This window comes from Coregonus lavaretus, assembly GCF_964263955.1.
Source record: "Coregonus lavaretus genome assembly, chromosome: 18".
In the NCBI taxonomy this organism is placed as follows: Eukaryota; Metazoa; Chordata; class Actinopteri; order Salmoniformes; family Salmonidae; genus Coregonus; species Coregonus lavaretus.
Window position 1 is genome coordinate 10204693 of NC_140005.1, and position 143620 is coordinate 10348312.

A 143620-nucleotide genomic window follows, 5' to 3' on the forward strand; every position below is an offset into this window, starting at 1 on the left:
GATAAGAGTTGTAAGCACTATGTAACTATAGGTAACCACAGTGGTGGAAAAAGTACCAAACTGTCATACTTGAGTAAAAGTAAAGATACCTTAATAGAAAATGACTCAAGTAAAAGTGAAAGTCACCAAGTAAAATACTACTTGAGTAAAAGTCTAAAAGTATTTGGTTTGAAATGTATAAATAATTTCAAATTCCTTATATTAAGCAAACCAGACGGCACCATTTTTTGTTTTTTAATTTACGGATAGCCAGGGGCACACTCCAACACTAAGATATCATTTACAAACGAAGCATGTGTGTTTAGTGAGTCCGCCAGATCAGAGGCAGTAGGGATGACCAGGGATGTTCTCTTGATAAGTGTGTGAATTGGATCATTTTCCTGTCCTGCTAAGCATTCAAAATGTAATGAGTACTTTTGGGTGCCAGGGAAAATATATGGAGTAAAAAGTACATCATTTTCTTTAGGAATGTAGTGAAGTAAAAGTTAAAGTTGTCAAAATATAAATAGTAAAGTAAAGTACAGATACCCCAAAAAACAACTTAAGTAGTACTTTAAAGTATTTTTACTTAAGTACTTTACACCACTTGGTAACCACTCTGTAGTTTCAATGTCACCTACCTACCTATGTAATTACTATGTAAGTATGTATGTTTTTCCCCCAGTTCATTGTAAAGTGGGACCAACCTTTTGACACCAGATTTCAAGTTATACTCTATAAGTGTTTATTTATCAGCTGGAAATCTTACCATCTGCCAAAGAGTGGAACAGTGAACAGGAACCTGAATATGAGAAATTCGTGAACGTTTTTTGAACAGCTAGACACTTCTCAGAAACAGACGTCCACAAGCTCCGTCGGCTCAGTCGTCCTAATTATTAAAACATTCCAACTCTCAGCCGAGAGTGAGCACTTCTCTTTTTATTAACAAGAAAATATAGAAGGGGCGAGAGTAGCACTTCTCTCTTTGCAAATATGTCAGACAAAAGTGGTCTTATTTGATGAGGTACCATAAGGATATTTCTTCCTGTGACCTATGGAACAAGAAGGAATGGCAGAGAGAAACAAAATGGGTAAACTATGAGAGTAGTTGGCAGTTGGATGTCCGACTGTTTTGGTACGTGCAGCTGGGCTATTGTTGAGGAGGTGTTTTTGTGAGCACAGCTTTACCTTTATTAAGTTTGCCTGCGGTTCACCTCCCCTGAGTAATAATGGTCAGCAATAATATAATTACGTTTGTTTGGAGTAAGCCAGGCTTTGGTGTTCACTTTAACAAAGGGAGGTAAATGGCAGTTTCCCCATTGGAGGTTGTTGAGTGCCCGAGTTAACACACATCACTCATAGCTGGGAGTCTGTCAGGATGGAGATGTGACTGAACATTAGGTTCATCGGTCCCTTCAAGTCCTGCATTCATAAGAGCTACCTACACAAAGTGTATAGAAACTCGGCTGAGTGCTCACAAAACACAGTATATCTCAGGTATGTTGTACTGTATATTGGTGAAGGGTTAAATTAGATGAATATGAGCAGAACAGAGTCCAACAGTCCCTGGTGATTGTACCATGGTAGTGGCCATAGAATGCAACATAAGCAACAGCTATGGTGGTATTCTCATCACGGGCATACAGTATATGGTCATGTCATCACGTCAGTGCTGAGCTGGGAACTGTAGTTTGGAGAGGATTGTTGACTCAACGTTACTGGAGATAAAAAACAATATCCTCAGAAAAGAGATGGGAAAACGCTTCAGTCTTTCCTGATGTTCGTCACTCATTTTCAGCTCAAGAGCTTCCACCTCTCTTTCCCCAGGTCACCTTGTCGCCTTTCCTCCATCTACAAGCTCCTCGCTACAAACATCTGTCACATGACTTTGATACTTGTTCTTATTGCTGAACTTACCAGAGCCATCGAATCATACCACAGTCACCTGAGCACTCAAAACCCTCTAAAAGTGAGAGTAGGTTTTCAAAGTAATCCTTCAAGATTGATGTCAATGTTGAGTCACCCCTCCAAACAAGGTGCCATCTACCATATCTCTTGTATGGCCCTGATTATGCTAATGATGATTGCTCCAACAGTCAGTTTCTGGTCCCCTGAAAGCTCCAAAATGGCCACCCTGCAGTTTCCTTGATAGCTGTGGTTAACTCTGCCACTGTGTGCTTAGCGGCCCAGGGTTAGCTCTGCTCATTAGGGCGGTGTCATTAGTTAATCTCTGTGGTGAAACCCAGAAGACTACAGTGACCCCAAGGCGTGAAGTAGAAGACCCCTCTCTGCCGCCATTTTAGCAAAGACGAGAATAAAAAATACAATTGAGAGCGCAAACATTTAGTCCCCCTAGATAACGCTGTTTGAGTTGGACCAGCTCTCCAGTTGCCAATTAAAATCTACAAGAAAAACATTGATGGTGATATATAGTTTGTTTACAAAACTTATGCTAAATGAATGCAGTGGTCCAGAAACCATTTTCACCACTGGCAATTTATTCAAATATATTCAAATATTATATTAGCACTCCACACCATGTTTAAAATTGATATTATTAATTATTCACTGCTCTCAGGGTCTGAGCTGTGTCTCAGTCATTACTCTAATTCCGCCCAGCATCTGTAAACACTAACGAGTTGCTAATCGAAACTCCACAATGCAGTCAAGCGCCAAATGTAGCATATGCCAGGATTTCTTATGGATATGGTCCAAATGTGATTGATCTCACGCTTCACGTGTCCCACTTCTAAACAACTCTCCCACTATATAAAGTATTGGAAAGGCTGCTTTCGCCTCCAGGCTTTTGAAGTAAGTAATTGAATCCAGCCAGTGGACTGGGTATTGATTGCAGTTGCAGCCGAATGTGAGGGAGAACCTCGAGTCAGTTTAGAGGTGAAAACAGATGCCGTGAAGTGGAGAAGTACATCGTCCCTCAGAGTCAGCATGTTACACCTTATGAATTGAAATGAGTGTGTTTATGGTGGCATAGCAAAACTGGCACAAGCACATACTATTATACTATATGTTCAGCCAAACATGCAAGATGTCCTCTTTTCCCCTAGTTGGCTGCAGTGGTCCGAGCAAAGTCCCCCCCCCCAAACAAAACTATTTATATTTGCCATGGGGGCAGAGAGAAAAATGTGCAGTTTTATCCCCTAATCTCATGCTATTTTACACATTTTGTCATGAGGTTTAGAGAAAATTGTGTTGTTTTAAAGTACATTTCCTGCTATTCTGCACATGTTGTCATGAGGCTGAGAAAAAATGTTTATGTTTTAAAGCTAATTTACTGTAATTCTAAACCTTTTTTTTATGGCTAATGATTTATACATATAATATCTGGGGGGCCCGACCTCCGAGGGGACCCCAACCCCCCCCCCAAAAAAGTTTTGTTGCCAAAGCTCGTGAGCCCCCCGCCTTGCGCGGAATATGCTGTGTTGAAGGTTTGTGTTGAGGTTGATGCTTCCTATGTGTCATGTGGCAAGAGCTGGCAGCTATGACTGCTATTGACTCAAACAATATTGCCTAAGCATTCTGGACAGACAGCACATTTATTTGTTGAGGGTGACAGAACACGCACAAACACACTCCTAGGAAGTTGGCGTGATACTAGAAAAGGAGGCTGACAAGGTTGAGATCAGAGGATATCACACTGCTATGGGGCTTCTGTGAAAAGGAAATAGAAACAAATAAGAATCAACACGTCAAGCCCACCTTGGTGTGGAAACAGTTATTGTGCCACGGCCTTTAACTGTGACAGCAAACATATTCCCCTGGCGCTGACCTGATTATATTATCCCCTCACTACAGGTGATCATCCTCACTACAGGTGGTCATCCTCACTACAGGTGGCCATCCTCACTACAGGTGGCCCTCCTCACTAAAGGTGGTCATCCTCACTACAGGTGGCCATCCTCACTACAGGTGGTCATCCTCACTACAGGTGGTCATCCTCACTACAGGTGGCCATCCTCACTACAGGTGGCCATCCTCACTACAGGTGGTCATCCTCACTACAGGTGGTCATCCTCACTACAGGTGGCCATCCTCACTACAGGTGGTCATCCTCACTACAGGTGGCCATCCTCACTACAGGTGGTCACCCTCACTACAGGTGGTCATCCTCACTACAGGTGGCCATCCTCACTACCGGTGGTCATCCTCACTACAGGTGGTCATCCTCACTACAGGTGGTCATCCTCACTACAGGTGGTCATCCTCACTACAGGTGGCCATCCTCACTACCGGTGGTCATCCTCACTACAGGTGGTCATCCTCACTACAGGTGGCCATCCTCACTACAGGTGGTCATCCTCACTACTGTTGTTGAGTGACAGGTGTTTGCTGAGTCTTGACAGAAGCATGGGAGAAAACCAACAGGCGTATTACTGTAATTGTAACCTGTTGCAACTGTCAATATTTTCAGGGGGAACAAGGGTAGCATTAAAATGTTATATTCATATTTATATATGAGGTCTTTACTGTCCATAATCATTGATAATCCTATCACCCCATCTTTACCCTGTGCACATTTTTGTTGAATAATCCATTTTTTTGCAGTGCAAATGTGTAAATAAAAGAAAATCGATGCGGCACAATGAACCTTGGGCCATTATAAACCAAGTCTTAGGACAAACAGTCAGTTCTGTTTCATTTTCACTGCAGCCACGTTTTCGTCATCAGAATTTCTCAAGACACCCAAAAAGTGTTGTAGCAAACCAACTGTTTATAGGCCATGCATGTTTTCCAATCACCAAGACCCCACACTTTCCACTTCTCCTTGCGCCACATAACTAGCTTGCAGATTCATTATTCCCAGACAGGCATTAGAATCTACTCCAGTTTCTTTCCTAAATACCAGCTTGACACTAGGCAGAACTGAGCAGTGCTTGGGCTGTCAAGATGCTGTGCACTGGCACTGTATGTGCCACCCCTGTCAATCAATGTGGAATTGAGAGTCGCTACATGGAATCCAACAAAAAAAGCATAAAATGATAAGTCATATTAGCTAGCTAGCAATCAGTCACTACTCTCATTAACATAATAACATTATCAGAGTCACACCCAGTAACTCAAAGAGTATATATAAAATAGAGAGTTAAGGGCGGCAGGTAGCTTAGTGGGTAAGAGCGTTGTGCCAGTAACCGAAAGGTCGCTGGTTCTAATCCCCGAGCCGACTAGGTGAAAAATCTGTCGATGTGCCCTTAAGCAAGGCACTTAACCCTAATTGCTCCTGTAAGTCGCTCTGGATAAGAGCGTCTGCTAAATGACGTAAATGTAAATGTAGAGTAAAATGTTAGCACTAGTAGCCATAACAATTTGCCAATGAACCTGTTTTCCCCAAGAGGGTGGCTGTTGCGTTAGGCCAGGGAGTGGATGTGGACCAGCAGAGAATATGAATTATGTGATTTAAGACTTACAGAGTGTTCAGCAGCGCCGAGCAGCCAACCACTCTGCTGACTGATGCATGACAAGAAAGAGAAAACATTCTGAGTGCCTAATGAACCCAATTACAACACATTTCAGCCTTAGCATATGCTGCTTTAATGAGCCTAATTGGGGCCTGGGTGAAGACAGTAGGGAGGTGGTTGTCTATGGATGTTTTAGGTTGCATCAGACGCACTTGCTGCTATTTACAGCCTCAAGATAAAGTTAGACATGTAGGCCTAGTAATTTACCATGGCAACGCTTTCCTCTTCCAATCCTAACAAGGTTGCCAATGAACCTAACAAGGTTGCCCTTGTGGGCACAAGACTGTGTTAGCCCACTGAGCTAAAGCCTAGGCATTCACCCAGGGAGCTAACACAAGTATTCAAGTCTCAGGCACGGTTACTCATCATGCAAGTGTGGTTTACAGAACCATGTCCCATTACACCTCACTACTTGTTAGCAAATTTGATGATATCCAATACTGCCCCAGTGAATCTCTCTCCCTTATCACTGACTGACCACCAAGGGGTTTGTTTATGCCAGAGTCTGAGATCTCTCATGCAGGAACTTCAAAAACACATTATTAAAAACCAAGTTCTAGGAAAGCTAAAATATCCCATTGAGAGATTAAATCAAAATCCACAGTGAGAGTACATGGTAAGCATGCAACTTAACCTACTGCAATCTATTTTATTTTTGGTTGCTTTGAATTAATGTGCCAAAACTCATCACCCACTTGAATTTTCAGTTTATTTCCTAAATCCTGGCCTTTTTTTCTAAGCTACCACATGAGCCTCCACATGCTCATTGAAGGAGCATCTCTGGACAGAATAAATGTCTGCAATTTATTGAGACAGCCAGTTAAGGGGTTGGAGAAGGATCAACACCATTGCTTTGGCAATGTAAACATGTTTCCCATGCCAATAAAGCCCCTTTGAATTTAATTGAGAGAGAGAGAGAGAGAGAGAGAGAGAGAGAGAGAGAGAGAGAGAGAGAGAGAGAGAGAGAGAGAGAGAGAGAGAGAGAGAGAGAGAGAGAGAGAGAGAGAGAGAGAGAGAGAGAGAGAGAGAGAGAGAGAGAGAGAGAGAGAGAGAGAGAGAGAGAGAGAGAGAGAGAGAGAGAGTGATGTTTATCTCCAGTATTATGATTGTTTGTCTGTATTCCTGGCTCCTGGCCATTGCCCACTCAAATTTGTGTCCTTCTGGACAATACTTGTAAAATAAACAATCCCACATCAGCACATCCTACGACTACGTCATTTAGTGACAATTTTTTTCGTCCATTATTGGTAGGCCTAAGCATGTGACTAAGGAGGACAATATTGAAGTCACTCACCTTAGTCATAATTCTATCATTCTAAATCATAATTCAATTTTGGAGTATGAAGATCAGATGAGCTACATAATCATTCAGACTTGGTCATGAACATGCATAATCCCACACACATGCACACATGAACAAAGGGATGTCATGCACGTTCTTGCATCAACAAGGCTGTGGAATGAACAGTGTGCGTGTCTTGCTGTCTGGGGTGCAGATACGGCAGAAAGAGAAGGCTGAGATTAATGTATTTCCTTACTTAGCCACTGAAGGTAATGATCCATGTGAATGACAGAGTAGAGGGGGTATCTTTAAAATGTTTTAGACTGGTAGGGATTGTCTCAGATTCCATGTGAGGTGAGAACGCAGCTCTGAAGCTGTCTGATAGCCATGAATCCACCTATGGAAAAACAAAGATGATGACTCAACAATCAACACCCAGATGGGCTGACTAAAGAGGCTTTCAGCCTAAGAGAGACAGAACTATGGATTCAGGACCTCTGTAGCTCAGTGGTCCTCTGTAGCTCAGTTGTCCTCTGTAGCTCAGTTGGTAGAGCATGGCGCTTGCAATGCCAGGACAGTGGGTGTGATTCCTGGGACCACCTGTATGTGAAATGTATGCACGCATGACTATATGTCGCTTTGGATAAAAGCGTCTGCTAAATGGCATATATTATTATTATATAGGACTGAGGAGTTGTCACCTTTGACCCTTTGCTCATTGCCGCATGCCACGCCTTGGAGATATTGGCTTGAGGTGTTCTCCACTCCAGGAGAAGCCAATTACTTTTCTCTTTCAGTGTTGGTCAACTTTATCAACTTGTGAATTGGTTTTGTTTCAGCATCCATATCTCTTAGACTGACGTTTGTCAGTGGTGGTGAGAAGACTTGGTGTTTACAGTCTGTGTTATCTCAATACTCTGCATTTATCATGGAAACTGTCTGATACAAGGTCCATACACTATAGTCCCCTGTAGCTCAGTTGGTAGAGCATGGCGCTTGCAACGCCAGGGTTGTGGGTTCGTTTCCCACGGGGGGCCAGTATGAAAATGTATGCACCCACTAAACTGTAAGTCGCTCTGGATAAGAGGGTCTGTTAAATGACTAAAATATAATACACCTCCTCACCTCCTTTTAACTACTTTAAAACCCATTAATATTAATTGGAAGATTACATTAAAGGTAATTATGGGAACATTTGTTGGTCTTTTACATCCAAAACCCTGAATTGTGGCAACATTGGCTTTGGGTGACCTTTAGCATGAAACATAGTAATTTGTTTTTAAACATTAATACAATTCAGATTAGCTGGACATCTGGCAAGAACATTTCAGATCACTGGGGGCTTGAAGGGTTAGATAGATTAGTTGTTTACCAGGCCAACTGAAGCATGCTTACTACCACAAATGCCATGCCGTTATTAATGGCATTGTTCAGTGCAAGCATTCTCTCATTCCTCTTATGATGCGTGGGAATAGTTAAAGGATGCCCTGCTCTTTAACCTATATTAATACAAAGACATGGGAGTGAAAATACTTAAGACAACACTTTGGAGGGAGATCCATGCATCTACTATAAAATAGTAAATTCAACAGGAATTGAAGCACAATTGAATAGTTCTGGAATTTGGCTTCTCTTTTTTGCTCAATTTGTTCATGTGGTATTGGAGGTGCCAAATGGGTTATGTCCAACATACAGTACCAGTCAAAGGTTTGGACACACCTACTCATTCAAGGGTTTTTCTTAATTTTTTTTACATTGTAGAATAATAGTGAAGACATCAAAACTATGAAATAACACATATGGAATCATGTAGTAACCAGAAACGTGTTAAAAATATATATATTTTATATTTGAGATTCTTCAAATAGCCACCCTTTGCCTTGATGACATCTTTGCACACTCTTGGCATTCTCTCAACCAGCTTCACCTGGAATGCTTTTCCAACAGTCTTGAAGGAGTTTCCACATATGCTGAGCATTTGTTGGCTGCTTTTCCTTCACTCTGCGGTCCGACTCATCCCAAACCATCTGGTTTATATGTAACTCTGGTTGAGGTCAGGGGATTGTGGAGGCCAGGTCATCTGATGCAGCACTCCATCACTCTCCTTCTTGGTCAAATAGCCCTTACACAGCCTGGAGGTGTGTTGGGTCATGGTCCTGTTGAAAAACAAATGATAGTCCCACTAAGCCCAAACCAGATGGGATGGCGTAGCGCTCCAGAATGCTGTGGTAGCCATGCTGGTTAAGTGTGCCTTGAATTCTAAATACATCACAGACAGTGTCACCAGAAAAGCACCCCCACACCATAACACCTCCTCCTCCATGCTTTACGTTGGGAAGTACACATGCAGAGATCATCCATTCAACCACCCCGCGTCTCACAAAGACATGGCGGTTTGAACCAAAAATCTCCAATTTGGACTCCAGACCAAAGGACACATTTTCACTGGTCTAATGTCCATTGCTCGTGTTTCTAGGCCCAAGCAGGTCTCTTCTTCTTATTGGTGTCCTTTAGTAGTCGTTTCTTTGCAGCAAATCGACCATGAAGGCCTGATTCACACAGTCTCCTCTGAACAGTTCATGTTGAGATGTGTCTGTTACTTGAACTCTGTGAAGCGGCTATTTGGGCTGCAATCTGAGGTGCAGTTAACTCTAATGAACTTATCCTCTGCAGCAGAGGTAACTCTGGGTCTTCCTTTCCTGTGGCGGTCCTCATGAGAGCCAGTTTCATCATTTCGCTTGATGGTTTTTGCCACTGCACTTGAAGAAACTTTCAAAGTTCTTGAGATTTTACAGATTGACTGACCTTCATGTCTTAAAGTAATGATGAACTGTTGTTTCTCTTTGCTTATTTGAGCTGTTCTTGCCATAATATGGACTTGGTCTTTTACCAAATAGGACTATCTTCTGTATACCACCCCTACCTTGTCACAACACAACTGATAGGCTCAAACGCATTAAGAAGGAAAGAACTTCAACAAATTAACTTTTAACAAGGCATACCTGTTAATTGAAATGCATTCCAGGTGACTACCTCATGAAGCTGGTTGAGAGAATGCCAAGAGTGTGCAAAGCTGTCATCAAGGCAAAGGGTGGCTACTTTGAAGAATCTAAAATATATTTTGATTTGTTTAACACTTTTTTGGTTACTACATGATTCCATATGTGTTATTTCATAGTTTTGATGTCTTCACTATTATTCTACAATGTAGAAAATAGTAAAAACAAAGAAAGAAAAACCCTTGAATGAGTAGGTGTGTCCAAACTTTTGACTGGTACTGTATATTATTTGTTCTTCCACTTTGACATCACAGAGCATTGTGTGTGGATCATTGACAAAAAATGACAAATAAATCCATTTAAATCCCACTTTGCAACATAACAAAATGTGTAAAAAGTGAAGGGGCGTCAATACTTTCTGAAGGAAGAATGTGGTAAATAAGGAGCTGTTTGAAATGGGCTCATATAAACACTGCCTTATATTCTTTACAGGTAATATAGCACATCTTCTGTCTGAAATGGGTCAAATAGTTTAAACTTTCTGTACTATTCAAAACGTTCGCATTCCGGACTTAATGTATTGTACAACAAGCACTGAAGTCTGACATTCAATTTCTCTCAAGTTGTTCATGCGGTATTGGAGGTACCAAAATGTGTTATGGCCAACATACTGTAACTCAAGCCACTTCCTATCGTGTCCCTGTGTACTCAAATAGTTTAAACTTTATTGTACAGCAACAAGCACTGAAATAATATTTGTATGTGACTCACTCACTTTTACAGTATCCCTCCATCATTGGGGGACTGAACCAACTCAAATTCCAGGAGGGGAGGGCTGTGATTGTTCAGACCATCATAGTCTGGCCTGGAGGAGACACTCACACACTCCATGGTCTTTTCAATCTTTCTCCAGTGGTAGCCTATGGTTAGAGAGAGATCAATAGCAACACAATCAGAAAACTCATCTTTGGAGTAGTCAAGGCAATTTCGCCATCTGTTTTCTCAGATTCCCCTCTTAAGTCAGGTAGATTACTCCTAGATGGTGTATCAGTACACCCAGTCACTACAAAGATACTGCAAAAAAATTGGCAAAGAAATTAACGTTTTGTCCTGAATACAAAGCTTTATGTTTGGAGCAAATCCAGCACAACACATCACTGAGTACCACTCTTAATATTTTCAAGCATGGTGGTGGCTGCATCATGTTATGGGTATGCTTGTCATCGGCAAGGACTAGGGAGTTATTTAGGATAAAAAATATATGGAATAGAGCTAAGCACAGGCAAAATCCTAGAGGAAAAACTGGTTCAATCTGCTTTCCAACACCCACTGGGAGCCAAATTCACCTTTCAGCAGGACAATGACCTAATACTCAAGGCCAAATATACACTGGAATTGCTTACCAAGATGACATTGAATGTTCCTAAGTGGCCTAGTTACAGTTTTAACTGAAATCGTCTTGAAAATCTATGGCAAAACTGTCTAGCAATGATCAACAACCAACTTGAAAGAGCTTGAAGAATTTTAAAAAGAATAAATGGGCAAATGTTGTAAAATCCAGGCATGCAAAGCTCTTGAGACTTACCCAAAAACACTCACAGCTGTAATCGCTGTCAAATGTCATTATAACGCATTGACTCAGGGGGTTGAATCAAGATATATTATTGTTTAATTTTTCATTAATCAAAATACATAAATACTGTATATTATTTTTTCTTCCACTTTGACATTACAGAGCATTGTGTGTGGATCATTGACAAAAAAGGACAAATAAATCCATTTCAATCCCACTTTGCAACATAACAAAATGTGTAAAAAGTGAAGGGGCGTCAATACTTTCTGAAGGAAGAATGTGGTAAATAAGGGGCTGTTTGAAATGGGCTCATATAAACATTGCCTTATATTCTTTAATGGTAATATAGCACATCTTCTGTCTGAAATGGGTCAAATAGTTTTAACTTTCTGTACTATTCAAAACGTTCGCATTCCGGACTTAATGTATTGTACAACAAGCACTGAAGTCTGACATTCAATTTCTCTCAAGTTGTTCATGCGGTATTGGAGGTACCAAAATGTGTTATGGCCAACATACTGTAACTCAAGCCACTTCCTATCGTGTCCATGTGTACTCAAATAGTTTAAACTTTATTGTACAGCAACAAGCACTGAAATAATATTTGTATGTGACTGACTCACTTTTACAGTATCCCTCCATCATTGGGGGACTGAACCAACTCAAATTCCAGGAGGGGAGGGCTGTGATTGTTCAGACCATTACATTTACATTTACGTCATTTAGCAGACGCTCTTATCCAGAGAGACTTACAAATTGGTGCATTCACCTTATAGCCAGTGGGATAACCACTTTACAATTATTATTATTATTTATTTTATTTTATTTTATTTATTTATTTTTGGGGGGGGGGCCTGGAGGAGACGCTCACACACTCCATGGTCTTTTCAATCTTTCTCCAGTGGTAGCCTATGGTTAGAGAGAGATCAATAGCAACACCATCAGAAAACGAATCTTTGGAGTAGTCAAGGCAATTTCGCCATCTGTTTTCGAAGATTCCCCTCTTAAGTCAGGTACAGTTCTACTGCTCAGATTGCTCCACTTCTCTCTGCTTTGAAGGCCTGAGCACCTGGCGTCGCACACGCAATCCTACACAGGCCTTAATTACAAAGACAAGTTCAGGATCCAGTTGGAGCCACTTGAAATGAAAACAGCCATAAAAACACACAATGCCCACACAATCACATTACCACAAACGCTACAGTATGTTCCTCTCTTCTCACAGAGGCAGCGACTCAGATTCTCTGCCGTCTTTTGTTGGCAGGATGTGCTCTAGGCTCTTGTCAATGTCACAAATCTAGCACAAACCAAAAGAGATACATGGTGGGCTTTACGCTCTCGTGTAAATTAAGAATGAGACTTGCGTGTGCTTGCTAAAACAGCAGGGGATTGAACCTCTAAGCAAGCAGAGGACACCAGAGACTAATGTTACATTTTTAAGCTGTTATTCGTTCAAGGTCTTTTATGTTGAAATGAGATTTGGAGGAATGAGACATAGCCACTGAAATCCGATGATCAACATCAAACATTTATTCTACTTCTTGATTCTTCAAATGTCATATTGCAAGCTCAAATGGTCTCAGTCAATAAAGCACCATCACAAACACATAGGGCAACTAATCTGTACCAATTTGACTTACATTTCAGTTATTTTAGCATACTCTGATACAGATACTTTTTGATATTGTAGAGGGCCAGGTAAAAGTGATAGCATGAAGAAAGTACAAACCAAGCACTTCAAAAGTGAGGTGGTCCTACTACTAGTAAGAAGCATCCTCTTCATTCTCAAAGGGAGGCAGTGACGTGTTTTGCTAGTCAAAGTTTATGGTCTCATTTTCGTCATCAGCTGAAAGTGGTTCTCTTCACTGCCCAGTCGTCAAGCACAGAGACAGCGTAAAAACATTAGGAGTGTATTAATGGTGTACTGGGATAGGAAAACAACTATTATGAATATGCACATAACACTAAGGGTTTGGCAGTGAGTTTAATTCTCACTGTTATAAAGAACCGCCTAAGAGAGCAATCATATGACCCACTTAAGAGCCTAGTTCTAAATCTAAATTTTAACCATGGAGTCACTCATACAATAAAAGGTATAGCCACTTCTATTGCTTTTATAAATGGTTAAATGTTTCCTAACTGTAAATTGAACAGTTAGTGAGGTGAAACTATTCATGTTTAAAACAGTTTAGAAAGAAGAAAAGCTGGACCCTCCTTCTCTACTACAAGCAAGTATTTCACTGCCCTCGAGTGGTAGCAAAAGGCCACTTATTTTGAGATCAAATCAGCTCCAGCTATAGAACTGCCCAAAATGAAGCTAATGAACAACATGTTACATCAGCCTAAATCAAAGTTTAAACCCCTAATTGGGTTGGATAGATTTGGTATTCACTACCCAACACAGCTGGAGAGCTGAAATGATTCAACGATAAACCCAGCTCAGTATCAGTCCATGTCTCCTGCCTGGTTTGAGTTGCAAAATTCATGGAACTTTCAATAAATTCCCTATTTTTCCCAAAATCCCAGTTGGAGGATTCCTGGAATCAGGAGGGAATAAGCAAGACATCTGGAATCCTCCAACCAGGATTTCTAGAAAACCAGGGAATTTATTTAAAGTTGCCGGAATTTTGCAACCCTATGCCTGGTCTTTGGTCTCTGCAGTCAGATCACAGTCTAGCAGTTTGTCAATAAAGTCGCACTGACATTGATGCCTGACAGATCAACCAATCTCAACTCATTAAAATGTTTCACATTACAATATTTTGAATGTGGACTGGGACATGAAGTAATAACCAAGTAGATGTAAACAGCAGGACGTACTAACCATGTAAATAACCATGTAGATACTTAGTGTTCGTAATATGTAATACAACTATAATTAAATCATAAAAGATGGTACATGAGCACCAAATCACAGGACATTATAAAAAGGATGCCAGGAATTCACTGAATGGTTCACTTGAAACCTTAAAATATTGGTATTTCTCAGAGTATGAGTTTAAATCACCATACATAATACACAGAACAAGAACAGAGTAGACAAAAGTCAGACAGAGTGGAGTTAAATCAATTATTTATTTTTATTGATGCAAATGACTTACTGCTTTCACTCCGACTTGAATAAAAAACAGGCTCCTCTCAAACTGGACTTTGTGAGTACTGCTAAATCAGCTCAACATTTTCACAAAGGAAATTCGCCGACCAATCAATTTGGCAGGAGTTTGGCAAGAACTGTGGGGAAAAAATATTTAAAACAATTACAAAAGTACTATCATCTATTTTCGTTCAATCGTGCTTGCGAATGGAAAACTAACATAATGAAGTAGACATTAATAAAGGAAATCTGAGAAAAATGCTACCGAAATTCTATCAAAACATCACCTGTGCTACACGTGCAACACAGACCCTGGATCAATGCTACTCTCCCTTCCGGGACGGCTACAAGACCCTACCCCACCCTCCCTTCCATTCTGCTCCTCCCCACCTATAGGCAGAAACTTAAACAGGAAGCACCCGTGGTAAGAACTGTTCAACGTTGGTCTGACTAATCGGAATCTATGCTTCAAGATTGTTTTGATCACACGGACTGGGAAAGGTTCCGGGTCGCCTCTGAGAATAGTATTGACGTATACACTGACTCAGTGATGGGGTTCATCAGGAAGTGCATAGAGGATGTAGTTCTCACTGTGACCATTAGAACTTATCCAAACCAAAAAACGTGGCTAGATGGCAGCATTCGCCCAAAACTGAAAGTGCGAACCATCGCATTTAAAAAGGTCCCGAACAGTCATTCTGATTCCCATGTAAAATAGCCTTTTGAGTGACTAAAATATCACCCATAATCGTTTGGCATGTGTCTTGTGATGCAGTTCACAGCAGCACTGATGGATGTGTTGACATGAAAACTGCGTCAGAGTTTTGAACGACTCTTTCCCCCTTTTGTTCCATGCTGGCTGAAGACCTATCTAGCCAGTAACTTGCTAACACCAGACACAGATGAAAGGGGAGACATATAAGTACAGTATCTTTGCCATGGATGAATAGTGTAAACTTTTAATTATATTTGCTGACACCCTACAGTCAAATTTTGGCACCAGCAGAGTAGCTATATAAACCACGGCCCTCCGTAAACACGCCTTCTCCGATGTTGGTTACAAGGCGGTACTTATTTAAATGAGGTAAGGGAATACCATGTCACTATTGGTGTATTAAAATGAGAGGTAGGGTGATGTCTCCCTATCCCCTTAATAATCCCGCCTCCTGAATCCAAGTGTTTGACATGGGGGAGGGGACCAGTAACTTTATGATCAAACTTTATCAATGTAGAAGCAACAGTAATTTTTCATACTTTGGTCATCATACTTTGTTTGATCTGGTTTCATCCAAATATCATTAAAAAACATGAAAAAAATGATTTTGACTGTTCATGACCTTTAACCATGGAAGGATGACTGGGAACATGGACGTGTGCAAACAGACCAACTATGACCTCCGTAAGGCAATCAAAGAGGCAAAACTACAGCACAGGGACAAAGTGGAGTCCCAATTCAACAGCTCAGACACGAGACATATGTGGCAGGGACTCCATACAATCACTGATTATAAAGGGAAAGCCAGCCACGTCGCGGACTCCGACGCCTCGCTCCTGGACAAGCTAAACACCTTCTTCGCCCACCTCGAGGAAAACAACATCGAGCCACCGACGCGGGACCCCGACGCTCACAAGGACTGTGTGCTTTCGTCCTCCGTGGCCAACGTGAGTAAGTCATTTAAGCGTGCTAACCCTCGCAAGCCGCGTCCTCAGAGCATGTGTAGACCAGCTGGCTGGAGTGTTTACGGACATATTCAATCGCTCCATATCCCAGTATGTTGTCCGCACTTGCTTCAAGAAGTCCACCATTGTTCCTGTACCCAAGAAAGTGAAGGTTACTGAACTAAATGACTATTGCCCCGTAGCACTCACTTCTGTCATCATGAAGTGCTTTGAGAGGCTAGTGAAGGACCATATCAGCTTCACCTTACCCGACACCCTAGACCCACTACAATTCGCATATCGCCCCAACAGATCCACGGACAACGCAAATGCCTTGGCACTGCAAACTGCCCTATCCTACCTAGACAAGAGGAATACCTATGTAAGAATGCGGTTCATTGACTATAGCTCAGCCTTCAACACCATAGTACCCTCCAAGCTCATCACTAAGCTCAGGGCCCTGGGTTTGAACCCCTCCCTGTGCAACTGGGTCCTGGACCCCAAGTGGTGAAGGTAGGCAACAACACCACCGCCACGCTGACCCTCAACAAGGGGGCCCCAAAGTGGTGCGTGCTCAGCCCCCTCCTGTACTTCCTGTTCATGACTGGGTGGCCACACACATCTCCAACTCAATCATCAAGTTTGCTGACGACACAACAGTGGTAGGCCTGATTACCAACAACGATGAGACAGCCTACAGGGAGGAGAGAGCGGAGTAAAAAAAAAACTCTCCCTCAGCGTCAATAAAACGAAGGAGCTGGAGGAGCCAGCAGAGAGAGCATGCCCCCATCCACATCAATGGGGCTGCAGTGGAAAGGGTCAAAAACGTTAAGATCCTTTGCGTGCACATCACTGACAACCTAAAATAGTCCCTTCACAGACAGCGTGGTGAAGAAGGCGCAACAGCGTCTCTTCAACCTCAGGAGGCTGAAGAAATTCGGCCTGGCCCCTAAGACCCTGACGATCTTCAACAGATGCACCATTGAGAGCATCCTGTTGGGCTGTATCACTGCCTGGTACAGTAATTGCACTGTCCGCAACCGCAGAGTTCTCCAGAGGGCGGTGCGGTCAGCCCAACGCATCACCGGGGGCACACTGCCTGCCCTCCAGGACACCTACAGCACCTGGTGTCACAGGAAGGCCAAGAAGATCATCAAGGACCTCAGCCATCCGACCTACGGCATGTTCACCCCACTACCATCTAGAAGGCGGAGACAGTACAGGTGCATCAAAGCAGGGACCAAGAGACTGTTAAAAACTGTCACCACTAGCATTGGTCACTGTTCTAGCCGGCTACCACCCTCGTACTCTACCCTGCACCTTAGAGACTGCTGCCCTATGTACATAGAGCCATTGAACACTGGTCACTTTAATAATGTTTACATACTGTTTTACCCACTTCTTATGTATATACTGTATTGTAGTAATGGCTCATCCTATATACTGTAAGTACTGCTGTACATTTAAATAGCTTTTATTAATGCAATTGGATTCATGCAAACCATGCAAGTCATAATTGAAATGTAATTAAAGTAATTAAAGCTGATAATGGCACAAACATAATAATCTGAATTTCATGCACAAATGCCATGCATGCATAGCCGTGGGAAGTAGGGGTACGGCAGCACCCCCTGGTGGTGAAATGGTAAAACTATGCAAGGGAGTTATTTTTTCCACAAGCCTTTTTCTCATGACAAATTAATTCAACTGTAAACACACAGGCTAGCTAGCATACTCGAGCCAGTAGCATACTAGAGCCAGTAGCACACTGGACAACACATTTTTTTAACCATTACATGCTCTGTGTTTGATTTGTGAGCTTAAACTTGATATGATGGGCAGGCTTCTGTTAAACATTAAACAAAGTAATAGACTAATGAATATGCTATTTGCCTTCATCAAAACAATATTTTTGTTGCATATTTTAGTCTGGATCCTGCCCAGGTTTAGGGGGTTGTATATAAACCCTAGATTGTTATTTCTATGTATTGGCCAGTGAGAGGCTTTGATGCCACCGGTCGGCCATATTGGCACTCCCCAGAAGGAGCAGTCCTCCATAGGAATGAATGGAATTCTACAGTATTTAAATGTTTAAAGGACAAAATTACCTGTATTGAAGCATTTTTCTGTTGTAGTGGGGACAATAACATTAGAACTTTCAACAAATTACACTAAGTAATGTTTTTATATATTTTTTAAATATGTTTAGCTCACAAAATATCATTTAAAAGTATGCATTAAGGTGTCTGTAATAGAATAAACGTGGCAAAAACAAATTTACCCAGTGGGCATACGACATGATAATGACATATTTTTTCTGGTTGAAATCTGATCGGGATGTTTTATAACCAGATTACAACCAGATTAAGACGTCTTGTTTTTTTTTTTTTGGTTGATGTCTTGTTTTTAGTTAAAATTTGATTGAACTACTGACCAGTTACCTAAATGCTACTCAATTAATATAAACATGTGCATAGTGTTTGTGGGCCATGCACCAGGGCTTCCGTTAGCCGGTAATAGCTTTTGGGCTGATAAAAAATCTAAAAGCCGATAAATACAATTGGTGCCGGCCAATTGTCCAGAAGAAGAAAAAATCCCATTGCAAAATAATGCTTTTTAGCCTATTCATTGATGGAAATACCAGTCGATTGAAACACATTTGACAGGTCATGCTTATCGGTCTATAGGTTACTTAGCATATTTTTTGCTAATTAAATTGGCGCGTGTACAGTATATTCGTTATGTATCTTATTTATCACGAGTAAAGCATACAGATACAGAGGCTTTGAGCGGAAAATCTGTCAAGACAGCGCGAGAGCTGCTGCTACAGCATCTCAAACAGCAAATGCATAGGCAACGGAAGGCAGGCTTCATCAGCGTGTCGCACACCACTTTGCAATGAGCTGGAGGCAGTATGCATTTCTAAAACATATACTTAATTGTTTGAAACCTGACAATGTTGTTTTCCGTAAAATTGCATTATGGAACGAACATTCACACGTAGCCTACTGCCATGTGCGCATTGCTGCGATTATAATGTGAAGAAATTATATTTTATCAACATTTTAAGCTAAACGTTCTGATCTGGTGCGTCAGAATCATTGCTTTAAAATTATTCTTAATTGTTTTGCCTAGGCCTATTGGTTGTATGAATTTGGGATATATCGTCCCACAACTGTCCCAGAGTCTGTTTGGAATGGGCTATTTCTTTCTCGACAAGCTGACCAATAGAATAGGTAACTTTTCTACTATGGGGATTGACATAGGCTAGTGATTTTGCTGGTCGTTACTCATCTTGTTGGCTGGGAAAAGTAACTGTGGACATTTATTCTAACATCTTCAAAATGCGCATCAGATTTCGGTAAGAAGGAGCGCACATTGTTGCATCCTTGACTTGCATGTTCTGTTGATATGAATTACCATAATCTAAATGTGATTTCTGTAATTCTGAGCACCGTGGGTGGACGCCCTAATCAGGTTACGAACCCAATGCATATGGGTCCGGTAAATTTCTCAAAATGTCCAGTAAATTAAAATGCTGCCGGTCAAATGTCCAGCGCCACATTTTCTTAAGGGAAACCCTGCCATGCACCCATTGGATATAAGACACTAGAACCATTACAATTATTAAAATTGGAGTAATGTTTTTTTTCAGCAGGGTTTGCATGATTCAGCTTAGCACAGTTGGCAAACAACATCTGGCAGAGTGCACCAAATTGGGTTAGGGTCTCGTGGCATACTGTACCCAGTCAACACGCTGGGCTCGGCCTATTCCGTTTGAGACTCAGGGGACTTGAAATGGACTCGGACTCAGACTCGGGGAGCTTCATGCGGGCCGAGCACTTCCCGATTCCGGTAGAATCATATTACTCTGGTCTCCGGCTAATGGTACTCGGGCTGAAGTCCACTTCAGCTTATCCAGCCCGATTAACTTTTTCAGTAGTAGGGCCATTTGAAGTTTTTATTTGGCAGGTAACTTAGTGAAGACCTTTGGTAATGGTTAATCATGATTCATCTCTCTTTACAGTTCCTGAAACATGTCAGTGACCTTATGCATGGCCTCTACTGCAGTGCTTGGCCACCCACTCAGTTACCAGTCACCTATTCTGCCACATCCCAAGGAAAGGAGAGAGCAGAACCACCCCTCCATAAATCCATAGCCATTGACTATGATACACACTTAGAAAAAAAGGTGCTATTGAGAACCTAAAAGGGTTCTTCGGTTGTCCCCATAGGAGAACTCTTTGAATAACTATTTTTGGTTCCAGGTAGAACCCTTTTGTGTTCCATGTAGAACCCTTTCCACTGAGGGTTCTACATGGAACCCAAAAGGGTTCTACCTGGCAACAAAAAGGGTTCTCCTATGAGGACAGCCGAAGAACCCTTTTGGAAGCCTTTTTTTCTAAGAGTGTAATCTGATCTTCAATGTGGACAGAGGAGCAAATGTCTTTGCTACCACTCACGTGCAATCCAGTGTAGTTTCTAAGTTAAATGTGAGCAGTTGAGACAATTGACATAGACAATGAGACATTTTTTGTAGATTCCGACTGTTAAATATACAGTATTATACTGTGCATTACTGTTCTGTGGTGTCCTGCATGTCCACATTATGCCAATCGTTAATTTAATTTCTTCTCTTTTTATGCTTACAGTAAGTGTCATGAAAAGCCAGAAAACTCAGGAGGTTGATGTGTTGCGGGCCCTCTGGAAAGTCCTAAAATATGCCCCTGACCGCTGTGGTGGTCAGGTCTAGTTTTCTTTTAAAATCTCAAATGTAAAAAGTTGTAATGCGCTGATTCTCTTCACTGCAGATCTGACCCATCACACCACTCTTCAAGAGGGCCACTACACTCCAGATCTGATCCATCACACCACTCTTCAAGAGGGCCACTACACTCCAGATCTGATCCATCACACCACTCTTCAAGAGGGCCACTACACTCCAGATCTGATCCATCACACCACTCTTCAAGAGGGCCACTACACTCCAGATCTGATCCATCACACCACTCTTCAAGAGGGCCACTACACTCCAGATCTGATCCATCACACCACTCTTCAAGAGCGCCACTACACTCCAGATCGCCTTCTGTGCTCAGAGATCCTTGATGAGGATCTACCCCATCACACCACTCTTATTAATCATGAATATAATAAAACAATGGGCCTTTATATACTCTGTGTCCCAGTCTTTCTATGCACATAATATCTGTGGGTGAATTATGAAACAATTACTGTATGCAGATGTGCAAAAAATTGTGATGTAGATTTGTTTCTGCCATTGCTTGATCTATTTTAAAATGTAAGAATATGTTACAGATTTTAACTTTAATTGGTGCCTATGGAAACAAATAGAAATGTAACGAGCAACATTTTCAACTTCCAACTTTATCCTCTGCAATACTTTTTACAGTAGGTAATAAGCTGTAGTCAGGTGGTCATTACCAGGTTATGATGAGGTCTTAACTATGACCAGTACATAATATAACACATAATATAGAGGTCACAATTATGGCCAACTGGTCATATGGTGGTCAGAAAAAATATGTCATATTCTGGTCAGTAAAAAGATGTACAAAAAAACAAAGTCATTTTCAACCAGTTTGAGACCAGAATAAGACGTCATAAAAAGACGTCATACTGACGTCTTTTCAACCAGGTTTTGCCCACTGGGTGGTTTTTTGAATGTGAAACATTTTAGGGCAGTAAAAAGGAAAATGCCTACAGCTACTATGATATAAATGGAGCTATGAATTTGACAGCAAAATAAATATTTTTTTTCTCTCAACTCCATAAGTGGCCAAGTGAAGTTATATTGATAAATCTTCAATTAGCTACTAGGCATTGACGTGGATTTTCTTACAAATCATAGAGCAACAAATTGCATTTCAGAGAATCATAGAGCAACAAATTTAATTCCAGAGAATCATAGAGCAACAAATTGAATTCCAGAGAATCATAGAGCAACAAATTGAATTCCAGAGAATCATAGAGCAACAAATTGAATTCCAGAGAATCATAGAGCAACAAATTGAATTCCAGAGAGAAAAAAGTAAAAACTCCAACATTGGGAGCTGATATGCAATTGGAGTAAGCTCAAAGAGCTTCAGGCTCAAACCTAACACATTTATAATGGGGTATGTAGTGTTTTAGACTAGAGACAGAACTCTTGTTTTCACTTCTAAAAGGCAATTGCCTCAGGCAGCAATTTTTGCCAATCCTTACGATACATTACACTTGATAAAAGCAGTGTTTAGAGTAAGTTTCTGTAAACTAAGGCTTTTGATAATGAACATAACAGAAATAACTATTTTTGGTATTCTGAATCATATACTGTATTCTTTCTCCAAGTAACTCAAACTTTCTCCCAACTCCAAAGTTAACTTCTCTACTGCGTGTTGAGGTATACAGTACTTTTCTCTCTACCTAAACTCACCCAGACACTGACGTTTGCTTTCCGCATCTTAATCCCCACATCGATTTGGTGAGACCTGAATCAGAGGGAGAGAAAGACAGTGAAAGAGAACAATGGTTTGGGAAGAAAACATCCTAAACTTACCCTGTAGTCCTTACAGCTGCCTCTGACTGCGAGCCCCACCTAGCAAGTCCACATCGTGACAAGACTGGGTCGGGGCCACCTCGGACACGCACCCTGATAGATAAGCCAGGTGACAAAAGCAAGGAGTTAAAATACGATAGAGAAGTACTTACATTACTCCTCTTGGAAGTCATCTGAAATTAATCAGATTCTTTTGTTGATTCCTTTTTGTTTTTGGGAACCACAGGGTTGAGAATTAAAACGGTTTTGGTCGTGAATTTGTAAAGTTGGGTGTAGCTAGTGCTTTGGCACCGTTTGGTTGTTGAATCGTTTGTAGCATGGTAATAATCGATTGTATTTGGCTTCTGGTTCAGTGATCATTTGGTTCTAATTGCAAAATCGCATTGCATTGCAAATTGAGCATAAAATAAATGTTCTGTATATGATGTTATCCAGTGTTTTTCAATTAATTTCAAGCAAATTAGCAACATTCAGATCCTTATTCAGGGATAAGGGTGCTTGTGTGAGCCAAAGTTTGATGAATTTACATAGGACTTCCATGTCATAGTCACACACAGCATCAACAAGACAACTCTCAAAATCTTACATTGCAGTTCCATGGCATTAAAGGTGTTTGTAACATACAAGAGATAAGAGGGCAAAATACATGTGAAACAATATATATGTATACAAATTGGACATAAAGATGCCTGGGGCCATACGTGTGCAGGAACCATCATGTATTACTTGTAGCATAAGATAGCACTTGTGCAGATGCACATTAGGGCACGGGACAAAACGATACAATGTGGAACGGTGGAGGGCTGATATGACAGAAATAACACTGAGTCAAAATTCAGAGCCCACTCCAGGATATGACTCAGGAAGGAACTGAGAGCAGCCTGAGATCTCCATTGAAAAGATAAATAAATAAGCATGTCTAATCGATTGCCTCACAGTTGAATCAAACACCAATAGCTACAGCAACAGGATTTACTCTGGGATTGGGTACGGTATACGGTCAGATACTTAGCTGCCTTTACATTTGACTTTTGAAATGTATTAGGGATGAACATGACTGCTAGCTGTGAGTCAGAGGACGTGAGTCTCTGGCCTGGAGGGATGCAAGCTGGATAATCAATTAGAATCAATGTATTATATAATATATTATACATTTGATTTTTGAACATTCAAGCAAATATAAATAATGAACAAAATGTTATTATATTATCATAGTTGGCTCTCTTATAAAAGTCGACCATCAACTGTATTAGGAGGAAAAAAAACTCATACCAAATGCCATTGTATTGAAAATACTAACACATCAAATATCACTATTCACTAACCTCCAACATTATGATACACTAGACAAGCAGTCCTATTCTAAACAAAATGTATTTTTCCAATAATACAGCAGAAGCAGGCTAACGGCTTTATTCCGTCCAACTAAATCAGCATGGAACTCGAAGCTCAATAGTGTGTCAGAAGACAGCTATCTGATCAGGGAAGTAATGTGAGGGTATAAACAGATGACTTGGGAGGTTGTTAGTTCAACTCCAAGGCATACCATTTCTGTGCCCTTAAACTGATTAGGTTTGGCAAATTTGAATAGATGTATATCTGAATAAGCCCTAGACAGGGTGCCAGAGCAGAGACAATGAACAGTGATCATAAAGTCCATATGTACTTCCAAGATCCATTATGGGGCAACAGCATCCAATCTGTCTGTACAAGCAGATTAGCCAATCGTGTGGTCCTTCCACGAGACGTTCAGCAGACATAAGATTCCAATTGCATTAGTTCTCCAGATTCCAAATGGTGAGCAGGAAAACATTTATCACTATCTTCAGATTTGGTTTGCCAAATTTAGACATGAGCATTTGGAATATGTGGCTTTAATGCAGGATTGTCCCGAGTGCAGGACGCAGTTGAATGTTTGTCTTTAATTCACCCTTTTCAGGTGAACTCAAACAAAAGAAATAGGCTAATGCAGCAGTTACATGTAATCACAGGATAGTCTTTTTCAGTTTCTTATTCAGGATGGCAGTAAACTTTTGACTTTCATCAACCAAGTGATATGCTAATGCAGCGTATGAACACAGACTGATCCTTTTTCATCTGCCCCCTTTTCGTTTTTGTTAAGGACAGCAGTGAACTTTTCACTTTCAACAACAGGTGACACCTGATCTGCATAACCTGTACCTACAATATGTATTTGGTCTCTGGCAAGGCAGCGCTAGTTTGGGGAAGCTTTGTGACTGAAGTCCTCATACGAGGAGAGAGCTATTCTCCATGTTCTGCTCAGTAAACACACCACTGCATTATCTGTACTCACGCATACACCTCTAAGTATTAAGCAGAATTTCCCATTCACCTTACCACAATTTATTTTACTAGAGGTGTTTACCAGAAAACTAATTTAGTCATTTTCAACATGAGTTAACATCAGATACTAGCTGATGTAATCAAACTGGTGCATTATTTTAATGAGCAAAACAAGTGAAGTGGGCTGAGGCCCCTCAGCAGAGGAGAGTAGCGCCAGTTTAGCGGTGAAGAGGTAAACCAGGCTCACCCTTCTTTGGGGAAGAACACAGCAGAGAATAGATGTGTTCCTCACTCACTCAAGCGCTGCCGTTCTCGCGTCTTCACCTGGGGTAATTCGGAATAAAAGGAGAAACTTAAACAAACAAAACACTAAATAAAACTGTTAAGTTGTAATAAATATGGGAGGGTAGCTAAATAAGAAATCAAAAGGATAAAAAAAAGAAAAAAAAGATGCTGTACTATTTCTATTGCTGGGTAATGGAGGGGAAAGAGCACATTAGGGTGAATTGCCAGGTGATGTCACTTTACACTATTTGGTGTAAAGATGCCCAAAACGGAATAGCAAAACATCAGTCAAATAACTATTTGATCTTAATAAAAGCAGTTATTGTGTGTCTTTCATTTAAAAATTCAGATCACTCACATTCAAGGCCAAACATGGAGGTCAAAATTTGTCTAATCATGACACGACTTGACACGGCTGAATTTGAAATTGCTGATAATTGAATGAAGTATGGTTGAGTTTTATTGAAATGTAACAAGAACATTTTTATCAATACAAACACATCAAAGAGCTAATTGTCTTGGCGATTAAGGTTTTGCCAGACCCATTATCTAAAAGGGCAAATTTGAGAGAAAAGAGTTTTAGAAAAACACAGTTTGTCTACTTCTACAAATGCTAAACATATAACTTTTACGTAACTATTCCGGTACATGAAAAAGTGCAATTTTCCTCTCCTTTTTTCCCCACCTCTGCAACAAAACTGAAAATAAAGCTCTCAGTTTAAAGCCTTTATGTACAAGCAAAGTCCTATGCCTACCTATCAGAAATCTGGGAGGGAAAATGTCCAATGGGGAGGGGGGTCTGGGAAGGGGTTGGTGGCCAGTCACTGAACGATTCTCATGATTTCAAATGCTTTCTCAAAGAATTTCTCTCTTCTTTTTTTTTATTTTTACGATCGTCCAATTTTTCCTGTAAATGCCAGCTTAAAAAATAAAAATAAAAAATATCAGAAATTTAAAAAATAATAAAATAATAGTAAAAAATGTCCCAAGTAGCCACAAGCAAAGCAAAAAAGGATTAGCACAAATTATTAAGCAAGCTTATGTAAGTACATTCATATTTTGCTCCATACTGTAGTGCAACAAATCCATATTTCCAAAAGGGTAATGTTATTTATGCATGTTGATTCATTTTTTATTTTTTTTCTATTTCTTTTGAATGTGAAGGGTGATATATACACACAGCCAATCAAAGGTTGCTGTCAAAGCCCAATCCGTTCATGTTTTGTCTACTTCCATTGGTGCCCATAAGAATCTTGGTAAAACTCCTGGTTGTCATTATTGTAACCATAGTTACCAGAGTAGTCGCCACCTTGTTGCAGGGGTTGCTGGGCAATGGGTTGGGAGCCCCAGTTCTGGTTGTTGGTCTGCCGGCGCTTGGAGTCCGGTTGGTTGTAACCGTCAGCCTTCCTCTTCCCGCCCACGTTGTCCCCGCGGTTCCCCCGGGCCCCTCTGCTGCCACGGCCCCTCTGCTGGGGCGGGCCTCCCCGGCCCCCACGGCTCCCCCTCGGTACGCCCATAGGAGCCCCCCTTTGGACGTAGCCACCTCTGCCACGAGGGGGTGGTGCTCCTCTGCCTCTAGGGGGAGGGGGGGCACCCCGACTCACCCTGCCCCCCCTTCCTCTCGGCGCGTAGACATCATCGTATCCCCCGTAGTAAGGGTCGTCGTAGCCACCTCGGTAGTCATGGTAGTCGTAACCACCACCGTAGTAATCATCGTAGTAGTCCTCGTAACCGTAGTAGTCTGGAGGGTAGGCATAGCCCCCTCTCCCGCCTCGGCCCCTGCCTCGCATGGGAGGTGGCATGCGAGGAGCAGGATAGTAGTAGTAATCATCATATCTGTGACAACAACAAAGCAAACACAGACATAGGAAATAAGATAAATGTCATATAGAACAGAAAACATTTTCATAATACAGTCATACAGTGCCTTCGGAAAGTACTCAGACCCCTTGACTTTTTCCACATTTTGTTAGGTTACATACAGCCTTATTCTAAAATAGGGATGGTGCCAGGTTTCCTCCAGACGTGACGCTTGGCATTCAGGCCAAATAATTCAATCTTGGTTTCATCAGACCAGAGAATCTTGTTTCTCATGGTCTGAGAGTCATTAGGTGCCTTTTGGCAAACTCCAAGCGGGCTGTCATGTGCCTTTTACTGAGGAGTGGCTTCCGTCTGGCCACTCTACCATAAAGGCCTGATTGGTGGAGTGCTGCAGAGATGGTTCTCCTTCTGGAAGGTTCTCCCATCTCCACAGAGGAACTCTAGAGCTCTGTCAGAGTGACCATTGGGTTCTTGGTCACCTCCCTGACCAAGGCCCTTCTCCCCCGGGGCGGCCAGCTCTAGGAAGAGTCTTGGTGTTTCCAAACTTCTTACATTTAAGAATGATGGAGGCCATTGTGTTCTTGGGGACCTTCAATGCTGCAGACATTTTTTGGTACCCTTCCCCAGGTCTGCGCCTCGACACAATCCTGTCTCGGAGCTCTACGGACAATTCCTTCGACCTCATGGCTTGGTTTTTGCTCTGACATGCACTGTCAACTGTGGGACCTTATATAGACAGGTGTGTGCCTTTCCAAATCATGTCCAATCAATTGAATTTACCACAGGTGGACTCCAATCAAGTTGTAGAAACATCTCAAGGATGATCAATAGAAACAGGATGCATCTGAGCTCAATCTGAATACTTATGTAAATAAGGTATTTCTGTTTTTTATTTGAAATACATTTCTAAAAATTACAAAAAAACTTTTTTTGCTTTGTCATTGTAGATTGCTGAGGATTTTTTTCTCTCTTTTTAATCCATTTTAGAATAAGATGTAACATTACAAAATGTGGAAAAAGTCAAGGGGTCTGAATACTTTCCGAAGGCAAGAAAACATTTTACAGTCATACCAGCCACAGTCATACCAGCCACTGGGCGTGGCTAGGTGCGGTCGACCTTTACTCACCCTGAGGTCCTGGTTGGCTGTCTCTGGGCCTGACGCTCTTTCCTCTTCCTGTCCGGAGGCTTCGCCAGAACAATCTCTATCTCCTCGCCTTCCAATTCTTTGCCGTTCATTTGTTGCATTGCCTAAACGGTGGTGGGTTTCCCCAAGTGAATTTCCCAGAAATTCTCTACAAGCACAAGGCAAACACATAGCATGCATACTCCAAGGAGGTTTAGAAGACGCCAGTACTCACCTTTACGGCAGCATCTCTGTCCTCAAAGTGCACAAAGGCATAGTCTTTCAGCTTCTTGACCCGCTCCAACTTCCCAAACTGGGAGAAGGTTTTCTCTAGAAGATCCTCTGTGACCGGTGTGGCCAGGTTCCTCACAAACAGCACCTTTACCTGGTGGAAGATCAACACAAGAGAGTTTAGAAGTTGTTCTCTGGAATAGGACGGCCAGTTCTCTCAGTGTAATGTTTTCTACATGAAAGATATCTGGGTATTTTCTCTACACCCTAGTATCTGTGATTTAACATCCCTTTGTTGTTGTCAGACACTAGCCTGAGGGAGGGGGGGGATCTTCAGGACCTTACCTTTGCCATAATCTCTGGGTCCGGTTCGTCTACTGGGTCTGCCCACTCAACAGTAACAGGGTTCCCCCACACCTTCACCTTGCCACTCATGAGGCGGCGACGGGCCTGGGCGGCAGTTTTGTGGTCCTCGTATTCCAAGAAGCAGAAGCCACGGTTCTTCTTTTTGTCGTCTGGCTGGTGGTAGAGTATCACCTCTACGAGGCCCTCTGGTGGAAGCACACAGAAGTGCATGGTCCAAAAAAGAAATCACAGGAAAAGCCTCCATTCCACTGATTGTATAATATGAGTGTCATATGATTGACTAGGACATGAGGTCACCGGTAAGAATAGATTAATTAAATTATTTGGGATGAATGTCAGAACACACAGGGCTGCACCAACTAATATACAGTATGAAGACAGTGAAAGAACAGCAGATATATCATTCTTAATTCTATTCCTTACTTAGATTTGTGTGTATTTAGTAAATGTTGTGACATTTTTAGATATTACTTGTTAGATATTCCTGCACCGTAGGAGCTAGAAGCACAAGCATTTCGCAAAACACCCGCAATAACATCTGCTAAACACGTGTATGTGACAAATACAATTTGATTTGAGGTCTTTATATCTAGGTGTGGTACCCAGGTATTCAATCATGAATAAAACATGTAGGAACAAATCACTGATCTTCTCAGAAAACGTAATAATCTCCAACTAACTATCTGTGAAAGTATGTAAGTATCTCCAATTTCCTTTTACTTGTCAGCCAACATTTCAAATATAAAACATTATTTAGATTGAGGGCACAAAGAAATATGATACAAAAATGGTACTGATCTTTCTCTAACCTGTGACTTTGCTGAAATCTTCCAATATGCTTTCTCTTGTCTTGTTCTTTGGAATTGACCCAACAAACAGCCGATTGTTTGCGACAGAGATGCAGACACCCAGGTATTTACCCGACCGGATTTCATAATTATCACACTAGAACAAAAATATCAACAAAAGGTGTTCTCAAAATTGAGCCCCACACAGATAAGTCATGCACAGTTACAGATAAGTCATGCACAGCCAAGAACAGCGCCGGAAGAAGATGGCTGCCGTTTTACAGCCCTCTAACCAATTGTACTATTATGTGTGTTTTTCCGCGTTATTTGTAATTTATTTTGTACATAATGTTTATGCCATCGTCTCTTATAACCAAAGAGAGCTTCTGGATATCAGGACAGCGATTACTCACCTCGCGTTGGACGAACACTTTTTTTTCAACGAGGCGTTCGCGAAGGATATTCTACAGACTCCAGACAAGGCCCAGATCCCCGTCATTCGCGTGAGGAAGAGACGGAGATACCGTGGACGTAGGTCGGGGTGCCTTGTAAAGATCCGACGGCGAACGAGTAAACTGCCTCTCCCATCAATCCTATTAGCCAACGTTCAAGCTTTGGATAATAAAATGGACGATTTAAGATTACGGTTATCCTACCAACGGGACATTAAAAACTGTAATATCTTATGTTTCACGGAGTCGTGGCTGAATGACAACAATGACAACATTCAGCTAGCAGGCTATACGCTACATCGGCAGGACAGAACGGCAGACTCGGGTAAGACGAGGGGTGGCGGTCTCTGTATTTTTGTAAACAACAGCTGGTGCACAAAATCAAATACTAAGGAAGTCTCAAGGTTTTGCTCGCCTGAGGTAGAGTATCTTATGATAAGCTGTAGACCACACTATTTACCAAGAGAGTTTTCATCTATACTTTTCATAGCTGTCTATTTACCACCACAAACCAATGCTGGCATTAAGATTGCACTGAATGAGTTGTACAAGGCCATTAATCAACAGGAAAACGCTCATCCAGATGCAGCGCTCCTAGTAGCAGGGGACTTTAATGCAGGGAAACTTAAATCCGTTCTACCTCATTTCTACCAGCATGTTAAATGTGCAACCAGAGGGGAAAAAACTCTAGACCACCTTTACTCCACACACAGAGACGCATACAAAGCTCTCCCTCGCCCTCCATTTGGCAAATCTGACCATAACTCTATCCTCCTGATTCCTGCTTATAAGCAAAAACTGAAGCAGGAAGCACCAGTGACTCGGCTAATAAAAAAGTGGTCAGATGACGCAGATGCTAAGCTACAGGACTGTTTTGCTAGCACAGACTGGAACATGTTCAGGGATTCTTCAGACAGCATTGAGGAGTACACCACATCAGTCACTGGCTTCATCAATAAGTGCATCGATGATGTCGTCCCCACAGTGACCGTACGTACATACCCCAACCAGAAGCCATGGATTACAGGAAACATCCGCACTGAGCTAAAGGGTAGAGCTGCCGCTTTCAAGGAACGGGACTCTAACCCGGACGCTTATAAGAAATCCCGCTATGACCTCCGACGAACCATCAAACAGGCAAAGAGTCAATACAGGTCTAAGATTGAATCATACTACACTGGCTCTGACGCTCGTCGGATGTGGCAGGGCTTGAAAACTATTACAGACTACAAAGGGAAGCACAGCCGCGAGCTGCCCAGTGACACAAGCCTACCAGACGAGCTAAACCACTTCTATGCTCGCTTCGAGGCAAACAACACTGAAGCATGCATGAGAGCACCAGCTGTTCCGGACGACTATGTGATCACGCTCTCCGTAGCCGATGTGAGTAAGACTTTTAAGCAGGTCAACATTCACAAGGCCGCAGGGCCAGACGGATTACCAGGACGTGTACTCCGAGCATGTGCTGACCAACTGGCAAGTGTCTTCACTGACATTTTCAACATGTCCCTGGCTGAGTCTGTAATACCAACATGTTTCAAGCAGACCACCATAGTCCCCGTGCCCAAGAACTCTAAGATAACCTGCCTAAATGACTACCGACCCGTGGCACTGACGTCTGTAGCCATGAAGTGCTTTGAAAGACTGGTCATGGCTCACATCAACAGCATAATCCCAGAAACCCTAGACCCACTCCAATTTGCATACCGCCCCAACAGATCCACAGATGATGCAATCTCTATCGCACTCCACACTGCCCTTTCCCACCTGGACAAGAGGAACACCTACGTGAGAATGCTATTCATTGACTACAGCTCAGCATTCAACACCATAGTGCCCTCAAAGCTCATCACTAAGCTAAGGATCCTGGGACTAAACACCTCCCTCTGCAACTGGATCCTGGACTTCCTGACGGGCCGCCCCCAGGTGGTAAGGGTAGGTAACAACACATCTGCCACACTGATCCTCAACACGGGGGCCCCTCAGGGGTGCGTGCTCAGTCCCCTCCTGTACTCTCTGTTCACCCATGACTGCATGGCCAGGCACGACTCCAACACCATCATTAAGTTTGCCGACGACACAACAGTGGTAGGCCTGATCACCGACAACGATGAGACAGCCTATAGGGAGGAGGTCAGAGATCTGGCCGTGTGGTGCCAGGACAACAACCTCTCCCTCAACGTGACCAAGACAAAGGAGATGATTGTGGACTACAGGAAAAAAAAGAGGACTGAGCACGCCCCCATTCTCATCGACGGGGCTGTAGTGGAACAGGTTGAGAGCTTCAAGTTCCTTGGTGTCCACATCACCAACGAACTATCATGGTCCAAACACACCAAGACAGTCGTGAAGAGGGCACGACAAAGCCTATTCCCCCTCAGGAGACTAAAAAGATTTGGCATGGGTCCTCAGATCCTCAAAAAATTCTACAGCTGCACCATCGAGAGCATCCTGACTGGTTGCATCACCGCCTGGTATGGCAACTGCTTGGCCTCTGACCGCAAGGCACTACAGAGGGTAGTGCGTACGGCCCAGTACATCACTGGGGCAAAGCTCCCTGCCATCCAGGACCTCTATACCAGGCGGTGTCAGAGGAAGGCCCTCAAAATTGTCAAAGACTCCAGTCACCCTAGTCATAGACTGTTCTCTCTGCTACCGCACGGCAAGCGGTACCGGAGTGCCAAGTCTAGGTCCAAAAGACTTCTCAACAGCTTCTACCCCCAAGCCATAAGACTCCTGAACAGCTAATCATGGCTACCCGGACTATTTGCACTGCCCCCCCACCCCATCCTTTTTACGCTGCTGCTACTCTGTTAAGTATTTATGCATAGTCACTTTAACTCTACCCACATGTACATATTACCTCAACTAGCCGGTGCCCCCGCACATTGACTATGCAACGGTACCCCCCTGTATATATAGCCTCCCTACTGTCACTTTATTCTATTGTATATATAGCCTCCCTACTGTCACTTTATTTTTTACTTCTGCTCTTTTTTTTCTCAACACTTTTTTGTTGTTGTTTTATTCTTACTTTTTTGTTTAAAATAAATGCACTGTTGGTTAAGGGCTGTAAGTAAGCATTTCACTGTAATGTCTGCACCTGTTGTATTCGGCGCATGTGACCAATAAAATTTGATTTGATTTGATTTGATTTGATTTGACTTCCCAGATAAGACACAGTGACCAACCTGTCTAAAAGGTTCGAAGCAAACACTGTAAATGACCAAGTCATGCTCTTTACTTGTGGTGATTAAAAGGGGAAATCTTACAAGCTTGACGGCCTCTAGGGCAGCATCTTTATTGCAGAAGGTGATGAAGGCATATCCTCTGTTCTGACCCGAAAGGAGGGGGTCCATCATCAGACGCAGGTCCCAAATGGGCCCAGCTTTCTCAAACAGAGGGACCAGCTCATCCTCATACAGGTCTCTGGGGATCTTGCCAACAAATACCTGCATTGATAAGATCAAAATGTCAAATTACATGCATACTGTGTAGCATTGACTTTATTCAATGCATTTTTGACTTGGACAAGATGGTGCTCTCTAGAAACTTAAAGAGGTCGATTTGTGAAAAGGCATATTAGATAATATCATAACTTTAAAGGCTGAGTAAGATGTTTCAGAAGCTTGTAGATTCATTACGTACCAACAACAGCTGCAAATCCCAATAAAACTACATCACTAGTCCCGTGTAGCTCAGTTGGTAGAGCATGGCGCTTGCAACGCCAGGGTTGTGGGTTCGTTTCCCATGGGGGGCAAGTATGAAAAATGTATGCACTCACTAACTGTAAGTCGCTCTGGATAAGAGCGTCTGCTAAATGACTAAAATGTAAAGTTGACATTCCTGCCTTTGTCTACCTATACTAAAAATGTTGTGGTTCAAAGTGCGGTGTTTATTTAGTTCCAATAGCGCAAACGTTTTCTAGCAAGTTTGGAACTGCATTATGGCATTCACTAACCATAAACTATTCACATATAATAGATTTTAATTTGGGTATCCAGTTGAAGTCTGAAGTTTACACACACTTAGGTTGGAGTCATTAAAACTCGTTTTTCAACCACTCCACAAATTTCTTGTTAACAAACTATAGTTTTGGCAAGTCGGTTAGGACATCTACTGTGTGCATGACACAAGTTCAAAAGCTAATGGGGATCCAAATAAACAAATAAACATGGTGACATTTCTTTGTTGATTTCACGTTGAATTCACGTTAGTTGACAACCCAACAAAATGTAAATCAAAACTAGACGTTGAACTGATGTCTGTGCCCAGTGGGCTTCCATCACTGACATCACTCAATGCACCAGAGCGATGTTTAATCATTTTATTCATATTTTTGCTTCTTCTCTATTTATTTTTACTGTCTGTTTACTGTCATAAAAGAGATTAGGCCCAGATGTTTTAAAATCTCAGACATGCTGTCCCCGAACATTAGCATTTTGGTGGATTGCCTAAGAAGCAACACGATTCACAAGACAATTTTTCATCCCTGAAATTGTCTTTCATCTAGTCTATTGCTCCGCTTCATCTGATGATATGGCCACTGTATAATTTGTTGTGACCCATGAAATCATTGTATGGTGTAGATGTTGATTGTATCAATTATGGAGTTGTACAAAGGCATGTACAGTTGAAGTCGGAAGTTTATATACACTTAGGTTGGAGTCATTAAAACTTGTTTTTCAACCACTCCACAAATTTCTTGTTAACAAACTAAAGTTTTGGCAAGTTGGTTAGGACATCTACTTTGTGCATGACACAAGTAATTTTTCCAACAATTGTTTACAGACAGACTATTTCACTTATAATTCACTGTATCACAATTCCAGTGGGTCAGAAGTTTACATACACTAAGTTGACTGTGCCTTTAAACAGCTTGGAAAATTCCAGAAAATGATGTCATGGCTTTAGAGGCTAATTGACATCATTTGAGTCAATTGGAGGTGTACCTGTGGATGTATTTCAAGGCCTACCTTCAAACTCAGTGCCTCTTTGTTGACGTCATGGGAAAATCAAAAGAAATCAGCCAAGACCTCAGAAAGAAAATTGTAGACCTCCACAAGTGTGGTTCATCCCTGGGGGCAATTTCCAAATGCCTGAAGGTACCACGTTCATCTGTACAAACAATAGTACGCAAGTATAAACACCATGGGACCACGCAGCCGTCATACTGCTCAGGAAGGAGACGTGTTCTGTCTCCTAGAGATGAGCGTACTTTGGTTCGAAAAGTGCAAATCAATCCTAGAACAACAGCAAAGGACCTTGTGAAGATGCTAGAGGAAACAGGTACAAAAGTATCTATAGCCACAGTAAAACGAGTCCTATATAATAATAATAATAATAATAATAATATGCCATTTAGCAGACGCTTTTATCCAAAGCGACTTACAGTCATGCGTGCATACATTTTTGTGTATGGGTGGTCCCGGGGATCGAACCCACTACCTTGGCGTTACAAGCGCCGTGCTCTACCAGCTGAGCTACAGAGGACCATATCAACATAACCTGAAAGGCCGCTCAGCAAGGAAGAAGCCACTGCTCCAAAACCGCCATGAAAAAGCCAGACTACGGTTTGCAACTGCACATGGGGACAAAGATCGTACTTTTTGGAGAAATGTCCTCTGGTCTGATGAAACAAAAATAGAACTGTTTGGCCATAATGACCATCGTTATGTTTGGAGGAAAAAGGGGGTTGCTTGCAAGCCGAAGAACACCATCCCAACCGTGAAGCACGGGGTGGCAGCATCATGCTGTGGGGGTGCTTTGCTGCAGGAGGGACTGGTGCACTTCACAAAATAGATGGCATCATGAGGAAGGAAAATTATGTGGATATATTGAAGCAACATCTCAAGACGTCAGGAAGTTAAAGCTTGGTCGCAAATGGGTCTTCCAAATGGACAATGACCCCAAGCATACTTCCAAAGTTGTGGCAAAATGGCTTAAGGACAACAAAGTCAAGGTATTGGAGTGGCCCTCACAAAGCCCTGACCTCAATCCTATAGACCATTTGTGGGCAGAACTGAAAAAGCATGTGCGAGCAAGGAGGCCTACAAACCTGACTCAGTTACACCAGCTCTGTCAGGAGGAATGGGCCAAAATTCACCCAACGTATTGTGGGAAGCTTGTGGAAGGCTACCCGAAACGTTTGACCCAAGTTAAACAATTTAAAGACAATGCTACCAAATACTAATTGAGTGTATGTAAACGTCTGACCCACTGGGAATGTGATGAAATAAATAAAAGATGAAAGAAATCATTCTCTCTACTATTATTCTGACATTTCACATTCTTAAAATGAAGTGGTGATCCTAACTGACCTAAAACAGGGAATCTTTACTAGGATTAAATGTTAGGAATTGTGAAAAACTGAGTTTAAATGTATTTGGCTAAGGTGTACGTAAACTTCCGACTTCCCCTGTATTTGTGGACAAAAATCTGACTTATTGCACCTTAAAAATGTTGAAACATAATACACTAGCATTCATTTCCATAAGGTTGCAAAGATTTTTTCAACAGCCCAAAATTGAGAGGACACCTCCTTAACAGCCAATTGCCTGCATGAGACGGCTGTGTCTTTGACAGGCAATAGAAAAGAGGTTGTGCTTCTTGCCTCTGTTCCGATTCCAGGCTGGGCCCCTGAGTACACCTCGTCAGGTGGAGGCCCCCCATACTTCCTCTGTCCTGTGGTGACGTCCAAAGTGTAACCTGTTGTTTCCAGAAGAGCCTAGACAGCATCAACGACAGATACATTCATTCAGAGGCCTTTAGGCCATATGTCCATCATTGTTAAAACATCAGCTTATGGGGAAAAGAAGAAACATTTTGTTCACCTTTATCTTAGTCTCATCAGGACCCTTTGTGGATTCTTGAACTTTACTTCCTTGCTTTTCTCGCTGTCTGTATGTCTTCATCACACCACAGAGAAATGCACTTTTGTTCTGAGAGAGAGAGGACAAATAGCATTTAGTGTAAATCACTTTTACTCTTTGTAGCGTCTTTGTATGACTACTCTTGAGGGACAGTGTAGACAGGACCACTCACCTGCACATGTGACAGGTCACTCTCCCTGAACTGCAGTAACACTGACAGGGCTCCCTCCTCATTGAACTCCCTCAGAGCGTCGATGGCTCTCTCGTCCAGGTCAGCGTAAGCCACCAGTCCTGGAATGCACACATACAACCACACAACACACAGAGAGAGACAGAGAGAGATAATTATATTTAGGCGGAGGCTGCGGATCCGTAGGTAACCGCCCCGCCACCCTGTTCCTCCCCCCCCCCAGAACTGAAGATCCGATTTACGTTCTGCGCATGTATTATTTTACGCAAAACAAATGTATGTAGCTGCTGCTCAACCTCCCCCTTCACATTTCTCTCTTTACTCACCCTCTTCTGAAACCTCAACCAATTTGATCGACATGATGATGTAGCCTACGTCTCTGCCTCATATTTCTGAGCAGCAGAATTCAAACCTGCGGCTATTTCAATGAACATTCCAAAAATAAATACATTTTGTAGGCTCATTTAGGGTGTAGGCTACAACCTTCTCTGTCTGTTGAAACTAAGGATAATGTCGTAGCACAAGCAGGGGTGCAGTCTACACAATGCATTGGGGCAAAACAATCTGCGTTGTAACCACACGTGTACATTTGTAATGATGTCATCTTTATAGTTATGCTTCCATATTGTAGCCTGAGAAGCTAAAAAAGAACACTACTACTTTGACCTCTTGTCTGCCCACTGCTTTGCAAATGTTTGCAACGATGGTGAAAAAAATAACATGGCTATTTAGACTGCATGTCTGTGTCTAGCTTGTGTTTGATATGCTGTCTAAATAGCTGCATGTGCTGCCTCCTGAAAATAGAACATGAAATCGTTACTTAGACTGCCTATTTGTGTTGTGCTTATGTTTGCAATAGCCTACTCTTACAACAGACAAAAAAGTTTGTTGTACAATAAGTCGATCATGCCTATTGTACAACATGTCGAAGTTTGTAGACGACACCAGGCAAAGATGTCCGATCATCACCGCAGAGAGGAAGGAGGGGGCAGCGGCTACATAAGAAATCATCTGGGAGAATCGTGCACATGCGCAGGCCCTCTCTGACCTTTAGTTGTCGGGAAGAAAGGTTCAGGAAAAGTCGGATCCGCAGCCACCGTTCTATTTATAGGGTCACATCTAAGGCATACATTCCTGGTGAGAGTCACTGAAACATAATAATGTCCTCGCCCGGGGGAGAGGGCACTCTTTGCATGCCACCATTACACAGCTATGAGCTCAATGCTCACTGACCCCTTCACTCAACGTGACTTACATCATATGACCACTGACCAAGGTGGAATCCTTTGGTTGATACAGTCTTCTTGAGCTTGCAGATATACAAATATACAATATCATGCAATGCAATCAAGAAGTACTGTGAACACCCCCCCCCTTGCACTTACCAGTCTGAAATATATTATCCAGGCTCTCCGCCACTTTCTGTGGAAGGCCTGCGTCTATGAGTGTCTGGTAGTTCTCTGTGTGTGTTACAGTTATGTCCATGGGCTCGTCTTCCTCCTTAACCGGAGCGGAACTGCCATTCACCTCAGCTGCCATTCTCCTTAGGGCCAAATGATGTGAATCAAAAGAGATACCAGGGGATCATGACTGCGACTAGACGCCACATGAAGGAGTAGGCCTATACATCATCTATGCTGCGCATTAATTCTCAAACAATATGTAAGACATAATAATACTATACTAGCTACTCTACAATGAGTAGAATACTATTTACTGCCCAATTATGGATATGAACATGTTAGATATTGGGTAAAATGCAACTGTGATGCAATAAAGTAGGCCTATTCATTTGCCATTGCCACCTGACCTAACATTAGCTAGCTAATGTCATTGTCGTGCAAGAGCCCAATAACTATCCACAGCAGGGAATGAATGATCAAGCCTATGTCGACAGAAATTCAGTGGATACATTTTTAAATGGGAATAATAGAATTACGGAAAGTTCAGCTTGGTAAGTTAGCTAGCTAGCTGGCTATCTATCTACAGAGCATTGTTACAGAGCCAACCAATGATGTCTGACAGGGGGCACTGTATTGAAGCCACCAAGCAGCCATTTTGGTACACCTCCATTGTAAAAAAAAAAAAAAAAAATCGATTTTGGAAGCTATAAAATGCATTTATTAATGTCTACATTCGTTTTTTGCTAATTATATTATATTACAGACAGCTTAATGCATACTTTTAAATTATATTATGTGAACTAAACATTAAAATAAAATATATAAAATAAAAAAACATATTCCTTAAAGAGATTCTCCTGTACTTTTGTGTAGGTTACTTTTTAGTCAGTAGTTCTGAAAGTAGCACTCACGAGCCAAAAGTGGTCCCCTAACTGGTGTACTACATCACATATGTGCACCACGCCATTGCGCTCTCTCTCTCGCTCTGATGTGTGTGCATCTTGCTAGATGCCACTCAAATGGCGTGGGGCTGAAGCTCATTGGCTAGAACTCTAATTGCAAGGGGGCTGGCCCATGTGGGGGGAAATGTAGGGAAACGGCATAGCACAGCTTCCAGAAAAACAGTCACTTAAAAAACTAGGGATTTTGTGGCTAATGGGGAACATGCATAAAGATGGCAGAATTCAGATATGACGTCATTGGCCGTGTTCGAGAGGATCAAAAGTGTAATGTATCATGGGTAAATTGTGACTGACTGACCTACAAATAATAATGAGTAGTTATTTATGATGCAAGGTTATTTGTAGATTAGTCAGTCGAACAAGCCCATTGTTTTAGCACTATCCACTGGGTTTTTAAACTACTGCGCACGATATGGTTCAATGTGCCAATAAATCAGAACAATCTACGTGTTTTTTTTTTGCTGGCATCTTGAAGCTAAAATTGGAATCATGTATACTCTGCTAATGACCATACAAAAAAAGTGCAACGGAGAGCTATGTACAATCCTGCTAATTTAGCAAAACAAGGAATTTGTGGCAAGTGCATGGGGGCCACCATCTTTACGCTCCTCCGCTATTGAGGTAAAACAGTAATTCTGCTCATAGATTATGCATGTATGAATGTACATAATGTACACATTGACGCATCCAGCCCAAAGCAGGTTTAAAAAATACTTAGTCGCCAAAGTTCCAGAGCATGTCATTAAAGTATTATTTTTAGGAAGTACAAATGTTACTGTCCCCACTACAACAAACAAATACTTAAATACATGTAATGTTGTCCTTGAAATCAATATGGCAACCCGTGGCTTCAAAGCCTCTCATTGGCTATTATATTGCATCCGCAATCCAGGCCTTACACATCATTGGAGCCAACCAAGCAGGAGTTAAGTGCCAGTGTAATGTGATGTATTATTTGACCCCCTAGCCCAACTGTCCATTGAATACTCTATGTATAATTGTTTCCCCCATGTACCTTTGTATTGATTTGTTAATAAAAAATAAAGATTGCATACAGTAAAACCACACACAAAAATTAGTGGCAGTATCGACCAGACAGCCGCCTGGATTCTTTTTCGCGCGCCATATTACAGGTATGAAGTAATACACCATTCACGTGCTAGATTGCTAACCGAAATGCACTTTAATCTATGAAATTCTAGCACGATATTACAATAACGTTAGTTCATTGAAAAGTGCGACGAGTAGCTAGCCAGTCGTTTGAAATATATTTAGCATGTGGGAGGTATATCTTACTACTACTGGCTGGGTTGCACGATGCATGTCTGGCTGGTATGTCTGGGACGTGGGCTCGTCTGTAGTACACAAAGCCAAGCCGACCCGCCCCCCTCGACTAGCATAATTGGCAATTCGCTTACAATAATACCGGTACATATGCAATTAAAATATATTAGTTAAACTCAATCAAAAGGCAGGGATTATATTCCATTTGATTTAAAGTGCTTTTCCCCCATGATTAACTAAATGTCCAACACCGGGGCCTATCGCTCTTGCTAACGTTAGTTGCTACAGTATCGCAATATCAACAGCCCATTTATCTAATCCTTCCCGATCAAGAACAAAACCAGGAAGCACTTACCGCTCCACAAATCCCAGTATTTAAAAAAAACGTTAAAATTGTCACAATATGCCAAATGTGAACAAAACTCTTCCGAGAATTGTGATTCTTGTTTATTTGGGTTTGCACATCGGAGAATGTCCGCTGGTACGCTCGTTCACGCCCCTTCCTCGCGACCCTGCCAGCCGCGCGCGCGCATTTGATCCACGGGGTTTCCAACAGCATTTCACAAGGCGTTGAACAGGATTGACGCCATATAAATATATTGTTAAATGATTAACGCATTTAGCACTAACAAAGAATCATGTCAAACGCAAAATTGGTCCGTTTTCTTGAAAAATTTCCAATCAGGATGTTGCTCCAATTGTACATTTAAACAGCATTTCCTCTAGGCGTGCTTCCATTTTGTTCTAACTGATTAGAAGCAATACTGTTCATCTCTAGCTGTAGAGCTACATCTCAAGATTCATTACTCTAGTTACATTTCCTTCTCAACATCATGCAACTCAAACACACCAAAACAACAAATCAAGCGAGTCAAACTTTCTATAAACATTTATTTATCTTTATTGGCCACCACGAACCAGCTCAGACAAGGACCCCATATTGTTTCAGGACAGCAGTGTACTTTGAAATCTTGCTCTCCACGTTCTTCTCTGCCAGCTTTGACAGCTTGGTCACGGTCTTTTTCTTGGCATACCGGATCTTGGCCTTCTCCTTCCTCTTCTCCTCCAAGGTGGCTGTTATGGCCTGGTACTTCCAGCCAACCTCGTGGGCCAGACGCCCGAGGAGGGCGAACTGGGGAAGGCAGGTTCACACAAAGGAGAAACAATAGGTGTCACAAATCAATAATTTGGCCCACAACCCATTTAAGGTCATAAGATAATAGTTTCCACTACTTGGGGTTCAAATTATTCTTTGGATGTTGCTTAAGTCTCAGATGGTAGTGCATGTAAAGTATTCTCATGGTCGTTAAACTCGAATACTTACTGTGGTAAACATCACTGACAATAAGCAAAGATGGGTACGTGGCTAAATAGATTTTGGCCAATGTCTGGCTAGCAAGAATGATGTGGCTAAACATTAGCGCAACTACTGTTCGGCCTGCAACTTATGACAAATACAGCTACCTACTAGTCAATGAAGAGTTTATCAATTCAGTGGTGTTATATGCTAAACTGATTTAGGCTTACCTTGCGAGTGGGCTTCAGACGGACAATCTTCAGGGCAGCAGGTACGACCATGCGCTTCCTCTGTGGAACAAAATAAACGTCAGCTCCAAAAGCAACTGCAAGTCCATCAAAAGGGGAAGACATTTGCGTCTCAGATTTAGGGTTATTCTCAAAGTCAATACTCAAACAATGTAGGTATGAATAAGTAGCATCGCCGACAGCACAAGATCAGAGTTCTGTTGGATGATTGAAACACTCACTTTGTCATAAGGAGGGGGGACACCATCAAACACCTTCAGCCTCTCCAGTGCAGCCTGTCCTCTCTTGGTTTTGTGAGGGAGCATGCCTGTTGGGTTCCAACGGAATCAACAAAGTTAGGATGTTACTAGGCAATTAGGTCACCCCACATAGGATAGGCAATATTCTGTAGCATAAGGGAAGCCAAGAAAATCACAATACTATGTAGATAGTGTCGCACACTTTAGGTTCCATGCCAATTTTTGATTGTGAATATGAAATAGGCATGAAACTCAAATGTGCAGAAACTTCCCCATGACTGTTAATAACAGACCTCAGCACAACATCGTGGCCCTGACTAAACTCAGCAGTCAGATCCGAAAGTTTGTCTCATCAAAATGATCAGCTTCGGGATAAGTGTTCATCACAGTCAAGTAGGAACCATATGCTGTGCAAGGTGGAGTTCAGAATGTGCATACTTCATGTCACTGAATCAACCCAAAATGGACCATTTAAATCAATGTCCATAAAGGTTAGGTCCAAGCAAACCACTGGACTAGTAAGACAGGGAGCTGAAAAACAGCCAAAATTGGAGTGCAAAAAAAATCCCTGTTCAAAATAAGGGGTTGTGATCTTACCCCTTACGGTCCTCCAGAATATTCTGCTGGGCGCTCTGAAGTGATATGGTCCACGTGAGGGGTTGGTGTTCATCCTCTTACGCAGGAAAGCCAGGTACTTCACTATTTATAAAGACAGGTGCAATACATTCTCAAGCTACGCCAGTGTCTAAACCGTTTCACCACAGCCACAATTTCACATCTCCGGTCATACCATGTTGCTTTATGTCTCAGATGGTAGTGCATGTAAAGTAATCTCATGGTCGTTAAACTCGAATATTTACTGTGGTAAACATCACTGACAACAAGCAAAGCTTAAGATTTAGCTCAAAATAGTTACTATGAATCAAAGGTAGGACATCTGAATCCTTACACCAGAGGTTAACCTGAATATATACAAAAAGTGTCAATAACTTACATTTGTTACGGTAGAAGTTTCCAGAGATGTTGATACCCTCACATCTCACAACTACCACCTTGTGGCCTGAAAGGGGATAAATCCTGACTTACATATTGAAATATAGCCAAGTACACAGGCCCATTGTAAAATATCCACTGTCTCAGATGGTAATGTGAGTTATCATTGTAGTTACTCAAGCAATGTAGGTTAAAAAGCATCACTGACAGTTGTAGCAAGTTAGTCAACCAAAACTAGGTCCAAATCAAGTTGCAATTACACATCAAGTGACATGAAATTCTTGGATTGGATAATGATTCAAGTCAGGGGATGGGTATTAATTTATCACAACATGACAGACTCACCAAGCAGAACTTGCTTCGCCACAATGGCAGCAAGACGACCAAGTAGATGGCCTCTGCCATCAAGCAGCAGAACCTGGAAAGGCAAGAAGCACATCAAGTAATTGAGAATAGTTGCCCACCACCTGGGGGTTCAAATTATTCAAAGTTGCCTAAGTCTCAGGTGTAGTGCATACACATTATTCTCATGGTCGTTAAACTGACAAGCAAAACAGATGAACTTGGATAAATACATTTTGGCTACGGTTTAGGGCCAACATGGCCACATCTGGCTAGCAAAAACGTCCAGAGCCTTAAAGTAAAGATAAAACATTCAAAATGGGTGTATTGTTTTTGTGCATCTCTGGGCGGTTTTCTATCGAGTCCATGGCTCATGTGTATCTGAGCTATTGCCATTCAAGAAGGGAGAAATTCGGCCTGTATGACGTAACATTGAGATAAAGCCGCTCACTAAACTGGAAGTTAATAGGAATACGACTTTTAGATTAAAACGTCTGTCATACATGTCAGATTTCACCATTGATCATATGTGTTACATTCCTACCGCGAGAAATGTCTAATTTATACACGCATTTCGCTACACCACAATAACATATGCTAAATGTGTATGTGACCAACACAATTTTATTAATACAGGGTCTAACACATTTCTCCCATTTGTTTGCCTTTTCAGTCCAGGGTGCAATGCATGGCGCCGTTGCGAATATCGGCGATTTTACAGCTAACTACTCCACATGCTGATAATGACTTGGGTATTATTGTGGGTAGCTACGTTTGCTAGGTAGCCCATAAAGAGCATTGCATTGTGGGGTTTGTAGCCGACTTCAGCTGCAACAGATTTCCACATGTTGCTACCAACCTTCACGACAAAATGAAACGTTTTTCACAAAAAATATTGTTCACAGTGTTGTATAACGCTTTAAATTATAGGAATGAGAGGATTCTCTTTTAACTGGGTCTAAACATTAACTCGCGCAAACGTGGCCTGCAGCTTACCCAACTAATGTTCTATACCTAGCTAGTTAAATTCAGTGTTAATGGAGAAATCTTTAAAGTCAACTAGACGCATTTGATCTTAACACTTCACCAAAAATGCCAAGGAACCAGGGATTTATTCTGAAGGGTTTTTGTAACTAACGTAGCTAGCTATCCAGCCTAGTCTGAGTTAGCTAGATAGCTAAATGAAGGCAACGCTAAATAGCGTTGGCCAACACATGACATCCTGGATGTGTCAAATAATGCGACAAATGCTACGAAATGATCTCCACTAGTATTCACTTAAAATACACAGCAATCATTTACTCCAGTTCCGGAGTAAAATTCATCTATATGGATGTATTATTTACAAATATAGAGATGTTGGTTCTTGCGCTATTACACACCTTATTGAACCGGTCCGCCATGATGTGCGAAAAGAAAGACAGACGGGTTGGCCCGCTGTAAAAGACAGGGGTTTCTAGGCGGAGCCACACTTTTAGAGGAAATGACGAAAATGTTCATTCTTCTTTACGGGATTTATACGCAGTGTACAATGTGCTAATTGCCACCCTCTGGACAGAGTAAGGATTACAGAAGACATAGCTAATTTCTGTCTCTCCCTAGACATGAAATGAACCCTCGTTATCTGTTTCGAAAAACTCCATACAGTCAATGGGTTAGATGCATGGAAATATCAGAAATAGACACGTCTCAAATGTATAATACTCCACAACAACCATCTCTTTCATGACTCCTTATTAACATAACTATTGTTGTCCCTTTCAGGAAATGTGTCTTGCATCTCAACAGCCCAGCATCAACACAACAATGAAAATCACAAACAATATTACAACATGTGGATGTGGTTCATGGGCTCTGGCGGTTTTGTGTACATGGGATCTGTATCATTTACATTACATTTACGTAATTTAGCAGACGCTCTTATCCAGAGCGACTTACAAATTCATCTGTATCGGCGGCCTGATGGTAATAGCTGGTGATGGTATCACCTTTAATTAGCAATGTTGCATGATTGTTTCTTCAATGGAGGATGTTATGGCATTGACAAAAAGGAGAGTTGGGTACTGACACCAATTCATGGGATGACTTTCAATAAAAGACATACCACCATATTTCGTTTTCTCTTTGCCGTCCATATTGCCGGAATCCATTTAGACAGTACAGCTACACTAACTGTACTCATCCTTCTGTAATGTGGCAAACAATCATCCGCCATAATGGCACCCCACATCTCAAATCATCATCTTAGCACAAATAATAATTGAAAGCAATAACCATGACAAAACAATAACCATTTCAAATAAATGTTTAATACCCTCAAGCATATACAGAACAATCAATCACACATACACAGAGCTGCTCAGAGAGACAGTGCAGGCAATGACTAGGGTTTGGCAATAGTGAATCCCTGGCCTTTATTCTAATGGAGTGAGTCTCAGTCATCATGCTTCAATTTCCTAATTTTTCCCTTGTGACGGTCAATCTCACTCTGCAGCCTCGAAATCTCCTTCTTGTGGTGGTCAATCTCCTCTTGGTGATGCTGCTTTAGTGCAGCCAACTGTTCCTGCTCTTTACGTCTGTAGAGGGAGATAGGAAAGTGTGAGGTACATTGAGGACACACAGTATGAATACAGGCCCGGCAGACTGCCACAAAGCCTCTAAGTAAATATACCGTGTCAATTTTGGCAACCAAATAAGTCTACCACCTATTGGACGTACAGTATACTGTAAGTCCCAACTCACCTGAAGTACATTTCCTCCTCTGCTGCCTGTTTCTTTCCGAGGGCTCCTCCTGCCTCTCTGACAGATCCTCCGCCACCTCCTCCTTTTCCTGCACCTTTGCCCAACTCACCCAGCTGGTACATGAAGATGAATCAACAGGTTACAACAAGAATAACAAGATACTCCTACAAAGGAACATGTATGAGATTGGTATGTTGTGTTATACACAACTTTTGTTAGAGAAAAAAAACAATGACCTCCACATTGCATAAAGCTTTCGTTTTACAATGGTAAAGGCTAGGCTGTTTTCAGCATACAGTATATAGAAGTAAAGGGTTATCACAGAGATGGAAAGAGGTATCATCTTTGCATCTGTGCCATTATGGCGTCTGACAGCATGGGCAGCGCCAATGAGGCTACCTCCATTTTAATGTAGTCAATTATCTTTCTATGTTTGAAAAAAGTGTAAAGCTAATATTGGTGATTTACTGCCAGCTGCAATGCTGGAGTCCTGAACCAAATCGTGTCATTCATTTGTTGTGGCCACTATATGGTGGTGGTAAAGCCATTTACAAACCATAGCACCCAATTTAAAGAAGACAATGCTCTGATCATGGCTGATTGCACCCAAACCATAGAAATCTCAGCCCAGTTTACTACTTTAAAATGGTGGAAGCCCTCAATGGCAATGTCCATGCTAAAACAGGTTAAAACAGGTTTTCCAAGTTGAGTCCTCTGTACATCTCTATTGGTTATCCTCATGAATTGTGTCACATGACATGCAGCTGAATTAGCTAAAGCACATATTGAAGTTGGGAGCTTTTTGCACGTGGAACACTGTAATCTATTATGACATTCATTGCGAAAGGTTAGGCTATGTAGCCTCAAATCATTCATACACTGATTTTCATGTCCCAATGAAAAACTTCCCCCTTTAATGTTGACTGAAAATACCAACAGAATTTACCAGAGAATGTCAACAATGGCTTTTAAAAAAAACTCTGACCATTGTGTGCAACAACTGTAGCATCAGAGACTTGCTTCAATAACCATTCATAGATGGATGCATTCAACCAAATTCCATACACACATTAGACCGAGGTGTATCTTTCTCGAAAAATGTTTACTTGGCTTTCAACTAACTTGATATATTGAGCTGCTTACAAAGCTATTTCGCTTCATAGAACGGCGTCAGTATAGTCGTTTGCTACAATTTGTATAAGAACGTTCCAAATACCAGCTAAACATTGCAACATTAGAATAGATAATAACAAGAGCATTACAAATAGTCGAAGGCCATAGCGAAATCACTTGACAATTGAATACCACTCGTTTCATTGTAACTTTAGACTGTATTAGCAGCGAAACGTGGTGGTCTAATCATATGTGGTGCCTTTTTACCTGGTCAGATGCCATCCTTAGCTGTGTGGTGAGGAGACTCCTAACGTTAGCTCTCAAAAACCTTGCCATTTCGTCCCAAAAACAACTTTAACTGGACCATTTGCCCTTGTCTACCAAAAATAAACCAAATCAGGGCCTAACCATTATCTACAATGGGGGTGTTTGTGGATGAGAATGAGCTGAGCCCTTATTATTTTTCTATAAAGGATCAATAAGATACAGCTAAATAGATGACCATCTGTGAAAAGTGAATGGGTTTTTATCAGTAAGCACGTTTTAATGAATGATGATCAGCTTTTCAAAACAACAAAAATGCTATTTGAAAATACGTCCACCCCTATGCGTAATGGTACGGTTTCATAGCGGACAGTATGACACCAAAGATATTTTAGTATATTGACAAGATAGTCGACTGACCGCTCTAACAATGGAAATACATGTCCTCAAAGATGGATGGCAGGCTGAATGACGCAGGATCAGGTGGGACCATTTTGGCCAATGAGAGGGCAGATAAGCGTGTGAACAACAGGCACAACTCCGATATAAAGTAGTTTTTTGTAAAAGTTGCCAAAATGCCACGTGCGTCTATATATACGTGCATTCGTAACAACCTAACCATTACTAAACTTATATTCGATCAAATAAGCCTCACGTAGCAAATTAGCAATTACATATTTTGTTGACCAAATTCGACACTGTCTCATTGACCTCCATACAAAAATTCCTCACTTTTAGAGCGGAGTAAACCCCTTCGGTGTGTCTCTGCCTTTGTGATGACACCCCTATGGATAGACCGTTTGATATGCGTGCACTACGTACTGGCGTCTGGTGTGGCCTTTTGTTGATCGCATTCGTCTACTCCAACCTGTGAGCACTTCCGCTAAATAATGGCTTTGATGACCACATATGCATCTTGGTAAATACACAGTAGGCCTACACCACAACTATTTGACATTTCAAAATGACATTTTTATATTGTAATAACCCAGCTGGGTCATAAAGGGACAAAAAGACGGCCACCAGGTGTACAGGGCAGAACACAGGTTTATTCCTAAATTGGGCTATTGTTCAGGCCACAGCGCACGCCGCTAAATTCCGAACGTACACAAATATAACATGTCAAATTAAGGGTCCCGAACAGAAGAGAGAGAGATGAGACAGTAACCCCTACTTATGCATTTCAAAACCCCGCGGGATTACCCATCATACCCCACCAACCTTTCCGTCTGTCCTGGCATGTTTAACCCCTGCTAGCACCAATGAGAACAATAACACACCCACGAACACAGAACACAATACCGGGTCGTTACAATATTTTGAATAAAGCGATTCAATTTATAGCCTACTATTATACAAGTTCAGTCATCTGAAAATAAGCAGGAAAGCCATGCATGACTCTTTACCCAGTGGTAAATCGTGTGGGTAACTGGCATTTTCCATGGCCAACAATCCAAGTATCACACTTTAGAGGCACAGTGTGAAAACAAAATGTTTGTCTTATGCTGTAAAAAGTGGTCAGTTAAAAGGGCAATCAGCAGCTGCTACAGCAATTTTTGGCCTTAAGTATATTAATGATATACCCATTGAGTAATTTATAAATGCCTCATGAGCTTAGTTCAACTGTTGTACCGCATCAGAACCCAAAACGTCAATTTGTTTAATTCCAATGTTTGTAAACAAAGTACATGTAACACTATATAGCTTCAAAACATGGTTAAAACTATAATTGTAATATCATGTATGGTCAGTCCTTGCATCCATAGCGCTGTCTATGAATTTGAGTGGTTACATTTATCCAGCCCCATCCCTCAGCTTTTAACCGAAAGAGGTGTGGGGATCGAGAACGCTTTGTTATTGTTTCAGCTGCTGATTGCCACTTTAAAGTCAGTAATGAGATTATGTGGTCTGTAATTTACTGTAATTGGTCCCCTATGCAGGCTATGCTTACTATGTGTAGGCATAATTATTGCTTTGATGGCCATAATCTACTATGCTATACCAGATATTGGGCTAAAATATGTACCCTGTGATTTGACAGCCTGGTCTCATAGACTAGACGTAACATAGTAAATGTAAATCTAGCACTCTCATTAGTATGAAATGTTATGTTTGGTATGGTTACAGCACTCTCATTAGTATTATATGTTATGTTTGGTATGGTTACATGAGACAGATGGTTACATAAGGCAAAAACGAAAGTAAGATGGTTGGTTCGGGGTGGATGGGTGGGCGTATAACGCGGACGTCTAGCAACCCAAAAGTTGTGAGTTCAAATCATCACGGCTAACCCTTCCCCTTACTCCTAAATGTAACCCCTAACGTTAGCCATCTAGCTAGAATTCGTAACATATCAGACGGTTTGCAAATTCGTAACATATAGTAAGAATTGTAATTCGTAACATATCATGCGAAATCCACAAATGAATACATACGAAACGTAACATATCATACTAAATGGAACGTCTCGAATATACGTACACAATAATACGAAAGGCTCTGAGACCAGGTTGGCAGCGATATGACTGTACAAATGGGCCATATCACAGTTAGTGCAGTAGTGCATGTCACTATATGTGACTCTCACTACCATAACCATTGCAAAGGTTGAGACACAAATAGGAAAAGACAGCTGCTGTGAGGGACTTTATTCACAATGCTGCAAGAAAAGTATGTCCTTCAATATCAAACCAAACACTTGATTTATGTGATGTAGCTTTCCCACCCCACTCTCACTATCCCACCTCACACACACAGGCACCATAAGAGAAGAAACAAAACAATAACACATTAACAGAAGATTCCAAACCACATTCGAATATTACAAATGCATTCACTTTTTTTCTCCCTTTGCCATTAAGCTAATCACTAATCAATGATTTACAAGTACAGTATGGTCAGACCGTTGTTTACACACAAGTGCATTAAAAAACAGAAAGTGTTGTAAAAAGAAATGAGGAAATGTAACCTAAATTGAGAATTCCTTTGGTCCATCATTGGCCCAAGCGTTACTTAAAAACTATCACAAGTGGCAGATCCCTGGGAAGTCACAGGCACCTTAATACAGGTAACTGCCAAAATAAAAGGAAACACCAACATAAAGTGTCTTAATAGGGTGTTGGGCCACCACGAGCCAGAACAGCTTTAATGCACCTTGGCATAGATTCTACAAGTGTCTGGAACTCTATTTGAAGGATGCGACACCATTCTTCCACAAGAAATTCCATCATTTAGTGTTTTGTTGATGGTGGTGGAAAACGCTGTCTCAGGCACCGCTCCAGAATCTGCCACAAGTGTTCAATTGGGTTGAGATCTGGTGACTGAGACAGCCATGGCATATGGTTTACATAGTTTTCATGCTCATCAAGCCAAGTCTAGGTCCAAAAGGCTCCTTAACTGCTTCTACACCCATGCCATAAGACTGCTGAACAGTTGATCAAATGGCTACCCGGACTATTTGCATTGACCCCCTTTTTTACGCTGCTGCTACTCGCTGTTTATTATCTATGCATAGTCACTTTACCCATACCTACATGTACATATTACCTTGACTAACCTGTACCCCCGCACATTGACTCGGTACCGGTAACCCCTGTATATAAAGCCTCATTATTTCATTGTGATACTGTTTGATTTGACCACTGAGTGGATAGGGGCATTGTCATCCTATGGGGGCATAGTCATGGTAGCCAAAATAATGGCCTGCCCAGCATTGTTATACATGACCCTAAGCATGATGGGTTGTTAATTGCTTAATTCACTCAGGAACCACACCTGTGTGGAAGCACCTGCTTTCAATATACTTTGTATCCCTAATTTACTCAAGTGTTTCCATTACTTTGGTAGTTACCTGTATAACTTCAACAATGATCCAACTCAAGCATAGTCTTGACTAAATATGAAAAGGTGTTTATCTTTTAAAGTTCTAGCGTTCACCTCTCATAATAAACAGTTGTAGATAGAGCCAATTGACCAGCCTAGGCAAAAGGATATACTAATAATAAATTGATGGCCCATTCACTGTACATCCTGTTGACACTCTTGATAATAGGGGAGCACATTTCCTTTCTCAAACCCCCCCCATAGTTACACTACAGTACATTTGGAGGTTTATGAGAAAACATTTGGAAGGACAAATTCTCAGGGGAATAAATAAAATTCAAATAAAACTTTGAGTAAAACATTTTTAAACCTTGCTGAAATATAATGAGAAATCCTTGATAAATGTGACCTGTACTAGTGGCAAGTGCTTAAACTAAAATGTTGGGGTAATTATTTATGCCCACAATGGTCTCGTGTAAGACATTTGTATGTTCATGTTTGCCTATGTTAAGGACGCCACGCTGCTTGCTTAGTAAGTACCGGTTCCTCGTGATTCGGCTCGCACTGAGCTCGAACTCAGGACCTATACCTGGCTAGCACACGTGACCGCCCTCCTTGACAACGTACCAACCGTTTGAGCTATCGGGAAAATATATAATTCGATAACTCCATCGGCGACATTTCAAGCTAGCTGTGGCATGAGCTTATGGTACGTTCTTAACTCCATTACACCTAGAATAAGCATAGCCGAGAGATCTTCTTGTCTCACACTAGATTTCTTAAAACCTTTGGTATTGTGCAAGTTTGAAACTGGGAAAAAAGGAACCTAATGGCGAGGATAAAGAACAAAAATAGGCAAACAAAGAGAAAAATAGGGGAGACTACATTTAAGTGCCAGAAGAGGCCTGCGGAGCCCCTTGAGGAGAGACAGCAGGCGTGGCTCTCCTTTTGGGGCCCGTCAGTCCTGCTTGGTACCTCCCAGGGCCCGTAGGCGCTCCAGAAGGGGAGGGTGGGAGTAGTGCCACATGGAGAAGAGCCAGTCGGCCACGGGGAAGCCCAGGTTGTCTTTGTTGAGCTTGATGAGGGCGGAGTAGAGCTCTGAGGCTCGACCCATGCCCCGCGCAAAGGAGTCCGCCTGGAACTCAAACCTGCGGCTCAGGACAGTCAGACAGAAGGACAGGACCTGGAGGTAAGAAGTGGAGAAATGTCAGTTTTCCTCAGTGAAGTGCAGGAGGTACTCATCTGCGCATCGCCATCTCAACAACACTTTCTGTTTAAAGCGGACTTAAGAAATACTGACTTAAGAAATATATTTTATCTTTAGCTGTATATTTCTTTGACCAATATTTACTACTAGTATGCGCAAGGTATTTTCGCCAAACAAGCGCTGGACTTAATGAGAATAGCTGCCACAGCACTTGCAGGGTCAACAGCTAAGGCCTCCACTGAAGTGTAAGAGGTCAGTTATACACTGAGTGTACAAAACATTAAGAACACCTGCTCTTTCCATGACAGACTGACCAGGTGAATCCAGGTGAAAGCTATGAACCCTTATTGATGTCACTTGTTAAATCCACTTCAAATAAGTGTAGATGAAGGGGAGGAGACAGGTTAAAGAAGGATTTTTAAGCCTTGAGACATGGATTGCGTATGTGTGCCATTCAGAGGGTGAATGGGCAAGACAAAATATTTAAGTGCCTTTGAACGGGGTATGATTGTAGGTGACAGGCGCACCGGGTTTTCACGCTCAACAGTTTTCTGTGTGTATCAAGAATGGTCCACCACCCAAAGGACATCCAGCCAACTTGACAACTGTGGGAAACATTGGAGTCATCATGGGCCAGCATCCCTGTGGAACGCTTTCGACACCTTGTAGAGTCCATGCCCTGACGAATTGAGGCTGTTCTGAGGGCAGAAGGTGGTGCAACTCAGTATTAGGAAGATGTTCTTAATGTTTTGTACACTCAGTGTAAATGCATTGTTTAGGAGATGGAGTCACTCACCTCATTGTATGGGGAGAAGATGAACTGGAATATGATCATCAACCCAATCAAAGTGGGCTGGATGTTATAGAAACCAAAGGCCATGAACAGCTCCTTCCGTCCAATTAGTACAGCAAAGAGGAAGAAGCACAGGAAGGAGTTAATCTGCAAGGACAGAGGCAGGGGAGAAAATTGTATCAATTACATTTCTGCATCAACATGAAAGTGGCCTATTGGTATAGAGGTGATGTGCAGATGCATATCAAGGGAATTTCCAAACAAACCTGACTGATGACAATGTTTTTCACGGTGTGGCCCAACTTCCAATGGCCCAGCTCGTGGCCCAACACCGCCAAGACCTCTGGATTGTTGCAGCCTTGCTTCTTGTTCTGGAAAAATAAATTGTTTGATTTTAAAGAATTATGCATGAAACATTGACTACAACTTCTAGTACACCATCTTATGTTTCTATGATAGGACCACCTCAACAAATAAGACCACCTCAAAAAAATTGATTTATAACAAGAAAGTTGTAGTGTGCTGGCGGTGCTCTAACCAAGACTACAGAAATTGTCTATCGCTGAAGTGGTGCTCAGTAATACTGGAGACCTTTGAAGAAGAAGCTTGCTTCGAAATGCTTCAGCAATAAATATATTTGACGGGAATCAAGTTGCCTTCCTGAAACTTCTTTCAATATTTTAGATTTATAACATGTTGACACCCAGTTCTCTGTGTAACGGAGTAAGTCTGACCTTGAGCTTGGATTTGTCCTCGGTTGGTGTGTCAGTCTCTGGCTCTCCGTCCTTGTTGAGGGGGGAGTAGTCCTCCAGCAGGGTGTCGAACAATACTATGCGCTTGTTCTTGAAGAACCCATAGAAGTAAGCGTTACTGTGAGAGGAACGCTTGGAACCTGGAAGAGTAGGTCAAAATGGATCATTACAATCCAACTTTATAGTCCACAAGTAACAGCGAACATCAGAAAGGTGTTTCTGCTCTGTTTTCAACCCCCACAAATCACCACACATACAGTTGAGACGAGCACAGGGTCAAGCTGCAATATGCCTTGCTCTCCTCTGACGTTAAACAATTATAGATACAGTCTAAGGTGTTACATCTTTGGGACAAAATGAGTTATTGAGTTTATGTACTGTGCATTACCTTCTACAACATAGACCTTAGTGAGAGGGAAACTGATAGACTTCGACATGCTTTCAATCTCTTCCTTCAGCTCACCCTCTGGCAAAGGGGTGAATTTGTCAAATAGGGGCGCAATGTAGTCCGCATAGATGGTCACCAGAACCTAAGAGAGAGAAGGAAGGACCAGAAAGAAATTCATTTGTAATGTATTAAGATATATTGGATATTAGTTTAGCTCCATTTAATTACTCCCCGGAGCATAAACAACTGTTGTTTGAATATTCCCATCCAGGCAGTTATGAGGTGAAAGGACTGACAAGCGAGACCCCCAGTGTGAAGAGCCAGGCGTAGATGAAGAAGAAGTCTCCACCAATCTTGATGATGTAGAGGAGCAGTGAGGTCACTGGCAACAAGATACACTGGGTCACAATAAACTTCTTCACAGCATCCTTCAGGAAGAACCCCAGTGTCTGGAAGGAGGACCATAGACGACAACAAAAACAAATAAACTAGGTGCTTGAAACCATGCCAGTGAAAAAAAGTGTCATGATTCAAACTAGGAAACTGTATAATAAGAATGTGCTCAGAGTTGACAGTCTACCTGCTGGTTGAAGCCGTGCTTCTCCTCAATGACAAAGGTGTTGTAGATACTCCAGGGAAGGCCAGTGAATGCACTGAACAGGGTTGCTAGCATCAGAAATGAAAGAGACTGAAAGATCTAAAAGAAAAAGACAGAGCCTTGGAATGATTCAAGAAAATTGCCAAAACATTTGTAATACTGGACTGCCAATTTTAACCACGGACCATGCACACACACCTCATACTCTGGACCCAATCCAAAACTAGCAATCACTGTCCCTGCAACTTCCCAAAGGAAAGGGATTCCGCCAAATAGCAGGATCAGCTATGAGAGAACACAGCAGTGTTATATCGGAGAAAAAAGAAAATTCCCTCTGTGTGAGGTGATACTCTATGTCAGCAGATAGAGGCAGACAACTAGATTGTAATATAACAAAGTAGGTCCTAACAAACCAATGGATCTTTTAGTTGTACCCACCGTCCCCTCAGTTTCTGAATACAGTCCAGACCAGAAACTGAAGTTGCTCTTGTCCAGCTGATAAAGACGTGACTTCTCAAAGGTTTCTGTGTCCATGATCTTTCCCAACTCTTGTGGTACGTGCATGGTCAACCTGTATATCCTCCGCTGGGTGGTTAGAAGAGACACTTAAACATAATATTTTTTCTATTCAATATAGCTAATCAAAAAGGCAATTTCCATGTTACAGAATGATTAGTGGAGTCTTGAGTTGCAGTTGGGCAATTCCACGTTTACGGAATTACGCCAAACAAAAACCATTGACTTCAAAGTTTAACAAACCATACAACTCTATGCACAATGACTACTTTAAACAATTTACGCAGTAAATAAAAAAAATATATTAAAATACTGGAAAAACTGTGCAGATGCAAAGTTTGGTAACAGAATTACGGTAACATCTCCCTCTGTTTTATTCTGTTACCAAACTGTGTATGCACAAAGTTCTTACTGTAAATGTGTTCCTGTAAAAAATGTCAGTGGAAATCGTTAAAATCAGTCCTTGTGGATATAGTTGTATGGTTTGTTTAACTTTGAAATCAATGATTTTTGTTTGGAATACATTCTTGAGTGACAAATTTGAGTCTCAGCGTAATTCTGTTACAATGGAATTGCCCAGTACAAAGATGACGTCACTCCCGAAAACAACTTTGTTCTTGTGAAAATATTGAGACAAACAATAATGAATAGTCAGCATGCGGCTAGCTAGCCTGCTGTGAAATGCAGTAAAGAAAGCCTTGTGTTATTGACACAGAGACAGTTACGAAACAAAGTAAACAATTACCTGTCTGTAGGCAAGGTAGGCCTCCCATAGATACACCGTCCATGAGAACAACAGAACAGCATAAAATATCTTATTTTCGATTGGAAGGTCAAGTATTGTTTCCATCTTTATTCTGGCCTTGGTCTCTATTTGAAGTTAGCAAGCTAGCTCGCTAGCATGTGTTGCTAGTTGGACTGCCGCCCGTTATTCACACGCCTTCCAGTCTTTATTCAGAAGATAATATGTTTTATATTTAAATAACTTAGTAATGTTTATATCCACAGTTTAAATTGACTAGCATTCACCAAACCACTCGCATCAAGTTTCCATTCATGCTAAATGTTCTTCTTCGATAAGGTTTAACGGTGGTTGGTATCCAATAAATGTTACCATGCTAAATGTCAGTGCAGCAATTAATTATGTTCCCCGTGAAAATAAACCAGTTGTCTGAATAACGAAGGTTCCATGCTCACGATATTATCTCTCAAAATATACTGAATAAAAATATAAACGCAACATGCAACAATTTCAAAGATTTTACTGAGTTACAGTTCATATGAGGAAATCAGACAATTGAAATTAATTAAATAGGCCCTAAACCTATGGATTTCACATGACTGGGCAGGGGGGCAGCCATGGGTGGGCCTGGGAGGGCATAGGCCCACCCACTGGGGAGCCAGGCCCAGCCAAACATAATTAGTTTTTCCCCACAAAAGGGAATTTACAGTGACTATATTACAGACAGAAATACTCCTCAATATGCATGTGTGTGTATTTTGTGTGTGTGTGTGTGTGTGTGTGTTTGTGTGTGTGTGTTGGAGTGTCAGTGTAGAATGTGTGAGTTTGTGGTTAGAGTCCAGTGACTATACATCGAGCCTGTGCAAGAGAGTCAGTGCAAAAAATACGAATAAATTAGACTCAAATTAGGGGGTCAATGAAAATAGTCCAGGTAGCCATTTGATTAACCGTTCAGCAGTCTTATGGCTTGGGTGTAGAAGCTGTTAAGGAGCCTCTTGGACCTAGACTTGGCACTCCGGTACCGCTTGCCGTGCGGTAGCAGAGAGAACAGTCTATGACTAGGGTGGCTGGAGTCTTTGACAAGTCTTTGACAATTTTTAGGGCCTTCCTCTGACACCGCCTGGTACCGCCTGGTACCGGTACATATTACCCCAATTACCTAGATTAACCGGTGCCCCCGCACATTGACTCTGTACCGGTACCCCCTGTATATAGCCTCGCTATTGTTATTTTTACCGCTGCTCTTTAATTATTTGTTACTTTTATTTCGTATTATTTTATATTGTATTTTTGTGTGATTTCTTTTGGTATTCTTTCTTAAAACTGCATTGTTGGTTAAGGGCTTGTAAGTAAGCATTTCACTGTAAGGTCTATTTGTTGTATTCGGCGCATGTGATAAATACAATTTGATTTGATTTGATTTTATGCTCTCGATGGTGCAGCTGTAGAACTTTTTGAGGATCTGAGGTCCCATGCCAAATCTTTTCAGCCTCCTGAGGGGGAATAGGCATTGCCGTGCCCTCTTCACAACTGTCTTGGTGTGTTTAGACCATGATAGGTCCTTAGTGATGTGGACACCAAGGAACTTGAAGCTCTCGACCCGCTCCACTAAAGCCCCGTAGATGTGAATGGGGGCATGCTCAGCCCACCTTTTCCTGTAGTCCACGATCAGCGCCTTTGTCTCTCACGTTGATTGAGAGGTTGTTGTCCTGGCACCACACTGCCAGGTCTCTGACCTCTCCCTATAGGCTGTCTCATCATTGTCGTTGATCAGGCTTACCACTGTAGTGTCCTCTGTAAACTTAATGATGGTGTTGGAGGGGACTAAGCACGCACCCCTGAGGGGCCCCCGTGTTGAGGGTCAGTGTGGCGGATGTGTTGTTGCCTACCCTCACAACCTGGGGGCAGTCCATCAGGAAGTCCAGGATCCAGTTGCAGAGAGAGATGTTCCGTCCCATGGTCCTTAGCTTAGTGATGAGCTTGGAGGGCACTATGGTGTTGAATTCTGAGTTATAGTCAATGAACAGCATTCTCATGTAGGTGTTCCTTTTGTCCAGGTGGGAAAGGGCAGTGTGGAGTTTAATAGAGACTGCGTCATCTGTGGATCTGTTGGGGAGGTATGGAAATTGGAGTGGGTCCAGGGTTTCTGAGATGATGGTGTTGATGTGAGCCATGACCAGCCTTTGAAAGCATTTCATGGCTATAGATGTGAGTGCTACGGGGCGGTAGTCATTTAGGCAGGTTACCTTGGCATTATTGGGCACAGGGACTATGGTGGTCTGCTTGAAACAGGGTCAGAGAGAGATTGAAAATGTCAGTGCAGGGTCTCCCGAGTGGCGCAGCGGTCTAAGGCACTGCATCGCAGTGCTAGAGGCATCACTACAGACCCGGGTTCGATCCCGGGCTGTATCACAACCGGCCGTGATCGGGAGTCCAATAGGGCGGCGCACAATTGGCCCAGCGTCGTCCAGGTTAGGGGAGGGTTTGGCCAGGGGGGCTATACTTGGCTCATCACGCTCTGGTGACTCATTGTGGCGCACCTGCAGGCTGACCTTGGTCGTCAGGTTAATGGTGTTTCCTCCGACAAATTGGTGCGGCTGGCTTCCGGGTTAAGCGGGTAGGTGTTAAGAAGTGCGGTTTGGCGGGTCATGTTTTGGAAGACGCATGACTCGACCTTCGCCTCCCGAGCCCGTTGGGGAGTTGCAGCGATGAGACAAGATCGAAATTAGGGAGAAAAATAGGGTAAAATACAAACAAAAAAACTAAACTAAAATGTCAGTGAAGACAATTGCCAGCTGGTCAGCGCATGCTCTGAGCATGCGTCCTGGTAACCCGTCTTCCCTGCGGCCTTGTGAATGTTAACCTGTTTAAAGGTCTTACTCACATCGGCTACGGAGACCGTGATCACACAGTCATCCGGATCAGCTGGTACTCTCATGCATGGTTCACTGTTGGTTGCCTCAAAGCGAGCATAGAAGACATTTAGTTGGTCTGGTAGGCTCGCATCACTGGGCAGCTTGCGGCTGGGTTTCCCTTTGTAATCTGTGATAGTTTGCAAGCCCTGCCACATCCGACGAGTGTCAGAGCCAGTGTAGTAGGATTCAATTTTAGTCCTATATTGACGCTTTGCCTGTTTGGTGGTTCGTCAGTGGGCGTAGCTGGATTTCTTATAAGCGTCCGGATTGTTGTCCCACTCCTTGAAAGCAGCACCTCTAGCCTTTAGCTCAGTGCGGATGTTGCCTGTAATCCATGGCTTCCTGTTGGGATATGTATGTACAGTCACTGTGGGGACGACGTTGTCGATGCACTTATTAATGAAGCCGGTGACTGATGTGGTATACTCCTCAATGCCATCGGATGAATCCCAGAACATATTCCAGTCTGTGCTAGCGAAATAGTCCTAATAATAATGAGTGACATGTTTATATATTAACTTAAATTTTTTGTTTGTCTGATTCTTTGCCTGTATGCATTGCTGTACCTTTTTTGGTACTGTACATGTGTATATGCAACTCATGGGGAGGGGGGGAGAAGTGTATTATTAAAGCAATTAATGGTGTTGTGATGAAATTATATCTTCTTACTTTACACATGCTAATAAATACATTTATATAAAAATATTTATACAATAATACCATGAATGTAAAATGATTGAAAACAAAGTAATTTGGAAAGTAACATGATTATGAGCTAGATAAACAAAGTAAACTGAGTAGGTAAGCCTATTTTGGGTTTACTTCCATGCTATGAACATTACAGATCATCAGTAATAATCTCCTGTGGGAAGGCATTGATTTTAAGCAATTTGAGATTTAGCAGATTTACTTGTTGAAGTATGGCTGTATGACCGATTACTAATCATTTTGTTATTCCAAGAATGAAAGAGACAGCAGAGATATTATTGAAAGAAAATATATTTAGAAAACAAGTGTTTTCTCATGCCAATGCAATTCTGTATACACATAGGTGTCCTGCACAGTCTAAACAGCAGGGTCAATGAAATAATCATTAAAATGTCTCCTTTGGAGTGGAGTCCATGCAATTATTATTATTATTTTTTTTTTGTCATTTAGCAGACGCTCTTATCCAGAGCGACTTACAGGAGAAATTAGGGTTAAGTGCCTTGCTCAAGGGCACATAGACAGATTTTTCACCTAGTCGGCTCGGGGATTAGAACCAGCAACCTTTCGGTTACTGGCACAACGCTCTTAACCACTAAGCTACCTGCCACCCTATCTTTATGGCCTATGCAGCACTCTCCCAGTCTGAAGAGCTGTTGGTGTGTACAGGGCCCTTGGTCTGAAGAACGTGTTGAGAGCAGTGTTGGGAGGTACAAGATGGGGAGGTTCGATGTGAACAATGCTTCATCAAGGTTCTCTTCATAGCAGTCACTTTCAATTCCAGCCGCTTGACTTTGATCAGCAGAGGGCTTTGATGCCTTTTTCTGGACCTTTGCTGCTCCACCTTCTCCCCTGAGTTCTTCCAGCTAGCTGGATATTTGGTCACCCAACTCCAGGCAGCCTTAATGAAAACGTTGAGAATGTAATACATCAGTAGCCTATCAAATTATAATTACTACATTTGAAATTAACACATAACTATCAATGGACAAAACATGGACATGGAATTATGAGAGGCTGAATCTGATATTTGGTTACAGCAAAGGAGTTTGTGGCCTCATTTCATGATCATTTGACCGCTAAATCATTCACTAATGGTAGTGCATTTTGATTAAATATAGCAACTGCCACTCTGATGGAGGTGGTGATGCCCACTGGGCACACACTGGTTGAATCAATGTTGTTTCCACGTAATTTCAAGGAAATTACGTTGAACCAACGATGAATAGACATTGAATTGTCGTCTGTGCTGTGGGTGATGATGATGGATTAGACAGGAGTCAGGACGACACTTACCTGTGAAGCAAGCTCTATTCTGTCCCAGTAGATGTAGCACAGGTAGGAGAGAGCAGCCACAAATAAAGCTGTCAAGCATTTCCATCCTTCAAAGACAGTCTGCGGCGACGAGATAACCGTATTGAAAGTTGCATGTCTGACTCTGTTGCTGCCAGTAAAGCCTGTCATTAATGCACAACGCATCCTGGAACACTGATGATTGGGGTTCAGCTACTCCAATCCATTTCAATCAATGTTTTGACATTTGAATTGGCTAGATGGATGAAATGCACTGATAAAACGTGTTCTGGCGCAATTGAATTTCCCAAAAATTGGTCGACATTCTAGCATCTAAAATTACATTCTAGTAATTATATATGCATGACGTCACAAACGCTGCAGATAATTATGACAGGGCCTAATTAGGCGTCTTTCTCCACAACATTCCAGCCATTATTTCCATTGAATGGGGTTTTTCTTTACATCACGTCCACACATTTGTGTTTAAGGCCTGTTATCCGGAAATAAATACATTCAAATATCTGACATCTTAAAACGTCCCCTTTTTCAGAATATTCGGGATATGGCATATACATAAAATAAAGAAATGGGTATTGAAAATAAAATCCAACCGACACTATAGGCGGCAATAATTGCCTAAACTTGAAACCAAATAATCTAAACATTTCTGTTGCACAGATTCAGGTCCCCGTGATTTGACATTGACAGATTTGTTTGGAGGTCCCTATAGCAACCATCTAAAACTTTCGTGCACCACAGCACCATGGACGAATTTCAATCCTCTGAAGAGGTAGGTTTAAAGAAAAAACGCTACATCAAATTATCTTGGGGAAACATTTGAGTTCTCTTCCCCAGCTGCATGGTTCATGCATCGGTATATTGTTACATTGTATTACATAGACTACATTATGTTGCTGTGATGTTACGTCTATTATTTGAGTGGGCCAGATCAGCTGACCTCTAAGAAAAATAATGTGGCTATCTCCTGTATGTGGGAAATAAAACCAGCGACAAAAACACCAAATGTCATAATGCAAATGTTACTTTCCTAGCTAGATCAATTTATATTTCCGCTCCCTTTTCAGACTGCATTTGTCGTTGATGATATAACTACAATCATAAAAGATGTAAGTATTTGTGCAATTTCTGATATTACTACAATCATAAAATGTATTTGCAATTTCCTAAACAAGTGGTGATTGACATGTCAGTGTTAACTGAAATAAATACTTAGACTGTGGAGACAACTATTGGAAGCAGTGCCTATCAACAAAATCGAATTAACCAATGGACATCCAGTGTGGTGGAGACAAGTCTGAACCAACTGTCCAAACTGGGAAAACCCTTTAAATACATAGGTAACGCCTCTTGTTATGTTGTGTCCATTACAGTTGTAAAATGTAAAAGTATGGCAATGAAAGGACCCAACAAAATCAGGTAATGATTTACACATTTTCACTGTGTTCATCATTAGTGACATGCATCATACTGCAGAAAAATGGAGCAGGTCTGCATACTGCCAGCTCTTGCTTCTGGGACAACACTATGGACGGTAAGCAATGTAACAATGTTTTGCAGACAGTGTCTACAAAGCGAAGGAATAGCAGAGGCCCGCAATGGTTTTTCATAAACTGTAGAATGTTGGAACGTGAACTATCACAATCTGTGTTTCCGTTTCTCTTCCAGGAAGCTGTACCGTGAGATGGGAGAACAAAACCACGTACTGTATTGTCAGTGTCTTTGGGTTGGCTGTCTGACTTGAACAACCACCATCTATCTTCTCCTATTTTGCAATCAGACATTTTCCCAACCCCAGTGAAACCGGTCATTGATTTTCAGTATAATCAACTAATAAATGTAGCCCTTGGTTTTGAACTCCACAACTTGTCAATCATTAAAACACCCGTCTTATTCCTTATCATATTAAGCGGTTTAGAAGTTTAGCTAAGTTCATAAATCTGCAATAAACATTTAAAAATACATTGATTGAAATGATCGTTTTTTATTTTCTTCCCAAATGATGACTGCACGTTATTGCAAACTGATCATTGCATATTTAAAACCATTGAATAATGAACCGTTTATAATACTACTTATATGCCTTTTTATTTAAAATAAATTAAATATATCTTAAAAGGTAGTCTCAGCGATATGACGTAGATGCAGAAAATAAACACCATAGTTCAATTTCTACAACAACTAAGAGCGTTGAAGCGCAAGGCTCAACTTCTCCGCTGTTTTGGTCCTGCACCGAACACGTTCTAACCAGTGATGGGGAAGATACTCTGAAAACAGTTTAACAAGCTACCAATTACTTCACACTGGAAGAAGTTTAGCTACACTAAAGCTACCCTTGAGAAACGTATCGTTTACTTAAAGTTATTTTGAACAAGTATACTGAACAAAATATAAATGCAACAATTTCAAAGATTTTTACTGAGTTACAGTTCATAAGGAAATCAGTCAATTGAAATAAATAAATTAGGCTCTAACCTATGGATTTCACATGACTGGGCAGGTGTGCAGCCATGGGTGGGCCTGGCCCAGCCAATCAGAATACGTTTTTCCCCACAAAAGGGCTTTATTACAGACATGTTCCCTCAAAATTTTAGACATCTGTGGCATTGTGTTGTGTGACAAAACTGCACATTTTAGTGGCCTTTTATTCCCCCCAGCACAAAGTGCACCTGTGTAATGATCATACTGTTTAATCAGCTTCTTGATATGCCACACCTGTCAGGTGGATGGATTATTTTGGCAAAGAAAACTTGCTCATTAACAGGGATGTAAACAAATGTGTGCACAAAATGAGAGAAATAGGCTTTTTGTGCGTATGGAACATCTCTGGGATCTTTTATTTCAGCTCATGAAACCAACACTTTACATGTTGCGTTTATATTTTTGTTCAGTGTACTTCACTACAACCAAACTACTTAGTGAAAAATGATCATACCTAAATCTGAAATGTCAAACTAGGTTTTCATCCAACCTTTTTATGTAAGTAAAGTACCTGTCGGATAAAAAATGCCACAACAGGCCTGATGGAAACAGACATTGTCGGTCAACTTTCCAAATGTGGACAAAACCCAACTACGCTAGACTAGGTGGGATCTTTTTTGTGTCGATAAAATTAATTATGCAAGAAAAGTCAGTGGATACGCTTTTATGTGCAAATATTGATATAATAACCATCATATCGAAGAAAACTTGGGAGTATCGCGATGACATGTGTGGTCCTCCCACTACGACTTGGTCGGGAAAACATGCAGACAGATTAAATAAATGATTATGAACTTCACAGGGTGGTGAAAGTGCAAGGTGATGAGCTTGATGCTCATTTCCAATAAATAGAGGGTCTTATTCTGGTTCATTGATGCTTTGCTGCAGTTTGACAAAGAAAAATAATCTTGATATTTTGTTAATAATCTCACCCTATAGGCTATACGTGCACTCTAGCCAACAGCAGGCAGATACAGTACTTTACCTGCACAATGTTTGCTAGAGCATACATGCCACTACCAGAGTGGGCACACTCGTTGTATAAACACTTTTTTCCTTTGTGAGAAAACCATCAGTAGAGTTGAAAATGCAATGGGCGAACAGGAGCTAAGCCACTCTATAATGTAAAATGGGTATATTTTCATAGATAGTGAAAATATAGTCCACTATGTCACTTTTATAAGAAATACTGACTAGTTCCCTGAAGAGTTTAAAGGCTAATCAATGTAAATGCATGACAAGGAAAATAAAGATACACAATGCAATTTAATATTTTTGAAAGGGCCTATTCAAACATTTATTATTCTTATAAAGCATTACACGTCTGCCCACTGCATTGAAAAAAAAAAAGAAATGTGTCTTGATATTCAGAGGGGACAACATTTTTCCTCAAGTTATTAGTGGGCAAATGAGATGTTTCTGTCCCATGAAAGCTATTTTCAAACAAATTAATAGCATTGAAATGGTACAATGAGCTACAACGTTCTTCTAAATAATATTCGAAAATGTTTTATAAAACTTCATTGTGTAGTGATAAGACGCATATATACATTAGAACGTTCATCACCTGACAGAAATGTAATACAAATACTCTAAAGAGGTTTTTAAAAAATCAGGGGAAGGATCGTTTTACACATGTATCTGTTGTATGTCAATTAAGGTACTTGAGCTAATCAGTTTGGCAACTTAAAAGATACTGATAATATCAGAGTAGTAATTACATTAGGGAAAAAAACACTGGGATAGTCTTTATATTGGACACAAAGGTACTCAGTTCTACGAACCTTCGAGAAGTAGCTTATCATTAGTTTTCGTGGGGAAGAGGTCAAGCAAGGGGGTGGAAAACATTGGCCTCTCAAGAACCACCACGGGCCTGAGGTACTGCAACTGCTTAATGGCTAGGTCACCACAACCTGTCAGAGCCTTTTCTAAGATGAGGCGCAAGTTCTGGACTGATGTGTATTCCCCTGTCCTGGGAAGAGGCTGAAGTGGGGAAGATCGAGCCCGCCTGCTACGGGTAGTAGTGAGGCCCATCTGGCTGTTCTCCTTTACAGAACAGTTACGTCTGTAGGAATCCCGCCGCCGAGCTGACACCACGGGCGGTTCAGGCCTGTGGCTGTTGCAGTGAGAAGCCCGGGGCCTCACATCATCCTTAGTGCTCTCCTGTATGAACTTCAGGAAAGACGACTCGAATCCCATAGGTTTATAAGTAGCCAGGTCAAATGTGCGAGGGGGAGGGCTGTGAGGCTGGGGGTCCTTTGGAATGGGAGGGAGCTCAGAGAGCTCGTTCTTACGTTTAAGTGGCTGGCGGGCTTGAGGAGAGGGCAATGGCACAGAAATTATTGTTGGTTTGCCACCATCTTTGCCTGAACTGTCCATGAAGCCCTCATCAACACTGAATCGGAGGGAGGATGGTGGAGAGAGATCAAGAGCGGGCGGGTTTGAGGATTTTCGCCTTGGCCTCTCCTCTTGGCTGTTCTGAATAGCAGGCTCTTCAGTGTGCCCACTAGGTTCTCCATAAAGCAAGTCATCTGCACCCACCAAAACATTCCTCTCAGCAGGTGGCTCATCTTTGAACCCCAGTGGGTCATGCTCATCAAGTGTTTCTGCTTCAATGGAGTGCAGACTCATAGGGACAGATGGACCACCTGGGTTCTCTGGCTCTGCTTGATACTCCATCTTCAGAACTCCGTTAGGTGCCCTCGTCATATCAGGGCAAGCAGATAATACAGTATTCCTCTGAATCAGCTCATCCAGTTTCTCTGCACTAAACACAAGCTTATCCTCATTCAATTCAAAAGCCTGATTGGTTAATTTGTGGCAATTCAAATAGTGACGGCGCATACTACGTATAAATTTGACTACAGAATCACAACCTTGCACCATGCATGGGTAGGCTTCACGTTGACAACGATCTTGGCACATCTGTAAGGCCTCCTCATGGGAACGGAATACCATATCTTCAAACCTTCTGGATTTCTTTTCAGTTGACACATGTTCACCATCATCTTCATCTCTCTCTTCACTAGTTTCTTCAGCCTTAACATCTTCAGGAGACTTCGGGCAGTGTCTCAGAGATTGCCGGAGGGGTAGCTTGGTTGCATCTTTCTGTGGCGTAGATGTGATGATCAGCTTCTTTTGGCATCCAGTGGCTGACGTGTCCTTGTGAGTATTCTGGAGACGTAATACGAGTGAATCATAGTAATTGAGGTGGCTAGAGAGTACATGTTTTTTCAGACTACTGCTTTGGGTGAACACTTGTGTACAGCCGTCATACTTGCAGCACAAGGTCGCCTGGTAAGGTTGATTACTCTTTCTGTGACTGTTTAGGCTACTGGTTGCCTGATCACTCTTTCTGTGGCGCTTTAGGCTACTGGTCGCCTGGTCACTCTTTCGGTGACTGTTTAGGCTACTGGTCGCCTGGTCACTCTTTCGGTGACTGTTTAGGCTACTGGTTGCCTGATCACTCTTTCTGTGGCGCTTTAGGCTACTGGTCGCCTGGTTAGGATGATCACTCTTTCTGTGACGCTTTAAGCTACTGGTCGCCTGGTTAGGATGCTCACTCTCTGTGTGTCGCACCAAGCTACTGTTCAGGAGGTAAGAAGCATTACAGTTGGCGTAGCTGCACCTAAACTTCTGTAAAGCCGGGTCTTCTGAAAGCACAGAAGGATGTCCCATCACCGGTGAATGAAACTTCTTCTGGTGGCGATAAAGACTGGAGGCGTGGGAGAAAAGCACCCCACAGTCCTTGTGCTTGCACGTATAAATGCCGCCCTTGCCTCTTCGCATACCTCCGTCTTCACGTTCCTCCTCTTCAAAGTGATCCTGCACAGAAGATGGAGGGTGACTGCATTTCTTATGCTTGTCTCCAGATTTAGCAAATTGTACAATGTTTTGTCGCATTATTTTCTTTTTTTGGTACTTCTGCTGCCAGGAGGGGTGTTGCCAGGTGGGGGTCTGAGATTTTTGTGTAAAGGAGTCTCTTGCCTTGGTGGGTTCTGTAAAGGAGACTGTTGGCTTGGTGTGTTCTGGGGGCTGTGTAAAGGAGACTGTTGGCTTGGTGTGTTCTGGGGGCTGTGTAAAGGCGACTGTTGGCTTGGTGGGTTCTGGGGGTTGTGTTATAGAGACTGTTGGCTTGGTGGGTTCTGGGGGTTTACCCTCAACCCGCTTTTTAGACCAACAGCTCATTTGCTCCACAACTGCCTCGCTAAGTCTATGCGTCTGAAGATAATGAACCCTCAAGTCCGTCTTCTCTCTATGGCATTTGAAGCAGAGGTGACACTTAAATGGCTTAAATGTAAGTGATTTGAGGATCTTCATTCCTTTCGCCTTCTTCTCTGAGAAATTATGCTTGTTCATGTAGTGGCGTATTAGGGTTGTGCTGGTCACACTTCTAAAGTTGCAATCATTAAGCTCACAGAAGTATGGTTTAGTAGAGGCTTGCAAAACAAAAGGGCTGACCTGGTCTGCATCCAAGTGTTGCTCTGAGGGTAGACTGTGGGGTACTGATGGTTCAGTGGTTGATGTCAGTTTCACCCTCTTGCCAACAGCGGGTGGCGCTCTCTTTTGCAAAAACACAACTGGGGACCTGGTGCCAAGACCCTGATGGCAGGATATATTTGATGTGGATCCTGAGATTGGATGGAAGGGCTCACAATATCCATTTGTAGAGCTGGAGAGAGTCAAACTAAGCTGGCTAAGCCCAATCAAAATCTCTCTCAAAGGGTCATTGTCCAGGCTTGAGGGAGATGTTGCTGTGTTCTTAATAGATGGGCAAGCATTTTCCTGGCTTGACCCCTTCATTAGCAGACAAGCTGCAAGTTCATGTTTGTTCTTGTCATCGTTGTTGTGCTCTGTTTTTACCTTTAGACCTTTAGATTTCAAGCCCTTCTCTTTGACAAGATTTTTGCGTTCCTTATTCTCAGTCTTGAAATGTTCTGGATGAACACACCTTAGGTGCTGGTGGACATCTCTGGCTTTAGAGAAGGTCAATCCACACCTTTCAAAACCACAAGTGAACTTTTTTCCATCAAAGCACACAGCAACAGATGCCATTGTGCCCTTGGGCTCCTTGCAACTCGACATGTGTGAGGCACTGCATGTAGAGGAAGCAGCATTGTTTTCCCCATTGACTACCTCCTCCAGTACAGTCTTTGTGTCACAATACTTTTTGGGGCTGGCTATCTCCTCAGTTATGGAGTCAAGATGTTTTCTTTTGGCCTTCCTCTGTGCCTCAAAGTCTTCCTCAGAGAAGGTAATGCCGTGTGTGGCTAAATGCCGGCCAAATTCCTTTTTAGAAAAGTAGAACTTCTTGCAATCAAGGCTAGTGCAGCTGTATGCTGCGTCACGAAAGTGCTGTGCTTCATGGTGGTATACCTGCCCCAAGTCACAGAAAGAAAGACTACAACCTTTGAGCTCACACTGGTAGCTAAGTTGAAAGCCATGGCTCTGCTTGTGTGCGACAAGCTCATTGGAGGTGCTGAAACGAGCGCCACAACCTGTGACCATACACATGTAAGGCAGGTCACCGTAGTGCACACGCCGATGCCTGCGGTGGTGATAGGCAGACATGAAGTGGCGCCGGCAGTAAGTGCACTTTTCCCTACGGTCTCTCATTTCAAAATAATGTTTCACGTTCTCGTCCCCAACATGGTCCTCTGATTTAAGGTGCACACCCAGGTACTTGGAATGCTTAAAAGTCTTTGTACAGTGAGCGGCAGGGCATGTGTATATGTCACGATTCTGCAATTCAAAATGAACATTAATGTAATCAAATGTGACGTTATCCTCATGACCAGGCTTCCTGGGTGCAGATGAAGCTTGTTCTAAAATGTGCTCCAGAACATCAGGATCATGTGTGGACTGGTAGTACAGCATTAAGGATGGATCAAGGGCAATCTCACCAGGCTCCAAGTCATCCAGGTCGTCCTCCTCCATTTCTTTATCCAAATCAATCCTCTTTTTGTCCTTTTTCTTCTGTCGAGTGCTTCTGGATGGCATTTGAAGGTGTAGTTTGGTGTGTGGGATAAAATCTTTTCTGCTCTTAAACTTCTTCAGGCAGACAGGGCAGGTGGAAATACCGTTTTCTTCATGCCTCTTAGAGTGAAGAAGGATTCGAGTCTCAGTAACAGATTTCTTACAAATCTTGCAGAAGAACTTGTATTTCTTCTGCAGTGAGCCCTGCTCCGAGGTACCCTCAGCATCTGGCTTTGAAGGTGGTTTACTGTCCCTCTCATTTTCTTCATAATGACCATCAATGCTACCACTTGTCCCATTTACGTATTCTCTTGGCATATCAACAAATCCCTTCTCCACCTCTTCCTTTATATCCTGCTCAAGACTAACCTCTTCCTGCCCCCCCTCTTTCTCCTCCTCCTCTGGCTCAGGTTCAAGCCCCAGCAGCATGATGCACTGATGCTTGAGTGTCTTCCAGTCCCAGAATTCAGGGTCGAAAGGCCAGTGGGCTTTAAGTGCCAGGAGCAGTTCACACCGCAGGGAGTTGGGGATGATGGCGTTTTCCTGGTCATACTTCTGATCGGGCCGCAGATAGAGCTCTTGAAGAGAGCTGAAGGCCACATGAGAGAGGCCTAAGAGAAACTCTGTCAGCTGGCAGGCCCGCAACACCTCAAGATCGTCTGGTAGGAGGCAGGATACAGTATTGCACACAGATATCCTCGTTTCTGTGTCCTCTTGCTTTGGGAGCTGTAGTGCTTTAACACATAACTCCACAGATGAAGCCAGACCCAGCTCCTCTGCCTGTAAAAGAAACAAGAGGAGATCGTTTTTTCCAATGGTGTGACAGTGGCCTACCATTTAAAGTAACTGCCCACTTTTAAAAGTTTATATTCTGTTAACTCATATCCAAATAATATTATTGACTGGTCCTATACTCTTATGTGGCCAAAGTATAAATTGGAGAAAAAAACCACTTCAAAAACCGAACCTCAAACAGTATCTCAAACAGACCGTTTCAAAAATGCTTGCCATTTCCTCATAGAACATGATGTCATCTCCCTGAGGAGGATTGAGCTGGCAAATCAGCGGTCTACTTGCATGAATATTTAATGACCAGTATAGACAGGTTGGCTGACAACGTCATGAAAATGATGCACGCGCATTGATGTGGCCAGAAGGCGTGCGTTGTTATGATTCTGAACATTCAGATGTTTAGCAACAATGACAAGAATCTGCCTTGTGGGGAATTGCAGGTGGCTCGTTTCAGCATGTTGTATCCTGTTATTGATACCATGTCTTGTTTGGAGGTGTTTTGACTGTCATGTTTATGCTAATATGGCTCAAACTCGCTAGCTTGCTAACCAACAATTGTAACAAACTATTTCAGAGACAACAAGTGCTCATTGTGCAAATGTATTTATGTTTTCATTAAACATTTGAAGACTAAATATAGTTTACATGTTGTCAACAGTCTAAGCCAACCCGTCCGTTTTGCCCCAGTTGCGCACACGTCGCTTTTGTTGCTAAACAACCTACCCGTCTATACGCCCACACCATTCTGTTGTTGGGGTACGCCTACAACATTCTAACACAGAAAAGCTGCTTTTTAACATATAATTTTAAAAAAATTTGAAGTAAAACTATTTCACTCATATTGTAAGTAATTATAGGTCATATTTCATAGAAATCTGGAAACACTGGGCAGTTACTTTACATTTTGGGAAATTGTAACTGATATTTCAAAAAAAATAAGTCAAAACTTTATATTGCAATGACATATCAAAATCAGGAGGGAGAAAAGTCTGTATTCTCCTACCTCTGTCCGGATGACACGCACAAGGAAGAGCAGATGGTAGACAGTCTTAGCAATGGCACCAAGCTGCAGGCAACGCTCCAGCAGTGATTCCAAAGATGGGTCGATCCTTCTCTGCAGCTTACTCCACAACAGTGTGAGCTCCCTAAAAGACAGAAAAGATGAAGCAGCATAGAAAAATACAACATTGGAACAAGACCCCAAAAACACACACCAGCCCAGAAATAAGAATTTCAATTTATCCATATGGTTTGCCCAACTCTTGACATTGACCACTGAAAACTCACCAGGAGCAGTACAGGCTCTGCTGCTGCAGCTGCTGAGTTAGGAAGGTAGTACACAGGATGAAGGCCGTGTTATCCTCTCCCTCGGTCTCCAAATTGCATGTAATATCCAGCACATCCTTACAGTCCAGTCTGGATATCTGCGGGATAAAAAATAAAAATAACAAATAAAGGCCAAATCTGTGGCCTTCAGAAAGTATACACACCACTTGACTTTTTTTCCACATTTTGTGTTACAGCCTGAATTTTAAATGGATTGAATTGAGATGTGTCACTGGCCTACACGCAATACCCCATAATGTCAAAGTTTCTGGACATTTTAACAAATTAATTCAAAACGAAAAGCTGAAATGTCTTGAGTCAATAAGTATTCAACCCCTTTGTTATGGCTTGCCTAAATAAGTTCAGGAGTTAAAATGTGCTTAACAAGTCACATAATAAGTTGCATGGACTCTGTGTGCAATGAGTGTTTAACATTATTTTTAAATGACTACATAATCTCTGTACCCCACACATACAATTATCTGTAAGGTTTCTCATCGAGCAGTGAATTTCAAACACAGATTCAACCACAAAGACCAGGGAGGTTTTCCAATGCCTCGCAAAGGGCACCTATTGGTAGATGTGTAAAACATTTCAAAAGCTGACATTGAATATCCCTTTGAGCATAGTGAAGTTACTAATTACTGCAAATACTGTACAATCCAGGTGTGCAAAGCGCTTAGAGACTTACCCAGAAAGACTCACAGCTGTAGTCGCTGCCAAAAGTGATTCTAACATGTATTGACTCAGGGGTGTGAATACTTATGTAAATGAGATAATTCGTTATTTCATTTTCAATACATTTGCAAAATTTTCTAAAAACATGTTTTCACTATGTCATTATGGGGTATTGTGTGTGGATGGGTGAGAAAACAAAATCTGTTGAATCCATTTTGAATTCAGGCAGTAACAACAAAATGTGGAATAAGTCAAGAAGTATGAATACTTTCTGAAAACACTGTAACTACAGTATTGTGGACCATATCACTTACATTTTAAGGGCAAATGAGTTGAAACTAACAACACTGTCAAATTCACTAAGACATCACATGTATTTCCTTTCATAACATCATTATATGAAAGTTATTTAAATAGCAGTATGAATAATCATGCAACGGAGCTGAGCTAAAAAAAAACAAGCTGTTATCACAACAACACACTGACAGACCTCCATGATGGCCTCCTCGCCCGGCAGCAGTTGGCAGAGGAGAGAGACGTAGGTCTGGCGGAAGGTGGTTTGGTTGGAGACAAGATGGCATTCAGCACAGGCCTTAGCCAGTACCACAGCCTTCGCCACCTCCCCCACTTTCTCCAGGTGTTTAACCCGCATCTCCATGAAGCCCTCCCCCTCCAAGGAGATATACGCGTCAACTACAGGAACATGACAGAGCAACAAATGCTAGTTGATTGGCTGACTGGAAACGCATACTAAAATACATCAAATAGACAAGATGAGGTTTATTACAGTCACTGCTGCTTGTGCACTGTTGACAATACAGTAAGGTGGTGATACTGACCTTCCTCTGCGGTTGTGGGATGACCGGTGAGAAGGGCACTTAGGACAGGGTTACTCCACGCGCCACCCTCCCCTGTGATCTGGAGCAGGGCTTGAAGGTCTATACTCCCATACTCCAACAAGGCATCATGGGCCACCTGCAAAACCCGCAAGAACATACACAAAGGGGTTGTGCCACAAATGTCACGTGAGGTAACAGTGACAGCATGGTCAAGTAATAGGGCTGTGACAACACCAGTATTGCAATATTTTTTCCGCTGCAAAAATGAAAACATGAAGCAGACCAAACTCTTTGGTCCGTTAAAAACATGCTGTATATCAAATATTGTGTGCTATAGCTTGGAAAATAAATGTGACTCTGGATGACAACATGTTTGTTTCTAACATTAGGGCTGTTTTACTAAAGAAGTTAAAAATCTGCTTCGTGTTTTGTTTCCTTGCCACGATACTAACGAGTATTGCGATACTGGTATTGTCCCGGCCTTATAAAGTATGTAATATAGGACAGGCCCTCACAATATCAAGATATGGATTGGAAATAAAATAAATCACTACTGCAAACTTCTGTCAATTCCCCTGCTAATGTGCTCTCATGCTTTCACTCCCTTCTTCCAGAACACATTTACTTTCAATGCAAAACATTTACTCAAACCCCTCTGGTGGATTGCCAACTTCTTATTAAACAGTCCCCAGGTGGTCAAGAACCCCGGCACATTATCAGACAGCACCAGTGTGTAATGTAGTATTCTCCAGAGAACATTGCTTGGGCCACTGCCATTCATCATCAACACAGCAAGTCAATACTACCACCAAGCGACTGTAAAGAAACCTCTCTATACTGCATCCATTTCTCTATAGTTCAATCAGTTGACCACTCATTCTTTTTCCTTCCATCTTCTTTCTCTCTCTCATTAGCTACTATTTCTTAACATCTTACAGCAAATCCTTTACCTGAACAGAGCGGTGAAATTGAACCCAGGCCTCATAAGGGATTTCGTTTTCAGGCACAGATAGCAACAGTTCAAAACAGCTCCTGGAAGCAAAATAACAGAGACAATGAAGGACAACTTGTGAAACTTCAAGACACAATGTTATCTATTTCTAACATGCAGCACAAAGAAAAAAACAATGAAGCCATGTCAACAACAAAAAGGCTATGTATTGAAGCACACAGTAGAAAAGGTGAACATTATACTGCTCTGGTTTCAAAAGAAGAAGCAGCTAGGTACAACCATAACAGTTTAAAGCACTTTGTTACTCTGAGTTCACTCACAGTGCTAGTCTCTTCAACACCAGGGCAACAGTGTCAGAGTCTGCCGTGAGATGTGGCCTTGAAGCTGCAAAGCAGTTGATGGCCAGGCAGTAGACCTCCAGGAGAGGAAGCCCATGTTCCACAGAATTCCTGCTCCCAGCATAGTCCATTAGTGCCTGCAAAGAGAGTCAAAAACACTTTCAATTACAAAAAAAAAAAAAACAGGCAGTTGGGTTGCAGCTACTAAAAAATATTTTTAGCACTTTCACTTTCATTAGGACTAAGCCAACTAACAGCTAGCTTATTTAGTTAAGGAAAACACCCTGAATGCCACAGACATTGTGTTGATAGCAGGCATCATATGTCACTGTTTATTAGTCTACCTGTGAGGTGTGGCAAGGCTCATTGAGGGAAGAGGCTACAGAGAGTGTTTCCCCTAGGATTTATTTTATTCTTCCTCCTAAGTTGTGGTCCTCTGTAGCTCAGCTGGTAGAGCACGGCGCTTGTAACGCCAAGGTAGTGGGTTCGATCCCCGGGACCACCCATACACACAAAAAAATGTTTTATGCACGCATGACTGTAAGTCGCTTTGGATAAAAGCGTCTGCTAAATGGCATATTATTTATATTATAAGTTGGGTGGAATTGGTTGTTTCAGTTTCTTACAAAGGCCCATTACTTCTTGTCCGAAGAGATGAGTCTTGCTTTTACGCCGTCTATGTGTAGAAGGTAAATATATTTTTTATAAAAAAACATTTTAATTGTCATGGGGAGGGGGGGGGGGGGGGGTATGGGGTCTTCCTGCAAGGGGGAGGGGGGTACGTGTCTGATTGGTCCCAGCTTGCACTCTCTCTTTACCTTGATTGGGCCTGGGGGAGCAGCCTATGTATTTGACAGCTCTAAGACGAGGTGGACCTAGAGAGCTGTGGACCCCCAGTCTGTCAAATCATCAACATTTCCCCAAAGCCCCTCCTGCCAAGAGACCTAAGTGTGCACTTCTTTACCACCATTATAGGGGGTTGGCTAAATTTAACCTCCAACTAGGGTAAATATGAGTCACTCCTCCAGAGAATGAGCTCCAGCCTGGGTATATCTAACACCCAATTAACTTCCAATTAATGGTTAGCAGCTATAATTAACCCAGTTTAGGGTTTTTGGTAAAATAGTTAAATGGGAAATCTGCAGTTCAAACAATAAAGTTAACTCCCCGCCCCTGTTTCTGTAAACAGCTGAGGGATGGGGCTGGAGCAAAGTAAGCACTATCAAATTCATAGACAGAGCTATAAACACAAGGACTGACCATCAATTATATAAACATTATAGTTTTAACCATGTTGAGGCTATACTGTGTGTTTACAATTACATTGTTTACAAAGATATTAGTTTGAAAAAAGCCTATAAAACAAACAAGACAGTTCAACTAAGTTCATGAGGCATTTTTAAGTTATATTCTTCAAGAATCAATGGCTATATCATGAATTTAAGAAGTCAAAACGGATGTAGCAATCTGATTGTCCCTTTAAACTCTCAATGTTGCAAAAGTAGAGGAAATATCATAGCAAACTGATACTACAGAAAAATATGTTTAAAACAAAAAATTGTCTTCATTTTCGAATTATGTACAGTTGAATATTGAGTTTGACAAGTGTAGCCATCACCTTTGCTTACTTAAGTGTTAAAAACAAAATGAACGTGGTTGAACCACGTTGTTGCCATCAACTAGCAAGAAAGCATGTTTTTGTAGAGTGAGGGTCAAATTAGTTCGTTAACTCGATATTGAAACAAGTCAGCTTGAAGTTGTAACTAACAAATAAAGGTGGCTAATAAATAAAACTAACTAGGCTAATTGATAAGTAGGCTGACGAAGAACACTTGCACTGCAGGCCTATTTACATGCATGCCTGCAAGTACCTGATAAACAGAACGTGAAACGCCCCGCCCCGCTTACTTTAAATAGTCTAAACGTTGCATATAGAAGCACGATAAACTAGTTAACTACTAGTTTGTATGGCCTGGACTTAGTACAAAAATATTTTGCAAGTTGTCGTCCTGGACCACTGCATCCGTCTCTCTCTCGGACAAGCTTGCACAACAACCATGACAACATTGGTTGCTAACGTTAGCTAGCTAGTTAACTATTAGGTAGCTCAACTGATGATAGCATGGCTATGTTTTGCACATCATTGGTGGGCATGTCATGCAGTTGTGTTATACTTTGCAGGCATCGTTTATTGTGCATTAGATGCATATTGTTCGCTTATCCTGGTCAAATGTTCCAGCTAGCAGCTAAAGGCCATATTGGCGCTGGCGCGTACACAGCCAACATCGCTAGCTAGCTAGTTTAGCTATGCGAAAAAACATTGCTTTTCCTTTGAGTTTTGCATGCACGCTAGCTACCTGGCAGAAGTTGTCGCAATATTCGGTGGATGATATTTCCGAAATGTCTTGTTGCCTGAGCGTTGCTTCAAGCGCTCTCAAGGTGGTGAGCAAGCATTCCATGGCGACGAGAGTGTCCTCGGCAGTGTTGGAAGGCCGATTACTCCAGTCGGGCTCTGGTTCAACATCACTATCCGCCATCTTCAATCCCCGCCACCGCGCGTATGCAGCCCCTTCATGTGATGCGCGTGCGCTCACCACTTCTTCTTCTTCGTGTAGTTTTCCGGCAGACTAGACGCTTTGTGGCTTATTGCTGCAATTCAGAGGTCGGACTGCAAATTGCACATTTTGTTCACAAAAAAAGGAAATGGGGAAAAAGGTTATAGCACCACCATCTAACCCTACATATACGCCACTATCCCCAACAAACCCACCACTTTGTCCCTAACAGATACACAAGGCAGTTGTCCAGGGAGGCTGGAACCCCTTCTGTACCCCCCCCTCCCTGTAGCTCTTCTGCACATCTGAAGGACTATAGCAATAAACACCAAGAAACCAACCATACTAAAGCACATGTTCGGGTCACTCTGAACTGGCCTACTAGACCTACCCAACTAGCACATTTGGTTCATTGGAAGTTGTGGGAACGTACGTTTTTGGTCTCCCATTGGTTTTTGGAATGAAGCCATACGTTTCCTGACCGGTAAAACGGAATGTTTTTAAAAATGTTTTGAGAACAGAAGTGAACATTTAACCTGTTCTGGAAACGTACATTTTTAGGTTGCAGGGAGGTTCTGAGAACATTTACATTACATTTACGTCATTTAGCAGACGCTCTTATCCAGAGCGACTCACAAATTGGTGCATTCACCTTATAGCCAGTGGGATAACCACTTTACAATGTGTTTTTATTTTTATTTTATTTTTTTGGGGGTGGGGGTGGGTTGGGGTAAGGGAGGGGTAGAAGGATTACTTTATCCTATCCCAGGTATTCCTTAAAGAGGTGGGGTTACTTTCAAATGTCTCCGGAAGGTGGCGAGTGACTCCGCTGTCCTGGCGTCGTGAGGGAGCTTGTTCCACCATTGGGGTGCCAGAGCAGCGAACAGTTTTGACTGGGCTGAGCGGGAACTATGCTTCCGCAGAGGAAGGGGAGCCAGCAGGCCAGAGGTGGATGAACGCAATGCCCTCGTTTGGGTGTAGGGACTGATCAGAGCCTGAAGGTACGGAGGTGCCGTTCCCCTCACAGCTCCATAGGCAAGCACCATGGTCTTGTAACAGATGCGAGCTTCAACTGGAAGCCAGTGGAGTGTGCGGAGGAGGGGGTGACGTGAGAGAACTTGGGAAGGTTGAACACCAGACGGGCTGCGGCATTCTGGATGAGTTGTAGGGGTTTAATGGCACAGGCAGGGAGCCCAGCCAACAGCGAGTTGCAGTAATCCAGACGGGAGATGACAAGTGCCTGGATTAGGACCTGTGCCACTTCCTGTGTAAGGCAGGGTCGTACTCTCCGAATGTTGTAGAGCATGAACCTACAGGATCGGGTCACCGCCTTGATGTTAGCGGAGAACGACAGGGTGTTGTCCAGGGTCACGCCAGAACGTTTTACTACGATTCCCTGAAAGCTTTCCCAGGAGGTTTCATTAACATTCTGAGAACATGTCTCAATAAAGACTTTTAATAAAACTGTTTTGATCTCCAAGTACAGATAGGACACATTGAAATTAATTTGCTTAGGCATCAATCATGCAAAGACAACTCCTTTTTTTATTTCAGCACGGCATCAGTGAGATTCAAACCCTTGTACTGACTGCTCACATAGAAAGTATTAGTGTAAAAGTGGTCCTATGGAAAGATAGAAGGAAATAACCATGAGTATAGGCTTACATACAATACACAGGCCCAGTGTACTGTGGAGGTATACCTGGTAGTATCTAGAATACACATAATGACATACATTGAGTGCACAAAACATGAACACCTTCCTAATATTGAGTTAAGCAAACCAGATGGCACTGTTTTCTTGTTTTTTTATTACTTACGGATAGCTAGGGGCACACTCCAACACTCAGACATAATTTACAAACGAAGCATCTGTGTTTAGTGAGTCCGCCAGATCAGAGGCAGTAGGGATGACCAGGGATGTTCTCTTGATAAGTGTGTGAATTGGACCATTTTCCTGCCCTGTTAAGCATTCGAAATGTAACGAGTACTTCTGTGTGTCAGGGAAAATGTATGTACAAAGTACATTATTTTCTTTAGGACTTTACTGAAGTAAAAGTTGTCAAAAATATAAATCGCAAAGTACAGATGCCCATAAAAACGACTTAAGTAGTATGTTAAAGTATTTTTACTTATATACTTTAAGCCACTGTCTACAAGGTGTTGAAAGCGTTCCACAGGGATGCTGGCCCATGTTGACTCCAGTGGCAATTTTTGCATATAAATCTTGGTGAGGCAAATCAAATACATTTTTTGGGGATACATGCCAGCAAAGCCACAACATAACAATAAACAATACATTAATTGCACTATAACCAGACCCGTCGCCAGACCTCAGTCTTCAGGGGGGCATATGAAATGCATGGGAGGGCAGGGCACAATTATTATTAGCCTACAGTACGTATATTTAATAATACATTCCCTCAAGTGGGGGGGCACAAGCATTTTTGGGGGCGGGCCCGGCCACCTATGGCCCGCCCATAGCGACGGGTGTGACTATAACGGTGACAAACGGTGCTCAAAAACTGTTAGGGCCTACATAAAGCTGTCCCAACAGCAGTCCCAACACTTTACCATTGCTACACCTGGCTATCAGCGGAGCCTTGTCTGGCAGCAAAACAGTTCATTCAGCCTCATTTACTGCATAAAAAAAAAACATACAGTACCAGTCAAAAGTTTGGACACACCTACTAATTCAAGGGTTTTCTTTATTTGTACTATTTTCTACATTGTAGAATAAAGTGAAGACATCAAAACTATGAAATAACAAATATGGAATCATGTAGTAACCAATAAAGTGTTAAACAAATCAAAATATATTTTATATTTGAGATTCTTCAAAGTAGCCACCCTTTGCCTTGATGACAGCTTTGCACACTCTTGGCATTCTCTCAACCGGCTTCATGAGGTAGTCACCTGGAATGCATTTCAATTAACAGCTGTGCCTTGTTGAAAGTTAATTTGTGGAATTTATTTCCGTCTTAATGCATTTGAGCCAATCAGTTGTGTTGTGAAAAGGTAGGGGTGGTATACAGAAGATAGCTCTATTTGGTAAAAGACCAAGTCCATATTATGACAAGAACAGCTCAAATAAGCAAAGAGAAACGACAGTCCATCATTACATTAAGACATGAAGGTCAGTCAATCTGGAAAATCTCAAGAACTTTGAAAGTGCAGTCGCAAAAACCATCAAGCGCTATCATGAAACTGGCTCTCATGATGTCCGCCACAGGAAAGGAAGACCCAGAGTTACCTCTGCTGCAAAGGATAAGTTCATTACAGTTAGCTACACTTCAGATTGCAGCCCAAATAAATGCTTCACAGAGTTCAAGTAACAGACACATCTCAACATCAACTGTTCAGAGGAGACTGCGTGAATTAGGCCTTCATGGTCGAATTGCTGCAAAGAAACCACTACCAAAGGACACCAATAAGAAGAAGAGACTCGTTTGGTCCAAGAAACACGAGCAATGGACATTAGACCGGTTGAAATCTGTCCTTTGGTCTGATGAGTCCAAATTAAAGATTTTTGGTTCCAACCGCTGAGTCTTTGTGAGACGCAGAGTGGGTGAATGGATGATCTCCGCATGTGTGATTCCCACCGTGAAGCATGAAGGAGGAGGTGTGATGGTGTGGGGGTGCTTTGCTGGTGAAACTGTCTGCGACTTATTTAGAATTCAAGGCACACTTAACCAGCATGGCTACCACAGCATTCTGCAGAGATTCGCCATCCCATCTGGTTTGCGCTTAGTGGGACTATCATCTGTTTTTCAACAGGACAATGACCCAAAACACACCTCCAGGCTGTGTAAGGGCTGTTTGACCAAGGAGAGTGATTGAGTGCTGCATCAGATGACCTGGCCTCCACAATCACCTGACCTCAACCCAACTGAGATGGTTTGGGATGAGTTGGACCATAGAGTGAAGGAAAAGCAGCCAACAAGTGCTCAGCATATGTGGGAACTCCTTCAAGACGGTTGGAAAAGCATTCCTCGTGAAGCTGGTTGAGAGAATGCCAAGAGTGTGCAAAGCTGTCATCAAGGCAAAGGGTGGCTATTTGAAGAATCTCAAATATAAAATATATTTGGATTTGTTTAACACTTTTTGGGTTACTACATGATTCCATATTTGTTATTTCATCGTTTTGAAGTCTTCACTATTATTCTACAATGTAGAAAATAGTAAAAATAAAGAAAAATCCTTGAATGAGTAGGTGTGTCCAAACTTTTGACTGGTACTGTAGCTGATGTGGCTGACTTGCTTAAACAAATGTGGTTCCTACTGACATTTGAGATGTACAAACTATGGTATAAGGGGACGACAAGCGGATAAGAGGCAATCCGTAATTTTGATTAAGACATTAATGAGCGAGCTAGGACGGATGTAGTCAACATAACTATTTGTTCAGCACTTTTGAAATATACAGCGACAGAATTCAGAACATGGGCCGTTCTTACAGTGTTCTCCCTGTACACCAAGTCAGAACCGTAGGATAAATAAAGGGGGCATATAAGCAGACAATGAAAGGTATTACAATGTTGGATGATCACATTTCTCTAAAACAGGTTATAGGCTACATGTGCACCACCAAGTCAGAACAGTAGGCGAAATTAAGAGGGGAAAATATACCATATTATTAGGTAGAGGCACATGGGCTAATAACAGCTTACTACACAACATACACTTAGTACTACTTTCTTAGCTACAGTATACATATCTCCCTGGCATATTAAATAATTTATGCGGCAGCATACAATACACTTTTTGACTCACCTTGTTGTGCTCACTTGAACAGGAAGGTGGCGCGGCGGTCCTAAGTGGGCAAATTTTGTCAGCAAACTTTGTCATCAAATACTGGCATTCTCTGGATTTATGGTGCTTTCAAGACAACTGGAAACTCTGAAAAAAACAAGGTTGAATCATGATGACGTCAGTGATCTTCAGGTCGTAGCTCTAGAATGAGGCCCAAGTTCCTGACTTACAATCTGAGTTGGATGACCGTTCAAAAAGTATTTTCCCAGTCGGAGCTCGTTTTTTCCCCGAGTTCCCAGTTGTCGTGAACTCACTGAAGTCAGATTTCCCAGTTCCGAGTTAACAGTTGTTTTGAGCGCGGCAGTAATCATGCTGGATTGACAGCATGGCCAATGTCGAATGATTATCATTTTAAACTTGGAAAAGACACCCTTAAACCCAGACTCTACCTCTACATATTACCCCAATTACCTAGACTAACCGGTGCCCCGCACATTGACTCGGTACCGGTACCCCCTGTATATAGCCTCCCTATTGTTATTTTTACTGCTGCTCTTTAATTATTTGTTACTTTTTATTATTTTACATTGTATGTTTTTGTGATATTCTTCTCTTTTTTAGTATTCTTTAATTAGTTATTATGATTATGTATTTCTTTTTTTTTGTTGGTATTCTTTCTTAAAACTGCATTGTTGGTTAAGGGCTTGTAAGTAAGCATTTCACTGTAAGGTCTACACCTGTTGTATTCGGCGCATGTGACAAATACAAATTTATTTGATTTAGATTTGGGACCACACAGCCACTCCACTGAATAGCAGGCTAGTGATTGCTTTGCAATGCTTGCAGTTAGCCACTGATTCCTTCCAAACTACTCATTGTTGAATTTGCGATTTCCAACTTGTTGTGTAATGTTTATGTCCAATGGCCGATGAGCACCGATACATTTTAGCTATCATTTCTCTTCATTATTTCTCTTCATATGACAAGGATTAAAATGGATTTACCAGTAGATTGTCGACTTGATTCATGACGATGACTGCTAAGATTTTGAAAGTATGATGTTGACATGATCAGTCCAATCAAAGCTACTGTAGATATAACGTGATTTTATGTCATTTTATCTGTGGCCAATGACCTTGAGCCTTCTTGGATGGCACTTCTAAAGTAACTCTATGGCAGCACCCAAGGGGCTTGCATTTTCGAGCTCTACCCTTAGATTTGGTGGTGACTAGTGTCCCCATGAGTGACAGAACACTGAGCCAATCAAGGTGCAACTAGAGAACATTACCAACCCCTACGCTCCGTATTTTCCGCTGGCTGCCCCACCACCACCACCACTGTGCTAGGCTAAAACACCTGCATTTTGGCTGCCTTACTCAAGAAAGCAAAAAAGAGGCCATGTTTGTATGCAGCTTTATTAACTCCATAATTTTGTATTTATTTTTTACATTGTTTGCAAACTGATATGTGACACGTATTAATGCCAAAATAACATGAAAAACAGGCAACCCACCCAAAAACAATTTGTTTTATTTTTAGCTAAAAATATGGGGCTCAAACAGGTGGGGGCTCTGCCACACCTGCCCTGAATGATGGGTCGCCACTGGTTGACTCCAATGCTTCCCACAGTTGTGTCAAGTCGCCTGGACGTTGTTTGGGTGGTGGACCATTCTTGATACAGACGGGAAACTGTTGAGCGTGAAAAACCCAGCAGCGCTGCAGTTCTTGACACAAACCGGTGCACCTACTACCATACCCCGTACAAAGGCACTTAAATATTTTGTCTTGCCCAGTAACCCTCTGAATAGCACACATACACAATCCATGTCTCAAGGCTTAAAAATCATAATTTAACCTGTCCCCTCCCCTTCATCTGCACTTATTGAAGGGGATTTAACAAGTGACATCAATAAGGGATCATAGCTTTCATCTGGATAGTCTATGTCATGGAAAGAGCAGGTGTTCCTAATGTTTTATACACTCAGTGTACACGCTAGTATCTAGAATACACATAATGACATAGGTATATACACTTGTTAAAAAGGGTTAAGGTTAGAGGAAGGGTTAGCTAACATGCTAAGTAGCTGCAAAGTAGCTAAAAAGTAGTAAGTAGTTGCATTGTTGCTGATCAGCCAAAATGCTAAAGTTGTCCGTGATGACATTCGAAAAAAATGTAGTGTCCCGGATTTACATTTACTATGTTACGTATTTTCTATGAGTCTATCCAGAGCAAATTACTGTAGTAAGTAATTTGTCTTACTGGTCCCCTGTGGGAATTGAACCCACAACCCTGGCAGATGTATATCAATGACGTCGCTCTTGCTGCTGATGACTCTCAGATCCACCTCTATGCAGACGACACCATTTTGTATACATCTGGCCCTTCATTGGACACTGTGTTAACAAACCTCCAAACGAGCTTCAATGCCATACAACACTCCTTCAGTAGCCTCCAACTGCTCTTAAACACTAGTAAAACTAAATGCATGCTCTTCAACCGAACGCTGCTTGCACCCGCCCACCCGACTAGAATCACAACTCTCGACGGGTCTGACCTAGAGTATGTGGACAACTACAAATATCTAGGTGTCTGGTTAGACTGTAAACTCTCCTTCCAGACTCACATTAAGAATCTCCAATCCAAAGTTAAATCTATAATCGGTTTCCTATTTCGCAACAAAGCCTCCTTCACTCATGCTGCCAAACATGCCCTCGTAAAACTGACTATCCTACCGATCCTTGACTTCGGCGATGTCATTTACAAAATAGCCTCCAACACTCTACTCAGCAAATTGGATGTAGTCTATCACAGTGCCATCCGTTTTGTCTCCAAAGCCCCATATACTACCCACCACTGTGACATGTACGCTCTTGTTGGCTGGTCCTCACTACATATTCGTCGCCAAACCCACTGGCTCCAGGCAATCTATAAATCACTGCTAGGCAAATCCCCGCCTTATCTTAGCTCATTGGTCACCATAGCAACACCCACCCGTAGTCTGCGCTCCAGCAGGTATATCTCACTGGTCATCCCCAAAGCCAACACCTCCTTTGGCCGCCATTCCTTCCAGTTCTCTGCTGCCAATGACTGGAACAAATTGCAAAAATCTCTGAAGCTGGAGACACTTATCTCCCTCACTAACTTTAAGCATCAGTTGTCAGAGCACCTTACCGATCACTGCACCTGTACACGGCCCATCTGAAATTAGCCCGCCCAACTACCTCATCCCTATATTGTTATTTATTTTGCTCATTTGTACCCCAGTATCTCTATTTGCACATCATCTCTTGCACATCTATCATTCCAGTGTTAATACTAATTGTAATTATTTTGCACTATAGCCTATTTATTGCCTTACCTCCATAACTTGCTACATTTGCACACACTGTATATATATTTATTTCTGTTGTATTTTTGACTTTGTTTTGTTTTACCCCATATGTAACTCTGTGTTGTTGTTTTTATCGCACTGCTTTGCTTTATCTTGGCCAGGTCGCAGTTGTAAATGAGAACTTGTTCTCAACTGGTTTACCTGGTTAAATAAAGGTGAAATAAAAAATAAATAAAATAAATAAGGCTGCGTTGAAACAATGACTTATCAATGACCCAAGACCAGCTCAGTTAGTCCCTACCATTGTGACAATGAGTCGTCATAATGCTGCATCAAAATGTACATTATCCTAAGGGCGTTGGCAGACACGATGTAAGTAACATAATTTGTCCCCCTAATTTCCCTGAATACTTCTGTTGATCCTACAGCTATTGTACGCAGTAATCATGAGCCTATGAACCAGAGTTACACTGTTAGCACTGAGGTGGTGTGCCCTAGTAGGAAGACCACTGTGTGCAGCTCACCCTGCACTATCAGCTACAAATATAAATAACATGAGCAAGTCTACTTCTGATAAGTTTCCCAGTAAAGCATTTTTAAAAATCAAGCAACCCAGAAAAGTGCTAAAAATAGCCCATATTAACATATGCAGCCTGAGAAACAAGGTCCATGAAGTCAATAACTTTCTTGTAACAGATGACATTCATATTCTGACTATCTCTGAAACTCACTTAGATAATACCTTTGATGATACAGTGGTAGCAATACATGGTTATAACATCTACCGAAAAGACAGAAATGCCAACGGGGGCGGTGTTGCGGTCTATATTCGGAACCACATTCCTGTAAAACTTAGAGACAATCTCATGTTAAATACTGTTGAAGTAATATGGCTACAGGTTCATCTGCCTCACCTAAAGCCCATTCTTGTGGGAAGCTGCTATAGACCACCAAGTGCTAACTGTCAGTATCTGGATAATATGTGTGAAATGCTTGATAATGTATCTGATATCAACAGAGAAGTATATTTTCTGGGTGATTTATATATTGACTGGCTCTCATCAAAACGTCAAATTGTAACCAGTGCCTGCAACCTGATTCTGGTTGTCAGTCAACCTACCAGGGTATTTACAAACAGCACAGGAATGAAATCATCAACATGTATTGATCACATCTTTACTAATGCTGCAGAAATTTGCTTTAAAGCAGTATCCAAATCCATCACAATATAGTAGCCATATCTAGGAAAACCAAAGATCCAAAGGCTGGGCCTAATATAGTGTATAAGAGGTCATACAAGAAGTTCTGTAGTGATTCATATGTTGATGATGTAAATCATATTTGCTGGTCTGTTGTGTGTAATGAGGAGCAACCAGACGCTGCACTTGACACATTTATGAAATTGCTTATTCCAGTTACTAATAAGCATGCACCCATTTAAGAAAATGACTGTAAAAACGGTTAAATCCCCTTGGATTGATGAGGAATTGAAAAAAGGTATGGCAAATAAGTCTGGCAGCCCAACTGATTGGCAAACATACTGCAAATTAAGAAATTATGAGACTAAACTTAATAAAAAGAAACTATACTATGAAACAAAAATAAATGATATAAAGAATGATAGTAAAAAGCTTTGGAGCACCTTAAATGACATTTTAGGAAAAAATGCAAACTCGGCTCCATCATTCATTGAATCAGTGTCACGATCGTCGGAGGAAGTGGACCAATGCGCAGCGTGATAAGCGAACATACTTTATTTTTTAAATGATCACCACATGAACAAAACAACAAACGATACAAACCGTGAAGTCCTTGGTTACAATACAAACCATACGGAACAAGATCCCACAACACACTGTGGAAAACAGGCTGCCTAAGTATGGTTCCCAATCAGAGACAACAAGCAACAGCTGATACACGTTGCCTCTGATTGAGAACCACACCAGCCAACATAGAAACAAATGAACTAGATAATCCCCCTAGCACACAAAACACATAGACACAACACACCCTGGCTCAACATAACAGAGTCCCAGAGCCAGGGCGTGACAATCAGATGGCTCATTCATCACTGATATTGCCAACTACTTTAATGACTTTTTCATTGGGAAGATTTTTTATTTTAAAAAATTGTATTTAACCTTTATTTAACCAGGTAAGCCAGTTGAGAACAAGTTCTCATTTACAACTGCGACCTGGCCAAGATAAAGCAAAGCAGTGCGATAAAAACAACAAACACAGAGTTACACATGGGATAAACAAAACGTACAGTCAATAACACAATGGAAAATCTATATACAGTGTGTGTAAATGTAGTAAGTTATGGAGGTAAGGCAATAAATAGGCCATAGTGCAAAATAATTACAATTTAGTATTAACACTGGAGTGATAGATGTGCAGAAGATGATGTGCAAATAGAGATACTGGGGTGCAAATGAGCAAAATAAATAACTATGTAAATAACAATATGGGGATGACGTAGTTGGGTGTGCTAATGACAGATGTGCTGTGTACAGGTGCAGTGATCGGTAAGCTGCTCTGACAACTGATGCTTAAAGAAAGTGAGGGAGATAAGTGTCTCCAGCTTCAGAGATTTAGATAAAATAAGCAAACTTAGGTATCACATGCCTGCAACAAACGCTGACACTACACATCCAAGTATATCTGACCAAATTATGAAAGACAAGAATTGTACTTTTGAATTCCATAAAGTCAGCGTGGAAGAGGTGAAAAAATGTGTTTGACCATGCTGCAGGTGATATAACTGTTTGTATGCAATATTTGCTTTGTGGACTTCACCGGACAGATGTTGCTTTCTGGTTTTGTGATGAAACAAACATATGTGTAGTTGAATTTATTCCGCCACTGTGTAACTGTTGTCTTTTTGTGGTTGGTGCACGCCGACAGACCTGTATGGTGGATGGAGTAAGGAAGCCCAGTGGTTGGTGCACGCCGACAGACCTGTATGGTGGATGGAGTAAGGAAGCCCAGTGGTTGGTGCACGCCGACAGACCTGTATGGTGGATGGAGTAAGGAAGCCCAGTGGTTGGTGCACGCTGACAGACCCCTATGGTGGATGGAGTGAGGAAGCCCAGTGGTTGGTGCACGCCGACAGACCTGTATGGTGGATGGAGTGAGGAAGCCCAGTGGTTGGTGCACGCCGACAGACCTGTATGGTGGATGGAGTGAGGAAGCCCAGTGGTTGTTGCACGCCGACAGACCTGTATATGGTGGATGGAGTGAGGAAGCCCAGTGGTTGGTGCACGCCGACAGACCTGTATATGGTGGATGGAGTGAGGAAGCCCAGTGGTTGGTGCACGCCGACAGACCCCTATGGTGGATGGAGTAAGGAAGCCCAGTGGTTGGTGCACGCCGACAGACCTGTATATGGTGGATGGAGTGAGGAAGCCCAGTGGTTGGTGCACGCCGACAGACCTGTATATGGTGGATGGAGTGAGGAAGCCCAGTGGTTGGTGCACGCCGACAGACCCCTATGGTGGATGGAGTAAGGAAGCCCAGTGGTTGGTGCACGCCGACAGACCTGTATGGTGGATGGAGTGAGGAAGCCCAGTGGTTGGTGCACGCCGACAGACCTGTATGGTGGATGGAGTAAGGAAGCCCAGTGGTTGGTGCACGCCGACAGACCCGTATATGGTGGATGGAGTGAGGAAGCCCACACCATCCATTATTTTGTTATTTGAAGAAAAGTCTCTCCCTTCGTACATATATTTGGGTTATGTGAGATATCCTGTAAGAGCCTTCGTGCCCAAACCCTTGCAGTGTGATAAATGTAAACTATTTGGACATGTCAAGTGTATGTAGACGGGAGGAGTATCGAATGCCAGTTGAGGTGAAATGCTGCAATTGTGGTGGCGAGCATGCGCCTGAATTCATGAAGTGCCCTGTCAGGGTGAAGGAGACCGAGGTGGCAAGAGTGAGGGCTGTCCAGCATGTCTCCTATCCGGAGGCGGTGAGAAGAGTGGAAGAAACCATGGTAGTTGGATTTGAAACATCAGTAACTGTTACTCGCCAACAGGATCCTGACATGTTGCATGTTAAAAAGGTGGACAGCCTGGAGGTGTGTTCGGTCATTGTCCTGTTGAAAAACAAATTATAGTCCCACTAAGCCCAAACCAGATGGGATGGCGTATCGCTGCAGAATGCTGTGGTAGCCATGCTGGTTAAGTGTTCCTTGAATTCTAAATAAATCACAGACAGTGTCACCAGCAAAGCACCCCAACACCATAACACCTCCTCCTCCATGCTTTACGGTGGGAAATACACATGCGGATATCCATTCACCCACACCGCGTCTCACAAAGACACGGCGGTTGGAACCAAAAATCTCCAATCTCCAATCTCACATTTCCACCGGTCTAATGTCCATTGCTCGTGTTTCTTGGCCCAAGCAGGTCTCTTCTTATTGGCGTCCTTTAGTAGTAGTTTCTTTGCAGCAATTTGACCATGAAGACCTGATTCACACAGTCCCTTCTGAACAGTTGATGTTGAGCTGTGTCTGTGACTTGAACTGAATTTCTGACGCTAGTAACTCTAATGAACTTATCCTCTGCAGCAGAGGTAACTCTGGGTATTCCATTCCTGTGATGGTCCTCATGAGAGCCAGTTTCATCATAGCGCTTGATGGTTTTTGCGACTGCACTTGAAGAAAGAAGTTCTTGAAATGTTCCGTATTGACTGACCTTCATGACTTAAAGCAATGATGGACTGTCATTTCTCTTTGCTTATTTGAGCTGTTCTTGCCATAATATGGACTTGGTCTTTTACCAAATATGGCTATCTTCTGTATACTCCCCTACCTTGTCACAACACAACTGATTGGCTCAAACGCATTAAGAAGGAATGAAATTCCACAAATTAACTTTCAACAAGGCACACCTTTTAATTGAAATGCATTCCAGGTGACTACCTCATGAAGCTGGTTGAGAGAATGCCAAGAGTATGCAAAGCTGTCATCAAGGCAAAGGGTGGCTATTTGAGAGGTGCGTGGGGCTGCCACACTGGGTGCCCGGGAATATGTTGTTGTGGGGGGTTAAGTGCCTTGCTCAAGGGCACAACTGCAGGCAATGGCATCTAGGATATGATACCAGCAACCCTCCGGTTGCCAGCTCACTTCCCACCAGATTTTCCCGTCAGACTCTGGCTGCTGCCACTGTATTGTATTCGGGAGATGTAGGTTTGTACAGTTTGTACTTGGCGCCATTCGTCATCAACCCACCACTTCTTCTTCTGTGAGGTTTTATAGCAGATTACAACCTATATATTGTATTGCTGCCACCTACTGTACGGGTAGTGAACTGGAGAAAAATTAAATCCATTAAGGAAAGGGGGAATAAAACAACATTACACAAAAGAAAAACAGATTAAAAAAAATATAGACATCCCACTCCTTCAGTCACAGTCCAATCCAAATCACATATTCATTCAGTATTCCCTGCAATGTTTTAGCTGTTAATTCCTGAAGACCCCAAAAACCTTTCAACCAAAGATAGATATAATTATGTACAGTTCCTTGGACTTCTTGCTAGTTTGGGCAGTACAATTAATCAACCGCGCAATTAACGCCACAAAATCAACCTTCTTCACTATCAGTGTATCTGTGTTTTTCAACCAGTGAATTACATTCTGAATCTCAACAGGCTGTAGGGCATCCACTGCCATAGCTTCCTTAGCTCCATCTACTATACTGAACAAAAATATAAACGCAACATGTAAAGTGTTGGTCCCATGTTTCATGAGCTTAAATAAAAGATCCCGGAAACTTTCCATACACACAAAAAGGTTATTTCGCTCAAATTTGGTGCACAAATTTGTTTACATACCTGTTAGTGAGCATTTCTCCTTTGCCAAGATAATCAATCCACCTGACAGGTGTGGTATATCAAGAAGCTGATTAAACAGCATGATCATTACACAGGTGCACCTTGTGCTGGGGACATTAAAAGGCCACTCTAAAATGTGCAGTTTTGTCACAACACCTGCCACAGATTCCTTAAGTGTTGAGGGAGCGTGCAATTGGCATGCTGACTGCAGGAATGTCCATCAGAGCTGTTGCCAGAGAATTTCATGTTCATTTCTCTACCATAAGCTGCCTCCAACATCATTTTAGAGAATTTGGCAGTATGTCCAACCGGCCTCACAACTGCAGACCACGTGTAACCACGCCAGCCCAGGACCTCCACATCCGGCTTCTTCACCTGCAGGATCATCTGAGACCAGCCACCCAGACAGCTGATGAAACGGAGGAGTATTTATGTCTGTAAGAAAGCCCTTTTGTGGGGGGAAACTCATTCTGATTGGCTTGGCCTGGCTCCCCAAAGGCCCAGTCATGTGAAATCCATAGATCAGGCAGAGCTGCCAACTCTCACGCATTGACTGTGAGGCACATGCATTTTACCCTCTTCTCACGCTCTCACGGCACACCTCTTATATCTCACTCGTTGAAAAGTACTGCTTTTATTTTTCTAATTAGTCAGCGTGTTAACTTTTCAACTGTGCTCCAAATCGTTTTGAAATCGGAGCACCTGCGCCTGCAATTTAACATCACGAGCTGAACCTCTATCATCGTCCTGTCTTGCCACAGCACTGTGAAGAGCGGCACATTGATTGGGCTACTTACATAAGGGGTCAAGGGATATCTGTTATGGCTATTGTGTCTTTGAAAATGAATTAAATGAGGCTATGTATTTTTGCAGCCATTCATGGACAGTTTTGAATAAGTCATACCAATAAGCATTGGAAATTAAATGCTCCAGGAATCAAATATAATTTTTGACATTTTAGTATTGTGCACATGCTAGGCAAAGATGGTAGGGATACTCACAACTCATAAACGCATCATATTGTGTTTATGTAGAGTAAGATGATGGCAAGGATCTTCGACTAGTAGGAATAAACCACCTGAATATTAATATTCATTCGATTTTGAGAAATTAATTGTTAAACCAATAACATTTTAAAACACCCAGCACTTCTGTAGAGCAAGCAGGATTTTCTTCCAGTAACAAAGTCGTCGAATTTTGTGTGTTCATTTAAAGTTCAAAGCATCCTTAATACACCTGACCTGTGGTTTGAATGTGTCTATTTTCCACCCTGGTCATATGCCTAAGCCATGTCAAAATACGTAGAATTGCAGGAACAGTAACAGTAACATTTTCCATCTAGGGGTTGTGCCAGGGGGCAATGAAATTCACATAGCAAATCTCACTCCAAGCCTTCTTCAAAAGTTGGCAGCCCTGGATTTGGGCCTAATGAATTTATTTCAATTGACTGATTTCCTTATATGAACTGTAACTCAGGAAAATCGTTGAAATCGTTGCATGTTGCATTTATATTTTTGTTCATTATATTCCCCGCTCCTCCGTGCAGGAGACCTGCTGTACAGCCTTGTAGGTCTACTTATAGCATTTTGCTCTGTGTTCTGTCTTCCTCTAATGGCGTGTTTAGGTACAGCACGTTGACCCGGATATGATTCCGTCAACAAACACGTGTGAAAGAATCTAGCAAGCTAGTTAGTCAAGCTAAAAAAGAACAGCGAGATTTTGTGGGAAAATAATCAACAGGGTGAGTTTAATAGTGTGTTATGACTACAGAAAGGTCTTGCAATCATTTTTAACTAAGGTACGTTAAAATAGTTTTGTATTATTTCTCGCGTAGATTAAGATGTTTGATTAGAAGACTGGTCCTGTCGCAGTAACTGCTGTATATAGCTAGCTACTTTGCTACAACTAGATAACTAGCTAGCTAGTTAATGTTTATATCAAGTCAAAAACTTAACATATGGCAATTTTGACAGTTAAGTCAGACAATATGCCAATGGTGTTGTAAGTTGCTTGTAAACGTAAAGCAGCTTGCGGACAATAGAATACGAACGATTTTGCAATGAATCACCCATTTTATTATTCCAATAGGTCATATAAAGAAGACTACCTAGCACCACAATGGGGAAATCCAAACAGATCGGAAACCACAACAGTACCAGGAAGAAGAGTATTGGCAAGACATGGAAGACAAAGAATTATACGAAGCACTTGGACCAAATCCATGCAGACATGAAGCCCTCAGCTGCGGCCAAGTTGCTCAAACAGGAGGTGGACTATGATGTCACTGGCAGTGCGCAGCACTACTGTTTACATTGCGCGTAAGCACATTTATGCTCTTTGTATCTATCCAAAAGGTTCACTGAACAAAAATATACCAACTGGAAAGCCGTAATTTTATGTGCATTTGTTTTGTTTGCAGAAGATATTTTGTTGATGTGAAAGCCCTGAAGGAGCACTTTAAAACCAAAGTGCACAAGAAAAGGTAAGATCCCCACTGTTTTCTTTTGAAGCAGACAACTGTTCTTTGAATAAATGTGGATACAGTACCTGTGACACACCTTCCTCCCCGCCCCCAGCACCCTAGTATTATAACCTTGTAGCTGGGCATGTTGATGACTGAGCAGCTGCATTTCTTCTCTCTCCCACACTCTGTTCAGGATTAAGCTGTTGAAGGAGGAACCCTACACTCAGGCAGAAGCAGATAGAGCTGCAGGTATGGGTTCTTACATACCTCACAAAACCGTAGAGGTGAAAACACAAGATGTGGAAGAGAAGATGGACTGAGTGTGGACTGCCGTTCTTTGACCATTACTTTCACCCAGGTTCAAGAACACCTTGCTTTTTGGTTACTTTGATCAATGGACATTGCTTTGCATAAATGCATTACACATATAAATGTATATGCACCTGTAAATATGTAATGTCTGTGGAGCAAAATGTGAACTTGTTGACACAAACAATAATAAACTAAAAGGAAATGGAGTGATAGACTGGATGCCAGTCCGTTTCTATTTTAGGCAGGTTTTTAATTTGTCATGCTTGCAGCAGGTTAGAAACAATGTATGTCTAGTGACAAATGCAAAATATTGATACAGTTTGTATTCAATGCCTGTGCAACCTGTAAAACATTAAATATAGCACAGAATTTAGAATCAACTATTTAATATGTGATAGAGCAACTCAATACACTGATTGAGATTGTAACTTGAGCTCAAATGCAACTGTAAAGCAGTTTGTGCTCCTATAATTCACTGTTACCCTTAATTCTAATTATAGTACCATTCCGTCACATTAGTGTTTAGGAAGTATTTTTGTTAACTCGAATTTTACAATGTGTTGTCATGTATCTTTCAATTTATTGAGCAGTTATGTTTGTTTATATTATTGGCACCAATGTCAGAAATGGATGTATTTGTAGCAGCAAGAAGTCACAGATGTTTTGGGACGAGCACATCCAATAGGGAAATCTGTTTTAACATAAATTCATATAATTATTTATATCAATAATTGTATTTTTTTATATCAAATTTTTTTTTTTGATATAAAGGAATTATCTATATATATATATATATATTTTTTTAGTGCATTTTTTTAAAATATAAAATGTAAATATTGATACTTGATTTTACATATCAATAATTATATGATAATGACCTTAATGTGGGCTGGGTCAGATTTGCATGCGTCTACATAGGTTCTCTGCTCCCAACAGGAGAGACAGCAACATGGCTGCACTTGTACTTCTCCAAGTAAAAGCCTATGCTTGCTCCGGGAAATACGAACCGGAGGCTCCGTACCGAGGGTTTGAAGCAATTGCGGAGCCTCCGGAGGCCAAATCGAGCTCCATACCGCATCGCTGTGCGCCTCCCAAATGTTTTAACAATGCGGAGGGCTCGGCATTGACATGATTGGTTAATGGTAGGCGGGGGCGAAAGGTCATGTATAAACACAAACTCACTTCCTTGTCAACTGCTCTGCAAAGCTCGAGAAGAATGCTCTCCCTTCTGCGGAGGTCGTATCGCAGTAAACGCTGTACAGCCGCTGCGGATTGACCATGCAGAGCCTTTTAGAAGGAGCATTGCAGCAATGATGCCCAGGAGGCTGTGACCCTGTTATGTAGGCCTAATAGCCAATTTATGCTTGCTCTGGCAATGCGATCCGAGGCAGCTCTACTCCGCGAAGCGCAAGAAGTATGAATGCCCTGACTTCTGCAGAGGCCGTATCACAGTAAATGCTGAATGCCACTGCAGATGTTGGATTGAGCCTGCAGAGCCTTTAAGCATGGCTGTTCTGCTGCTGTTGAGGAGCAGCAGTGGATAATATTTTCGGGGAGGAAAAAAAAGTTTGCAGGGGGAATCGAACTCACCCTCATTGCGTCTAAAGCCTAAAAGGCTCAGCATGGTCAATCTGCAGTGGCCGTACAGCATTTAGTGCGATGCGGCCTCCGCAGAAGGCTGAGCATTCATGCTTCGCGGAGAAGAGCATAACTTTTGTGAAGGAAGAGGTCAAGGAAGGGAGTTTGCGTTTATACAGGACCTCCCACCTCCACCTACCGTCAACAAATCATGTCAATGTGGAGCCCTTCGCATTTGTAAAAAATTTGGGAGGCGATGTGGTATGGAGCTCGCCTTGACCTCCGCAAGCCTCCAGAGGCTCCGCAATTGTGTCAAATCCTCTGCACGGAGCCTCTGGATCGCATTGCCAGAGCAAGCATAAATTGGCTTGAACGCATTAACAGCTTCCATCACCTACAAGCCATATTAAAAAGGGGGAAAATGGTTACTGATGTTATGAAATACACAAACGTAATTATTGATTTAGTGTGAGAGAATACAACTTTAGCAACATTTATAATGACCGTCACATATGCAGTGGCGATTTTAGCATGTAAATCTTGGTGGGGCAAACCCCCCAAAAATTGGGGGGATGTATGCCAGCAAAGCCAAAACACAACACTAAACAATACATTAATTGCACTATAACGGTGACAAACGGTGCTCACAAACCGTTAGGGCCTACATAAAGCTGTCCCAACAGCAGTCCCAACACCTTACCACTGCTACACCCGGCTATCAGCGGAGCCTTGTCTGGCAGCGAAACAGTTCATTCAGCCTCATTTACTGCCTTTTAAAAAAACATAGCTGATATGGCTGACTTGCTTAAACAAATGTGGTTTGTACTGACAATTGAGATGTACAAACTATGGCATAAGGGGATGACAAGCGGATGAGAGGCAATCCGTAATTTCGATTAAGACAATGAGCGAGCTAGGACGGACGTAGTCAATATAACTATTTGTTCAGCACTTTTGAAATGTACAGCGACAGAATTCAGAACATGGGCCATTCTTACAGTGTTCTCCCTGTACACCAAGTCAGAACCGTAGGATAAATAAAGGGGGCATATAAGCAGACAATAAAAGCTCTTACAATATTTGATGATGACATTTCTCTAAAACAGGTTATAGGCTACATGTGCACCACCAAGTCAGAACAGTAGGCGAAATTAAGAGGGGAAAATAGACCAAATTATTAAGGTGAGGCACATGGGCTACTAAAAGCTTACTACACAACATACAGTGAGGGAAAAAAGTTTTTGATCCCCTGCTGATTTTGTACGTTTGCCCACTGACAAAGACATGATCAGTCTATAATATTTGAACAGTGAGAGACAGAATAACAACACAAAAATCCAGAAAAACGCATGTCAAAAATGTTATTTTAGATTTGAGTCATTTAGCCGACGCTCTTATCCAGAGCGACTTACAGTTATAAATTGATTTGCATTTTAATGAGGGAAATAAGTATTTGACCCCTCTGCAAAACATGACTTAGTACTTGGTGGCAAAACCCTTGTTGGCAGTCACAGAGGTCAGACGTTTCTTGTAGTTGGCCACCAGGTTTGCACACATCTCAGGAGGGATTTTGTCCTACTCCTCTTTGCAGATTTTCTCCAAGTCATTAAGGTTTTGTGGCTGACGTTTGGCAACTCGAACCTTCAGCTCCCTCCACAGATTTTCTATGGGATTAAGGTCTGGAGACTGGCTAAGCCACTCCAGGACCTTAATGTGCTTCTTCTTGAGCCACTCCTTTGTTGCCTTGGCCGTGTGTTTTGGGTCATTGTCATGCTGGAATACCCATCCACGACGCATTTTCAATGCCCTGGCTGAGGGAAGGAGGTTCTCACCCAAGATTTGACGGTACATGGCCCCGTCCATCGTCCCTTTGATGCAGTGAAGTTGTCCTGTCCCCTTAGCAGAAAAACACCCCCAAAGCATAATGTTTCCACCTCCATGTTTGACGGTGAGGATGGTGTTCTTGCGGTCATAGGCAGCATTCCTCCTCCTCCAAACACGGCGAGTTGAGTTGATGCCAAAGAGCTCGATTTTGGTCTCATCTGACCAAAGAGCTCGATTTTGGTCTCATCTGACCACAACACTTTCACCCAGTTCTCTTCTGAATCATTCAGATGTTCATTGGCAAACTTCAGACGGGCCTGTATATGTGCTTTCTTGAGCAGGGGGACCTTGTGGGCGCTGCAGGATTTCAGTCCTTCACGGCGTAATGTGTTACCAATTGTTTTTTTGGTGACTATGGTCCCAGCTGCCTTGAGATCATTGACAAGATCCTCCCGTGTAGTTCTGGGCTGATTCCTCACCGTTCTCATGATCATTGCAACTCCACGAGGTGAGATCTTGCATGGAGCCCCAGGCCGAGGGAGATTGACAGTTATTTTGTGTTTCTTCCATTTGCGAATAATCGCACCAACTGTTGTCACCTTCTCACCAAGCTGCTTGGCGATGGTCTTGTAGCCCATTCCAGCCTTGTGTAGGTCTACAATCTTGTCCCTGACATCCTTGGAGAGCTCTTTGTTCTTGACCATGGTGGAGAGTTTGGAATCTGATTGATTGATTGCTCCCTTTAAGTGTGCTCCTAATCTCAGCTCGTTACCTGTATAAAAGACACCTGGGAGCCAGAAATCTTTCTGATTGAGAGGGGGTCAAATACTTATTTCTCTCATTAAAATGCAAATCAATTTATAACATTTTTGACATGCGTTTTTCTGGATTATTTTGTTATTCTGTCTCTCACTGTTCAAATAAACCTACCATTAAAATTATAGACTGATCATTTCTTTGTCAGTGGGCAAATGTACAAAATCAGCAGGGGATCAAATACTTTTTTTCCCTCACTGTACATATTACTTTCTTAGCTACAGTATACATATCTCCCTGGCATATTACATTTTTGGATTTACTTTGTTGTGCTGTGCTCACTTGAACAGGAAGGTGGTGCGGCAGTCTTTCGTGGGCAAATGTTGTCATCAAAGTCTGGCATTCTCTGGATTTATGGTGTATTCAAGACAACTGGGAACTCGGAAAAAACAAGGTTGAATCATGATGACGTCAGTGATCTTCAGGTCGTAGCTTTAGAAAGAGGCCCGAGTTCCCGACTTACAATTCCGAGTTGGATGACTGTTCAAAACGTATTTTCCCAGTCGGAGCTCGTTTTTTCCTGAGTTCCCAGTTGTCTTGAACTCACTGAAGTCAGATTTCCCAGTTCTGAGTTAACAGTTGTTTTGAGCGCGGCAGAAATCATGCTTCATTGACAGCATGGCCAATGTTGAATGTTTATCATTTTAAGCTTGGAAAAGAGAACCTTAAATCGAGAATTGGGACCACACACCCACTCCACTGAATAGCAGGCTAGTGATTGCTTTGCAATGCTTGCAGTTAGCCACTGATCCCTTCCAAACTACTCATTGTTGAATTTGCGATTTCCAACTAAGTGTGTAATGTTGATGTCCAATGGCCGATGAGCACCGATACATTTTAGCTATATTTTCTCCATTATTTCTCTTCATATGTCAAGGATTAAAAAGGATTTGCCAGTAGATTGTCGACTTGTTTCATGATGATGACTGCTAGCTAAGATTTTGAAAGTATGTTGTTGACATGATCAGTCCAATCAAAGCTACTGTAGATATAACGTCATTTGATGTCATTTTATCTGTGGCCAATGACCTTGAGCCTTCTTGGATGGGCACTTCTAATGTAACTCAATGGCAGCACCCAAGGGGCTTGAATTTTCGAGCTCTACCCTTAGATTTGGCAGTGACTAGTGACCCCATGAGTGACAGAACACTGAGCCAATCACGACGCAACTAGAGAACATTACCAGCCCCTATACTTAGTATTTTCTGCTGGCTGCCCCACCACCACAGAAAGCACTGAGCTAGGCTGAAACACCTGCATTTTGGAGCTGTCTTACTCAAGAAAGCAAAAAATATACCATGTTTGTATGGAGGCTTTTTTTTAAACATTGTTTGCAAACTTATATGTGACACGTATTAATGCCAAAATAACATGCAAAACAGGCACCCCAAAAAATGACGGGTCGCCACTGCACATATACATTATTGGACTCTGGAGGAGCTGCAATGGATCGTTTTTTTTCGGGGGAAATGTTTGCCTGCAGGGGGACTGGAACTCACGGCATCTAAAAAGCTAGTAGCACAGCACATTAGTGGCTTCTACCACCTACAAGTGATGGTGCTTTATGGAAAAAGTGGTCAATCGAAGATGATTGGTTTTCAGTGTTAATGATGCTATATATATATATATGCTAATATATTCGGAATCCAGCAGTTATATATATATTTGATAGTAATTATTTTATATCGATAATTCGTTTTTATATAACAAAATCAGATAGCGATAATAATGTTTTATCCATTGAATCGTATGGGGAATTATTGATATCAAAAATTCAAATTATTGATATCAATAAATAATTTATTTATATACATTTGTTGAAATATTGATATCAAAACATATTATTATATATTTAAAAATTATATGAATATTTGTTAAAACGGCTTTCCATGCATCCAATGTTCTCTGGCAAATCCAACATATTATTATTGTTATGACGAACCAAGCAGATATTCCAGCGAATAACAAAATAGCAAATAACAAAATAGCACACTGGCCCTTTAATGCTGTCTTGCCCCTCAGTAAATGGATTCGATGAATGGAGAAGAAGAGATGTGGGAAATAAGAAATTAAGGTCTATACATGTACAGCTAGCTGTTGGTTGCAACAGAGTAGCGATCGGGAAGTCGCGGATAGTTCTACGAGTAGAGTACATTTTTACCGTAATTGGTGGCTATATTTCCAATAAATAAAGGTAATTTGCGCGGATTGTCTAGAGAGCATGCCTGCGTTTGTGTAGGGGTGAGAGCAAGGAATGGCCGCGGACGTGGATAAAATAATCCCGGAGGACAAGAATGCTAGTCTGGGGGAGGATGAGCATCTGGACAAATCTCAAACCGGTGAACGACTGGCGTCTGGCAAATCCAAGCGATCTAGGATCATTGGAGCAATGTCAACATTGCTTATGTTCATTATTGTTCCCCTTCTTGCCTTTGGTTACAAATATTATCAGGACTCACAGCTTCTTACACGTCATGTAAGTTCAACATCTGTATCCATGTTTTACGCATCTTGTTCAGCAGATGTCTTTAGTTCTGCATCTGAATTGACTGTGATATAAAACATGAATTACCTTTAAATTATTGCAAAGAGTTTATTTTCTCTGCCAAGTCTTGTGCTGATGGCAGTCTGCTATTTCTCATATTAACTGTTAAAAGTTATTCACAGTATTTTAAATCATGGGGCTTTTTTTATTTTACATTTTTGGGAAGGTTTTAGAAATTGAACAAATACCCTGCGTGCCACGTATTGTTTTTGTGGGATCAAACACTTTTCTACCCCGTACCGTTTTTTTTGTTTTTTTACCCAAGGTCGTTTTATTAGGGGGTTGGATGTCTGCCACAGCTGGTCACACTCAACACCCCACTTACAGAACTAGTTGTCTGGCTCACAATTGGTACTCCTTCTTCCCTCCACTGAGCTAACATCAGAGCTTGCGTGCAGACAGTGTATTTTTGTGTAGAAGGGCCTCAAGGTTAGAACATTATTTTAGGAAACTAATCCCCTCACTTCCTTGCCATGTTTAATTTCAAGTACACTCATTTGATACATTTTGATAAACTGATACATTTGTAGCTGCATTCTTTATCCAAAACATTTTTTTCAAAATTGTAGAGGTATTAGAGGTTAGGGTTAAAAAGATGCACTCTGATCTGTGCCAGACATTGTGTTGGGCGTGTCCAGGAAAGTCACTGGAGCTTGAGAACTGACACAATAAGACACAATAAGGAACTCTTAATGTGTGTTCCTCCAACAGGAAGTGGCATTGAAAGCACTGGGCGCCGAGGGCCTCTTTCTCTTCTCCTCCTTGGACACAGACCATGACCTGTACCTCAGTCCTGAGGAGTTCAAACCCATCGCAGAGAAACTCACAGGTTCACCACGAGCCTTCTTATGTACCGCACCCTAACACATTCAAATCCAAAATACTGCATCCCCACAAACCCAACACGAATACTCAGTCATTGGTTTGTGACCTTTTGCCCGCCTCCCTGCAGGGATCTCGCCTCCAGCGGATTTCGAGGAGGAAGTGACCCATGACCCCAATGGAGAGACCCTAACCCTGGAGGCCAAGATGCAGCCTCTGCAGCTTTACACAATGACGAAGAGCAAGGATGGTTTCCTAGGGGTAATAAGAGTAGACTTCCCTTATAATGACAGTGTTGCCTTACCTCACCTGTGATTTACACTGAAGTGATTTATAAGCCAGTCCAAGAATAGATAACACCCTACCGTGTAAACTTTTTACTGCTTTTGAAGCTGTCTCTGAGTGGATTTGAAAGATTACTTACCAGTAAGTTGCTTTTATAAAAGGACTTATGGTGATAAATTACAGAAAAGAGAGAAAAAGTTTAAAATAGACAGTCCAAGGCTTAGCAGAGAAAGCCTCAGATATCACAGTTAAGTCTCCGCCTCGCCAGGTTACTCATAGTTCCCTGAGTGGGCTGCGTTCCTGGCAGAGTCCTGCTGTGCCCTCCACGACCTTCTCAGCCAGCCAGTTCAGGGCCTTCCTGCCCCCCAAAAACAAAGGGGAAGTGGGGGACACCTGGTGGGTCGTTCAGAGTGAGCTCAACATCTTCACTGGGTACCTGCCAAACAATCGCTACCACCCTCCTGCACCACGAGGAAAAGAGGTACGGTTTTAGGAAGTGACTGTATCTGATATTTTATATTCAGTTTGACTTTAATAATTGTCCACGACACTTGTTCATCACTCAAAATCTTGGCGAAGATTATATATACATCATTGGCGAAACAAAGTGTTACTTTGACTATGAGATGAGATGAAATTACAGCATAGTCAAGTGGTATCAGTAGAAAATGTAAAACGTCACATAACTTTTTTGAAGGAAAGACATGAACCTAGCAATGACTGTGTTTGTTTCCCCACAGGTTCTCATTCACTCCCTGCTGAGTATGTTCCACCCACGGCCCTTCATCAAGTCCCGCTTTGCCCCTCAGGGAACAGTGGCCTGCATCCGAGCCGCCAGTGACTTCTATTTGGACATAGTCTTCAGGTGAGGGAACTCTGAGATTCCTCATCAAGCCTAGTCCATTGAGTTTACAACTAGTTACCACTTTGTTACCATGTTATTACCTCTGTACCTCCACAGGATCCATGCAGAGTTCCAGCTCAACGACGTCCCAGACTTCCCCTTCTGGTTCACCCCAGGCCAGTTCACTGGCAACATTGTCCTCTCTCGGGACTCCTCCCACGTCCGACAGTTCAACCTCTACGTCCCCAACGACAGGTCAGTGAATAACATGGTTGACTCTGTTATTGATAACATTTTACATTTACATCATTTAGCAGACGCTCTTATCCAGAGCGATAACCAGAATTACCTCTATAGTCTACAGACTCTGTGTCTTATCCATTTAGAGTAGACCTTTAGGACGATAGTAATGCTGTTATGCTACTGATATATCCGTTAGTGAATGTAAGATGGCAGATACTGACTTCTCCCGGTCTCACAGGACTCTGAATGTGGACATGGAGTGGCTCTATGGAGCCACTGAGAGCAGCAATATGGAGGTGGACATTGGATACCTGCCACAGGTAGGCTACTGTGCCTTGTCATGCTGTGGCATACCAACATTTGATTCGGTGTAATGTGACATAGTAGGATGTGTTGTATTTGCTATGTGATCTCTGTCGGTGTTTCTCAATATGCATACTATCGTGCTCCGAGCACGCAAATTGGAGCACGGGAGGGTCGGAGTATGAGTCCAAATCAAAGTATGCAAAACGGAGCATGGAGGGCACTTCTCGGATGCATACTACATATTTTGAAGCATGCATCGATGCAAGCTTCAACAGAAAGTATGCACAGAAATTTGACAACCACGTAAAAAACGACTATCTTGAAATCAATGGCAGAAAATAATTCAGACTTTGCAAACAAATGTTGCCCATTCACATCTCATATGTTGCCTGACTACAATATTATATATTGATACATTAATAAATACATACTGGGTTAATTGTGGCATGTGCATAGATCTCAAGACCATAGTAAGTAAATATGGCTAACTGGCTAGCTAGCTAACCACGAAGAATCGGTAGCTAGCTACCCATGAAAAATTGACAGCTAGTCATCTACCTTGCATAACATTAGTTGTAGGTCGTTGCCTGTTAAACTAGCTGGCTAGCTAGATTATTACAATTCACATATAGCTAGCTGATAATTATGAAGTAAAACGTTTGCTTTGTGTATATCTTGTTTTCGTCTATTGCCATTGTTCTGGCTGGAAGCAGGTTCAGTGAATGGAGGTGCAGCATGAGGTAATACAGTAGGGGGAGTGTGAGTGCTTCTCAAATGGACTATTTTATGCGTTCTCCACACTCTCGTCCTCACGAGTGTACTCAAGAGAACGTCCTCGGAGAATGAACTCGTAGAATGAGTGTGGGGCACGGTAGTATTCATATTGAGAAACACCCTGTGTGTCGTCAGATGGAGCTGCAAGCCGTTGGTCCATCCACGCCCTCCTTCATCCACGATGAGGAGGGGAACATCATCGACAGCCGACGGGGAGGCAGCGACCCTGTCCAGTTTGTCTTCGAGGACATCCACTGGACATCTGAGATCAGCCGCGAGGAGGCTGCTCGCCGCCTCGAGGTCACCTTCTACCCCTTCAAGAAGGTACGGCTCAATACGCCTGCTCAGTTTTGTACCATCTATTTAGGGGCTTGTTCTAGTCACTTTTGAACTTCGATCACTACTGGGTATCCCCAAGCTCTCTAAAAATAACTTGATAGACTCCGCACCATTGTGACGATGTACGTCTCTTCTTCGATTGTCCACAGGTGTCATACCTGCCCTTCTCAGAGGCCTTTGAGCGAGCACAGGCAGAGAGCAAGCTGGTGCACTCCATCCTCCTCTGGGGTGCACTAGATGACCAATCCTGCTGAGGTGAGACTGTTCACCTGTGACACTAGGCTCTATGAAGATAATAATCCACCTCTTAATGCTCACTTGGGAGCATTTTAAGTGATTAACTTAAAAAATATAAAGTATATCCTAGACCTGGGGTCAAGGGGTGTCATCTTGGGGGGGCAGCATAGCCTAACCTCCTTCAAGCACTGAATATTACAATGTCTTTAGCTTTGTATGTGACCTTTTTGCTTCCTCCAAACACATTGTCACAGGTTCGGGGCGGACTCTCCGGGAGACAGTCCTGGAAAGTTCGCCCGTCCTGGCCCTGCTCAACCAGAGCTTCGTCAGCAGCTGGTCCCTGGTCAAAGAGCTGGAGGACATGCAGGTGAGTGAGCGGCCCATATTGCTCAGCCCAGCGGAGGCTGGTAGTCAGTGAAATCGAAGGACGGGCTCATTGTAATGGAATGGATGGAAAGGTGTCAAACATGGAAATGATGCGTTTGTTTCATTTATTCCATTCCAAATATTACAATCAGCCCACCCTTCAATTTAAAGTGACACCAGCCACCACTGGCTCATCCTCAAGGTTCAAGGCTAAAATAATTAACCTCTTTAAATGGATAGTGTTCATTACTAAATCAACGTTTGTCTCAAGACCTAATGTCGAACATATTCCACACCATCTGTTGTGTAGGAAACTGCTGTCTGTTTTGAGTGATATGGTGGTAATGTTTCCATATAATCTTATCTCAGGCTAACGAGCATAACCCGGTTGAGAGTCACAGGGCCCGCCTACACCTGGAGAAGTACAACTTTCCAGTAGAAATGATGGTGGCGCTGCCCAACGGCACTATTGTAAGTCCTTACAGTTCCATCATGCTTCCATCTCAACTGCCCAGTTGTTTATCAACAACCTTTAAGTGGATACTTCACTTTGTTGATTCTGGGCGTTGCTAAATAACCAGCTAACAAATTTAAAAAAGGGTTTGGAGGAAATGACAACAACCTATGGAGGGTTGAAAATGACTTGAATCTCTGACTGAAATTATTTTCTAATGACTCTAGGTCCACCACATCAATGCTAATTACTTCCTGGACCAGACGTCCATGAAGCCGGAGGAGGAAGCTCCCACATTTAGCTTCTCTGGGGGGTTCGAGGACCCATCCACTGCTACGTACATCAACTTCCTCAAAGAGGGGCTGGAGAAAGCCAAGGAGCACCTGGCACAGTAAAGACAAACGGTGGTCAAAAGTGTGTGTGTAAATTAGGGGTAAATCCTCTGTGAAGGATAATGATCAAAGAAAAAGCGAACTTCTGTGTAGGGATCGGATTCCTACAGTGCTGGCAGCTGTTGATAACTTTTCAGGTTGTTTCACTAGCATCCAACAGTATCAGTATTACAACAACCTCTTCAAACGACAGTGGTCGCTATACCAGTTGAGCACTTCTGAAGACATATATGCTTTAGACAAAACTGTTTTTTTAAATAACTAAACTCAATACTCAGTAGATGTTCTTCAAGTTAACATGCTCCTAATCCCATTCCATATAATCACTAATGTTGCTGTTACTTACCAACTATTTTAACAAAGTTCAGAGTCAGAACAGTGGCCAGGTTACAAACATTGCTCTGGTCTCTCCTACTAGTGGCTAATTAATTGTACTTATTTATGCATTCTGTTATCATGTCATAACAGTGAGTTGAGATTTGCTTTACTCAAACTTTAACTTTTCTTTATATCTACATTTTCATACGAAAACAAGCAGACTGCACCATAATTATTTTATCTCTATATTGCGCAATATGTAAAGAACCACATATGTGTTTTAATTCTGTTACTGTTGGAAGAGTTGGAGGGGCAGAACAGGTCAAGTCGTTCCCGCTAGAGTTTCAGCAGTTTGTGATGGCCTTGCCTGAAAGTCCAAAGTTGGCTGGGCAAGACCTGATGTCATTGCTAAAGCTTCTGCAGTTAACACCCCTGCCCTGTTCCCTCGAGGTTGCCAACAGCTGTCATGGAAACCCGAAAACAAAGCTGTATGGTGGCACAATGTGTAATGTAATACCTTTTGTTTCTCTTTTTTTTATGAAAGCCAACAGTTGTAGATGTACATCTTATGTTGATTGACTTGTTATTTCTTAACACCTTGACCATGAGATCAGAACCATAAGACTACACCAAAGATTATCTAACAAAATGAATTTATCAGGGGCAAGAAGAAATGGACTTAGTGATAATCATTGTGGATTCTACCACGAACATGTGATAAACTTGAAATGGATCATATCTTAGTAAAGTGTTCTGTTTCTCCATCAGCCTCTTGTTAAGCGCTGCAATATAGGCAGCACATTTAGCCATTAGAGGTACATTATCTCCTTGAAATATGCTTGACTAACAGTGCCACATTTTCTGCAAAAAATTAAAATGGATCTTTGCTAAAAGGAGTCTTGAGTGTTCTTCGGTGTCCCCAAGCTTGCATTGAACACTGGTGAAACCGACATGTCCCAGAAGTATCAGATAAAGACGTTATAACATGAATAACCATATTTTATTGTCTATTCGTGTTGTACTGTGTGAACATGGATCTAATTTCTGATCAGAGTAAATGTCAGGTTGTGTGTGATGGATAGTGGGTAACATGAAACATTTCTAGAGATACTAAGGTTAGACCGCTTCCCGCCCCCAAGTCCTCTTTTTGTTCACGTTGACTCAACCAGTTCATACAAGTTGATCCATATGCAACAAGGGGGTAGTAAAGTCCCTAGTTCTTCCAATTTCAGTTCCTCCATTTAATTAATTAATTTTAAACTATGGTGCCAGAATAACAGTGCGAGTTGTGCTGGGGTGGAAATGCAGGCTTTCACATGCAGGCAGGCCTTTAGATGTGGAGATCCATTGTTAGAAGGAAATGTGAATTCCACCACAGAACAACAGTATCCACAATGCCGAGTCACCTGAAAGTGAGGACCATACCAACCTAAGGAAGGAGTGGGGGGCTGCAACAGGACAAGTCTTCCAATGCAGTGAGGCTACAATCTCTGTCCCAAACCACCAATACCCCTCCACGTAATGTTTTGGTCCACATTCAGAAATAGGGTTCAGAATATTCACAGTTCAGTTTGCAGCCCAAAACCACATAATTAAGTCAAAATAGTCAGGTACATCCAACAACTCATTGTACTAGAATAGATGGTTTCTAGAGTCCTGTTCTAGAGTTCAAGAATGGTTCTAGAGTCCTGTTTAATGCAGTGATTGGACAGCTAGACAGAGAGTCAGTATGTGTTGCTAGGCGAGGTGAGTGGAAGAGGGCATGTCTTCACCAGAACGTCCACACCTCCAGCTCCATGACGTGGAAGTCGTCTCTTTCCGAGAGGCAGCAGTTGTTGAAGGTGTAACATGGGCTACTCCTGCCCAGGTACAGCATCTCATCCAGCCACAGGCCAAAGTGACCACTGGGGAAGAGAGAGCGAGAAACTCAGTTCCTTGTTCATTGTTTTAGAGTAAAGTAATGTGTTCTCCTAAACATATTAACACATACACGATATATACAAGAGTATGTGGACACCCCTTCAAATTAGTGGATTTTGCTATTTCAGCCACACCTGTTGCTGACAGGTGTATAGAATCGAGCACACAGTCATGCAATCTCCATAGACAAACATTGGCAGTAGAATGGCCTTACTGAAGAGCTCAGTGACTTTCAACGTGGCACCGTCATAGGATGCCACCTTTCCAACACATCAGTTCATCACATTTCTGCCCTGCTAGAGCTGCCCTGGTCAACTGTAAGTGCTGTTATTGTGAAGTGGAAACGTCTAGGAGCAACAACGGCTCAGCCGCGAAGTGGTAGGCCAAGCTCACAGAACGGGACCGCCGAGTGCTGAAGAGCGTAAAAATCGTCTGTCCTCGGTTGCAACACTCACTACAGAGTTCCAAACTGACTCTGGAAGCAACGTCAGCACAATAACTGTTTGTCGGGAGCTTCATGAAATGGGTTTCCATGGCCAAGCAGCCGTACACAAGCCTAACGCCTCAATCACACCGACAGTGTCATTGCATTTTGGCACACCAGAAGGACATTCCTTTCCAATGGAACGCTGCATTAGCCTTGCAGCATTGCGTTGCAGAGGCAGTTGCAATGCGTTCTGTGTGGTGTATACGTTGGATTTATCGAACGTATGCGTCAAACTGTATGCATAGATGGCTTGACAGAAATGGTAGCAGAAGGTGAATGTTGAACTTTTGTTGCACACATATCCAGATGATGCTGCGTACCATTTTGCCTAAAAACACTGTCGGTGTGATCAAGGCGTAACATCACCATGCGCAATGCCAAGCGTCGGCTGGAGTGGTGTAAAGCTCACCGCCATTAGACTCTGGAGCAGTGGAAACGCGTTCTCTGGAGTGATGAATCACACTTCACCATCTGGCAGTCCGACGGACAAATCTGGGTTTGGCGGATGCCAGGATAAAGCTACCTGCCCCAATGCATAGTGCCAACTGTAAAGTTTGGTGGAGGAGGAATAATGGTCTGGGGCTGTTTTTCATGGTTTCGGGCTAAGCCCCTTTGTTCCAGTGAAGGGAAATCTTAAAGCTACAGCATACAATGACATTCTAGAAGATTCTGTGCTTCCAACTTTGTGGCAACAGATTGGGGAAGGCCCTTTCCTGTTTCAGCATGGAAATGCCCCCATGCCCAACGAATGGAAGCATGTCCCCGCAGCAATGTTCCAACATCTAGTGGAGGCTGTTATTGCAGCAAAGGGGGGACCAACTCCATATTAATGCCGATGATTTTGGAATTATATGTTCGACAAGCAGGTGTCCACATACTTTTGGTCATGTAGTGTAGCTGTGGCACCAATGTGCAGTACGTGTCAAGCAAACAGAAATAACATCAGCATCAAGAAAACCATAACCTAAGACATATTGGTATGACTGTGAGTGACCCCACCTTCCTCCTCCGATAGCAAAAGAGTCCAGGTCTCCCTTTATGAAGAAGGAGTTTTCTCCAGTCCACCTGAAACACTGTGGGAAGTGACAAGGACAGAGTCAGTATAGGATACCAACACAGTAGTACTTTTTGTGCTTATGAATGAACTTGCCCTTCTGTAATGCTATGCATATACAGTACACTATTGACAGCAATGAGTTCCTACACGTTGTTTGTGCATAAAAAGCAGAAAGGGACCTTTTTCTTAATCCACAGTCATGCATTGAATCAATGATGTGACGTTGGTAGAGACCTTGATGTAAATAGTAATTTGGTTGCTATGGAAACTCATACAATATTATGTCAGCAAGATTTGAAACAAATAATATCATCTTTTCAGTTAGTTTGCAAAACAACAATCCTGCAGTGATACCTTAAAAAGCCACATTTCAGATTAGAACATGTGGGAGAGAACTGTATGGCAATGGTTGTGAGTGTAGTGTATGCATTATTATACAACGTGTGGGTCTAATCCTGAATGCTGATTGGTTAAAACCGCATTCCAGCCGGTGTCTATTCCACAAATAGCCACCGGCTAAATCTATGACGTTAAAATGCCTATTTATTCTGTTCCATCTGACTGCGCAATCCACTGTCTCATCAGCCCAGCCAGGCAATTTATAAACTTGATCTCCATTATAAAAAGCATCTAGACATTATCTCACATTTCTTTTAGACTAACATTTCGTTTTCAACAGTGGAGATTTGTATAAACTTTGCTGTCTGTCTCTCCGACATTTGCAACAATGTTTCAATATTCAAATTTGATCTACTGCTGTCCCATAGTAATGAACGTGTCGGGAGTCGGGACGAGACAGACAGGCAGGCGGTGTTTCTCAGCCAGTCGAAATCATGAATCAGCTTGCATCGTTTTTATGGATATATACAAAAAAATGTCAATTGAATAAAGGTAAAATGAAACGCAGCTAATTTGCAGTCTTTCCAGCTTCAGTTTGAAGTGATTGTGTTACTGTAGCTGTGTTGTTGGCTAGCTCCTCTGAACAACAGTGTCCTGACGAGAGAGCACATTTTCTATGTCAGGCGAAATCACGCCTCATTAGCTCATTGTATGCATGCATTATGTATGCACGCATGACTGTAAGTCCCTTTGGATAAAAGCGTCTGCTAAATGGCATATTATTATTATTATTATTATGGACGTATCCAAATAAAATGTCACTAGAAAACAACTTAAACAAATGCAAATGCAGCTACTTTGCTTTTATTCTGGCTGCACTTTTTGAGGTGACTGTAAGTTAGCCATAGTTGGCTAGCTCGCAAGCAAGGGATAAGAATGTTGCCAGCCAGCATGGCAATAGAACATTTAGAACGAATGACTGGGTTGAGTCCATAGATACAGAACAAAAAGACTGAACGACTGGGTCGCGTCTCTATCAACCCTAGATTTGTGTCGGGACTATATCTTGTGGAAGAATGAAATTGTTTGAATAAATTAATCAAAATAACGTTTTCATGAAAATATGTAAATCATTATTTGAATATGTTGGTAACCAATTGTATAAAAGTGATGATGCCCGAGAAGCCGGTGTTTGGAGGATATATTGGCTCGACTTTGTCTTGGGCCTAACAACACCTGTGCCAATATATCCTCCAAACACCGGCTTCTCGGGCATTACCACTTCATAGTGCGTGTATGTGTGTGTGTCATAGTTTGTTTGTGTCATGAGGTGTGTGTGTGTGTGTCATAGTGTGTGTATGTGTGTATTATGGATGATTTTCTAGTACATATGTTGTAGAATGAAACACCTACAGTGGGGAGAACAAGTATTTGATACACTGCCGATTTTGCAGGTTTTCCTTCTTACAAAGCATGTAGAGGTCTGTAATTTTTATCATAGGTACACTTGAACTGTGAGAGACGGAATCTAAAACAAAAATCCAGAAAATCACATTGTATGATTTTTAAGTAATTAATTTGCATTTTATTGCATGACATACAGTGGGGGAAAAAAGTATTTAGTCAGCCACCAATTGTGCAAGTTCTCCCACTTAAAAAGATGAGAGAGGCCTGTAATTTCCATCATAGGTACACGTCAACTATGACAGACAAAATGAGAATTTTTTTTCCAGAAAATCACATTGTAGGATTTTTTATGAATTTATTTACAAATTATGGTGGAAAATAAGTATTTGGTCACCTACAAACAAGCAAGATTTCTGGCTCTCACAGACCTGTAACTTCTTCTTTAAGAGGCTCCTCTGTCCTCCACTCGTTACCTGTATTAATGGCACCTGTTTGAACTTGTTATCAGTATAAAAGACACCTGTCCACAACCTCAAACAGTCACACTCCAAACTCCACTACGGCCAAGACCAAAGAGCTGTCAAAGGACATCAGAAACAAAATTGTAGACCTGCACTAGGCTGGGAAGACTGAATCTGCAATAGGTAAGCAGCTTGGTTTGAAGAAATCAACTGTGGGAGCAATTATTAGGAAATGGAAGACATACAAGACCACTGATAATCTCCCTCGATCTGGGGCTCCACGCAAGATCTCACCCCGTGGGGTCAAAATGATCACAAGAACGGTGAGCAAAAATCCCAGAAACACACGGGGGGACCTAGTGAATGACCTGCAGAGAGCTGGGACCAAAGTAACAAAGCCTACCATCAGTAACACACTACGCCCCCAGGGACTCAAATCCTGCAGTGCCAGACGTGTCCCCCTGCTTAAGCCAGTACATGTCCAGGCCCGTCTGAAGTTTGCTAGAGTGCATTTGGATGATCCAGAAGAGGATTGGGAGAATGTCATATGGTCAGATGAAACGGTCTCAACCCCATAGAAAATCTTTGGAGGGAGTTGAAAGTCTGTGTTGCCCAGCGACAGCCCCAAAACATCACTGCTCTAGAGGAGATCTGCATGGAGGAATGGGCCAAAATTCCAGCAACAGTGTGTGAAAACCTTTTGAAGTCTTACAGAAAACGTTTGACCGGTGTCATTGCCAACAAAGGGTATATAACAAAGTATTGAGAAACTTTTGTTATTGACCAAATACTTATTTTCCACCATAATTTGCAAATAAATTCATTAGAAATCTTACAATGTGGTTTTCTGATTTTTTTTTCTTCTCAATTTGTCTGTCATAGGTGACGTGTACCTATGATGAAAATTACAGGCCTCTCATCTTTTTAAGTGGGAGAACTTGCACAATTGGTGGCTGACTAAATACTTTTTTCCCCCACTGTATGTCATGCAATAAAATGCAAATTAATTACTTAAAAATCATACAATGTGATTTTCTGGATTTTTGTTTTAGATTCCGTCTCTCACAGTTGAAGTGTACCTATGATAAAAATTACAGACCTCTACATGCTTTGTAAGTAGGAAAACCTGCAAAATCGGCAGTGTATCAAATACTTGTTCTCCCCACTGTATATGCCTTAAATGCTTATGGGTTAAAACAAAGCAGAGACATTTCTTTAGTGCAAACGCTGTGCTTTTGATAACTCCCTGCAGCTGGTCAGGTATGTCAATGACATGTGATGGAGATACAACGCCTCGTGGTGGCTGTGTGGAGATTGGAGTAACAATGGAACTAGTGTTATCATTTGTTTGTGCTTATGACCTGACACATAGCCACATGCACATAATCTCAAGGATCCTGGGAGGATGCTTTTTGGGATTGGCTTAAATATATGTGGTTGAGAATGGGTTATGGCCATGACATGTTTAAACCATGTTTAAGTATTAATTGATATGTTTTATAATGTGTTATGAAAGTTTAAGGGTAAAACAGAATGAACATGATTGATACTTTGTACTCCAGATGCATGTCTGGATAGTGAATATAGTCAATACAGAGTGTGATTGTTCTTTAACGTACGTATGTACAGTGGGGAAAAAAAGTATTTAGTCAGCCACCAATTGTGCAAGTTCTCCCACTTAAAAAGATGAGAGAGGCCTGTAATTTTCATCATAGGTACACGTCAACTATGACAGACAAAATGAGAAAAAAGAATCCAGAAAATCACATTGTAGGATTTTTAATGAATTTATTTGCAAATTATGGTGGAAAATAAGTATTTGGTCAATAACAAAAGTTTCTCAATACTTTGTTATATACCCTTTGTTGGCAATGACACAGGTCAAACGTTTTCTGTAAGTCTTCACAAGGTTTTCACACACTGTTGCTGGTATTTTGGCCCATTCCTCCATGCAGATCTCCTCTAGAGCAGTGATGTTTTGGGGCTGTCGCTGGGCAACACGGACTTTCAACTCCCTCCAAAGATTTTCTATGGGGTTGAGATCTGGAGACTGGCTAGGCCACTCCAGGACCTTGAAATGCTTCTTACAAAGCCACTCCTTCGTTTCCCGGGTGGTGTGTTTGGGATCATTGTCATGCTGAAAGACCCAGCCACGTTTCATCTTCAATGCCCTTGCTGATGGAAGGAGGTTTTCACTCAAAATCTCACGATACATGGCCCCATTCATTCTTTCCTTTACACGGATCAGTCGTCCTGGTCCCTTTGCAGAAAAACAGCCCCAAAGCATGATGTTTCCACCCCCATGCTTCACAGTAGGTATGGTGTTCTTTGGATGCAACTCAGCATTCTTTGTCCTCCAAACATGACGAGTTTAGTTTTTACCAAAAAGTTATATTTTGGTTTCATCTGACCATATGACATTCTCCCAATCCTCTTCTGGATCATCCAAATGCACTCTAGCAAACTTCAGACGGGCCTGGACATGTACTGGCTTAAGCAGGGGGACACGTCTGGCACTGCAGGATTTGAGTCCCTGGCGGCGTAGTGTGTTACTGATGGTAGGCTTTGATACTTTGGTCCCAGCTCTCTGCAGGTCATTCACTAGGTCCCCCCGTGTGGTTCTGGGATTTTTGCTCACCGTTCTTGTGATCATTTTGACCCCACGGGGTGAGATCTTGCGTGGAGCCCCAGATCGAGGGAGATTATCAGTGGTCTTGTATGTCTTCCATTTCCTAATAATTGCTCCCACAGTTGATTTCTTCAAACCAAGCTGCTTACCTATTGCAGATTCAGTCTTCCCAGCCTGGTGCAGGTCTACAATTTTGTTTCTGGTGTCCTTTGACAGCTCTTTGGTCTTGGCCATAGTGGAGTTTGGAGTGTGACTGTTTGAGGTTGTGGACAGGTGTCTTTTATACTGATAACAAGTTCAAACAGGTGCCATTAATACAGGTAACGAGTGGAGGACAGAGAAGCCTCTTAAAGAAGAAGTTACAGGTCTGTGAGAGCCAGAAATCTTTTTTTTTCTTCTCAATTTGTCTGTCATAGTTGACGTGTACCTATGATGAAAATTACAGGCCTCTCTCATCTTTTTAAGTGGGAGAACTTGCACAATTGGTGGCTGACTAAATACTTTTTTCCCCCACTGTACATAATTGTTTGAGTTACGCCACTAATAAGATACAGAGGCCCCATTTAGAGAAGCGCAAGTAGCCCTCGTGAGTAAAACAACGTGGCACTGAAAGAAGTTAATAATTTGCCTTAAGGGGGTAACTGTATATTCTATGTAAGCATGACTATGCATTTGTATTTGTATAAAAGGAGATCTTTGAGCCAAGGAGAGGCAGGTGTTCCATGGAGCAGCTCGGCTTTGTTACACAACAATAAAGTCTACATTTTGGAATCACAAGCTCCAGTTTCTTGAGAGATATTTTAGAGTTGGCTACTTTTGAGTCAAATATTTCTACGCCATAAATGGCGAGCGTTGGCAGGAGTTGGAAACAGGGACCAGAGACGGTGGACATCTGCGGCTGTGAAACGGCTTGGACGGACCATACAAACAAAGCGGCCGCTTTAAAAAAAAAAAAGGTAAGCCAAGTTCTTACTTAGTAAGAATATAGTATAAAGTTTGTGTGGTTCGATCCAGGGCCCGGCCTCAGCTGCAGAATACCAAGTAGGTCTCTCCAAATTTAAGAACCAGAAAATTAGAGACTGGGAGCTTTTGGATTTAAGAATACATGTCGATGTCACTCTGTTGTTCGTCTGAACCGTCTGTTCAATTCATTTGATTAATCCTGCTGATTGCTTTGTCTGGGTTGCTTTGGCATGGGCGGCTGTCCATCTGTTTGAACGATCAGAGAATAAATTGGTAAAAAGCCCTACAGATACCGCTCTAAACGTGTCGAGGAAGTGTATTGTTTAGAGGGCTGCTTAGGTAGGCAGAAATCCTGTGCAATACCGCTTTTTTCTGTGTCGAAAAATCAGAAAAAAGGGCTGAATTTACAGGTCGCTTAGGAAAGCGTAAGATAGAAGTCCAGTAAGCGTGTGTCGAGGAAGTGAATCACCTAAAGGGCTATATAGGTAGATAGAAATCCTGTATAAAAATGTCTTTCTTGTGTCGGGGAAAGTGAATCAGAAAGGGTCGATCAGGTAAAAGGATAGGTCATCCGGAGTAGGTGACATAAATTGGAGTTAACACCGGTCATCCTGAGTAGGTGAACGGGTTAAACAGCCACTAAGGCTTCAAAATATAGAGAAAGTGTTATATAGAGTAGGTCTGATCATCTCATGTGGATGAGTGGTTTGCTTGGGCTACTGTGAGTCATTCAACTGTCTGATTCATTTGGGCACAAGTGGCTGCTCATCTGTGTGAGTGAGAATAATAAGAAATCCTGCAAGTAATAGCCTTTTCTGTAAGGAAAGGAACTATATTTGAGGTCGTTTGAAGCTTCTGCCTGGTGGAGAAAGGGTATGCCCAATCTCGCATTAGGAAAGAGAATAATTAATGTTATGTGGATATACATTTACCAACTGAGTGGAAAATTCACATTACTAGGAGGGGTATGAGGAATCCTGTTGGAGGAACAGGTCACGTGTACCGGTGTGATCATATGACGTCTATGCATTGTATTTTGGTCAATCTTTCAGGGTATGTTTCTGACATATTTGGAAACTTTAGAGGTGATGTAGGATTGTGATAAATTGACTACAGTTAAATAATAACTGGAATAGGGTTAAACATTCCAAATTTGGGCCCTTTGATAGAATAAAATATTCCTGTAGGTTATACAAATAGTAATTAAGCGCGTTTGAGAACAACATTGTATGAATGTGGAATGAGAGTGGTATAATGGTGTAAATGAGTCGCACTCTGAAGTTTGAATGATGAGATATAGAGGTGTGTATGATAATTATATATACGTTTGAATAATAAGCTTTTCATGTAAATGATATCTTGGAGTTTCCTACAACAATGCCTGTCATAGAATTTTGTAAGATCAGTGAATAGTGACCAGCCTATACGATTCTGGGAGGATTCTATGACTGAGGGGAAGGATTTGGGTAATTTGTTGTTTGTTCCGCTGAGACTAGATTGTGATTAACTGATTTGTGGCAATAAAGAATCATTAGAAACATGAATGGTTTGGTAGATGTGAATATATTAGAATATAATGAATTTTATGTGAGTGTAATTTATTACGAGGGATTGGATAAAATAATAGGTGCTGATTTGCACACCCAAAAACATAGACGTATGTGAGGGGTGGGAGAAAGTACATAGATCATTTGATAGAAAAAAGAGTAGGCATTATGATAACTATCTATCATTTTGAAGCAAAAGTGAGTAAAGGAATTTTAGTATAATAGGGGGAAAGAACATAATCAATTTGATTGAATTCGTTAGATCTGTTTCCAAATTAATGAATGTAGATTTGACTTGTTGAATGCTAAAGCTTCTAGCTTGTGAAATCTTAGTCCTGTAAAGCTATTTTCTGATAAAGTGTGGTATGTGCCAGATACTAAAACTACTGACCATTATCATTGGAATAAAGGAGGATTTACTTGTCATTTCAATAAAGCATAGATTCTACATCGCTGATTAGAGTCTAGGTTTTCTAAGTATAGTTCAACTATGGTTGTGGGTTGTTTAGATTGACGGAACAGTCAGGATAAGACTGGACGATTTAGCAGCCTGCGTCTTTTCAGACTGAAGGACTCACTTATTCAACGGGAAAGAGGGAGGAGTGACTATAGTCCAATCAGAAAGGACAGTTACATACATTTGAATAGCGGACTGGCAATTGCGATAGAGTTATGGCCATAATTTGAATTGTTTAGGTAGACTGGAATGAAAGTAACGTCTTTTAATAATATGAATACAAATATACTATTAGTTATTGTTGGGTTGTGAATACACTTTACTAATGCCATGTTTTAGTTCTCGGGTAAAAGAGAGTCGTACTTGCTTGACTGTATCGAGCTGAAAGAGATATTTGAAGCAAGTCTGAATAGTTGGATGGAAAACATTTATTTGACAAACTCTAATTGTTATTACTTTATTCTATAGTTTGCGTGATACCAGTGATGTATGCAAATAGTTAATGAATTCTAAAATAATAATTTGTTTTTGCTACGTGGACCAGTGGAGTGTAGGTAGTTTTAACTATTATGCTGATGGGATAGTACCGACTTAATGTAGGTTCTAGATTTGTTCAACAACAAGTTTGTATTTTAAACTAAATTAATGCAATAGGCTACAATTACAACATCAGAAAAAGGCACAATCTAATGCGAAACAGTTATTACATATGTCATTAATCCAGTAATGATACAAAGCTAGAAGGATAACAATAGAGGGAGAGTGACCCAAAAAAGGCTGGCTTAATTACACCACCACCACACACAGAAGGGGGGCAGTATTCTCAGGTTACGAGTCTAGTCTCAATAACAGGGAATGTAGAGACAGAAGCAGAAAAAAGGAAGCAGCAGGTTTTCACACCAGGAAGAGGAGAACAATCACAGTTAGATATAGACTGTGATGGATGAACAAGAGTATGATGGGAAAAAGGATGTGGAGAAGACAAGTAATGAGGAGGATGAAGAACTTGAACAGTATGCTAACTCTGAACAAGAAACAGAAAGAGATCCAGAGGGGGATCCACTGATGACAATACTGTTCAGGACATCATTGATGGAAGCAATGCCAACCCCTGTCAGAAGCCAATTAGAAGATGTGGTGGGACTAACGGCAGAATCCCGCAAAGAATTCTGCGACCATATTATCCACGCAATGGAGAAATACAGGAGGGATGAACGGAAATTGGCGAAGCAATGGAGAGAGATTCTGAGAAAACTGGGACAGTTGCAGCTGGAAGAGATGGTAAGAAAGGACAAAACACAAGCTACACCTGTCGTCCAGGAAGGTCAACAACCACTGCCTCAGCAGCAAGGCCAAAGAGCTCCTACCTTACCAGTAGTGAATGTGTACACACAACAATCCCTTGGTCCACCATTCTGGTTTTGCCACTGTCCAAGAAGACCAGGGGTCTGCTGGGGGTGCAGTCAATCAGGACATACAAGAAGGGATTGCCCTACCAAGCCGTGATGGCCTAGGCAACCACAACATGGTAATTGGCAAGGGAATGGGCCCAGCTTGGCTGAATGGCAGCAGTCTTAGAACTTGTGGGAAGGACCAAATCAGGATAGCTAGAGAAGCATTTATTTTGGACTAGGGGACAGGAGACAGCACTAACTTCTTGTGGGTTCTGGATTGGTTACACAACAATTTATATTTTTACTAAAAACAAAGCAACAGGTTGAAATTATTAGATTACTGGAAAGTGGTTATGGGTTTGTTATGTTATAGGTGTATATTCCACTTAATGAAACATGATAAATGTCTGATGTGTCTTGGTTGGGAGTCTTTTCTGGGATTGATGGAAATCCCCTACAGAATGAATGATGAAGGAAATGTAGGAGACCCACGTCTCAAACAACATTTTAATAGATACTTGGGATCAAATTTCACTGATTCCTTACACTGAGAAATTGACTGTATTTGAGGTTACGGAAAAGCCTCGGGGGTTGAAATCTTATGGGACTTTATGTTGTTTTATGTGCTCTGGATTGTGGAATTCATCGGGGAAGGGAGCAGTCACAAGTGATGTTCTTGAGGGTTTTCTGAGTAGGAGTAGATGTGGGAATAGAGAATGAGAATTTCGAATGTTTGGACTGGTTAGGAGGTATCAAAATGTAAACTAACTAAATGTGTACTTTTTCTTCCAAGAAAAAGGGGGTAGTGATTTTCTCTTTTCTTTGAAATACTTTCAGAGACTATAAATAGGGCCTGGTCATTTTTGTTTGTTTATTGTTTTACTATATGGTGTTTAAATAACCACAAACAACCCACTTAGTATGAAATGTTAGCTGTATAGGATTTTTATTTGTATTTTAGTTTTTTTCACGGGATAGAAGTGAAATATCTTAAAGGGGCAAACACATGTAATTTGGGTTTTTATTTACTGAGGGATAAGTAAATACGTGTGATTTATTTTGAAAAGAGCTGTACTAAGGACTTACAGTATGCTTGGGATACAACATTTATGAAATGTTTTGATGGTTGTTAATGAGTAGTATACTATTGGATGGAACAATTCATTGAATGATTTCAATGACCTCTGCAATCTGTCCTGGCTTTATAGTGTGACCTGATCACCCGCACTGTAAATCCTAGAGGAATGCTGAATTGGGGGTTAGATATAATAAGGATAATTGTGAAGAAGTTTATAAATTGGAAAAAATCCTATATATTAGTCCAAACAGGACAAGGATGAAGTGAGAGAGTTAGTCCTGAAGGAGAGGTATTCCTTGAATAGTGTTATGGGATACAGTTAAGTAAAGATATGCTCAAAGGTTGTCATTTTAAGTTTAGTTATTATTTTTGGTTTGATAGGCAATATTGTTGTTGTTTTGTTTTTTGAACACATGAATCACGATGTGATGCATGTGTCCTAGGGGGGAAGTTGGGCTTACAGAGGTTTTAATGTTTTATAATGGTTTTGTGGGGAAATATGCAAGGTGTATTAAGGATATGAGCAGTAGTAATAATGTGTTATGGGTTAGGTTAAATCTTTTTTTTGTTTTTGTGATAGGAGGCAGGGTGTAGAGGTGGTATGTCTATGAAATGAGTGGACTACAACAAGCTGGAAGAGGTGCGCTTCATAATCTCAAGGCTTCTCTTGACGGATGAGAGGGCATAAGTAGCATACTGTGTCTCACCTAACCTAACAATGTTCTTAAGATTTTCTTTTCATGGGTGAAGATAACTCTGCCCAACTGAGTAGGAGAATCTGAGTATTTTCTGCACCCTGGAGACTATGTGATGGCAAAAGACTACAGAAGAAAGACCTGGAAAGACCCTATGTGGAGGGGCCCATACCAGGTGTTGTTGGCTACCTCAATGATGGTAAAAGTGGGAGAGACCGATACTTAGATCCATGTTTCCCACTATAGGAGTGTTCCAACCCCAGGAGAGGAAGACGGCCTGTCATTGGGTAGCATTGTTGTATTTTGTGTTTGTCTGTGTTTGTGTGTCTTTGCAGCAGTGACTCCGAGCTTCCCTATGGGTAGGCTGGTAGAAGGACACTCTTCGCAGACCGATGTCGATAGATTGAGAGGGACTCTGGCTGATCCGGAGACCCTAGTGACGGAAGAAGATTACCAGCTAAAGTGACCAGACATCGGCGTCCAGGTTACACCAATGGCGGTACGGATAGAGGGGAGCGTGACCTGGTATCATCTAAACCATTGTACCAGAGTGAGGGAACCGATGACTGAGAGATGAGAGAGCTGAGGATGCTGGCGAGAATCAGATGGGTCAGGATGGCAATTACTGATGAGCTACGTGTTCTTGCTGATTCCCTCGGTGGAGGGGCAGATCTTCGAGACCTTCTAGATCTTCGAGATATTCCAGACGCACCAGATATCCCCATCATTGATTTTTCTGCACTTGACTAGTTCCCTGAGAATAAGGGGAATGGGGTACTGATAATAGTAAAGAGCAGAAGAACAAGACATAGAAGGGATAGAGACAGGATTAAAATGTATATTCTTGCACAGGCAGGAACCATAACTAAAATGCAGGAAGGGATCACTATTAAAATACAAGGGTTAAAATATTATTGGTGTGGGAGGAACCAGCACAAAGAGTATGGGGAAGTCACATGGGGTAGTGTGACCTTAAGATAATGAAAGAAAGAGACAGGTGAATCATAGACATGAGGAGAACAGCCCAAGATTTAGATAAACAATTTGATGTAGTATTTAGTGTTAGATTTCCAGGGGGAAGTGTTGTTGGAGTAGTTATTCCTTGGGAAAGTGCACTAAACCCTGTACATGTTAGAGCCATACCAGATACAGAAGAAAGGGAATTGAAGGAGCCGTTAAACAATGATTGGTATAGATGAGTACAATATATTACATTAAAATTAAATAAAGAAAATAGTCTAATATGCACCACATCTCCGTTTTAAATAATGAACAGTAGTTCAACATTTCCACAGTTACTAGGACTGTGCTATGATTCAACCACAACTTTTGTCATATAAGGAACTCGGAAAGACCATATTGGCCAGCAGAATGTTTGTAATATTTAGGAAATCCTAAATATAAACAATTTTATAATCAACCAGGATGGGGAGAGAAGGGTAAGCAATTAGTGATTATAATAGGAACAAGGAAAAGGAAAGCGCCAGAGTAATGTCAAATAGACTATGAGCAAATATATAGGAGTGGTACAATAAAACAATTGGGTTATAGAATTTGGAAGAATACAAGGGAGAATGTGAAATATGTGGCATTTATACAGATAGCCTTTGGAATACAGGGACCCCTTAAGGAAAAATGTATCAGGCAGCAGGATCAAGTATTAGAAATTGGTATTAAGAATGATTGGTGAAACATCATAACTTGCTTATAGGGATGTTTTGGATTGGAAATGAACTCAACTAAATTGTTATGATTTGTCCTTTCTCGAGGTTGCAACGGATGGTGTCTTGATGCATAGCAGAGATAATTCGGTCCAGAACGGTATGAACCTCAATAAAAAATAAAAATAAAACTCTACCCGGCTGAAGAGGAGCAACAAAGGCGTTGAAGATGTTCCTGTTCAGCATCACCTCTAACAGGAGACCTGAATCAGAACCAGCATCCAATCGAAGCAATTAACTGCCTTTTCTTTTCTCTTATGCCTTTTCTCTCAAGAGTGTGACAGGAGTCCATTTGGAGTGGGCATGAATAGAGATCTATTCAAATATAACATCTCTGATGGTGCTGGTAAACTGGTTGGCAAATGGACAAAACAGAATGGGGGTAGAGGTGAGGTGGTTCAGGTGTGACATTGGAATTGGGACATTGCCATGGGCAATCCAAGATGAACTATGAAGCTATCTGAAGAACATAATGAAGACGCCAGAAGATTGAGTGCCGGTAGAGGAAGGGAGTGTTAGTTAAGGTAGTATGTTGATTAAGGAGATAGGGCGGCAGGTGGCTTAATGGTTAAGAGCTTTGTGCCAGTAACCGAAAGGTCGCTGGTTCTAATCCCGAGCCGACTAGGTGAAAAATCTGTCGATGTGCCCTTGAGCAAGGCACTTAACCCTAATTGCTCCTGTAAGTCGCTCTGGATAAGAGCGTCTGCTAAATGACTAAAATCTAATTATACACTGCTACATTTATAGTAATTTAGACTAGGAATGCATTAAGATACTGATCTGTTGTAATTCTCGTTATGAGGAAGTTAATGCTAGAATTATGATAATATAAATATACATTCTGCCAGTGTCAATATGTGCCAAGGTGAGAGTTTTAACTTTGAATGATGGAACCAAGGTGACTAACTAAGAATTGTCATTCTAAAGTTGTTTTGGGTAATTCATTTGATTATGATTACGAATTATAAGTGGACTGATTGATCTGAATAAGTTATTAATATGTTAATAACTAAGGATGTTGAAATTGCAATTCATGGATTAGATATTGATATTGATTCTTTTGATTGTTATACTACTTGTGATATGGGTAAAAATGTTATGTGAGCTAGATTTGTTGACACTATTCTTAACATGTCCTAGATATTATGGTTAAAACAAAGTTGCATTTATTTCTTATATATTTTGATGTGTTAGGATACTACCACGTATATTGGAAATGCTACAACAAAACAAAAAGGGGAGCAATGGTTACAAAGCTCAACAGAAAAACTTGGAGGTTAATTTAGAGGAAAACCTTTTGGATTTGTACCCAGTACCTGACTGGGATCCTTGTCCTCATCAGGATGGGTCAGACAATGAGGAAGATACATTGGTCTGAATATATATTCTTATAAAAATTTAACCACAGATGGCAAGGCTAAGAATAAGTATATGCACATGCTTACACTCATTTTATGTTAACTTTTGTTTTATTGGTTGGGACTTAGAAGGTCCCAAAAGGGGGGAATATATGGATGATTTTCTAGTACATATGTTGTAGAATGAAACACCTATATGCCTTAAATGCTTATGGATTAAGAACCAATTAAAGGGTTAAAACAGAGCAGAGACATTTCTTTAGTGCAAACGCTGTGCTTTTGATAACTCCCTGCAGCTGGTCTGGGTATGTCAATGACATGTGATGGAGATACAACTCCTCGTGGTGGCTGTGTGGAGATTGGAGTAACAATGGAACTAGTGTTATCATTTGTTTGTGCTTATGACCTGACACATAGCCACATGCACATAATCGCAAGGATCCTGGGAGGATGCTTTTTGGGATTGGCTTAAATGTATGTGGTTGAGAATGGGTTATGGCCATTACATGTTTAAACCATGTTTAAGTATTAATTGATATGTTTTATAATGTGTTATGAAAGTTTAAGGGTAAAACAGAATGAACATGATTGATACTTTGTACTCCAGATGCATGTCTGGATAGTGAATATAGTCAATACAGAGTGTGATTGTTCTTTAACGTACGTATGTACATAATTTTTTGAGTCACGCCACTAATAAGATACAGAGGCCCCATTTAGAGAAGCGCAAGTAGCCCTCGTGAGTAAAACAACGTGTGGCACTGAAAGAAGTTAATAATTTGCCTTAAGGGGGTAACTGTATATTCTATGTAAGCATGACTATGCATTTGTATTTGTATAAAAGGAGATCTTTGAGCCAAGGAGAGGCAGGTGTTCCATGGAGCAGCTCGGCTTTGTTACGCAATAATAAAGTCTACATTTTGGAATCACAAGCTCCAGTTTCTTGAGAGATATTTTAGAGTTGGCTACTTTTGAGTCAAATATTTCTACGACAGTATCATAGTGCGTGTGTGTCAGTGTGTGTGTGTGTGTCATAGTGCGTGTGTGAGTCATAGTGCGTGTGTGTGAGTCATAGTGCGTGTGTGTGAGTCATAGTGCGTGTGTGTGAGTCATAGTGCGTGTGTGTGAGTCATAGTGCGTGTGTGTGAGTCATAGTGCGTGTGTGTGAGTCATAGTGCGTGTGTGTGAGTCATAGTGCGTGTGTGTGAGTCATAGTGTGTGTGTGTGAGTCATAGTGTGTGTGTGTGTGAGTCATAGTGTGTGTGTGTGTGAGTCATAGTGTGTGTGTGTGTGAGTCATAGTGTGTGTGTGTGTGTGTGAGTCATAGTGTGTGTGTGTGTGTGTGAGTCATAGTGTGTGTGTGTGAGTCATAGTGTGTGAGTCAGTGTGTGTGTGTGTGTGAGTCAGTGTGTGTGTGTGTGTGTGTGAGTCATAGTGTGTGTGTGTGTGAGTCATAGTGTGTGAGTCAGTGTGAGTCATAGTGTGTGTGTGTGTGTGAGTCATAGTGTGTGTGTGTGAGTCATAGTGTGTGTGTGTGTCATAGCGTGTGTGTGTGAGTCATAGTGTGTGTGTGTCTTGGCTGACCTTGAAGCGAGGAAGCAGCATGTAGAGGAATGTCTCTCCTGTGCCATAGAAGGTCTCGCTCGGCCTCAGTGGGTGAGAGAGGTAGCTCCCAAACACCTGGGGCACAAAGAAACAAACCTACCATTAACCAAAACTCAACCCTCTGGTAACCAAACGAGACAGACGTCATACAATGGGGGACTTCATTAGGTGACCACAACAAACTCTGTATGCAAATCGGTATGTTATTCAAACTAACCCCACAGTATTCTTGACCTGTGGGTGTCCAAGTAAATAGTGCAAATGAAATGAAAAGCAGGTAGTCTATGGCACACGCTTCTGTGTAATCTCTTACACCTAAGTCAGACAGATATTCAAAATATTGAGGGTGGTGCGTGGAACATTAGGGGGTTGTTTGTAACTTGAAAATAACAAATCTGAGTACATAGAAAGGTCACCTGATTGAGCGAGTCCTTAATGACCATGAGTACAGGCGAGTCGCTGCCGTTCAGCCTCCGGTAGAGGGACTTGAGGCTGGAGCCGTGACGAGACGTGCTGTAAGCCAGCTGCCACGTGTGGCCCACTGTCCTGGGTGGCAGCTCCGCTGAGAGCTGGAGAAAGACGGAAAGATGGAGAAGGAGAAAGAGTGGCGGGAGAGGGGAGAATAGACACCTATTATGTTTAAGATGAGCGGAAAATAAAGTGTTAACGTGAAAAGGGGAAAGAAAGGGAGATACAGTGAGGGAAAAAAGTATTTGATCCCCTGCTGATTTTGTACGTTTGCCCACTGACAAAGACATGATCAGTCTATCATTTTAATGGTAGGTTTATTTGAACAGTGAGAGACAGAATAACAACAAAAACATCCAGAAAAACACATGTAAAAAATGTTATAAATTGATTTGCATTTTAATGAGGGAAATAAGTATTTGACCCCTCTGCAAAACATGTCTTAGTACTTGGTGGCAAAACCCTTGTTGGCAATCACAGAGGTCAGACGTTTTTTGAAGTTGGCCACCAGGTTTGCACACATCTCAGGAGGGATTTTGTCCCACTCCTCTTTGCAGATCTTCCCCAAGTCATTAAGGTTTTGAGGCTGACGTTTGGCAACTCAAACCTTCAGCTCCCTCCACAGATTTTCTATGGGATTAAGGTCTGGAGACTGGCTAGGCCAATCCAGGACCTTAATGTGCTTCTTCTTGAACTACTCGTTTGTTGCCTTGGCCGTGTGTTTTGGGTCATTGTCATGCTTGAATACCCATCCACAACCCATTTTCAGTGCCCTGGCTGAGGGAAGGAGGTTCTCACCCAAGATTTGACGGTACATGGCCCCGTCCATCGTCCCTTTGATGCAGTGAAGTTGTCCTGTCCCCTTAGCAGAAAAACACCCCCAAAGCATAATGTTTCCACCTCCATGTTTGACGGTGGGGATGGTGTTCTTGGGGTCATAGGCAGCATTCCTCCTCCTCCAAACACGGCAATTTGAGTTGATGCCAAAGAGCTCCATTTTGGTCTCATCTGACCACAACACTTTCACCCAGTTGGCAAACTTCAGACGGGCATGTATATGTGCTTTCTTGAGCAGGGGGACCTTGCGGGCGCTGCAGGATTTCAGTCCTTCACGGCGTAGTGTGTTACCAATTGTTTTCTTGGTGACAATGGTCCCAGCTGCCTTGAGATCATTGACAAGATCCTCCTGTGTAGTTCTGGGCTGATTCCTCACCGTTCTCATGATCATTGCAACTCCATGAGGTGAGATCTTGCATGGAGCCCCAGGCCGAGGGAGATTGACAGGTCTTTTGTGTTTCTTCCATTTGCGAATATTCGCACCAACTGTTGTCACCTTCTCACCAAGCTGCTTGGCAATGGTCTTGTAGCCCATTCCAGCCTTGTGTAGGTCTACAATCTTGTCCCTGACATCCTAAGGAGAGCTCTTTGGTCTTCGCCATGGTGGAGAGTTTGGAAACTGATTGATTGATTGCTTCTGTGGACAGGTGTCTTTTATACAGGTAACAAGCCGAGATTAGGAGCACTCCCTTTAAGAGTGTGCTACTGTTACGTGTGACGTGTTTTTACTTCGGTCCGGAGTCCTGGCAGCTGTAGCTGATTGACGAGAGTATACCTGTTTACCGTGTGAGCTCGAAGAGGGGGGTAGCGGACACTTGTTGTTTGGCTGTTTGGTTGTGTTAATTTATCTTTGTTTGTGTTCCAGCCGGTCCTCCTGATGTATTCCACTCTACCTAGGTCCTGGAGAAGGGAAAGGTAGATCTGCCCATGGGTGTACATTCCCACGTAGATAACCCATTGTTTTACACACTAGGTTAGCCGGGCGGGTGTCACCCTTGTATTTTTTGGTAAACAGGTAGGAAAGTGGGTTAGGATTTAGAGTGTGATAGGAAGGATTAGGTGTGTAGAAGAGGGACCTTTTGTTTATTTTCATTAATTGGACCCCGTTCCCAAATATTCCCTTCTCTTACCTTCCCTGGTTTGTTTGATTGATTTTTGTTTCATTACTGTTTCTTTATGGGTGTTGTATATTTTAAGTATCTTACTAAATGTCCCCCGAGGGCTAACCTTGAGATCTGGTTGTTGTCTGGTTATTTTAGCTCATTACACCCCACATTTCTTCCCCATCCATCTACTTTACCTTGTGTGCGCAGGCACTTACGTCTTCTCCTCAGACGAACTAAACCCGAGGGGAGAACGTAACAGCTACTAATCTCAGCTCGTTACCTGTATAAAAGACACCTGGGAGCCAGAAATCTTTCTGATTGAGTGGGGGTCAAATACTTATTTCCCTCATTAAAATGCAAATCAATTTATAACATTTTTGACATGCGTTTTTCTGGATTTTTTTTTGTTATTCTGTCTCTCACTGTTCAAATAAACCTACCATTAAAATGATAGACTGATCATTTCTTTGTCAGTGGGCAAACTTACAAAATCAGCAGGGGATCAAATACTTTTTTCCCTCACTGTAATTGTACTTAATTGTTTACAAGCATTTCGCTACACCCACAAAAACATCTGCTAAATATGTGTATGTGACCAATAAAATTTGATTTGAATTGTTACCCAGAAATTATATGATATTGAGATAAAAACGGCTGCATTGGAACTTTAAATCTCTCCACAGGAGGTCACTACCAGTGTTCTACCTCATACCTGACCCCCTTCATACCTGACCCCCTTCATACCTGACCCCCTTCATACCTAACCCCCTTCGTGAGACATGGCCACAGTAGGGGTTTAGAATATTGTCGGTACTCTACTCAGCACGAAGGTTCAGTAAATGAATGGCACTGTGTTTGACTGAAGGCCAGTACTGCTCGAGGGAGCCTGAGGCAGAAGTAGGAAAGTCAGGTTAAGTTTTAGACTCTGGATTGAACTTTAACCCCGGACCAAGTCAAAGCATTTGTGGAACTAGAGGCAAGAAGAGTAACGTGTGCAATTTCTTCTATATGTGTGGCACTGGCCAGCGACACGTCATGAGAAGCTGTCATTAATTTCCCATTTTGGATTAATTAAGTAATTATGTCTCTTTCTTATCTAAGAATGGATGAGATCTGTGAATGATCTTCCATTGTGAATGTGTGTGTGATTAGATGAGACGGAGCGTGTTTTGTGAAGTTCTGACATGTGTTTTGTCTGTGAATGTGTGCTCACACTCACCTCTCTGACAAGCGATGTGTCTAAGATGCGACTCTGGGCTGCGATCTCACACAGTCCCTCTGGATCTTTGTCGATGTCCAGAAGGAGTCTCCCACTACCATCCTCCACTGTCACCAGCTGCAACACAAGACACACAACCGAGTTATAAACCCATTAAAATCCCACTCTCGCCAAACCTTGACACACACATGTCGAACAACAACCCCTGACCCCACCTAAACTAGACACTTCTCAAACTTTTAAACAGTTGCCCAAACTTCCCCAGGCAAACATGTGCACAAGGGGTCTTTACTTAACGCTATAGTCAACGCTATACCTGTATGTCCATCAGGCCTTTCTTTATGACTCTCCTCAAAGACTCTAAAATACAGACTTACCTCCCAGTCTTCCCCAATAAAATACACACTTACCTCCCAGTCTTCCCCAATAAAATACACACTTACCTCCCAGTCTTCCCCAGTAAAATACACACTTACCTCCCAGTCTTCCCCAGTAAAATACACACTTACCTCCCAGTTTTCCCCAATAAAATACACACTTACCTCCCAGTCTTCCCCAGAAAATCCAGACTTACCTCCCAGTCTTCCCCAGTAAAATACACACTTACCTCCCAGTCTTCCCCAGTAAAATCCAGACTTACTCCCCAATCCTCCCCAGTAAAATCCAGACTTACCTCCCAGTCCTCCCCAGTAAAATCCAGACTTACCTCCCAGTCCTCCCCAGTCCGCCCGTGGTTCTTGGACACCTCCTCTTCTTCTTCCTCCTCCTCCTCTTCCCTGTCGTCAACCAGTACAAACTCCTCTTCGTCGCCCTCCTCTGACCCTCCCTCCAGCATGCACAGGTCAGGCCTCCAGTGGCTCAGGTAGGCGTAGAGCTCATCTGAGCTACAGGCGACAAGACAGGACAGCAGAAAAATGTAGTGCTAAAGACCTTTGACCGACTTTTAATGAGAAAAAAATGTTACAACTTAAAGTCTCTACATTCCTCAGCATTCCTCAGCAATTCAAACTGCTACACGAGACATGTTGAACTTGATGTTAATGTTAGACATTGTCAGTGTGAGGTGTTAATGTTCACAGAATGTAAGTGGAATGTTAATGCTAAACTAAAACAGTTTGTTTCTGTGGCTCCAGACTGCAGACGGTTACCTCTCCTGGGAGAAGGCGAACCAGGAGTCCCTCCGGGGTAAGGTTTTGTTTGTCCCCAGCAGCAAGCCTGCAGCCACACCCTTCTTCTTCCCAGCGGACTGCTGGAGTCGCAGCCTGACGAACATCAGCCCGCCAGAAGTCTCTGAAGACAGTCTAGAGGGGCCTGGAGAAGAGGGAGGGGGAGGATGAGAGAGAAAGAGCGAACGAGAGAGAGCGAGTGAGAGAGCGAGTGAGAGACAGCGAGAGAGAGAGATTGAAAGGGGGAAAGAGAGGGGGAAAGATGGAGAACAATTATGAGAGCGAGGGTGGCAACCGACAGAAAGAAAAAGAGAGTGGGAAGCATTTGTTATGATACCTCCATCTTTGTACAAACATCAAGCAGGCCTCAACTAAACAATACTGCTTGGGATAAAACCATGATATAAACCTATTGACTTGATTCCTTTCCTTACCTGGTGTCTGATTCCTCACAGACTGTTGCTTCTCCATCCCCTCTCTGTCCACCAGCTCCATCCTTGTCCCTGCTGCCTCCTGTCCTCCACAACAGAAGGTGGCAGTACTGCTCAACACGGCTACTCCCACAGCCCCGGATGACTGCATAACCAGCTCCTCCAGCGGACTACCCTTCCCCTCCAGCTGCCACTCAGCCATGTCACTGCTCTTCTCCTCCTCAGAGACCCCCTGGACCAGGCTCAGAGCCAGGGCAGACCTCAGCTCCAACGTAGCAGCAGACACCAGTGCTGGGACAGTCTCCCCCTTGTGGTGTGGAGGGCTACTGCGACTTAGCCGCCCACCCTCCTGGAGCGTCTTGCCAGTTTTGGAGCCAGCTTTCTGTATGTTTTTAGTTCCTTTCCACCTAGTAACAGAAAAACAACCAATGTTGTTTGGTTACTTGCATTGGGATGGTTGTGTTGTTTCTATGTACACAGTGTACAAAACATTAAGAACACCTACTCTTTCCATGATATAGACTGCCCAGGTGAATCCGGGTGAATTCTATGACCCCTTATTGATATCCCTTGTTAAATCCACTTCAATCAGTGTAGATAAAGGGGAGGAGACAGATTAAAGAAGGATTTTTAAGCCTCGAAACATTTGAGATATGGACTGTGTACGTGTGTCATTCAGAGAGTGAATGGGCAAGACACAATTAATGGGGGTGTGCAACTCAATATTAGGAAGATGTTCCTAATTTTTAGTATCCTCAGTGTATGTTGCATGTTCTGCAATATCTGACCCAACAAACATTCCTTGATATCATAGATGTCCAAGGGGCAATTTCATTGGCTATGATAGACAGGCAAGGAACAAGGCCAGGCGCATCATAGAGGACTCTACACACAATATTGTCCAATGTTTAGAGCTGCTGCCCTCTGAAAGGAGATACAAGGTCCCACTGTTCAGCAAGAATAAGAGCAGGGCAAGTTCCATTCTGATGGCCATCAGGATGCTGAACAGTGGGCCATAGGACAGATGGAGGATGCTGAACAGTGGGCCATGGGACAGATGTAGGATGCTGAACAGTGGGCCATAGGACAGATGTAGGATGCTGAACAGTGGGCCATAGGACAGATGTAGGATGCTGAACAGTGGGCCATGGGACAGATGTAGGATGCTGAACAGTGGGCCATAGGACAGATGGAGGATGCTGAACAGTGGGCCATGGGACAGATGGAGGATGCTGAACAGTGGGCCATAGGACAAATGGAGGATGCTGAACAGTGGGCCATAGGACAGATGGAGGATGCTGAACAGTGGGCCATAGGACAGATGGAGGATGCTGAACAGTGGGCCATAGGACAGATGGAGGATGCTGAACAGTGGGCCATAGGACAGATGGAGGATGCTGAACAGTGGGCCATAGGACAGATGGAGGATGCTGAACAGTGGGCCATAGGACAGATGGAGGATGCTGAACAGTGGGCCATAGGACAGATGTAGGATGCTGAACAGTGGGCCATAGGACAGATGGAGGATGCTGAACAGTGGGCCATAGGACAGATGGAGGATGCTGAACAGTGGGCCATAGGACAGATGGAGGATGCTGAACAGTGGGCTATAGGACAGATGGGGGATGCTGAACAGTGGGCCATAGGACAGATGTAGGATGCTGAACAGTGGGCCATGGGACAGATGTAGGATGCTGAACAGTGGGCCATGGGACAGATGTAGGATGCTGAACAGTGGGCCATGGGACAGATGTAGGATGCTGAACAGTGGGCCATGGGACAGATGTAGGATGCTGAACAGTGGGCCATAGGACAGATGTAGGATGCTGAACAGTGGGCCATAGGACAGATGTAGGATGCTGAACAGTGGGCCATAGGACAGATGGAGGATGCTGAACAGTGGGCCATAGGACAGATGTAGGATGCTGAACAGTGGGCCATAGGACAGATGGAGGATGCTGAACAGTGGGCCATGGGACAGATGTAGGATGCTGAACAGTGGGCCATAGGACAGATGGAGGATGCTGAACAGTGGGCCATAGGACAGATGGAGGATGCTGAACAGTGGGCCATGGGACAGATGTAGGATGCTGAACAGTGGGCCATAGGACAGATGGAGGATGCTGAACAGTGGGCCATGGGACAGATGTAGGATGCTGAACAGTGGGCCATGGGACAGATGTAGGATGCTGAACAGTGGGCCATAGGACAGATGTAGGATGCTGAACAGTGGGCCATAGGACAGATGTAGGATGCTGAACAGTGGGCCATAGGACAGATGTAGGATGCTGAACAGTGGGCCATAGGACAGATGTAGGATGCTGAACAGTGGGCCATAGGACAGATGTAGGATGCTGAACAGTGGGCCATAGGACAAATGTAGGATGCTGAACAGTGGGCCATAGGACAGATGTAGGATGCTGAACAGTGGGCCATGGGACAGATGTAGGATGCTGAACAATGGGACATAGGACAGATATGTATTATAGTGTATTGTTTTCTTGTGTATGCTGGATTCACAAAATGAATTTCCATGTAAATGGACAATAAAGTATATTGTATCATATCGTATACCCCATTTCCACTGCTAGATTTCAGAGATTATACAGTATTTAAAGCTGCAACATATGTTAACTTTTTGGGAGACCTGACCAAATTCACATAGAAAATGTGAGTTATAGATCTGTCATTGTCATTGAAAGCAAGTCTAAGAAGTGGTAGATCTGTTCTATGTGCGCTATTTCTATGCTTCCCGTTCTTAAGTTTAGTTTTTGTGTCTTTTACTTTCGGTTTTGTGCACCAGCTTCAAACAGCTGAAAATACAATATTTTTGGTTATTGAAAATATATTTCACAGTGGTTTAGATGGTACAATGATTCTCTACTTGTTTTGTAACAAACTAAAATGTCAAAGACCCACACTAAACCAGTCATAGTGCGTATTCCAGACACACCAATTTGACACAGGTCTGCGCAGAATATAGAATCATTATAGTGACCTCATAAATTAAAACGCCTTCCCAGGCATTGTGAAGATATGTTGATTTGTGCAGAGCTGCACCAAATCGGTGTGTGCCTTGAACGTGCACATAGTCATTCAGTGCTGACCTGTGTGTGGAGGAGTTAAAGTGCACGTGGGAGATGTCAGAGTAGAAGGAGACCGAGGCCAGGCTGTCCACTGAGCAGGACAGCAGGTACTCCTCACAGCCGTGCTCTATCACCAACGGGTGAGTCTTACACGGGTCAAAGAACATCTTATTGGACGTCACCAGCAAGATACCAGAAACCACACCCTGGTGAGAGAGAGAGAGGGGTGAGAGACAGGTGAGCATATGAAGAAAGAGGTGAGAAATGAGATAGATGAGTGGATGGTGAGAGAGGAGAGAGATGAGATAGATGAGTGGGTGGTGAGAGAGATGAGCAGGTATTTTTTGTATTTTATTAGGATACCCATTAGCTGTTTCTGAAGCAGCAGCTACTCTTCCTGGGATCCACACAAAACATGAAACATGACATAATACAGAACATCAATAGACAAGAACTGCTCAAGGACAGAACTACACACATTTTAAATAAGAACAATAGAACCAAAAAAGGTTATACGGACAGTTACACACATACATTAGTACATATACACTGAGTGAACAAAACATTAAGAACACCTTCCTAATATTGAGTTGCATCCCCCCTATTTTTCCCTCAGAACAGACTAAATTCGTCGGGGCATGGACTCTACAAGGTGTCGAAAGCGTTCCACAGGGATACTGGCCAATGTGGACTTCAATGCTTCCCACAGTTGTGTCAAATTGGCTGGATGTCCTTTGGGTGGTGGACCATTCTTGATACACACGGGAAACTGTTGAGCGTGAAAAACCCAGCAGCGTTGCAGTTCATGACACACTTAAACTGGTGCGCCTGGCACCTACTACCATACCCTGTTCAAAAGCACTTACATTTTCTGTCTTGCCATTCACCCTCTGAATGACAACATACACAATCCATGTCTCAATTGTAAAAATTAGAAGGATTACTGTTACACTATTCCAGGTATTCCTTAAAGAGGTAAAGTTTCAAGTGTCTCGGGAAGGTGGTCAGTGACTCCGCTGTCCTGGCATCGTGAGGGAGCTTGTTCCACCATTGGGGTGCCAGAGCAGCGAATAGCTTTGACTGGGCTGAGCGGGAACTGTGCTTCCGTAGAGGTAGGGGCTAGCAGGCCAGAGGTGGATGAACATAGTGCCCTCGTTTGGGTGTAGGGACTGATCAGAGCCTGAAGGTAAGGAGGTGTCGTTCCCCTCACAGCTCCGTAGGCAAGTACAATGGTTTTGTAGTAGATGCGAGCTTCAACCGGAAGCCAGTGGAGTGTACGGAGGAGCGGGGTGACATGAGGAGCGGGGTGACATGGAGCACTTGACCATATCACCGGGCAATAGTCAAGATTAGATCAAACTAGATCCTGCGTGACTTTTTTGGTCAACTGTGGTGTTAGAAAATGCTGAGTATCTCTACAACAATTGAATCAATATGCCTTGACCATGACAATTTACAGTGTAAGGTGACATGCTAGTGGTAGATCATTAGAGTGCCAAGAGAGATGCCTTGCGAAATGCCACCCTTGACATGTTTTACATTAAAGAAGCTTACATTAAATAAAACCCTCTGTGTTCTATTGGATAGATATCTCTCAACCCATAATACGGTAGAGGATGTAAAGCCATAGCACATATGTTTTTCCAAGAACAGATTATGGTCAATAATATCAAAGGCTGCACTGAAGTCTAACAATACAGCTCCTACAATCTTCTTATTACCAATGTCTTTCAGTCAATCATCAGTCATTTGTGTCAGTGCAGTACAGGTGGTGAGTGGGTGGTGAGAGAGGTGAGTTGGTGGTGAAACAGAGGTCAGCAAGAGGTTAGAGAGGAATGAGTGAGAATGACTCGTCTCCACCCACCTTGCGGTCAGTGATGTAGCGGCAGAAGAGCTTGAGGCACGGCATGGCAGCTGGCCCCTCCCCCAGGGAACACTCAGGTGGGAGGGCCAGTAGGCAGAGCTGTCCATCAGGCATTGGCACCGCCTCCACATCCTATGAGAATCAAAGCAAGCACAGTTTTTAACACAGCAGAGGAAATTCCCTTTTTTTGATCCCCCCGACTTCAGTTAGCGCAGTGTTTAAAGCAGGCATTCTCCACTCATTAAAACAGTGCTTTAAATTGAAAGCTGACTAAGCAGCTTCCAAAAGAACAGCATTTGAAGAAACAATCAATCATTGCCAATAGCTAAGAGTTTTTCCAGTCCTGCATTGACTCTCGTTTCTATTGAACAATTTCAGCTCCGCTAAGCTAATTTAGCCGCTCTTAACAAGTTTCACCACACCAAAAGCACACTCCATTAAAGGCCTGACAAGAGACAGGAAAGCATGGTTAAATCATTTAAAAACATTGTTAAATGTACTTCCTGTTCTGTATGGATTGTGGAATAGATTTATCCATTTATCCAAATTATCCTTACCAGTAGTTTGTCATATTCTGCGTCCGGTGACGGGGAGTGTGGGCTGGCCGATGGGGCCGGAGAAAGCCCTGGGACAGTGTCCAAATCTGGCCCCAGCCTGAGGTTGGGGTCAGGGTACGTCGCCACGGGAGATGAGCCTTGGCCAGAGCCTTTACTCCTGGGAACGCGGAGGTGCTTCAAAATGGAAGCGCGGAGAAACATCACAACACAGAACAGAACAACACACACTCACTCACTGCTGTTAATAATACTCTGCCCAGTCTAGGACCTCCCACTTCCTCTTTCTAACTGTGAACTTCACATCTGCGGTCTCATCTGTAGCCTGCTGGACGCTTGATTGGTAACAATGCAAATAGGTTTTCTCAGAAGGCTATGTGGTGAAGGCTATTCTCTGTCACTCACTTTGCATGTCAAATCCATAGTGGAAGGTACAAACAAAATAGCAACATATTATGTCACTACGCTGACGTTTGATCATTATACTGGAAGGAAAATACACGTATGGAGATAAAAGATCACGATGTACATTTTGTCCAGTTTCTCATCAAATGGTATGAAGCTGATCATACCCGCAGGCCTGCAATTAGTGTGTTACGTGTTATTTCTGTCACATTTCTGTCACATTTCACAGTGCCACATGTTGAGTAAGGAGAAGGTTCAGTAGTGGAACAGGTTGAGAGCTTTAAGTTCCTTGGTGTCCACATCACCAACAAACTATCATGGTCCAAACACACCAAGACAGTCGTGAAGAGGGCACGACAAAGCCTATTCCCCCTCAAGAGACTGAAAAGATTTGGCATGGGTCCTCAGATCCTCAAAAAGTTCCACAGTTGCACCATCGAGAGCATCCTGACTGGTTGCATCACTGCCTGGTATGGCAACTGCTCGGCTTCCGACCGCAAGGCACTACAGAGGGTAGTGCTACGGCCCAGTACATCACTGGGGCCAAGCTTCCTGCCATCCAGGACCTCTATACCAGGCGGTGTCAGAGGAAGGCCCTAAAAATGGTCAAAAACTCCAGCCACCCTAGTCAGAGACTGTTCTCTCTAGAGACTGTTCTCCTTTTGGACCTAGACCCAAGTCTAGGTCCAAAAGGCTTCTCAACAGCTTCTACCCCCAAGCCATAAGACTCCTGAACAGCTAATCATGGCTACCCGGACTATTTACACTGCCCCCCCACCCCATCCCCCTCCTTTACGCTGCTGCTACTCTGTTTATTATTTATACATAGTCACTTTAACTCTACCCACATGTACATATTATCTCAATTACCTCGACTAGCCGGTGCCCCCGCACATTGACTATGTACCAGTACCCCCCTGTATATAGCCTCCTTACTGTTATTTTATTTTACTGCTGCTCTTTAGTTATTTGCTTAAATTTTTTTACTTAACACTTTTTATTTATTTTACTTTTTCTTAACAAAACTGCATTGTTGGTTAAGGGCTCGTAAGTAAGCATTTCACTGTAATGTCTACACCTGTTGTATTCGGCGCATGTGGCAAATAAAATTTGATTTTATTTGAATGCAGATACAGGGACAGAGCAGGGAGTTACCAGTGTCATATACTGTATGTATGTACTGTATGTATGTACACTACTGGTCAAAAGTTCAAGGGTCATTCAAGGGTTTTTCTTTATTTTTACTATTTTCTACATTGTAGAATAATAGTGAAGACATCAAAACTATGAAATAACACATATGGAATCATGTAGTAACCAAAAAAAGTGTTAAATAAATTCTTCAAATAGCCCCACTTTGCCTTGACAGCTTTGCACACTCTTGGCATTCTCTCAACCAGCTTCACCTGGAATGCTTTTCCAACAGTCTTGAAGGAGTTCCCACATATGCTGAGCACTTGTTGGCTACTTTTCCATCACTCTGCTGTCCGACTCATCCCAAACCATCTCAATTTGGGAGGCCAGGTCATCTGATGCAGCACTCCATCACTCTCCTTCTTGGTAAAATAGCCCTTACACAGCCTGGAGGTGTGTTGGGTCATTGTCCTGTTGAAAAACAAATGATAGTCCCACTAAGCCCAAACCAGATGGGATGGCGTATCGCTGAAGAATGCTGTGGTAGCCATGCTGGTTAAGTGTGCCCTGAATTCTAAATAAATCCCAGACAGTGTCACCAGCAAAGCACCCACACACCATAACACCTCCTCCTCCATGCTTTACGGTGGGAAATACACATGCGGAGATCATCCGTTCACCCACACCGCGTCTCACAAAGACACGGTGGTTGGAACCATAAATCTCCAATTTGGCCTCCAGACCAAAGGACAAATTCCCACCGGTCTAATGTCCATTGCTCGTGTTTCTTGGCCCAAGCAAGTCTCTTCTTCTTATTGGTGTCCTTTAGTAGTGGTTTCTTTGCAGGAATTCAACCATGAAGGCCTGATTCACACAGTCTCCTCTGAACAGTTGATGTTGAGATGTGTCTGTTACTTGAACTCTGTGAAGCATTTATTTGGGCTGCAATTTCTGAGTCTGGTAACTCTAATGAACTTATCCTCTGCAGCAGAAAGGTAACTCTGGGACTTGCATTCCTGTGGTGGTCCTCATGAGAGCCAGTTTCATCATAGCGCTTGATGGTTTTTGCGAATTCTGACATTTTCCGGATTGACTGGCCTTCATGTCTTAAAGTAATGAGGACTGTCGTTTCTCTTTGCTTATTTGAGCTGTTCTTGCCATAATATGGACTTGGTCTTTTACATTTACATTTTACATTTTAGTCATTTAGCAGACGCTCTTATCCAGAGCGACTTACAGTTAGTGAGTGCATACATTTTTCATACTGGCCCCCCGTGGGAATCGAACCCACAACCCTGGCATTGCAAGCGCCATGCTTTACCAACTGAGCTACAGGGCTACCTTCTGTATACCCCCCTACGTTGTCACAACACAACTGATTGGCTCAATCGCATTAAGGAAATAAATTCCACAAATTAACCTTTAACAAGGCACAACTGTTAATTGAAATGCATTCCAGGTGACTACCTCATGAAGCTGGTTGAGAGAATGCCAAGAGTGCGCAAAGCTGTCATCATGCAAAAGGTGGCTTTTTGAAGAATCTCAAATATAAAATATATTTTGATTTGTTTAACACTTTTTTGGTTACTACATTATTCCATGTGTTATTTCATTGTTTTGATGTCTTCACTATTATTCTACAATGTAGAAAATAGTAAAAATAAAGAAAAACCCTGGAATAAGTAGGTGTGTCCAACATTTTGACTGGCATTGTATATTTTCTAGACAGAAATGCATTAGATGGGGATTTTCTATACATGAATACATGGTTTTGCCTTGATTTTAAGTACGTTTAGGTTCCTACAGTAGTTCCACATATCCATATATGCTTTACGAAAGACATGATCTGATAACAACATTTAAAAGCTGTAGTAATAGAAGCTTCTAAATCTGTCTATAATAGAATTACCAGCATTTATTTTCAACACATACCTTGGAACACACTGTCCTCCCATTATAATTGTTGTAGAGCTTCTGAATATACCTGTGGATACCCATTGAAATAGGGAAGATCTGGGACTGATCTCTGAACACTGTTTCACTGAAATACAGCTTGTCTGACCTTTGAACATCTTTATCAGCATCTTTCAATGCCATATATACAGTATTATGCAATGTATTGGTTATCAAGTGTGTGGGTACAGCCGGTCTTAAACATGTTATCATTATTGAGCTACGAGTAGGTCTACATGAGATTGTGACTCACCATACAGTCTGCTTTGTCATCAGATGGTTGACCCTCTTCCTTGGATTTAGCTGTGGCGCGCTCTGGTAGCCATGTAGCCTCTACGAAGGCAAGATGTAAAAACATTGTGTTGATAAGCAATGGATGATGACTCTTTCCACCAATTCTCTCTGCTCCTGAAATACAACAGCTGTTTCTCCGAATCTACTTGTTTGTGGTCCTGTATATCATTTTAACTCATGCAAAATAACTCCCTTAAATCTAGCCCTGTATGTGGCGTGCATCTTTACAAAATGTGGCATCTCCTGAGGCACATGAGACATTATGGATGTTTTGGAGATGTATTAAAGGTACTGAGGTTTCTCCTTGAACGTCAGGCCTGACTGCAACAAAGCAGCTGTGTTCGCGCTGACACACTGTGTGTGTGTGTATGTGAGTGTTTGTGTGCTACAACCTAGACCAGAAGTAAAATCCCAAAAGAGAATATCAAAGTTCTGTGTCAGTGCCCTCGGTACTGAATATAATCCTAAAGAAATACTACAATATAGAATACGTGAGGCAGAAGGCATCTTGCAATCTCTACAGTTCTTGGATAATTGTTTCCTAGTGTGAAACCGAGCAACTTATTACAAAACTTGCACCTCTACAGTTAAATTAAATTAAAATAAATTGGTCATTTAGCAGACGCTCTTATCCAGAGCGACTTACAGGAGCAATTAGGGTTAAGTGCCTTGCTCAAGGGCACATCGACAGATTTTTCACCTAGTCGGCTTGGGGATTAGAACCAGCGACCTTTCGGTTACTGGTACAACGCTCTTAACCACTAAGCGTTGAGATTCTTCAAATAGCCCCCCTTTGCCTTGATGACAGCTTTGCACACTCTTGGCATTCTCTCAACCAGCTTCATGAGGTAGTCACCTGTAATGCATTTCAATTAACAGGTGTCCCTTGCTAAAAGTTAATTTGTGGAATTTCTTTCCTTCTTAATGCGTTTGAGCCAATCAGTTGTGTTGTGACAAGGTAGGGGGGTATACAGAAGATAGCTCTATTTGGTAAAAGACCAAGTCCATATTATGGCAAGAACAGCTCAAATAAGCAAAGCGAAAACACAGTCCAACATTACTTTAAGACATGAAAGTCAGTCAATAAAGAACATTTCAAGAACTTGGAAAGTTTCTTCAAGTGCAGTCGCAAAAACCATCAAGCACTATGATGAAACTGGCTCTCATGAGGACCGCCACAGGAATGGAAGACCCAGAGTTACCGCTGCTGCAGAGGATAAGTTCATTAGAGTTACCAGCCTCAGAAATTACAGCCCAAATAAATGCTTCACAGAGTTCAAGTCACAGACACATCTCAACATCAACTGTTCAGGGGGGACTGTGTGAATCAGGCCTTCATGGTTGAATTCCTGCAAAGAAAGCACTTCTAAAGGACACCAATTAGAAGAAGAGAGAGAAGGAGAGTGATGGAGTGCTGCATCAGATGACCTGGCCTCCACAATCCCCCGACCTCAACCCAATTGAGATGGTTTGGGATGAGTCGGACGGCAGAGTGAAAGAAAAGCAGCCAACAAGTGCTCAGCATTTTTGGGAACTCCTTCAAGACTGTTGGAAAAGCATTCCAGGTGAAGCTGGTTGAAAGAATGCCAAGAGTGTGCAAAGCAGTCATCAAGGCAAAGGGTGGCAAATATATTTTGATTTGTTTAACACTTTTTTGGTCACTACATGATTCCATTTGTGTTATTTCATAGTTTCGATGTCTTCACTAATATTCTGAATGAGTAGGTGTGTCCAAACTTTTGACTGGTACTGTATGTTGTATAATTGTCATTCCTAGCTGCAGTGTTGCAATTCCTCATAAGTTGAATAAATGCTAGAGAGGAATTCTCCTTACCAACCTTCCTTTAAGTGTGTTATCTGTCATTCTGTAGGTTGTTTGCGACGAAAATACACAACACATTTATAAACGCCATATAAATAATTGGATATGGAACTACTGCAGCTACCAAGCCCCTACTGGGGCAAACAAAGCACAGGCTGTCCTAGATATCTATATAACCATGTTAAGAGATACCTCACCTTGGAGGTAATACTGGCGCAGTTGGGGGTTCCGGATGTGGCGGACGTGGTCAAGGGGACGCCCCACGGCACGGTGGGACTGACCGCTGCCCCTGGCCTCCTTGGTTGGGCCGGTCTGAGGCCCTGTCTCCGAGGGGCCTGCGATGAGGCCGGGGGGCTGAGCGACACCAGGAGGGAGCTTGGACCCCAGTCTGGTGGGGAGTCAGAACAGAAGGGATACTGGTGGTAGGGAAGACTACTGACCCTATTTATATCGGTTAGGGTTAGAGTATAAATTGTGTGTCACCTGAGTTGATACCCTTTTGAGGCAATCAGCTATGATTCTCTATGATTTTGCCTGGCATATAAAAAAGAAAAGTGATATACTGAACAGAAATATGAACGCAACATGTAAAGTGTTGGTCCCATGTTTCATGAGCTGAAATTAAAAAATCCTTGAAATGTTCCATACGCACAAAAAGCTTATTTCTCTCAAATGTTGTTCACAAATTTGTTTACATCCCTTTTAGTGAGCATTTCTACTTTGCAAAGATAATCCATACACCTGACAGCTGTGGCATATCAAGAAGCTGATTAAACAGCATAATATTACACAGGTGCACCTTGCGCTGGGGACAATAAAAAGCCACTCTAAAATGTGCAGTTTTGTCACACAACACAATGCCACAGATGTCTCAAATTGAGGGAGCGTGCAATTGGCATGCTGACTGAAGGAATGTCCACCAGAGCTGTTGCCAAAGAATGTAGTGTTCATTTCTCTACCATAAGCCGCCTCCAACGTCATTTTAGAAAATTTGGCAGTATGTCCAACTGGCCTCACAACCGCAGACCACATGTAACCACGCCAGCCCAGGATTTCCACATCTGCATTCTTCACCTGCGGGATGGTCTGAGACGAGCCACCCGGACAGCTGATGAAACTGTGGGTTTGCACAACCAAATAATTTCTGCACAAACTGTCAAAAACTGTCTCAAGGAATCTCATCTGTGTGCTCGTTGTCCTCACCAGGGTCTTGACCTGACTACAGTTCGGCGTCGTAACCGACTTCAGTGGGTAAATGCTCACCTTCGATGGCCACTGGCACGCTGGAGAAGTGTGCTCTTCACAGATGAATCCCAGTTTCAACTGTACAGGGCAGATGGCAACAGCGTGTATGGCATTGTGTGGGCGAGCGGTTTGCTGATGTCAACGTTGTGAACAGAGTGACCCATGGTGGCGGTGGGGTTATGGTATTGGCAGGCATAAGCTATGGACAACAAACACAATTGCACTTTACCGATGGCAATTTGAATGCACAGAGCTACCGTGACAAGATCCTGAGGTCCATTGTCATGCCATTCATCCGCCGCCATCACCTCATGTTTTAGCATGATAATGCACGGCCCCATGTCGCAAGGATCTGTACATATTTCCTGGAAGCTGAAAATGTTGCAGTTCTTCCATGGCCTAGTTCTTCCATGGCCTGCATACTCACCAGACATGTCACCCATTGAG

General features: G+C 42.3%; 9 protein-coding genes across 10 annotated transcripts in view; 3 read left to right on the forward strand and 6 right to left on the reverse strand.

The window, feature by feature from the left end:
* Nucleotides 1-20461: 20461 nt before the first annotated feature.
* Nucleotides 20462-41187, reverse strand: LOC311145760 (heterogeneous nuclear ribonucleoprotein R-like). Its single transcript, XM_084182053.1, has 13 exons — nt 41057-41187; nt 38438-38595; nt 37035-37153; nt 36824-36931; nt 36604-36717; nt 33263-33442; nt 29560-29695; nt 28730-28935; nt 28389-28538; nt 28157-28278; nt 26503-27044; nt 25171-25247; nt 20462-22712 (listed from the first exon to the last, which is right to left on the reverse strand). The coding sequence occupies exons 2-12, from the start codon at nt 38589-38591 to the stop codon at nt 25216-25218; spliced, it is 1863 nt and encodes a 620-aa protein (XP_084038179.1). The 5' UTR covers nt 38592-38595; nt 41057-41187; the 3' UTR covers nt 20462-22712; nt 25171-25215.
* A 388-nt stretch (nt 41188-41575) lies between these two features.
* LOC311145818 (large ribosomal subunit protein uL13) lies at nt 41576-45262 on the reverse strand. The gene is made up of 7 exons (XM_084182134.1): nt 45203-45262; nt 43824-43896; nt 43480-43545; nt 43083-43184; nt 42468-42553; nt 42229-42288; nt 41576-41833 (listed from the first exon to the last, which is right to left on the reverse strand). The coding sequence occupies exons 1-7, from the start codon at nt 45221-45223 to the stop codon at nt 41624-41626; spliced, it is 618 nt and encodes a 205-aa protein (XP_084038260.1). The 5' UTR covers nt 45224-45262; the 3' UTR covers nt 41576-41623.
* Nucleotides 45263-46107: 845 nt separating this feature from the next.
* On the reverse strand, nt 46108-48717 carry LOC311145940 (ATPase inhibitor B, mitochondrial). The gene is made up of 3 exons (XM_084182343.1): nt 47943-48717; nt 46563-46675; nt 46108-46396 (listed from the first exon to the last, which is right to left on the reverse strand). The coding sequence occupies exons 1-3, from the start codon at nt 48009-48011 to the stop codon at nt 46255-46257; spliced, it is 324 nt and encodes a 107-aa protein (XP_084038469.1). The 5' UTR covers nt 48012-48717; the 3' UTR covers nt 46108-46254.
* A 1855-nt stretch (nt 48718-50572) lies between these two features.
* LOC311145861 (CAAX prenyl protease 1 homolog) lies at nt 50573-57148 on the reverse strand. Its single transcript, XM_084182202.1, has 10 exons — nt 56761-57148; nt 55938-56084; nt 55698-55784; nt 55482-55598; nt 55198-55350; nt 54902-55043; nt 54496-54653; nt 54028-54132; nt 53765-53908; nt 50573-52944 (listed from the first exon to the last, which is right to left on the reverse strand). The coding sequence occupies exons 1-10, from the start codon at nt 56863-56865 to the stop codon at nt 52720-52722; spliced, it is 1383 nt and encodes a 460-aa protein (XP_084038328.1). The 5' UTR covers nt 56866-57148; the 3' UTR covers nt 50573-52719.
* A 5288-nt stretch (nt 57149-62436) lies between these two features.
* Nucleotides 62437-63436, forward strand: LOC311145458 (dynein light chain Tctex-type 1-like; the record flags this gene model as incomplete). The annotated part of the gene is made up of 5 exons (XM_084181701.1): nt 62437-62463; nt 62759-62800; nt 62908-63031; nt 63148-63225; nt 63360-63436. The coding sequence occupies 5 exons, from the start codon at nt 62437-62439 to the stop codon at nt 63428-63430; spliced, it is 342 nt and encodes a 113-aa protein (XP_084037827.1). The 3' UTR covers nt 63431-63436.
* Nucleotides 63437-65455: 2019 nt separating this feature from the next.
* Nucleotides 65456-77629, reverse strand: LOC311145921 (zinc finger protein Rlf-like). Its single transcript, XM_084182305.1, has 8 exons — nt 77431-77629; nt 75056-75210; nt 74734-74815; nt 73784-73919; nt 73435-73637; nt 72228-72364; nt 71944-72085; nt 65456-70928 (listed from the first exon to the last, which is right to left on the reverse strand). The coding sequence occupies exons 1-8, from the start codon at nt 77608-77610 to the stop codon at nt 65949-65951; spliced, it is 6015 nt and encodes a 2004-aa protein (XP_084038431.1). The 5' UTR covers nt 77611-77629; the 3' UTR covers nt 65456-65948.
* A 15574-nt stretch (nt 77630-93203) lies between these two features.
* On the forward strand, nt 93204-94540 carry LOC311145378 (zinc finger protein 593-like). 2 transcript variants are annotated; one of them, XM_084181600.1, is made up of 4 exons: nt 93204-93293; nt 93641-93870; nt 93972-94034; nt 94210-94540. In XM_084181600.1, exons 2-4 carry the CDS (start codon nt 93671-93673, stop codon nt 94334-94336), a joined length of 390 nt encoding a protein of 129 aa, XP_084037726.1. In that variant the 5' UTR covers nt 93204-93293; nt 93641-93670; the 3' UTR covers nt 94337-94540. The 2 variants fall into 2 exon arrangements, with proteins under 2 accessions (XP_084037726.1, XP_084037727.1); XM_084181601.1 differs by having other exon boundaries at nt 93216-93350.
* A 6026-nt stretch (nt 94541-100566) lies between these two features.
* LOC311146090 (selenoprotein N-like) lies at nt 100567-107360 on the forward strand. Its single transcript, XM_084182557.1, has 12 exons — nt 100567-101022; nt 101803-101920; nt 102044-102174; nt 102467-102679; nt 102939-103063; nt 103160-103297; nt 103524-103605; nt 104501-104689; nt 104854-104959; nt 105196-105308; nt 105677-105778; nt 105989-107360. The coding sequence occupies exons 1-12, from the start codon at nt 100801-100803 to the stop codon at nt 106154-106156; spliced, it is 1707 nt and encodes a 568-aa protein (XP_084038683.1). The 5' UTR covers nt 100567-100800; the 3' UTR covers nt 106157-107360.
* Nucleotides 107361-107453: 93 nt separating this feature from the next.
* The window catches only part of LOC311146089 (oxidation resistance protein 1-like), a 36859-nt gene continuing 692 nt past the window's right edge, over nt 107454-143620 (reverse strand). The window contains exons 2-14 of the mRNA XM_084182556.1: nt 142126-142316; nt 140066-140145; nt 136324-136497; nt 135767-135898; nt 133924-134108; nt 130820-131223; nt 130368-130530; nt 129926-130103; nt 129220-129336; nt 126006-126158; nt 125569-125664; nt 109878-109951; nt 107454-108375 (exon numbers count right to left, since the gene is read on the reverse strand). Of these exons, the coding sequence (XP_084038682.1) occupies nt 108240-108375; nt 109878-109951; nt 125569-125664; nt 126006-126158; nt 129220-129336; nt 129926-130103; nt 130368-130530; nt 130820-131223; nt 133924-134108; nt 135767-135898; nt 136324-136497; nt 140066-140145; nt 142126-142316 (2083 nt within the window). The 3' untranslated portion in view covers nt 107454-108239. The remainder of the gene's footprint in view (nt 108376-109877; nt 109952-125568; nt 125665-126005; nt 126159-129219; nt 129337-129925; nt 130104-130367; nt 130531-130819; nt 131224-133923; nt 134109-135766; nt 135899-136323; nt 136498-140065; nt 140146-142125; nt 142317-143620) is intronic.

Excerpts from the sequence above, each read along its gene's own strand:
- LOC311145760 (XM_084182053.1), bottom strand. The coding sequence starts at position 38,591 with ATGGCAGCTGAGGTGAATGGCAGTTCCGCTCCGGTTAAGGAGGAAGAC. Across the intron at positions 37,154-38,437 it reads GGATAATATATTTCAGACTG|GACTGGTGGCTTACGCTGAC; the intron begins GTAAGTGCAAGG and ends TGTGCATTCCAG. Across the intron at positions 29,696-33,262 it reads CCCTAGAGGCCGTCAAGCTT|TGTGATAATTATGAAATCCG; the intron begins GTAAGATTTCCC and ends TTTTTGTTCTAG.
- LOC311145818 (XM_084182134.1), bottom strand. The coding sequence starts at position 45,223 with ATGGCGGACCGGTTCAATAAG. Across the intron at positions 42,554-43,082 it reads ATTCTGGAGGACCGTAAGGG|GCATGCTCCCTCACAAAACC; the intron begins GTAAGATCACAA and ends GGAACCCAACAG. Across the intron at positions 42,289-42,467 it reads TCCCCCCTCCTTATGACAAA|AGGAAGCGCATGGTCGTACC; the intron begins GTGAGTGTTTCA and ends TTTGTTCCACAG.
- LOC311145940 (XM_084182343.1), bottom strand. The coding sequence starts at position 48,011 with ATGGCAAGGTTTTTGAGAGCTAACGTTAGGAGTCTCCTCACCACACAG. Across the intron at positions 46,676-47,942 it reads TAAGGATGGCATCTGACCAG|CTGGGTGAGTTGGGCAAAGG; the intron begins GTAAAAAGGCAC and ends TTCATGTACCAG. Across the intron at positions 46,397-46,562 it reads GAGGAGGAAATGTACTTCAG|ACGTAAAGAGCAGGAACAGT; the intron begins GTGAGTTGGGAC and ends CTCCCTCTACAG.
- LOC311145861 (XM_084182202.1), bottom strand. The coding sequence starts at position 56,865 with ATGGAAACAATACTTGACCTTCCAATCGAAAATAAGATATTTTATGCT. Across the intron at positions 55,599-55,697 it reads GATTGGGTCCAGAGTATGAG|ATCTTTCAGTCTCTTTCATT; the intron begins GTGTGTGTGCAT and ends TTTTTCTTTTAG. Across the intron at positions 55,351-55,481 it reads AGCACGGCTTCAACCAGCAG|ACACTGGGGTTCTTCCTGAA; the intron begins GTAGACTGTCAA and ends TCCTCCTTCCAG.
- LOC311145921 (XM_084182305.1), bottom strand. The coding sequence starts at position 77,610 with ATGGCGGATAGTGATGTTGAACCAGAGCCCGACTGGAGTAATCGGCCT. Across the intron at positions 74,816-75,055 it reads GTGTTGAAGAGACTAGCACT|GAGCTGTTTTGAACTGTTGC; the intron begins GTGAGTGAACTC and ends TTTTGCTTCCAG. Across the intron at positions 72,086-72,227 it reads CAGAGCCTGTACTGCTCCTG|GGAGCTCACACTGTTGTGGA; the intron begins GTGAGTTTTCAG and ends TCTGTCTTTTAG.
- LOC311145378 (XM_084181600.1), top strand. The coding sequence starts at position 93,671 with ATGGGGAAATCCAAACAGATCGGAAACCACAACAGTACCAGGAAGAAG. Across the intron at positions 93,871-93,971 it reads CACTACTGTTTACATTGCGC|AAGATATTTTGTTGATGTGA; the intron begins GTAAGCACATTT and ends TTTTGTTTGCAG. Across the intron at positions 94,035-94,209 it reads ACCAAAGTGCACAAGAAAAG|GATTAAGCTGTTGAAGGAGG; the intron begins GTAAGATCCCCA and ends CACTCTGTTCAG.